The 144,179-nt window shown below is 43.1% G+C and overlaps 2 protein-coding genes across 8 annotated transcripts; both read right to left on the bottom strand.

Moving 5' to 3' along the window:
• Nucleotides 1-42,662: 42,662 nt before the first annotated feature.
• On the bottom strand, nucleotides 42,663-74,109 carry LOC115352363 (potassium voltage-gated channel subfamily A member 5-like). 4 transcript variants are annotated; one of them, XM_030040415.1, is made up of 3 exons: nucleotides 70,435-74,109; nucleotides 45,739-45,869; nucleotides 42,663-43,381 (listed from the first exon to the last, which is right to left on the bottom strand). In XM_030040415.1, exon 1 carries the CDS (start codon nucleotides 73,852-73,854, stop codon nucleotides 71,935-71,937), a length of 1,920 nt encoding a protein of 639 aa, XP_029896275.1. In that variant the 5' UTR covers nucleotides 73,855-74,109; the 3' UTR covers nucleotides 42,663-43,381; nucleotides 45,739-45,869; nucleotides 70,435-71,934. The 4 variants fall into 4 exon arrangements, with proteins under 4 accessions (XP_029896275.1, XP_029896277.1, XP_029896276.1 ...); XM_030040417.1 differs by lacking the exon at nucleotides 42,663-43,381 and adding an exon at nucleotides 49,690-49,772 and having other exon boundaries at nucleotides 45,757-45,869; XM_041129588.1 differs by lacking the exons at nucleotides 42,663-43,381; nucleotides 45,739-45,869 and adding exons at nucleotides 60,274-60,291; nucleotides 69,724-70,024.
• A 557-nt stretch (nucleotides 74,110-74,666) lies between these two features.
• Nucleotides 74,667-94,524, bottom strand: LOC115352364 (elongation of very long chain fatty acids protein 4-like). Of its 4 annotated transcripts, XM_030040418.1 has the most exons (8): nucleotides 90,683-94,524; nucleotides 88,716-88,903; nucleotides 87,542-87,622; nucleotides 86,581-86,640; nucleotides 85,029-85,143; nucleotides 84,108-84,235; nucleotides 81,825-82,703; nucleotides 74,667-76,573 (listed from the first exon to the last, which is right to left on the bottom strand). In XM_030040418.1, the coding sequence occupies exons 1-7, from the start codon at nucleotides 90,738-90,740 to the stop codon at nucleotides 82,533-82,535; spliced, it is 801 nt and encodes a 266-aa protein (XP_029896278.1). In that variant the 5' UTR covers nucleotides 90,741-94,524; the 3' UTR covers nucleotides 74,667-76,573; nucleotides 81,825-82,532. The 4 variants fall into 4 exon arrangements, with proteins under 4 accessions (XP_029896278.1, XP_029896282.1, XP_029896281.1 ...); XM_030040422.1 differs by lacking the exon at nucleotides 81,825-82,703; XM_030040420.1 differs by lacking the exons at nucleotides 74,667-76,573; nucleotides 81,825-82,703 and adding an exon at nucleotides 82,790-83,034.
• Between the last annotated feature and the right edge of the window lie 49,655 nt (nucleotides 94,525-144,179).

The raw sequence follows: 144,179 nt of genomic DNA, 5'->3' as shown, positions 1-144,179 counted from the left end.
AAGAGGCAAAAGATGGAGAATAAACATGGGGAACAGACAGGGACTTTGAAGAGACAAGCTACAAAAGAAACATGTCTCTAATAAAAAGGGTATCAAACTCAAAGTGATTGTGAGAAGCAGTAAAGACTGAAAAACTTGCTGAATCTCATTTGTAAGGTGATCTGAAGGATGAGTTGCCAAGTCCTGTCAATGTACTTAGGAAATACGGCCCCACATTTCATTCACATTCATCTTACCCTTTCACAAATGAAAAGAGACACAGAAGGTATGGCACAAACACCTAAGTAACGTAAACAGGCTGAACAGGCTCCATCGCCTTTCCAACAAGCCTAATCTGAAAGAACAACAAAGCATGTAGGCATTGGTGTAGCTGATGTACGTAGAATCTCTCTACCATGAATGAACTTGAAAGTTTTGTTGTAAAAAGATACCATATATACCTGCAAAAGATTCTCTTTCTTCACGTACAGACAACAAGATGCCTTTGGATGCCTTCACCTCCTATTCCTTTCGTGATACGTTAGGGCAGCAGAGCTAGTAAAAAATTCATTCACGTTATTTCATCAGAATGTCTTGCAGAACTGCGTAAGACTTTCAGATGATGCTTCAGTTCAGGTTACTCAGGCTGAACATGGGACAAGAATAACCGATCACCCGCTGAAGACCTCAGACAACATCCTCTTTGGGAGGACAATATCCTGGGGCAAGAGAAACCCAAATCAGATTTCTCCTCTAAATATGGCAAAATTACGACTTGATCCAGAGTCTTCAGTATAAGAACTTCCAGCTATAGTGCAAAAATCTGGGCCAACAGACTCAGGTACCCATGGCTCCAGCTGGGAAATGGTTTCCTACCTTACTAACAATTTTGATATGGTGATTTTTATTTTTTTCTTTCCTGAATTAGGTTAAAACCCGAAAGATCTCAAGACGGGTGATCTTTTGCAGGAAAAAAGATCTTTTCTAGGAAATGAAGCGTTCCATTTCAATTTAAAGATTAAAAAATAATAATAAATTAGAGTTTAAACTTGAAAAATATATTGTGCAAAGTAGTTTTAAGCAGGGAAAAAAAAAACCCAAATCCTCAAGACTGTTAAGTCATAGTACAGACCATCTTGAAACTTTTTCATCATAATATATTTGAGTCTGAGCTTTTTCAGAAGGTAAACTTCTCTGTAAACAGTTGAAGGGTTTAAATCAGCATTTTTCAGAAATATAGAGGTCAGCAAATGTTCTCTAAAGTGTAAAGTTGCTAGGCCAAATGTGGAAGAAGTATCAAGTGCTTGTATTTATAAATTCCCATAATGTGTGCAGGAGAAATTTTTCAGAACAGAGTAAGAATTAGAAAGGAATAAAAAATTACATAGTCACTTGTCAAAAAGCAGGAAAACTTTGTTATTCACGTTGCATCCTACACAACTGGGTTTTTTTTCTCTGCTTGGAATTTTACTTTGAAAGCTGTTTTTTAAAGGTTCCACCAAGCAGAAAGTCTCAAAAAAAGAGTTTTCTATATTGCTTTCAATCACAAAATCACCTTAGTGTGAAATCACTGGCCACTCAGGTTTCACCATACTAGCCTCTCTCCTGCTCTGCTGTCCCGGGAACCACCGCCCGCTGCGGAGGAGGAAGAAAAATCACTCCCCACTGAAGATGCCAAGCTGCATGTGCAGAATTTGAAGCACTGAGGAGCTCTAGTTACTTCTGTATAATGTGATCTATTTAAAAATATGGTCACACAAGAATTTCACTCTTTTTTTAATTAAAATCTTAGTTAAATGAAAAGACAAGCTTGACAAAGGTACTGGAGCGTGCTGCTTTGCTTAACAGGCTGTGGCAAGGATCCAAATTCCAGGCAGAACTGCGGCAATCTCATATGCTGTCAAGAAGTATGACTTCCCTCTGACAGAACGTACTGCAAATTTTATGAGAGATAATTGATGCCAATTCTTGTAACATCCATTAGAGTCCCTCTCAATCTGTCTGTGCGAGGTCTAGAAGAGTGGGAGCTTTCCCAGTCAATCCCCCACATTAGTAACTAACGGCTTCCAAGTTTTCTGCTCTTTCCACCTTTAAAAAAGGCCTTTGGTCTATAGAAATCATTCCTGGCACCTTCAAATCATTAACCTTTGCAAAAGTTTCCCGTTTCAGTGTCTAGCAGAGAGAAGCACAAAAATACGTGCCTAATACCGTGATGAGAATAAGCTGACTGGATGCTGTATCTCACCCTACGCAGTGAAATGTTGGTGGAGAACTCCGTCTACCTGGCTCCTTAGTAACGTATGCAGAGGAAAACTGACCTTTACAAAATACTGCATTTTAACAGCTTTATAAACCTCCCGTAACTAGAGCATCTGCAAATCAAAGACGGGGATGGAGATGAAAGTTATAGTGCAGGCAGTAGGAACAGCATTGTCGGGATGATCCAAGGACAGAAGTGGAAAGGTTTGCAGGAAAAGGGGCTCTCTTATAGTAAAGCAGCTGATTGATAGAGTTTAGCTCCAGCTCTCTTAATGGGTATAAATAAAAGCCACACTGTCTCTGAATTGTAAGTCTTAGTACTCGGGACGCAGTTACACACTGAGACTCCTCTATAAGACACTCCTGACCTCGTTGTACTCCCAGTCCTTCCTCCCACCGCCCCAAAACAGCTCGATCCAACTCTCTGCGTGGCTACCTTGTATGCTGGCTGTATGAAACACAAACACAACTCAAAAAACAAGCTTCCATTTTTTCTCTACTCTGTGAATTTCTTGTATCTCTGGCCCCTCAGATGACTCATAAAACAGAGACACACACGTTGCAGAAAGGTTAGTAAGTGTTCGAGAGCGGGATGTGCCTCAAGACACTACTACTGTTCTTGATGAGATTATTGACAGGTTAATACACATGGCTCGTAAAGACTCCCAGTTAGAGGCACTACACAGGTCTGCAACTCTGCAAGTCACAAATTCTGACCTTAGAATTAACAAAACTGTGTTTCAATACATGGTACGATATTTACAAGTATGTTCTTCATATAAAGGGCCAAAGAGGGTTATCGACTAGACCTCAGACTTCCATTACTAGAAAAGAAAGATTCAAAAGAAGGAAAGAAGGAAACACAGCTGAGTGACCACATCCTTGTCAGTTGATTTGGCTGAGACATGGATAATCAAACCAGTCTAACCATCTTCATTTTCAGTGCAAAACTCACTACTTCAGGGCTCCTGGAAGCTCCCAGTTTAGGGAGCTGCCCAAACTGAGTATGTAAGCAGAAATATAACTTATTTTGCAAGGAAAGCCAGAAGCTTTCTTTTGACTCTTCACCCTCCTTCAAAAACAAACAAACAAACAAACCCCAAAACCCACAAACCCTAAGAAAAGAAAAAGACCATGGCTATTCATAAATAGCCTACCTACAGTGTAGTGCTCATTAAATCCATTCACAAAGATTGGCTGGAGGTTTTTGAGTCATCGAATCGTTTAGGTTGGAAAAGACCTTTAAGATCATGGCATCCAACCGTTAACCCAACACCACCATGCCCACTAAACCATGTCCTGAAGTGCCACGTCTACACTCGGTTAAACTCAGTTTGCTGCAGAATCTTACTTCATCTACTTGAAGTCTGGCATAAAAACAGAACCAGGTTAACGTACAGCAATGGTAGGTCCTGTAAGGAGGATTTTAAACACCAAAAAAATGATAATTAAAGAATGGAAAATGAATAAGCAAGGGAAGAAAAAAATACTTCAGCAAGTGGTGTCGTTCAGTTCATATACTGGAAAAACAAGAACTATTGCAGATTTCATGAGCTTACAGCATATTCAGCAGTCTGCTAGCAGCCAGAAACGGAAGAACGGCTAGCAACACCTTTACACAGCATCTTTTGCACCTAAAAAAAAAGAAAAAAAATCTGCCTTAAACGATGTTTCGGGCTAAGTTTCTGGACCTGAAGGCGCTCCGTTTTTTTCCCTGCCTCTCCGAGCCCTGGGTGACTCCGCCGGGCGCTAACCTTCGGAGGGACGCAGCCCCCCGAGGTGAGCCGGGCTGGGTGCAGCACCCTGGGGGGAGCCGAGCCGGGGCCCCCCCGGCGGGCGAGGCCCGGCGCAGCCGGGAGGTGGCGCCGCCGGTTCGCGGCTGCTGTCGGCTCCTCACCGGCGGGTGCCGCGCCGGCCTGCCGCCGCTCCGCTTGAGGGGAAATTTAGGATACGAGGGCACACAAATCCGGCCAGGGCTAGACAGCACCAAAACGGGTGGGACTGGTACGTCCTGGGCCGTGCTGGCCGCTGGACCTGACCCCCACCCCGGGGATGCTGGGGACATCCTCTGCTCCACACGGGATGGTGGGAGCCGGAAAGCAAAGGCATCGGTAACGCCGGGAGCTGTGATCCAATATGTATGTAAGCAAAAGCCTCACATTTCTACAGAAATCCTTACATGCCTTTAGCTCACGACTTATTTCCTCACGTGCTGTCTCGAGCCCGCTGCATTTTCCCAAGCCAGAATTTCACCACACTGCTGTTACGCTGGCTCTTTCTCCTCGAACCAAAGCCCTAAATCTGGGCTATGTCTCTTCCACCTTCTTAAAACCCATCTCCTATCTTCCTCCCTTTTACCAAGCAGGGCCTGAATCCACTCCTCCTCCCCACTCCACATCCCTGCATCCCCCAGACCTCTCCGACTCCCGAATCCCGCAGTATAAGCTGTGTGCACCGCCTGCTGTGGTATTTATGCCTGGCCAGCCTCTCTCCAAGCCCTCAGGCCACCTTGTGCATCTGTCACCCACTCCTAATCCCGCGCAAGCCGCACAGCTTGCACTCCAGGCCACCACAGCTCCGGCATCTGCCCCTCAGCAGAAGGATGCCCTTCGCCCTCGCAGCAGAGAGAACAGCTACGAGCTTAGAACCAGCAAGAGCTGGGGCCACGCTCCAAAAAAACACCCGCTGCCTCTCAGCCCTTTTAGCTGGAGAGAGACCGCAGATCAGCCCGATCCTCTGAATGCGGCAGCGAGCGGACCACGGCGGAGGAGGGGGTCCCAAACCACGGACAACACAGCAGAACGGAGGCTGGGGGGCCCTGCACATCTCTAGCTCAAAGTCACACGTGCTAGGCTGCAGCCCAAAGTAACTCTCCACCTTTCCTTTCCCACATAATCGGATTCCCCCTTCCTTGCCTTGTCCTTGTTGCCCATGGCACGTAAAAGACGAGGAGGGGGCTGAATAACCCAAAAGCCAGCAAGTCTAGACTTGAATGTGCATTGTTCCAAATGGTGGGAAAAATTACAGGCTCAGACTTCACTACTGCTGGAGCCAGGGAGTCGCTTTCAATCCTCATCAAATCCTACATGTGACTAAGGGGGGACAGTGGCAAGTCCTAGCCAGGTTCCATTTTCTCTTCTCCACCTAAAAAATCATCAGTGTCCTGCGTAGGTTGGTATCCTGTCTCTGCCAACGGGCAGCATCAGCTACCTGGTGAAGGCTGTTTTGCAGTTCAGCCATCTCTGGTTCACCGCAAACTCCAAGCGGTCCAAGGGAAAGACCCTATTTACATCCTTTTCCATAGATGACATCTGTGCTGGGTTGAGGAAAGGAGGAAGGATTATGTTTTTAATATCTTAACATATAATAAGATACAATAATATCTTGATAACAGGATCGTAAGACATACTTCACTGTTTTACATGTTTACATAAAATATTCATCTTCCTGATCGCCAAATCTTTTCAAAGCATTCCAGTCATTGCCCAGCTACACTACTGCTTTTGGATACTAACATTTAACGAATTTTATTTTTTACAGCCATCAGAATGTGCCCAGCTGAGAGGAGATGATAGAACCAGGCTGCGTGGTACAGTGCCTGAGCAAATCCAAGGTCAGAGCTACTAAGCTACTGCAAGTCTGGAGCAGGCTGTAGCTTCTGAAAGCGCAGTCAATCAGAATAGACTTTGCGCATCTGGGAGCAAATCAAGCCATAAACTTGGAGAGATCACATATGCCTGGATCCCCATGGGCAATGCTGAACTGAGCAAGGCAAGGCTTAAAAAATAGAACCAAAAATAATCACACACGCACCCCTTATACACACCTCAGGATGGCATAAAAAGCAAAACATCATAAAAGGGTGGGTCGAGCCATGGGGGGGTGAAGGCAGATTATTTAAAGAAAGTAATAAAAATAAAATGTTTCCTTATTCTAATGCGGAAGCCCAGGATTTCATGGCAAGATATGTGTTGTATTCCCTAAGGGTTTCCTTCCTTCATACAAGCACAGTCAGACAATCGGTATGATCCTAGATTAGTTTCCTGTTTGTGCTTCAGTACAACAAACTATACATTTGTAGTAAAAGAGACTGTTCTATAGGTTCAGGAAGAATATTAAAAAAAAAAAGAGATTAAACACATCAGGTCGAGGCAAATCTGTTCTCAGCATTCTCATTCCCAATTTACATATTTTGTATTTGGTTTCTTCTCATTCCACTCTCTCCTTTTTAATTTAGTTCAAGCAGCATTAATTATCCTATTTCAAAAACATCCCATTAAAAACATAATCAAGTGGTATTTGTATCAGATTTAACCTACTTTTCAGATATTTTGATAGAGACTCTGGGTTTAAAGTAGTCTGCTGCAGAATGATTTTTTGTTACCAGAGAAAGCAAGCTGCTTACAGTAGGTTAAAATGAAGGAGATGGGTCAGGCTAGTCTGACCAACTGCTCTTTTAATCAAAGATTTGCTCAGTTAAAAAAATTAATTTTTTTAAATTAATTTGTAGTCAACAAGAAGTTTACGACTGACAGACTGTCAACATGCCTCAGCACAGGCTTTGTTTCAGCAGCAGCTGGATCACACCACAGAGCAATACCAGCATGATCCAGCATCAGCAGGGGAAGGGAGTAGGGCTGGTCAGCCTCCAGCCCACCTCCCCGACGGCTTTTCTGCCCGCAGAATTTCTGGCAAGAGTCAGCTATGCAGACTGTGATGTGGCTGCACCATAGGGTCCCAAGAGCACTGATCAAATCAATTTGTATGGGCCAGGGATTCTTAAATGTGCGATTTGGGGGAACATGGTGGGTCAGGGTGACACTGACCTTGCTCCAGCCAGCCCGTCACCTTCATTCAGAAATTGCGCAGAGAGCTTAACAAACTTGCAGTAGAACAATCTGCCGGGACAGTGACCTTCACCCTGTCCTGTACACAAACATCGTAATTTATCCTGATCCCTAAGAGAAATTGGCCTAAGAAATAGGATGTAATATCTTTTCTACAATATTCCTTATCATTAACCGTAATTTTAAATAACAACCTGGGTTATTTACGTCATTGCCCATATCAAACTCTTTTAAGGATTTCCTATATCCTATTAAAAAAAAAAAGTGCTCTTATGATCTATGTTCTTCCAACATCATTAGCCTCCTCTTAGTTTTTTGCCTTGTTTTGTTCTCCAAGGTAAAGTTTCTTGCAAATATGATTGTTCACCTTCCGCTCTGAGCACCATTCTTGCATTTCTCACTGCATTCATTTCCAGTGAGGCGTGGAGTAGATGGCATGGGGAAACTTCCCTCCTCTGCAAGGGGAGACAACAGCCATGGACTTCAAGAAACATGAATCATAGACTTGTTCAACACCTGGGGAAAACTAGGAGCTGGAGGAGACAGGAGCAGTAGAATGGCTGTCAAGGATGGGAAGCAAGGGGGGGAGAGACTACAAACGTATGGTAACTAGTAAGAAACTGGAGAGGGAAGAAGATCATTGAAGATCAAATGATGGAAGAATAGGAAGGCAAGACTGAAAAGCAAGATCAAAAGGCACAGAACAATCTGGAGGAAGAGAAAGACAGGTATTTTTAGCCTTTAACAGAAGCACAGAGGATAAAGTTTACTCATAATCAGTACCCAAGCTCTTACTTAAAGGCTGTTCCATCTACTGATGGAACTATAAGTGAGGACAGCTAAAAAAGATGGTGATTGTTTCTGGAAGACAAAGAGAGCTATTGCTGTTGCATTTGGTACCTCTTCAGTAAGCCTCAGAACTAACAAGGGCCATGGTACAGCATTCAATCTCTCAGTTAAAATAGATATATCCCACCAAGTCTGGAGAAGCTGTTTGATTTTGACAGTATTAGGAATGAAAAAAAAAAGAAAAAAGGCCTACGTGATCACTCATCTCTATACCCCAGTACAGCCTGGGTTTGTGTGCTAGTTTCTAACACTGGATCCTGCTAAAACTTGCCTGAAGGCAGAGTGCTCAGGTACGGTTTGGATCCATGGGACCAGTCAGAGCTCCAAGCTCTCAGAGTCTTAAGCCATCCTCATCTAGATAGCTTAGGAAAGGGGGTTAGAATCGTATATTAGATACATAGAAAACCATCACTGCAGAAGCTATCACAGAAAAAGCTGACAAAGAAAAACAATAGCAACCTCCAGAAACGTGTGCCTACCCCCTAACCCTACCACCTCCCCCAAGAAAAGAAACATGAAGCCTGAGGAAACCAGGTACTTTCCATAAAATGTCATATATAAACTAATCACCAAATTTCCATCCAGAAACCCCAAGAGAATTTTGAGATTGCCTTAGTCTTGACCATTGTCACCAGGTACAGAATCAGCCTGAGCTAACACCAGGTGCATGTGAAGCAAGTAAATGACACTCCATATGGACACGGCAGCGTATTGATGCTATGCCAGCTCCTAACACTACAGCACGTGTAGGAAAGGGTATAGGCAGGTATAGCCTGGCAGCTGGTCCTCCTGGCACATGAATAATCATCTCCCTCTTCCAGGAGCTGATGATTACAAGGATACTTTGCTGCTATGGCAAGTAGCAGCCTTACCAATTCCTGCTGCATTTCACTGGGTAACAGCAGTGCTAACGGTCCCCAGCAAATGTACTTTGCAAATGAAGTTCAGAGCAGCTACAGATTTTTATTTACATATCCTTGTAAAGTTTGCTTGCAAAATTAAATACTGCCCCCAGATACATCTCTCTTTTCCAAATTTCCTCCAGTTTGGAAAAGGAAAAGCCAGTTTGTCACACCACTGGAAGAAGTTGCAGGCCCCTACCTTACACTGACAGTGCCTTCCCCATCCTCCTCCTATATGCATTTTATGTTTAACACTACACACATTCAAATTTACTACTAAAAATAATCATAATAAAGTAAATAGATTTATCTGATAAATTGGCTTCGTTAGGACACCATGTTGTGGTTTATTACCTCTCTTTTGCATTGATTTTCTTCCTCAGAAGGACACAGTAACTGATCACCTCCATACACATCTGCAGGACCAGGAGAATAAGTGATAAAGCCTTCACCTGGAATCACAGGATTTAGCAAAGCTGACTGTGTTGCTCTGAAGACTGCACATGCTGGCCCAATCTCAAGATATGCATGTGTGTTATTTATCTTGAGTGAGATTCAACTATTGCCCAGAAAAAAAATATAAAAAAAATTGGCCAAACATGGATGTAAGCATGTCAGCTTTGATACTAGACACTGGAGTTTCCTAGAAATTAATCCTCCATTAAAACAACAGATGGCCCTGTGTGTTCCAGGGGCTCAGAGCACACGTGAGGGGCTGGGTGACTGACGGACTTATGAATGACTGGGTCTGCATAAACCTTAAGTTGGATTAGTATAAGCTCACGCATGTCAGAAATGATCTGCAGTATTGACATTTCACGTCAGCTTCGTGGAGCCAGGCTTCTTTCAGCCCCACACAAAATTGTGGCATGTGTAGGGGACAGTGTAGGAATATGTAGGAATAAACACATCCTGGCAGCTTTACTGACTGCTTTGATGCTTTCGGCCAGCAACGAATGAAGCGCCTGCTGATTCATCCTTTAAATCAGTGACAGCTACTTAATTAACGGGACCACAGCCAAGCTGCTTAGGACTAGAACTGACCCTTCTTAAGGAAAGGAAAGTTGTACAACCCATTTTGAAGGGCACCTCCCAGCAAACGCACGGTTCACATTTTTTGGTGAATGAGATGAGGTATAATAGCAGAGACAGGCACAAGCAGTGCCCACACTTACAGAGCTAGTCAGGCTGCTTTGAACACAGACGGCTCACAGCCCTTTCCTGCCTGACTGCGTTAGGCATACAGGTATTCTTTCTCACACAAAGCCATGATTCTGCATGGACTTTCACAACCAAATGGTTGTCTCTTACCCAGATGCCTTCACAGTCCAAAGAGTATTTACAGGAGTTGTAAAGAGTCAGGCGAGTTACAAGCTCTTCAAAGATCTCTGCTGTGGACCATTAAAACCCCCTGTGCCCACCTTTGAATAGTCTTCACCTAAACAGTCCTTAAATGACATGCAAAACCTGTCAGCTGCGTGGAACGCATGATTAAGGTCCACGTTACCAGGCTCCAAAGATACCTCGCTGAGGGGGTAAAAAGCCATATACTTCATCTCAAACCTTGCAAGCTCCAGCGTAAGACCCACTGAGCCTGAAGGAGTTTTGAAGTCAAGTCATAAAAAGCCCTTGTGCCCCTGTGAAAGGTGTGTAGAGGCCAATAGAGTGCATAAAAATTGCCCACCGTTTGCACAGCTCCTCACAGTCCACGTCAGAAGCAGGCTGTTACAAGACGGATGGGGTCAGTAAGCACGGAGAAGAGGCCAGGGCCATGGCATGACGATGTTTGTCAGCAACGTGATTCTACGTTCAGTCAAGCACTTGCCAAGATCCGTAAAGGGGGCAAAAGGAGGTCTCGTCTTACTAAGTTTACAACCCCAGGCAGAATGAAAACAAATTGTTTCCAGATCTTTTTCTTCACTCTTTTTAAAAAAAGCTGATGTTTAAATACTTGTACTTAGAATGGCTCTGAGAGAAGCTGCTATTATAATAATAATAATAATAATAATAATAATAATAATAATGAAACTATAATCATTTTTCATGTGATAATGTTTGGCTGTTCTTCATCAAGAAGAGCAGAGAGTTAACCTTAGGTTTTATGTGCACAAGGACAAATACCCTCACCCTCATGCCCTCGCTTCTTGCTCTCCACATGCTTATAGGGCAAACAGGGGGAGGAGAGGGAGAGTAGCACTTTTTCCCACTCAATACTTTACCGTAAAACACAGAATCCCTCTTTCTTCCACTGCTGATAAAGCAAAAACTTCCCTGTACCATCTGCAACTCATACAACTCCATGTCATATTCCCTCCCAAGAACAGAAGCCAGATATGTTCCTTTTCCCCACCACTCGGTAAAACCCTATAAAATACTGGCCACCGGTGCCAGCAGAGCGCTCCAGTCACACCACTTCCCCAACGAGAGGAAACAGAACCAGAAAGAAGGGCAGCAACCGAAACTGGGATGCGAAGCGCTTAAAGAAACCAAACCAAGAAAGAACGCAAATTTGCACGTTTCAAAACGTGCACCTGCCCCAGGGACATCCCCATCGCACCGCAGCACTGGCTGGGCTTTTGCAGCCGCCCACCGAGAGGACAGTTCCGAGAGGCGACCTGGCTGCGAGGATTTATTTGATGCGAGAGCGTTCGGGCTTTCGCCCAGAGCTGCTCAGAGAACGCTTGCAGCCGCCGCTCTGCCATAGGAAACCGCGCTCGGCACAAGCCGAAAACCTTCGGGAGCTGCGTTTGTTAGCAACGTCGCGGGAAAGGCGGTGCGGGGGAATAGGATCGGCGTGCGGGGCCGGGGAAGCGCGGGGCAGCTGTGCGGCTGCCTGCCCCGCCAGCCTCGCTGCCGGCGGGCGTGCGGCTGCTTGTCGGCTCCGCCGGCAGAACGCTGTCTCCTGCTGTAGGTAGCTCGCGACGGGCCTTTCTCCTTCCAGAAATTTGGAGGGAAAGGTCCTTTTGCCATTAAAAAGGGGGGAAATGTAAGCTAGCAATTTATTTGAGAATAAGGAGAGAAAGAAACAAATAAATTTATCCCGTCCGAACTACTACAGAAGACAAATACCGGAGGACACACGAGCAGCACCAGAAGGTTAAAGCTAGTCATGCCAGAGGCCTGAAAAAAACTGAAAATAGAGGCAGAAGCTAACCCATTTGATGAACTAGCAGCAGAGTTTATTTTTATTGCAAAGAAACTTGCTAGTGGCAGAACACAGACTGTCCCGCTGGCTAAAACCCACATATTTCGGCGTGAAAATAAGCCGTAGTTACCAAAGCAACCAAGTATCTCAAGACCTGAACTCTGGCATCACACCAGCCGCATTGCTAAAGGAACAGGGGACTGGTGGACTTGAGGGTGATATGTGACCCCTGACTTGTACGGGCCAAGAGTCTGTTTCCCTTCACACTGGATATCATCCTAGGTTAATTTTTGTGCTGTTCGTAGCTGAATGTTTCGGGAGACTTCTAGCACAGAGGATATGTAGGCACATTTTAGAGAGGACATAGAGTTACAACAAGCCCTGCTAGCTGGATAGCAAAACATGCATATATTTTTCCGTAAATGAAGGAAGAAGCGGAGGAGGATATTAATCAGTCTACAGAGATTAGAAGAACACAAATATTTTTTTAATTGGTTATATAGGCACTTTGGTCTTTATTAATGGCAATCTCATGCACTTCAGAATACTTAGTATAACAAAGGCACTCTGGAATGTTTATCAGTGACTATCTGCTGTTCTAGTTAACCTCCTTCACTCACGTAATTAAGACAAAAATGGCATGCAATTTAGGAGGAAGTGCAAGGCAAAGAAAATAACAGTTCACAAACAGTCCAGAGGCTGGAAATTATTTGGCTGAAGTATTTGGTGGATGTGTATGTAACATTCAAAGAAAATGAGATCCAGAATAATTTAGTCCAGTCAACAAGGAAGAAATACAGATAACAAATCTTCAGTTATGGGTTAGACAGCAGATATTGATTCCTGCCTTTGTTGACTGTCTGTTAGATTTTCTTCATGCTCACCCTTCAATTTTTTATTCTATCTTCTTTGTATGGGAAAAGCTTCCAGTCATAATGTGAAAATCCATTGCCATAGCTTTCTTCACATATCTCTTTAAGACTTAGTCCCTGCTCTATCCTTTCTAGACAAAGGACAGACAGCTGGTGTACCATGGCTGCTGCTCATTATACTAATCTTAATCAGTTCACAGCTACTGTGCAGTCCTCCTGTCAGTCTGTCTCACTGTACATCCACACAGCAAGAGCTCTGGGGCAAGGAATATTTATTATCATGTATAAGCACTGAGCCTAGCACAATGGAGCTTTAATATCTGACATATCTAGATGCTATCAGATAAACAAGGAAATCATTTGACACAGCTTTTGTCACCACCATTAAATCATCTGAAGGAGTTTGATTTCTAAGAGCTCAGCAGCACAGTTCTGCTGTTGTCATCTGCTATTTTTGTTTGCACTAAGTGCTCTGCATCAATACATCAGAGGCACAGATGTTGCTCCACTGTTTTCAGTGGAGTCAGCCCTCACATATCCAAGAGCAGGTATTAGCGAACAAATAATACTTGGATTTTATTAATTCGTTTGTGTGTTGGGATCTCGTATGGAAGCTTAAAAATACAGGCACACAGCAAAAGGAACTTTTTCAGTAAAAGAAGCAGCAAATATTACAAAGGCCAGACTTTGAGCTAGGAGCAGGAATTCAAACCCTGATGGCAAGTAAAATGTTTTTAAGTTTCAATTTAAAAGGTTTAACTTAAAACCACCTTTGCAGCATCCTGATTTTCTGGCAAGCTGCTTCAGCCTGACCTCTTCCCTTGGTTGGCTCAGACTCACATTTGCAAAAGGAACATTTGCCCTACAGCCACTCATATTAGTTATAAACCATTCATCAGCTCCTGTGCAGTGGCTGTAATCAGCTGTGATTGTGTGGCTAGGGGACAGTTTGCTCAGATAGAGAAGCATCCACTTGCCTTAAAATTTCTCAAGAGCTATGTCCAATTTTTCCACAGTGTATTGTTTCAAAGGAGACCGAGACCCTCAGCCGTTCATCAGATGGTTAGCCTTTTTGCCTGCTGTTATTAGTGGCCAAGGCACTGTTGAGCACAAGAACAGGTAACCAGCAGCTCGCTTTTACATGGTGCTGTTCTGAGGAGGGGGAGCAGCAGATAGATACTCCCGCTCACCTTAATGAGAACTGAAGGCACCGTCCACCAGTAAAGCTTTACAGACATGACTCAGCCTCTCCCTAGAGCACCATCGTCAGCTCTCCAGGAAAAGCCAAAGCCGATCACAGTCAGAGGAGCAGTGGATTTACAGCACAGTCCAGAGCATGGTGAAGTCAGACCACAGTTTTCACAAGAGCCCAGGATTAGTCTCTAGTCAAAATTCAACCTGTGAAGCTTGGACCCACAAGTCTACCCCACCAAATGATCCCCTCCTTTCTACATCATTGACCACCTAAGGGGTTAGAGGCAAATGACTGCCAGAATCCAACCCGTAACACTGATATCATACTTGGAGCACCTTGTAATGAGTGCAGTGCCTCTAAAATAGCTCTCATTTAGAAATATTCAGTCATCATTCAGTGGAGTTTAGAAAAACAGACCCTTTAGGTATTAGATCCCTCCTGAGAAATGTGAAGGTTTGGTTCCATTTGCATTTAACTCATAAGAAGAACCACTCTGCAGAGTAATAAAACCCCCTCCATGTGCTAGCGCCAGGTCTTTAAAAAGCACTGGCAGGGCTACTTGATTTTTATATTAAACAGCACGTGTAACCTTGCTGTGGCCAAACTGAACCAAACAAGTTTCTGGGGTCAGCCAGTCCCTGAGTGAAACACATCATCATGCGGGAAAGGAGAAGACACACTGTAGGGCTGGGCTATGCCTTTCCTGTGAGTGGGGCACCCCGTAGCTCTTGTGCTCCAGGATCCCATCAGCAGGACATCGTGTTGAAAAAGCCCAGCCGTACAACAGCCCAGCTACTCTTTTTATTCAAACTAGCCTTTCCCCATCACCTTCCACCTGCCAAGGGATGTGAATATATTCACCTTGTGGATTCTTCTCTCCCATCCTTACACTGACTCTACTGCAGAGGATGACTTTGTGTCCCAGTAAAAAGCCAAACAAGCACAGAGGGCAGGAATATCTTTTTCACAACTAGGGATTCAGAATGCAGGACTGATGTGGCAGAAGCAGGTGCAGAAGCAGCCACAGCATTTCTGGGTGGGAGTTCCCACCAGGATTATTTTTTATTCAAAAACCAGAAATAAGCAACGAAGGCTTCCTAAGAGCAAAGAGGACACAAGCGGTACCTCCTCTGGCCTGGGGGTAAAACATGTGCCATTTGGCTTGAGATCAAATTTCCAGAAAGAGTACTCAGACAGAGTGACCCTGTGCCCATACACAATGATAGAAGCACCAACGAAATGTTTATCATTTATCACGTCTCTGATTGGATTTTCTCAATCCTGTGCTGGTTGGCAATTTCCAACTCTAATGGTGCGTTCTCTTTGTTATGTTCTCAGCTCCATTCGACACCTTCCCTTTCTAGATTATATTCTATCATTTTGTTCTCCTTATGCTTTTCTCTTAGTTTTTCTTTCCACCCTCTCAAAAGCAGCACGTTTGTTTATCACAACACTCACACGATGTTTCCTGCCAGTGTACTCTATTCGCTCTGTTCATGCTATTCACGCTACCTAGTCTGGAGGAATAAAGGCACCGCACAGGTACCATTCCGACCCACCTGAGAACAGAACTGCCTCTGCACGTGCCTGTCTCTCCCAGCAGTGCCTGAAGAGGGTTCTAAAGGCACCAGACCCCCCCCAAGGGAGCAACAGGAACAGGGCTGCTCTGTGAAGGAAAGCGAGCAAGAAACCCAGGGTGACCACAGCACGGGCAGATGCAGCACCCTCGTGACCAGGGCACAGTCCCACAGGGCCTGAGCAGGATGAGCAGAGCCGGGGGGTGACAGCAGCAGGTTCCCTCGACGGTGCTGTGATCATCAGGCAAGGCAAACAAATCAAATCCAACGTTAGCCCTGAAAAATCCACTCAGCGGGACAGGGCTGGGTGCTGGCACACCTACAACATCGCGAAAGCCACAGCTGGGTGCCCAGGCCGGAGCTCACATGGAGCTCCTGGGGCAATACGCAGAGGATGCATGGGTGGAGGCTCCAGGTCAGGGCAATGAAAACCTGTTTGTGGGCTCAGGGCCCCGATACGTAACCACCTCGAGTATCAGCCTGCACGGCTTGCCGTGCTGCGTGCCGCAGCGAAGCTTCGTCCGTGGCTGGCACTTGCGTTGCGAGCACAACACACAGCAGACAAGTGCCAGAGCCCAGAGCATCGCCCTGCCGCCGGGAGTTGGGTTGGCTGCAGCGGCACGGTGGCTTTGTCTGTGCTGGGTGATGGCTGGATTCTTGGTTGACCCAAGAATCTTGGTTATCGTCGCGGGTCCTCTCCGATCTTCTTGTTGGGATCGGTGGGACTGTGCCCTTGTCGACAAGGGTGCTAGTCCCGTGTGCCTTGCCACGGCTCTCAGGTCCCCTTCCCTCACGGAGCAGCCTGCCTTGCTGCTCCCTGACAATGGGCAGAAAAAAACTGATTTCTGGAATTCTGGAAATGACTAAGCACGGGTAAATTCCCAAAGATTTTCTCAGCCTACCCCCGATTATGCCATCCACTTTTTCACACAGACACACACAGAGACGCACACATCATCAATACATTTCAAGGAAGCGGCACAAAATCATGTCATACAGTTGAATGTGTTGCATAGAGGGTATGAGCCAGTATCACACCTTACGGGAAACTGGAACCCCAAAGGAGTAACTGAGCTGCTGTGTGGGAGAGGTTCTCCTGCTGCCCCACGGTGAGGATTATAGTCTAATGAGATAACTCATTTCTTTCTGCTCTTTCTTTTCAATATTAGGTTTTGCTTACAAACCAAAGAACTACTTAATCAAAGATGATAACATTTCTCTTTTTTTTGTGGTTCCCAGATACTTAAATTACACTACCTTAAATCCCTTCATACCCAGGTAGAATGGGTATAAGAAATGAAAGGAATCAGATTCCAGCAAAGCCTTCATTAAATTTGGCCCATCTAGGTTTCCCTCTGAAATGGATAGCAAAAATTACAGAAGCTAAAAGGCCTCAGGTGATGCATTATAAGGAGATGCAATTGGCACAGAACAGAAACCAACCGAAAATGGTCCCTTCGAACCCGCTGTGAGGAGGCTGCCGTGGGAGAAAAATCAGAACATCGGTTATCCTTCCCTGCCATTTTAAATTGGCTACTTGCATCACTTTCATCGACCTTCTTTTCAGATGCCATCGGCCCCCACTGGTTCAGACAAAGTCTCATTCATCCAGGGAATGAGGTTTGACTACAAAAAGAGCCACCTAAGAAATGGATTAGTCACTGGAATTTACAGAAAGCAACCACAGGAAGGAAAAACCTAACAAAATACAAAGGGAAAATACATTGCAAAAAAGTTAAGCAGGAGCTGCAGGACTCAGAGACTGCACACTGACTCTTGGTGTATAAAACTAGGCGAGTCTGACGTAGTTGCTGTTGGCCGGATAGTAGGCTTATCTCCTCTGAGGTCATCAACATTTTTATGCACATTTGAGAAGGAAGATTTTTTTTAAAACTATTTTAATCACTAAAATTTGTTCCATTTTTATGATGACAATGAGGAAGAACAGAAAAAATGTTCCTAATATAGATGTTTTTCTATTAAAACTTGTCCTTTGAGCTCTTCCATCCTGCCAACTGCTACTTTGCTAGCAATTAGTCCTAGCAATTTTCCTAACAATAACAAAAATAATTTCAAATTGCTAGGGTAGGTGGGTTTCATGATTAATTTTTTTGAGCGGAGAGCCCTTAAACAGTAGTGTGTGCAAAATCCCCAGAGGGAAAGGACAATAGAATTCAATTCATTTAAATTCCTAGATTTCACATCTACATCACATGGATAGTAGATAATTATGACAAAGAGTATTAAATCATCTGGTCAAACTCCAGTAAATTTCTCATTCATTACTTTTGGAAAATATTCAAAATCATTACTAAGAAAACAAGCAAAGAAAGCTTGGTATAAAGTGATGTATTTTAGTAAAACTAAGATCAATTGTTCAATAATGCAATCCTTAAATTAAAAATATGTCTAAATAATTAAAAGCAAATGAAAATTAAGAAGGCAACAGATAAATAAGTTCTCCTTCCTTTCAACGCAGTAAGACCAGCCACAGCATGTTCCAGAATTACACACAGAGCAGATTATCCCAGATGTGTCCTTGCTCTTGTGATCAGCATAGTGAAAGTACCAGCAACTGCCCGTCCACATCTGGTCCTCAAATATATGTAAACCTCATGCCACTTATTCCCAGCATTTTTCTGCTCACTTTTACTCCTGCAACATGGCAGCAAGAAGGTGGTGTAACCAGTGGAAGAGCTATCTACATTTTGTCTGTCATTTTTGGTTGCGTATTTCTCTCCTAGAAGAGGCTGCCTCCTCAGATCGACGTAAGGGCGCACTACAACTTCACTAGAAAACAGCAATCATGTTGCAAGACTGAGTAGGGGACTACATGTCTCATTTTTCCAGGCTCCCTTCACATTCAGAGAAAACTGAAGAAGCAATTACAGTCTCACCTCAAGGGTAAGTTTTTGTGATTTGTTTACTTATAGAAATAAGGAACCAGAACCTAAAGGCTTCTTCTCACTCCGAATGCTGTGCCCAGGAGTAAGAGCCCATGCTGCTAGTCTGTCATTGCAATGTGTCGTATGACATACTATGACTGGTCCCCCTTTGGTGAAATGATTTTTTCATTTCAATTACCTTCTTTCTCCAGAGGTTATTTTTCCAGGCTACATTCCTCCCCAGACTCTGAAACTCCCAACATCTGGCTGCAAGCTCAGAAAAGAGTCATACAAGCTTTCCTGGAAAGAGCGTCAGACCTTGGTACTTGTTAGGGGAGGACACCAGCATACTGAAAATAAAAACCTCTGCCTTCAGAAAAGAGAAAGGAAGAAGAAATTAGGAGGAAGTAAGAGGGGGAAACAGCAGCATACTAAGAGAAACAAAAAGAGATTCCCTCAAATTTTATTAAACTAACAGCTTTAAGGTCTCTCTTCAGAGATCAGTGCTATCCTGACAGTGAGGCGTCAGGAAAAGAGAAGTGGGGAATCATAATCCACATCCATCTCCCTCAAGGTTTTTCCATTTCCCTTGGGGCTACCCAGTGCTGGCCACCATCAGAGGCAGAAGTCTGGACTAGAGGAACGTCACGTTTGAACAAGCATGCTAAATCCTACATTCAGCTAAGGACCTTACACACAGGCAGGAGGGAAAAAAATAGGCTTCAGGTTTGTCGAGTTGACATTTTGCGCTATTTTACCCTTTTCTGTTCATTATAGCAATTACAATGCACCATCACTAGACCCTGCAGAAGGAGGTAAAATACTTTCACTGATAAAACTGGCAAATCCCCACCAGTATTATGGTGGAAGGTGAAGCTTCTTCGTCATGCTCTTCACCACAGGACAGAGCAGAGGGTTTCCTGACAAGCTGCTCTGCATTAATGTCTCTGTGATTAACTCTAAGGAAAAAATGAGAACCATTCTGAAACTTCTAACCCCCACACACCTTGATCTTCACGGGCCACTGAGTCTGGAGAGTGTAAACTGGAGTCATCCTGATCTACAGCAGCTAAAAAGCACTTTTTTCTAGTCGTCTTAGTTGCTATTTACATAGCAACAAAATCCCTTTCTTCACATTTTACACTCATCCCAAGGAGAGAAATTGCAGCTGATAAAAACCCATGGAAATATGCTGGGGGTTTCTTCATCTGCAAAACTTGACAATAAGCACATTTGAAACACTTGCTGTGTTGTTGCTAGAAAGGAAAGAGCGGTTTACTCAATATTTAAAAATGTTTCAAATCTGAACAGAATAAAGAGGGTTTGTAGCCATGGTGACTTCCACATTCATTTTTTAAAAAACTATAATATCTCTGAAGATTTGTGACATGATGCAGCAAGCATGTCACATTGTGTAGGCTTATGTTATGTCTTGAAAGCCTGAATGACTTGATGTGACCTGGCATGATGCTATGGATATTTAAAATATTTCAAGAGAAATTGCAGTTCTAGTGGTAGGTAGAAGGGAACAAGTTTTCACATAGGGTTAGAAAAGAACACAATCAAATGACAATCTTAAATAATCCCTTAAAAATTATGCAATTGCAGAGTAATTTCACAGCATGGAATGTAGAAGATTACAGAACATTGTGGCTGCACATGAAAGGGTCTTTATCCAACAAGTGGCATCTCCACTGGGATTACACAGCTATTGTAGTAAGTAGATGATGTATTTTTTCAGAAAACATACAGACACTGTTATTATAAAAATATATTGCAAATTCAAATTTGATCGCTGGAAAGTTAATGTACATTGCCTTTTTTCAGTATTTAGGCTGTCACACTTGGAATTTTAGAGTGCTCACTTAAAATGAGACCATAAAAGCTTCTTGCTTTGTTTTCTTTTTTCCTATTTTGAATGAAAATTAAGACTTTAAAATAACTTTTGAGCATGTGCTCTTGAAAAAGTATCCTTATTGCTATCATTAGAGCCTCAGATGCTGGATTAAACTCCTGTTTTAATTATTGGACTAGGCACAATATGTGAGATCAGGTGATTGCTAGGCAAAAAAGATGATATGATATTCAGGGGAAAGACCAAAGGAAATCTGATGTATTTTTATTCTTTAACTACATCACCATGTTTTGTATTCAGCAAGTTCCAACCCCAAGAAACATCCTAGAGAAGGAATAGATTGTTTAGCAAGGGGTCCACAGGCCAAGTCTGCAGGGGGGGTGCAATTTATATCCTCTTCCTCAAGGGTTAATCCTGCAATCTAATGTGGGTTATTAGACCCAAGCATTGTGGTAACATGAAACATCTCTGACAGAGACATGGTAATCCCAAAATAGCATTTGTCATTACATTAGAGTAGGCATCAGCTTGATGTAGAACACTTTCTGTTAAGTTAGTATTTTGTAAGTTGCCTGAGAAGCAGCAAGATATGAGAGACCATTTGTAACCAGTTCACATCTTAATGAAAGCAGTATTTCATGGTACAAACTAAAAACACTCCTGCAGCACTCTTATAAACAACAGCAACGGCTTTCTCCCCCAAAATAGAGGTAAATCAGTTCTAAGAGAACTATTTTATAAGGGAGCTACTAGGCAATCAGTTCTTCCAAGAACGCCCACTTGGACACTGTCTTCCTAAAAGGAGTTGTAGAAGAGTTGTGGAAATTTCTTTCCTTGACATTCTGGCAAAATTTTGACAAAATACACTTGGAAAAGCATGCTGCATGGAAGAGTCTTGCACTAGCCCTGAAAGGATAACCATTATTTGTTTTTTTCCTTGGAAGTGCATGACTTTGAGAGTATGGAACTATCAAATAATGGTTAGAAAAGGTCATCCACTGCACCTCACAGTCCTGTCAGACTTGGTCCCAAAGACTAAGTCGTCTCCATTCTGTCCAGAGACTTTATTCTCTCTGCCCCAGAGATGAGCTACCTACCTGTGCAATGTGTTCTCTGTATTAAGAACACAGCAGGCTGCAGCAGCAGGAAGTTACAATAAACATTTTTTTGCTTATTTTGACAGATTGGGTTGCTCCAGGTATTTCTCACCTGTGTCACTCGTGAGTGTTTAGTGCAGCTCAGCCCATGTTTGTGCTCTGATCCGTCACTGGCTCATACACTACAGGTTGGAGAACGTTGAATGAGCTAACAAGTTTTTTCTTTCACAAACCTCAGTCATATAGATTTCTCTCAGGATCTGCCAGAAAATGTTTAGATCACCCACTGGCAATAGGTTCTGCCTTAACTGTCTAAGTGTATGACCACTTGATAAACTACAAGCAGACTTCCACTCAATAGACTTTAATAGCTAATAGTTGCTTGGAGACCTTTTGTCTGCCCTCCACACTCAGGACCTGCTTCCTTTTTGAGATAAGTCATAAAGAGATGAGCCATAACTGAGACAGAACCTGTCCATTTAAATTTCTTTTCTTCATCTTGTGGCACTGTCTAGAACATACCACATGCTCATAGACACTGACAAACAGAGATTTGAAAACATGATCTCTTCCTCAAAGGCAGGACAGTCTAGTCTCACGTAGAAACTTCCCACAAACAATTATGACCTGAAATCTACCCAATGCTCCATCCTTCCCCATGCAGAACCATCCCCCGCAAGCCTTTCTCCCACCACTAGGAACCAACTGATGCTCAGATGCAACTTTGTATAATGCCACCATAGCGATTAAAAGCATTTTGATTCAGAAGGGATCGTTAGGATCACCCGCATAGCAAAAGCCTCGAAAACTCCCCTGGAAATGCCAGTGTCATGCCTTGACACCAGCGATACTTTATGTAGCCATTGATAATTCCCAACCAGAAAAAAAAATCAAAAAGCTTTCAATTGCTCTACAGGGGTTGCACCTGAGAACACCAGCAGATACAAAGACCAGTGTCTATTCATCATAAAGGCTCACGGTGGGTACAGAAGCTTTGAGGCTTTGCTTGGCACTGCTTGGGGGAGTACCTGTTAAACAAATGTGTGCCTCATAAATTCTTATTACTGTTTTCACTTCCCACTTCCTGTGATTTATTAGGCTAAATCCTCACCCACTGTGAACTGCATCGACTCGCTCATCTGACTGCAGCATTGTCACAGTATTTTAAAGCCTACATTAGCTAGTTCTAGTGTATCTTGTTTGTTCTGATTTGCAACAAATAAAACACTAAGTTTTACGATATACCCTTTGAGATGTTAGTTTTCTTTGGAATCTAGATTTAAACTAAATCAGTCTCTGGCTCCACCAAGGACAAATATTTTAAAACTGCTGCCAGCCATGCCTTTTAGCCTGCTGCCTCTCCTTTATAATTATTGATGTTGGCATTATACCAAGAACCATTTTCTTGATGTATCAATAGAGTTGTGTTTAATTTGACATTTTACTTTCTGAATAAAAAACTGGTCTCAGTCATGGCATCAGTTTCAGTGGGTATTTTCAAGCAATAGAATCAATTATTTATGCATTTTAACAGCATTTTCTTTCCTTGATCTCGCTGAGAAAATCATTCAATAATTCTCCACTAAGTGATTTCCAGAAAGCAGGAGGTTATTTGCAACAGACCACATCGTGCTGAAAGGCTGAATAGGCCTGAGAATGGCCACTGAGCCCCACAGCTTTCCAAAGTGAGGTCAAACCTGGATCAGAACCAGACCCCTGGCTCCTCCTGCCTGATGCACGCTGTAAACAGAAACTCTGTGAACTCGGCTTAGTTCCTAGTAGAAGCATTTGTCATCATGTTCCACGAGCAGAAGGAAAAGACAATCCTTTTCTTTCCGCAGACCTATTCTGATCATGTTCCCAGACTGTGATTAGTTCACTCTGCTATGTTAACCAGCAAGAATTTGGGGCAACAGGTGCATAAACTATGTATTAAAATTATACACATCGATGGTATATTGAATTAAATGTGCAATTCCCACATCCACATTGTATCTGTTCTCACCTGTCTGTTATCTAGGATGGGATAATGTCACACACATGAAGTATATCTCCTGGCACACCCTTATCAGTGGGTCATGAGAAGCTTACTGTACAGTGGAGTGCTGTCTGTGTAGGAAACTATACCCCCCTCAACTTCAAACACCGGCATTTTTGCCTCATACCCCTGCTGTCTTCTCTGACACAGTGATGTGGTCCACTCCCTTAAGTGGAAGGCTGCATCAAGATGCTGTGAATTACTGAACACTTAAGGAAATTAGTTTCTGAGTCTTGTTTTTATTTGAACGCACACTTTAAGGTGCGAATGGGATGAGGTAAATGTCTCTGGTTTTGTCTCATGTCTGCTTATGCAGTCATTCTGCCGTAGCCACCTTCAGGCCATGAATTATTCACCAGATATGATAAGACTGGAGCTCAATAAAAACCTGTCAGGTTTCCAGGTCCCATTCAGATGCTAACATTAGCTTTCATCTTTCAGATAATACATGTTCAAACTCATTTGCTAGCCTATTATTTGACAAAGGAACTACAGGTCACATTAAAGTTAATTTATGAAATCACTTAACTGAAACCCCACACCAGCCTTTGGCTTTCACATCTCCAAAACGTTAGCAGGCTATATCACGTATCATTGCAAGTGCTTTTCATTAGAATCAGCAACAAAGGTGACTACAGTGCAGCACAACAGCTGGTTTTAAGAAAAGCAAGTCTCAGTCAACTTAATTTCAAAGGCCCTTGAAAGCCAGCTTTGCCATCACAATACTAATTCACAGCTCGTGATGTGTGCATCTGCATGTTATAACCTTGCTTTGAAGGTCACGATGGCAATGCCTCATCATATAACATATTGAAGAAACATGATCAGCTTTTGATGCAGCACCACACCACCACTGTACTAACCACTTCCTTCTGTCACTTGTCTTTATTAAAATCGGGAAGATGGAAATGTCAAAAGCGTTTCTCTGGTTACGCTTTAAAATCATGACCATAACTGTCATGAAGTTCACATGGTCATGTTCAGACAACATGTGCGAAAACAGAAACAAACTCCTGTGACCATAGAAGCCTGCACACTCTCATTCCTGCACATGTAGTCAAAAATCAGAAATGTGGTCAGAAAAAAAGAGTATACCAAAATATAGCAGAAAGTTTGCTCAGGTTTTCCACAAAGTAGCTTTCACTATTCCAGTGGGTAGACAAGCAGGTAACGTCAGCTTTCAAGTACTTGTAACTTTCTTTTCTGTTTCTAAATTTGCTGAGGGAAATTTGTCACTTTCCCCCTTTTCAGATTTTTATCTCCAACTTTGTCAAACTCCAACTATAGAAATGGTCTTTTCCAAAGTAGGAACAACTGATTCAAGGGAGTTCCAGACGCGTATGGGCTTTCTTCCTTTTTCTTTTAATGAGTGGTGGACAGTTACTACTCATGGAAGAGGCTGGCACCATTTCTCCACTGTTGAATATGGCATGTTTATCACCAAAATAACCTGCACACTCCCCTTTCTAGGTAGCTCAGACTGTAAGTTATTTTGCTGCAGTCATGCCACACCTGACGGATTACTTGCTGTCCTATTTAAGTTTGCCTACCTACATCAGTGTAAGAACTAAGTTAGCCTCGCTGCTGCTGAGGTATTACAACAAGACATACGGTGTGTGGCCCTCCAACCCCAAACTAAATTTAAACCTGATGATGACATAGCTGGTAACGACCAAACTCTCAACATGCAGAGCCTTTCAGAAGCAGAAAGGTCACAACTAACGCGTCCCACATTTGAAACATCTCGGAGTAAGTTCTGGCCTCCAAGCTGCCACTTGATGTCCCATGCACTACCATGGCACAATAACCTGAAACTCCACCTTACTTATGAAACACTACCTTATGACGCCTTACCCTAAAGAATTCTAAGGACAAACACATGACTGAGAAAGATCCAAGTGTCCTCTCAGATCCGTTGCCATAGGTTCAGTGTTTTCCACCTACATTGATAACTAATTTTGAACAGAGAAAAAAGAAAATTGGGAGAGAGAGTTCCTCCTTTGATGCTCCCTTAGCAAGCATAGACTCCTTGCTGTTCACAAGGGAAATACAACCCTGAGGTTCCCTAACTTCTGGCCAGTTTTCTATTTCTTAATGCAAACTTGAGTATACTTTGAGTGGATGTCAGAGGGGATTTTTAAGGATAGCGCTTTAAAGAAGCCACATGTCAAAATGCCAAACCAAACCACCACCAACCAACCAACCAACCAAAAACCCCCACCACAAACCCAAAACTTTAAACCCATAAAAACCCTCAGGAAACAGATTAAGGCCTCACTCAGGAAAAGTCTCCCTGTAGGGCCACTGGAAGTGTGATATTCTACTTGTGTATCATTAGATCAAACGTTATATGATAAAAACATATATTAGACCCAAGTTAGCCCAGAATTGCCTGATTTCTTCCGATACACAATTTCTCAATTTAATTTTGAAAGTCTTTCATCTCAAGTGCACAAAAGAAGTGGAATAAGAATAAATCCCAGATAAGAATCTGCCTTCCTCACCCTGAAGTGAAGAACGCTTGGCACTGAACCACAGTAGAACTTGCACATAATCTGGCAGCAGAGAAAACATTGCTTTGACACTATATAGCCCCTATGAAACTGGGAACAGCACAAGAGGAGATGGATACAAAAAGATTGCGTAATGGAGAGCTGTTAAAACACGCTGTTAATTTTCTGCAAAAGTAATAGGCAATCTGCCTGCAAGCTACTGATCCAGAAAAAGACAAATAATTTTTAGTGAAACTACTTGAAGCGATTTTTGTTGAATCTCCTCTCCCCGGAGAAGAACTCACCCCCGCAACTCCACTCCCCAAACCTTAATTTTCTGGAACATACAGGAAGATTCGTGAATAAAGTGTTTCTTTTCATCACTAAAGATGGTTTCCTCTGTACAGAAGATTGCAGCCCTTAAGATCTTGAGACTGTAAGTATTTGTTATTTCAATGCAAGCAAGCAAGACTCTAACAGGGCATTACTTCCTTTTAAAATGAATGAATGAAGCTGCATTGTCAATCAGTTATCTTGCTTTATTCCTCTAGCACATGGGAGAGCATGCAGGGGTAGGGGAGCAGTTCAGGTAATCCTCACGTGATTTCAATCTTATCTTTTTTCTGGCTTTAATAGACAACATCTCCCACACACTCAGCAGCATTCTGATATAGTTTCAACCAGAATTTTGTTTTGTTTTCCTCCTGGAACACCAGGGTGAGCCTAGGTATTGACGCACTTTTTTTAAACACACACAAACAGGTATCACTGGACAAATCCTGTTGAAAGCAAATGTACCTCTGGTGCATACCATTAACCCTGTGTGTTAGGATATGGCGGTAGATGACAAGCTCTTTCCTCTTCTGAGGACTGGCATTGTTACAGTAATTAATTAACACAATACAAACTCAAGAGCAAGCCTGCTTCTTGAATCTTGCTGTTCCCAACTCTCCTGCTACTGTTAACCCCAACTAGAGGAAATGATGGGGTTTGCATTCTGCCTCCTTAGATTGTTCCATTCATATGGTTGACATGTTCTCTAAAGACAGGAAGGTCTTTTAAACATAAGCAAGGAAAAGCTGGAGCTGTCCCCTCCTGTAGCTTAATTTCTGCAGCTGAGGATTTAAAGGTACCCAGTGACTGAAAATTTATGATTCAATCCACATATCCGAGATCCAATGAAATGTATGGTGTCACTACAAGGTATTCACTACTTCAGTCCAGAAACTATTTTTGCCATTCTTTTCTATAGCTAGGACAAATAGATAAACGAAAGAGAGAGCCAAAGCTTTGAGGGTCTGCGTAAACACACCCTTACTACCTTTCTCAGGGAATCAGAGCCAACAAAGCTGAAAGGGACTCTAAGATATCATCTAGACCATTTTTCTGTTCTGAATTAGGAACTACTCTTTCCAGACTACTCTTGATAGATGTTAGTCCACCCCGTTCTTGGAAACCTCTGTCAGTTGAGACACCTCACTGTTCCCACACAGTCTATTTCAGGCTCTTCCTAGTCTTACCATTAAAAAAAGGACACCTGATTTCTAACCTGAATTTCTTTTCATAAAATCACAGAGATATTTAGGTGGGAGGGGACTTCTGGAAGTCTATAGTCTAACCTTCTGCTCAAAACAGGGGTAACTTAAAAGCTAGATCAAGTTGCTCAGGGCTTTCTCCAGTTGATCTTTGAAAATTTTCACAATTTCTTTGAACAACTTCTTCCACTGTTTGATGGGTTTCATTATGAGCCTTTTCTCATATCTAGTTGGAATTTTCTTTGCTGCAAACTATGTCTGCTGCCCCTTAGCCTATCACTGTGCATCTCAGAGAAAGAAGAATGTGACCCTCTGTTCTCTGTAACCACCCAGGAGGTAATAGGAGATAAGCAATAATACCCTTCTTAGCTTTTTCTTCTCCCAGTTGAACAAACCCAGCTCCCTCATCCTCTCCTCCTACATCATGAATCACCTTGGTGTTCCTCTGCTAGTCTTGCTTCCATTCACAAATGTCTTCCAGCATTCCTCCCACTTCCAAAATACCCCCAAACAATGTTATCCTCCTCTTTGCCTGTAATCGAAACTCTCCACACAATCCTCCTCTCCAAACTAAGCAACCCCAGCTTTCATTCTGGCCCAGAAGGCATGCTTTCTGAGCCTTTCTTGTTGCTCACATGGAGACTTCCTCCAATCTGTGCTTATTTTCCTTGACCTGTAGACAGAGCACGCCAGCCAAGATCATGTTTATGCTCAGGACAAAGGAAGGATTATTTCAAGGATATTTCATTCAACATAGTTATACATCCCAGAGTAACTGTAGATTTTTCTATTGTATTATGATTTTGCAGATTATTGGTCAATTTGCACCCAAGTGTAACCCTTTGGTCCTTTTCTACAGAAACATTGTTTCACCAGTCATTTCCCAGCTTGCATTTAGATTAAAATTCTCAACTATATGAGTTTAAGTCCACACACATTTCCTTGCTGAATGACATCCTAATTTTTTGGTCTTTTTTTCCAGACCTGAAAAGGTTACCTTGAATTCCAGTGTGGCTCCCCAAACTGCTTGCACCTCTTCTGCTGTCTCTGCTTCTCTTGATTAAGCTGACTCATGACTTTTACCCTAGCTTACTCAGCTGCACATCTCAGAGGTGGAGTGGTTGTCCCAAGAAAGAAGTGCTTGTACACAGATCTACAATTCTTCTCTCCTCCTTTTACTCAAAGTTCACCATTCAGGACTGCAACGAAGAAATATTTTCTGTCACTACAGAGCTGGGAACAGGATTTTAAATAAATGGTTGCATTTCCACTGCACTTATTACATCAACTTTATGCGTAATTTTTTTTTGTTCTGCAATGTCATATAGACCAAAACATGCACTAGAGCTGGTGATCTTTAACCATGTACCTACTGACATCATGTGACCAATGTATTTTACACATGCTCTACTGGATGGTGTGTTGGCACTTACACTATATATGTACGCACATCTCCTGCCACGATGTTCAAGAACTCCCACTCAGCTCAGACATGAGTTGGACAGACCTACGCATCAGAATGGGTATCTGTATGAAATCTATCCACATCCCTAAAACCTACAGGTTTTTCTTAGAGTCTTCAGCAGAAATGAAAGAATCCCTTTGTTTTGTTTTCAGGGAGAAGCTACTGACAATACTTTTTTAATAAACCATTTATTTTAAAATTTATAATTTAAACCAAGTTTGCTAGCATTGTAGAACCACCAGAACTGCTGTACACATTGAAACATCACATGTTTGAAAATTAAGACCTTTGACCTATACCTGTTATATTCTTGGCACCTGCTTCTACAAATGCATCAAAGTCAGTGGACTTGGAGGAAGAGAGAACAATGTGAACCTACATGAGCCAAAAAGGCCCACTTACAGTGATCTGATTTCAGACTTAAGTCTCAGAGGACAAATTGGAGGAAAACAAGCAGAGCCATTTTGCATTCCAGCTATTACTACTGGGTGCCCATTTTACAAAATAGATTTGACAACTATTTAAAATAACAAAAAACACCCTCAAAACAGCATATCAGAAAGATATCAGCCCAGTTGCATACTCAGTCTGATTGCAGGTTCCTTTCTCTATACTCAGCTTGACAGTCTGAGAATGATGAGAAACCTCCATGATTACAAATCCTCCGTATATCTTACACCTATTTCACTGGGGAATGAAAATGCTTCAGAGCAGTCGTTCCAGAATATTTCCTATAATGATGTTATCTGACTATGGGGCCTCTCCCTAATTATTTTTTATATCCTGTACCCAGGCAAATTTCCTTTCGGTGACATCCACTGACTACATGGAGACTTTCACAGAGTAGAAGACAATGTCCCCCATACTCTTCTTTTTGCCTCCCTTTCTCATTGTATCCCCACAACTTGTACCCCTACCTATGTGCCTTCACGTACCCATTAAGCTCTGTATTCCCTCCCATCACTTGAGTTAAGCTTACTAATGTTTTGACTGTTTGTCTTCCAGGACTACATAGTACCTTCCCTCTCCAGCCCATGGCTGTCCTTGTGGTGGGAATTTCACCCTCAGAGAGGAAATCAAATAAAAGAGCAGGCGCGTGGCCTTTGCCAAGAGCCATTTCTGCAGAGACGATCTGGGGGGCCCTGCCATCCCACAGAACTTAAATTGGGACCTTTCAGCAGCTCATGATTTTACTTGAAAGAGAAAAAAAAAACAGAGCTGTTGAGAGAAGTTTCCCAAGTGAAACTTAAGACTCAGAAAGCAAGGAAAGAAGGTTCTTTTTTAAAATATAAACTGCTATAAACTATAGCACTATAAACTGCTGCTCTGGAATTGAGATAAATTTAGTATGGATTCAACAGTGAGAAGTAACTTCTCCTGGTATGTGAGCTATCTGAGAGCTTTTGAAGCTGTCTTCACTGGACTCTATAGAGGAGTAAACAGAATGGCATGTATTTCACTGTATACGTGCTCTTGCATGGGAAAATCCGATTTAATCCCTGGAATTTCAGCTCTCCACGTTCTGTTCTTAGCCAGGCAGCTGCTTTTAGAAAAATCTTTTATCTTCAAGCAAGACAAGGAGCGAACAGCATTGACTGCAAGTGATCAGAAGCAAAGTTTCGACTGCAAACACCGAATGCTTTGAGCTGTTTCAAGCATCTGACTTCTGGTTAATAGTGTTCTGCTAGCAAAGGACAGCAGACAAGAGAGAAAGGAAAGAAATCAGAAATTAAAGGGCTGATTAGGGATCTAAACAGATCTCTTTTTGTCACAGAGTCTTCTTAAAGTAATTTCATGGTTTTGGGGTTTAAAGAACATACATGACAAAACACATCTACTTTGCTAGATCAACTCAATGAGTCAAGAACTTTACATTTGTAATATTCATTTTCCATTTTTCAGTGCTCTGCTGGCTGTCAAACTAATGCACATTTCATAGTGCATGAAGCAAATCACTGGAGAGAAAGGGGAAAGAGCCACCGAGGTCACTGATCCTGCAGCTAATGTAAGGGCAGATTTTGGTTTTGTCAGGTCAAGTTTTCTTCATGTTGTGATCAGTTCAATCTCTTTGGCCTAGAATCTTCTCCCACTCACCTGACGTGAACCGGACTAACTTATCTGAAGACCAGCACTTAAACTTCTCTAAGTGTGACAAATAAAGAGAAGAGAGAAGTTTTTCCGCTGTTCCTTACTTTGTGCATTTATTCACACTTACACAAATAGAGTGCAACTTCGTAGTGTTTCACACTCATTTAATATTTGGATACCTTCAGATAAGTGTTAGGGTGGAAGACAATCTAAATTGAATCCTGTGTGAAAAAATAATTGTTGTTGGGCCACCTTGACCACCAGACATTTATAGGGAACCACAATCATTCAAAGTTTCACAGCAATAGATATAAATATTATTTTCTTAGACATCTAAGTGTGAAATACAATGAGTAAATAAAGAACAATCCACAGAGACAGGGAAACTTCATGGGATACAATAATATGACAACATACGCAATCAGTGATTATGCAGATTAAAACCAAGAAAATGTGTTTCCTTACATTTTAAGAAGAAAGGATAAATAAGTACAATCAAAAGGAAAAAAAAAAAAATTAAGGATGTTAAGAAGGATTAGGGCAGAAAATCTTCCCTAATTTACCGAAGATCAAAGACTAGGTTTTTGGGAAGGCTGGAACTTCTGCAGGTGGGAGTGTCTGCATAAACAGTGTTCACTATCAGAACACTGTCCTGGTGCCAGACTGTTCTTACCTTAATCTACATAAGGGAATAAGATGCAATCACACCATTTTATCTTAATCTATGTATAGTAAAGGCATTTCTGTTGCTTATTTTGTGATCAAGATAATTCTTCTGACTTGTTAGAACTCAGAACAACATGAGGTCCAAATCGGATCAATGCTACTTAAAGGAAATTGTATTATTTCCCTGAGTTATTTTCTGTCATATCTGAAATATCAAAATGAAATTTCAAGTATAGAAAACTTATCCCCCATTAAGCTTTCCGGCAATAGAGACACAAACGCAAGGTCTGTAATACTAGGGTGAAGCACACCAGAGCTGTTACCTCAGTAGGGCTGGTATTTTTTTAATCCTATTCATTATTCTTAACTCTACCACAAGTCTCAGCTGTTTCATACTTTTCCTCCTTATATTATTGCATTGACAAACACACTTTGAGATATGGGATGTTTATTCACTCTAATTTAGGGTATCTGGGGAGTTGTACCACTGGAAGGGAACGATGTTATTCCCAGAATGGAGATCAGAAATATGAGATTACTTTCCTCACAGATTATTCTTCATATTTCCACATCGCTCTTCCAGCACAGAGTTAGATCACCATGTTCAGTGCAGGACCTGTTTTTCTATGGTTTCCAATGAATTGCTGGAGGTGCTTTGAGACTACAAGGACAGAGGAAAGCTAAAACAGGCTGATGGGGCTCCTGGATGCGAGCCACAGAAAGCTGACCACACACATCAGACCAGATCATCTTCCACAGTAGAATAAATGCAGACCTTATTCACTCTCGGTTTCTGTCTTGATCATCACTGTAGTTTCCACTTTAATTTCCTGGCAAATGGGAGATGTGTCATGCAATTTTGAGCAGAAAAGGAGCTAGTGGAAAAAATTAGAAGAATGTTCTGCTGCATAACATGGTTTGGGTGAATGGAGGCGTTTCAGCCAACATAACAGTAAGCTTTGTTTCACCTTCCTACCTGATTTCTATGACACTTAATAGAAATAAGATTATTTAAGTGTAACCATAATTTCATACATGTTCTGTTCATGGCACTCTGTGTCTCATTTCAGTTATGAAACAAATTGCTAGCTTATAAACCATTTCAGTTTGAGCTTTCAAAACTTTCAATTCCTTTTATTTATTATATATAAAGTATATTTACTTCTGTTCTAAATTTGGGACAAAATATAAGGGGGAAAATCAAAATATGAGAAGCAAGAATTTCCCAAGTGATACAAAAAGTGACTGTCTATGAACAGCTATTATGCATTAATCCACACCAGGAGAAAGCCGAAAGTCTTTCTGAAACAGTTTGTGTTTTCAGTCACACACACTGTGGTGTGCCTCAAGATCAGAAATTTATGTTGGAATAGAGCTGAAGTCTTTACACTATTTCTAGACTCTCTTAAAAAGTGGTTACATTGGTAATGTGGCCCTTGAGTGAAGCTGCTTTTTGCAATTTCTTTCAGGAAAATGTCATGAAAACTGCTCTCAATAACATGGCTACTTGAGACAATAGATTTATGGAAACTTTCTGTACATCCTATGGCTTTTTCACTTGAGAGATTACCAGCAGAATCCAGTTCAGAGATACCAATATCACTTGTACTCAGGCATTTCACTGAAAGGAAAAGGCTGATGACATCAATCCACGCTATGAAAGAAAGATGTGTCAGCATCAGCCTTATAATTCACTGAGATCAGTTCATCAGCTGTAACTTTTCTCCTAACACAGTCTGTTGCGATAAATCCCAGTGTTGTGTATACAACTCCACGTTAGCTCTTGTTGGCCGCTTTATTTTAAAAGCCAGGAGGCTACTGTGGCACATGTAGGATCACAAGACAGTGTGCACTAGGTAGCTGATGTGCACTTACTTAAATATATACCGAGACCTAGGCAAGCCCTTTCGGTAGGCAGACACCACGCGTGCTACAGCTCTATTTGTTCATTGACACAAGCTAGCATGTTTGAAATAGTCAACAGATGGTTTCACTCAAAAAATGCAGGCTAATGAATGAGCATTTCTGTATTTGTCTTTGTGCACGGAAAGTCTTTTCTAGGAACACCTTCCCTAATAGCCATGAAGCCCTAGATATCTTGAACATCAGCCTTTTGTTCCGAAAGTTGTGCTGAGGAGATTGGCTTTGGAATACTAGTTGGTGCAAATTTTCCCCCTTTCCATTTCTCTTGCATGCATTGTTCTGTGACTAGCGAAGCCGCATTTTCAGCACAAAGCAGAGAGACCATAATGCTGTCTGATTCAGAGCACCTCATGACAAATGTAATTACTATGGCAGCATGGTGGGAAATTAGTTTGAAATAGATTGATGCTATGGAAAACTGTGAACTTCTGCAGGGTTTGAAATAGCAGCCTTAAACCCTAGGATTGAACAAAGTTTAGAGAAACAGAAATCCGGTGTGATTTTTCACTTCGACCCATACCTACTTAGCTCTTGGGAGGTTCAAGCTGGTCATCAAGAAGTGTTTCACCAAGAGGTAATGCAGCCCTGGAGCAGGTGCCCCAGCAGAGCGATTGAAACTCCGTCCTCGGAGGTCTTCAAGACTTGGGTGGAGGCACCTGCAGCTGATCTAACCCCGCAGTGACAGGGGTCCTGCTTTGAAGCTGAACTCCGGATCTCCAGAGGAGCCTTCCAACCACCAAGCCTGTGATTCTGTGATACTTACACATACACTTAATAAGAACTCTTTTACACCTTTGGTATCAATACAGGAAAAGGTAAGGCTGATTCAACAGTCTGCTTGCTGGCTTTCAAGGCACCCACAAGCCCACGCTATTTTTACGTTAACAAGCTGAGAGAAGGGTTCTCACTGGCCTTGTAACATCATCTGTGAAGTGCAGTATTAAACATCATTTGCCTGTTTTTGAAATTCACAGGTTGGGTACTTGACTCCAACTTGACTCCCATACTTTCTATGGGAGACACCCATGATGCAGTGCAGTTCCTTGCACTGAATTTTGGGGGTTTCAATTACTTTTTTTTTCTTTTTTTTTTTTTCCCAGTTATTCCCTATTACTTCCTTCCCCACTGTACAACCTTCTATAAGCCCTCTTCTCCAAGCCTTTCATACCTTCTTTACAAGGCTGTTAGCAGCCTCTAGAGTAACCTATCCCTTTAGGAATTTGGTACATTTATTTGGTAAGATGGGTCCTGCTATCTTTGGTGCTCACTTCTACACAGAGAAAGGGAAGTGTTACGTAGCCTGAAAATAGCTTCAATTTAATCAAAGCACCTTCTTCAGAATAGATCTGCCATGTCTCTGTGTCCAAGGGGAGAACAAGAGAACATTCCTACCTCATTTTCACTCGATTCACCTGCTTATCAGCCATCTCAACTTCTTGGTCTTCAGTCTTGGTAAAAGAATCTATTATTATCCCATATCCCATCCACACTCTTTCATGTGTTCCTGCTTTTACTTAGACTATAGCTCTCAAGAGGATGACTTTTGAAAGATTTTTCCCTTGTGGCTACCCTGAACACTAGGAGAACCATAATAAAAATGATCAGTTTATAAACTAGACAACCACAAATGTAAAGAACCTTTTAGGCCTGAGCTTCATTTTTTGGAGGGTGGGTCAGAAGATAATTAGCTAGATTTTATTCTTGGAATCTCCTTGTATCATGCATAAAGAAAGTTGTGAGAATGATTTTCTATTCTTACTTGCACCAGTGCAAATCCAGAGAATGGCAATGCTCACCATGGAGTTCTTCAGGACATACACCACTATAATAGGCTAAGTGTTCATCTCAGTGGAAGGCAAGATATTTTGTTTTACCAGCAATTCATATAGACAGAGTCAGGGAAGTCAGAGTTTTAGCTGTCACATTTACTTAGCTGCACTAACCTGGATTACTAGTTTTAAAAACTAGCATTAACTGTTGCCTGTCCCTTTCTTTTTCCCATCAGCTCCTGTTCGTATTCCACACAGAAAACCTGTCAGATGATCAACAGTAAGTGATAAAAGCTACTTCTACATATGTGTTGAGAACTGCATGCTGGTGCATTAAAATGCTTTAAACAGACTTAAAAAAAAAAAAAAAAGATAAATTTTAAAATTATTTAGCTATTAGAGTTTTCTCTTCCAGGATGCCAAACCTTGCCTAACAAAACCCCAATTTAAGTGAAGGAAAGTTTGGTCAGCTATGAACTGTTGGACTCATTATCTTTATGGTTATTTGTATTTTGAAGGTTTTCAGTACGGGCTTTATTTGTGGAGATTTCCAAGAGAGGCTGACCTGGGAGTGCCAGTTTGGCAAAGCAGGCCAGAAAAAGCTAAGGAGAAAAATATGTCCCTCAACATTTAAAGATCTTTATTCTTTCCTCTACGTCTGCGTAACAAATACATGCCGGGAGCAGACTGCTTTTTTTGTCACACTAATGAAACACAAAGGGCATGGAAAAATCAAGCAAAGCCGAAGCAACCCAGCAGCTCCCCTGGGTGGGGTGCTGAGCCTGGGAATTCTCCACCTGCATAGCCAGGCAGTGCCAGTGGGACCCAGGTATGCACAACTTAGGATAGAGAATGGCATCGCGAGGGCTCTGATGGGAGAGTTTTGTTCTCTAGTACACCTTTCTCATGATGCACCGCTGAACAAAGGCAATTCTTTCTGTAATCAGATAGGAAAGGGTTTGCCCTTACATGCTTTTTCCCTTTCAGCCTGAGCTGTAAAGAGAAAATGAGAGAAAGAGTTGTAAGAAACTCATGGGATATCAGGGTAATGAATTCTAGCAAACAGCGTAATCAGGTTGTTGTGTGAGAATTCTCCACTGACAGATGGGATTTTTTTTTCCAGCAGTCTTGTTTGTGACTCTCCAATGAGTTGTTTGTATGGATATCTCAGCTCCAAACTCTTGCAGAAGATTGTAAAGCTTGAGGGAGCTTCTATTTGTAACTCAATAGCATGAAACGCCCCTGCCCACCTAAGTCACATGCGTCTTTTTCTGTCACTCATATCTGGTCAACTTCTAAAACCTTAAAGCTCTTTCAAAATGGCTACAATAACCCTCCTACCACACAGTTACCTGACAATCCATGTTAATAAGTCATTAAAACCTCCAGCTGTACAAAAAGGTGAATCACAGAACTATGTGAAGAAAAACAGGTTTCTAAGTACTTTGGTGAGTTCACAGGAAAGTAAATAAGAGATACCTGGCAATGTGGTCAGCTTTCCATCTTTTTTACACTTTAGGAGCATGGTCTTCTCAAAATGGCATTTTGCATTTCTTCTTTCAGTGAGTGATCTTGTTTAAGTTAATCCCAGTTACTGGTTATCCTTCCCAGAGCTCTGTAACCTCTATGCAGCAGAGGAACGATAGCTGTGATTCATTTATAAAATAGATCTTAGCTACATATAAATAGCAGTGAAGCTGCTGCCACCCCTTCAGTTCCCAAAGGCTGCTCAGCTCATTCCTTGACACTTCTTCTCTAGCAGCCTTACTGGAGCTTCGGAGTCACCATTCGGAAGGGAGGCTTGCCTGTGGCACGAAAGCAAGCGCTCTGCCGTGCTTCCTAAGCGAGAAGAGCAGCAGGTCACTCACACTTCATTAACTAGGGGAGCACACATCTGCTTCTAACTTCCACACCAGCATGCATTTCACTGATGGGTGGGAATGGGGCAGACCCCAGGGTTACCAGAGGAAAATTAATTCCTGCCTTCTACCCCCTTTTCTTCCCAGAAGCTCCTTAAAGCTTTACTCGCTATGGATAGAAACTAAGGGCCCTCGACTCAGCCAGGACTCAGCATGGTTCAGCAAGAGTTTCTCCTTCCCCTGGTTGACAGAGAGGGGAATAAGGGGTCATTCTCACTAGAGGACCCCTCTGCAGCAGCACTGATCCTTCTGCTGCCAAAGGAGACCAGATTTTGCCAGTCACATGCAACAAAGCTCCCACATGGCCAGCATCCTCATAACGCATTAATTTAGCTTCACTCAAAACACCAGGTTCAACTATAGCCTGGAAGGCATTTTTAAACCCAGAACACATGAGCACAGAGCTCCTCTGCCTTGACTTTATGGGTGAGACAGATTTACTCCAACCCGCAAGTGAAGTAGGATGCTCGCTGCCCAACCGCACCTGTTAATCTCTGCAGCTGGGAAGATCACCCCGACTCCATCTAGCCCCAAATAAATGTTTTCCTCCTTTGCCTTCTGCAAATTACGTAAGTGGGGTACCCCTCTGGAGCCAGAAAAGAGGGCTGCTGTGGCTGCAGCTGCTGCCTATGAGGGAGGAAGGGAGCGGGAGCGGTGAGGGGAAAGAGACTGGCGCAAGCAGAGGAGCTTTTGCTGCAAGTAAAGGCTCTCCAGCTGGGGCTGCGTGGGAGGGAGCGGAGATTCTGCCAGCAAGCGGAAAGGTGGAAGGTTCGTCGTGATGTGGTTTTGTTTTTTTAAACACAAGCTGATTTTATTCTCCTGTGGCCCCTTCCTCGTGTAGAGCTCTCGAAGATAAGTGTTTGTGGCACTTCAGACCAGACTAAGGACAGGTTACCTGACTGGGCAGACAGGGGCTGTATCGACAACCTCAAGAATTTTAAATCAACAACAACCAACCCACCCAAAAGTATCCCCTCCATATCATCAATAAACTACGTTTGGTCATTATCGGATTTCTTGTCCTAAGGCGACTCCTAATGTCCTATCCTTGTGGCCTACCGAGCGAGAAAGTGTATGTGGTTACACGCATGAGAGACAGCGAAATAACAGCTGAGATCCTTTTAAAGTTGTGGAAATCCAACATGATTTCAAGGGGGCTGGGGTGGGGGAAAAGAATAATAAAAAAAAAAAAACAAATATATCCAACTCCTTATGCTTCCTTCCCACCCTCAATTTGTCTACACCCAATGAACAGGCATGAGAGGAGCTCTCAAGAGCACTGCATTAGTATTTTCTGCCCACATCTGCTGTACCCAGGCAAAAAACACCTCAGGGCCTGCCCCAGCTGTACATCCCCCACAGTGCAATTAATGTGCTGAGAGGCACTGTTTTGGCCTAGTAATCTTGTTTACACATGCTTCCGCTGTATTTTATTTTCTGCATGCCTGTGCTGTAATCTTATTTACCAGCTTTTCAGCCCCAAAGGTAAAAAATAAAATGAGATACCAAGAACAAAAAAGAAAAGGCAGGAGGCTCACAGGAATGCCCTTGCTCATCTCACGTAGGCAGTAATATGCTCTTTCACCGCTGCCCTTGCTGCCACGTGACAAATTGCATCTCTGTACAGAGTGTTCCCCGAGTCCTGCCTATTTTTCCAACTGGGCAGCACAAAGTAAAGGGATTTGTGGAGTGACGGTTAATTCAGATAATTGCATTTTCCTACTGCCTGTGTAACGGAAATGCCAGAGCTCCGGGGGCAGAGGATTCCACGTGCGCTTGCATGCCTTATGTAGTGCACCGTATGCCTGCAGCTGCCCTTCTCTAGTCCCATCTGTTGGAGATTGATGTTGATTTTGCTCATCTTCCCTCCTAAAAACCCAGCAATAATAATGAATGAACTCAGTGTTAAGTAGAGTGTTGGCAGCCGATTCGGCTGGGCATATTGCGGGCACGTGCTCTGCGAGGTTTCTTTGCTGCAGACACGCTCACAAGTCTATGGATCTGAATCCTGTGATTAAACATCCTATCGTAGCCAGGTCTTTGCACCACATTCACCTCTGTGGACTTCAGTCTATCACCTTTCTCATTATTAGGAGACTTTTCTGTTGTGTTTCCCGCCCACCTTGGACTTTTCTCCTGTAATTATAGGCACAAAGCCCAAGCACAGGGCTAGGAGCTGGTTAGGGACAGAGTCAATTTCTAAGCAAACTCCCTTTTTCAGGTTGAAGATGTTTTCACCCAAATTGAATTTTTATTGTAAAGTAAAAGCTGATAAATAGAATCAAAGTGATTTGATTCATCCAGTCTGAAATATAAGCTTTTAAAACCATGAACATATTTGCTGTTTTAGCTTTTCATCCCGGCCCAGAGTGGAAATCATCCTCAGAACCTCCTAATTCTCAAAGAATGAGTAAACCCAGTTCAGCTACCTATCTATGTGCTTTAATCCCGGCATGCAACATTGCAGGCTTTCAAGTCTACCATGGAAATATTGATGCATCTAGACGTACAGCCCCTACTAGAGCAGCCCACATCGCTAAGATTATGATTCTTCAAACTGTTATCATTTTGTCATTCTGCTTTGCTTGAATCCCTTTACCAGTTTCTTCCTTGAACAAGAAATTCCATACTAGAGCAAAACAAAATCTACTCATCCTATGGCAGATAGTTAAGGAGGAATGTTAGAATCAGACCATATCCTCCTGGTCCCAGTCAATCAATTTTAGGGGACTTCCTGAAATGAGGGCTGCACCCTATGATAAGTTTTCTTTTTCAAGATTTCTATCCAGGCTCTGATCTGCTGGCTTTACCATAACAAGAAGTAGACACAAAGTCCTGGGTTTTTTTACTGTGCATATGTTGCAATTCCATGCGTTTGTCAGAATTCTGCAAAAGTTACTGTAGTAACTGAACTATAAAGAGAAGCGTTATCTTTGGATTGTGAGAACAGTGAACAGTGGAGACTGTAAGCCATGACTGTCCTGGCAGTGTTTATCAGAAGAATGGAGCAAGAAAGGTAATAAAGAGAAAGGCCGTTGGCCATACCTAATAAAAGCAAATTGTGAAAGCAAACAAGTTCCTCCAGGAGATCAAAACTTGCTTTCTATCCTCTAATGATGACAAGGAGAAGTTAGAAAGAAATTAATGAACATGCTTTTGGCAAAACAGCAGCAGTTGTTCACCTAAATGAAAGATGTCCTATAACTAGTAACCCTAATTATAAGCCAGCCCCAGCTGTTTGTTTACATGAATATATCTTGTTACTGATTGGAGATGTCTAGATGTGTATACTATATCTCCAAGATGTAACAGGAGTCAGAAGCTGTCATTCTGGCATACAGGAGAAAATACAATTGCAGTCAACAGTGCAGTGAGGAAGATATGTCTTGGTGTATGTAAGTCTATAGAGTCAGACTAGTCACCTGTCATCATGGCCACTGTCATCTCTCACAGCCCTCCGACATCTCCTTGGAGGTCCTATTGCCTTTTCCCTGTGGCAACTATCCTACAGAGTAGCAGACTGAATTGGTTCAGACTTTATTCTTTTCAAATGGGGCACTTTTCAATTTATACGATTTAAAATCCTGAACACAGGCTTGGCATACAGCATTAAATGGACAAGGATGAGGAATGTCTTTCCCTCTTTGAATGCTCTGCAAGTAACTGTATTTGAAGGAGTCTTACTTGCAGCAAAGATATGTTCCCAGCACACTGAAACTGATAGAAAATTTCCCATTGACTTCACTAAACTTTGGAGACCCAAAGGAATATCACAGCAGTAAAAAGCTACTGTTGTACAATGGCCTCAAGTTTCTCCTGGCAGTGAACATCTTCTAACAAATATGCCAAGAAAAGCAGAATCTCCACAAAGCAGAAGAGACATTAGAAAGTTTCACGTCCTTGCTCTGAGGGATTTTAATGTCTGTGAATGCTCATAGCCCACAGAAGTTTGATAAGTTCATTCTAAGATCAAAGCCTATTTCCAGGCACTCAAAAAGCCTCAGTCCTGCATCCATTTGTGCATTTATGCAGTCTGTTCATGTCATCTAGGGCTACACTTAAGCACAGAATTGAGCACCTCGCTAGATCTACCCACTACAAAAGAGAAGCACGGAAAATCAAGGGAGTTGTAAAGAACTTGAATATCCACATGGCAAGGGTGAAGATCCAACAGTTAAAGGCCTAAGGCTTGCATCAGCCCACAGATTCCCCAGGTCAAGTTACTCTTTTCTTTTCCTTACTGGACAGGATAAAAAAAGTAACAAATTCCTTTAAAAAGGTTGTGCTTCATATAAACAAGTTTCATTTAAATGCAGCTAAGCTCTCAGGTTTTCAGTGGGTATAAATGAGAAGAGCTCCACTAATGTCAAAGAAATTAGGCTAGTTCATGCCAGCTGAGAATTTGCCTTACAGACTGAAAAGGCAGAGCCAGGTCCTCCAGCATTCGGTTCAAAAAGTAGCACAGGAAAGTACTGTCCTCACACAAACTTCTCAGAGCTTTCTCTTTTTCCTTAACTTCAAATGGTGGAGCAAAACACCCGCCATCCCTCGGATCTGCTGCTTTGGTGCTCACTAGGCTCATTCTGAACGGCCGTTCATCAGAAGACATTGGTTTTGTCTGTCTTCTGCCTCAAATGTAGGGTCTGTGAAAAAGTCAGCAGGATGTGGATTCTCACAGAAATGTTAGGTGTTGTATTCAAATTAGTATTTGTTAGCTTCCAATGAGAGCCCTAGGCTTGGAACTCATCTAATACACCTTTTCTCCCACAGAAAACTCATGGTAGACCTTTCAACATAACCCAAGCCTTTGCTGTTCCAGGCCAGTGGCAGATCTCCTGGGCTATATTCCTTCTTAATCATACAATGGCTGGGAGCTCTGAAAGGTTAAGCTAGCACTCCTTAGAAACTTGCATATTCTGTGACAAAGGACATATTGCAATCATTTCTTTATCCCTGAGCTGTAGTGACATAAAAGACACGTGCAGCATGATGAAATGGGTAACACCCCATTGACTTACATGACTAATACCAGTTCTAAACTTAGCCATGGTGAGAATTGAAATAAAGAACATACGCCTTCAGGGAACAGAAAAATCTACTTTTCAAGTTCAAATAGCCTTATGAAGAATTATTCCTGAGCTAAGCTTACCGCTCACTGGTAATTTTTTCACCATCTCAAATCCCACATCAGAAGAATTTCAGGCTGTGACAGATAGAAATAGATTAGATATAGATATAGATTAACCCATTTACAGTTATCAGTCATTATTATTCAAAAACTGGTATCACTGTTATGCACATGTGATAAGGTTCTGCAGAATGGGGACATAATTTTATTGAGTTATAGATGGGAAAAAGGCATAAAGAATACAGGTAATGCACATTTTTGAAATAGCAATATAAACATAAACAGAAAAATGTTCAAGTCAAAGTCACATGAAAAATTAGACTAATCTTCAGATGCATTCTAGACCTGTATGTACAGCATTTTTATGTTAAAAGTAGAAATACAAACTCCAGAGATGCAACACATCTCAAGAATACAAAATAAATAAACAAAGATGAATGCCAATAAAAGAAAAAGAACAAATACGTGAATCTTATTCCAGAACGATGAGAAATTTTGACATGTAAGAACCATGGTAGAAGATGCCCAATCTATGACAAGAACTCATTTGTTTCCAAACAAAACCTCAAGCAGTAAAGTCGTCTTGTGCCTGGGAGGGAGTTGAAAGCATTTAAACTTTTATGGGACCCCTGCACACTCCTTTTGTGGTGCTGAACAATTCCTCTATGAGAGAAACCTCTACGCAGAACAGATTTTCAGCAATTTGAATGAAGAAATCCAACTCACTGAGAAAGTATGCTTGATGGGGACATCACAGTCTTTTATCCAGGAGAAAATTTTTCGGCAACTTCTAACCCAAGATGACTTGAGAACAAGGAATAAATGGGTTTGGTTTCAGTCTCTGCAGCAGTGTCTTCCTAATGGTCGGTATCCGCAGGAGGAAAGCAATCAGACTTCTGTAATGCAAAGAGCTACAGTAAATATCAAGAGCAAATCATTAGGCTCCACACTGGATACAGAATTATGGCTTAGAACCGAGTGAAAGATGCACCATTATTTCACTTTCCTTTCAAGGGCGTTAATATTAATTGAGTGACACCAAGCACCATCAGTGGTTTTCCTGCTGGAAATGTCTTCTTCATCAATTTGTTTGCATAACCACATATCCTAGAGAAAAACAGTATTGTTTACACTCTTACAGTTCTTGCAAATTAGATTTTTATGGTAGGTTTTTTTCTCTCCAGAAAAATAGGTCAGTTCCCCTGCAGTAATATACACAATCCGAGGCCTATGTTTCTGCTTGTGATGAGTACACTGAATGCAACTACCCCTTCAAGCTGGGCATTTGCACGTGCAACTGACTACTTCAACGGCTCAAAAGACTATTTGCAATGGACAGATTTCCCCTGACTTCAGAGTTGAACCGAGGCCTAAATACTTAAGCCTTTTTCTACTTCCACTCTCCCTCTCTGAAAATAGGGACCATAAATATCCTCTCCCAGGAGATTAGCCCTGGAACTTTATTGGGCTTAAAGTTACGTTCAAACAATGTCCTAATAAAAACAGTTGCTATTGAATAGTAAATAAAATGTGTTCCAAGGATATCAAATCATGATTACAATGACTTCCATTTTTGTATAACTTCAAAAATAAGTGTTTTTTTCTTTACGTATTGGAAAATAAAGAGACTTGATATACAAGAATAAGTTAAATAGATGGAAATATAAACGTAAAAAATAACAGAAGATTGCTTAAGAGCAGTATTTAAAAACCAGAAAAGATATTGCCAAGTAGCTTCCCAGGCAGACTTTGTAAGAGAAAATAGAAAAATATTAAGAAGAAAAAAAGGGATATTTCAAAGTAGTTTCAACTTAGTGGGATCAAAGAAACTGGTTTCAACAGGGTCTGAAAGGGAGCAGAGAGTATTCTGACCATAACTGCAAACCTAACCCATACTACTTTACACACACGCCTGCCTTAAATCAAGTGACCTTAAATCGATCATGATTAAACAGCATCTTTTTACAGTGTGTGTGCAAATGCTTCACTTCATCGGGCAGGCCTGAAAGGGCAAAGAGGAGGGAGAGCCCTGCAAAGATTGGTTCTTCACATTCGGAGTGCTACAGCACCGGGACCACACAGCCACCTCACTGCTTGTCACGGCAGGTTGTCCCGTCAGTTGTTTGTATGTATGTTCCCCAGTTTTGGCAAAGTTTTCCACAGTCCTGACAAAGCCCAAAGGTGACTTACATAAAAAAAAACCAACAACAAAGTGAAATCCATTTGAAAGATTTTGAACTGAATCTGTGTGAAATAAAATAAACATTTCTTCCCACTCCCAAATAACAAAGACAGTTTCTATCAAAAGAGCTGTCTATGTGTTAATCTGCAGTGAAGACTCAGTGCCAGAGCTGGCACCCTTTGAAGTTAAAGGAAAAGCTCCTGCTGTCTTTATGATGCCCAGATTCCTGACTGAATTGAAAAATAACATGGTAATAGGCTTCCTAAGCTCTGAATAGCTCTCTGAAGATCACTGTCTTGCTCCAGTGATTATAGGAGATGTCAAGGTGACTGGGTTAGACGCTTTACTCAAATACTTCAAACTAGCTGAGCTGAAAACGATAGCTCCCTAGAAGTGCTCCTGATTTTGTTGTGAGTGATCTCAGAACGAAGCTCAGCCAGGACAGAATGGCAGATTTGAGTAGAAAAATAGGGATTCACATTTCAAAATAAAATACCTGGCTTTTCTTCTGATTTTACTGATTCTACTTTTTCTACTTTTTTTCTACTGAGTCATGTTAGCTAGAATCAAAGTTGATTTTTGTGTCAGTTTTTCATGGTATTTTTATACTTTTCTTCTTTCTTTTCTCCTCCTGAAGGAAGAAGAAAAAAAGGAAGGTTGGAAAAAGAGAGTGACTTTAAAAGAGATATAATTTTAGTTTTTTAATAAATAAATTTATTCAATTGTTGTTAAATTAACTGAACTCGATGTTTTCATATAAATTATAAAAAATATGAATGTTGCAAAAGTGGCATTTTGATACTCTTTGATTACATATTTTTTATTGCAGGAACTTCTTGATTAGGAATTTTCAGCCAACTTAAAGGCACAAGTCTTAGAAGTCCCTGCAATCTGGCATCCTGAGCCATAATCTTTCAGAGTAGCATAGAGAGATCTGTTTTGAGCAGTAGAGCATCTACGGTATAACATAGTAGTATATGTAATACAAGCTAGGATAACACAGGGTAAGAGATTAATATTCTGCATCATACTGTGCTCTGTTATTTTTATCCTGCTGTTTCTTTCACTCACCATCTCATGACTCACACCCTCCCCACACTGGAATTTCTGTCTCAGTCTCGTGGCTCACTGGTGTGTTACGGAAGACGATGCCGCGGAAAGCCATCTGGAGAACAGCGCTACTGCAGGAGCTCCAGGTCGCTCTGAAAAACAAAAAGAGACAACATCACTTACTGATTTATCGCATCACTGCTCTGACTATCGCAGCCTCTTTAGCGAACTGTCTTCAGTATTTGTGAGGGTTGCAGCTCTTGCTCAGCACTTGGTGACGCCGCTGGATATAAGGCGGCGAAAGCGTTCCAAGTTGCAGGTAGTCACACGGAAAGCTGACGCTGCGAAAGCCTTTAGGAAAGTTACAGGACTCATCCTGTGAGGTAATAAAGGGCTCTTGTGAGACAGGCTGATGAAATTCAACAGCAGTAAAAGAGCTGTTCTGTACACATTTCTTCATTAACTTTATCACCTCAGGGATACGGTCTCCGATGCCACACTAGACAGACCATCAAGGATCTATGCTTCATGAGGCCAAAGCACAGTTACTTGATGTGGGATGGGAAGGCCAGGTCACAAGAGGAATTAGATACTTAAATCCTTACTAATTGCATGCATAGCTACTGTGATCCAAAATGTAGAACATCAAAATCCCAGTTCAGTCTGCTGCTGTATAGTCCTGCACTCATACTTCTTAGTTGACTCAGTTTCCCAGGTGCCTAGGCTCCGTCCTCTGTTTAAATCCAGAAGTCACATGGTGTTCACTAGTTAGGAACCTAAGTTCTACCACATTCCAGAAATTAGGGTGATCAGAGGAAGCATAATTATTTTCTCTTACCTCCTAGCTGAGTGTTAAGAGCCCTCGCTCAAGAATCCCAATTCCCTCCTTTATTCCTGTAGCTGAACTTTCATCTCCATCTTCCTGAGGGCATTTTCTAACCAGCCAGAAGCCAAGATCACAGAGGGTTCACTCTTTATATGAACAAGTAAATAGTCCCTAGGCTAGAGGGAGTACTTCAACACCATTTGAATCAGCAACTGGACACCATATCATCCTTCAAAAAGTATCCTTACCAGAAAATAACTAGTAAATCTCAGGCTAGAAGGTCATGTTTTCTCCTGTTTTGCCCTGTCACTTTAAAAAATGAACTTCATTGGAAGGAGTCAAAGAAGCCTTGTCCACAGAATATCTACATCTTGCCAAAAAAGGCATTTATGTGGGGAAAGAAGAATAAAATCCTAACTTAGGGATGAGAATTCCACTCAGTAGCAAGATTCCTCTCACGTAGGTACTGCAGCAATGAGCTCTCCAAGGACCTTAGTGTGTATCTAGCCAAAGTAATCTGCCTTTTCGCTGAGATGGCAGGTAGGAGTCAGCTTGGTTCTGGAGTAAGGTTAGCAGAAGGATCATTCGTGCTCTGTTGTGTTATTCCAGCTTTCACAGAAAAATGTACCAAAGGATTTCAACTAGCCCTTCATCTCATGCTTTTAGATCCCCTGGCCTCCTGCTTTTCCGCTCTGTCACATCTGGTTATACAGGCAACACTGGAAAACATAAAGCATGTTTTATTTCTGTGACTGTTTTGTTGGGACAAACTTCCTACCCTGTCACCTCAACTCAAGTCCTTCATATGGATTTCTGATGGTGACTCAGAGAATAGTCAATGAGTCTTTTGTTGGTGCAGTAGCCTAATCCAGCAGAGACGCTTTGCTGCTCAGCACCCAGATGCCAGCTCAAGTCACCCATCACATCCTCTGCTCTCTCTTCTTGTCCATTCCCAACATAACTGACTGCCCGGAGGGCAGCAGATGTGCGTTACAGGGAAGGAAGACTGAAGGCTTGCACATCCACACCACGTTCAAATGTCAGGTCTTCCCTGAATCCAAAGGGCAGAAGCTTCCCTCAGTCCACCCTCAATCTAGAAATGTGACCTCAACACACCAGTCACGTCATTTCAGACAATTCCTCCAGCTGGAGGACAATCAATGCAAGAGCTGGAGGAAAGCCTGAGGAGGATGTGATTAGTGACCTGAAATGAAGCCTGTGCAAACTGCAGTAGAAGCTTCCCCTAGAATCTCTTTCACTAGAGACAGCACCTCAGGACAACAAATGCTGCTGCAGTTTGAAAGATGATTACCAAAAAAAAAAAAAAAAAGCTGAAGGGAATTGGAGCAGCCAGAGAAAATCTTGTTAAAGCAGCAGCGTCCTGCTGTGAGCAGCTGTGAGCTTTCTATTCAATAGTCAGGCTCCTTGGTACTACTGACTTAAACAACAAGTTTTTCCTTGTCAAACTCATATCAGCAGTCCTTTAGTCCTTTAGAGTAATGTCTGTCCTGAGCTGCAGTCTCTTGTCCTGAACCTGTACTTGTCTGCAGCTGTTCTAAGCTGACTGTATGAATTAAATAGGAGTCTTACAACATCTTACCTTTCAGCTTTGTCTTATCATCTGAGAGGCACAAAAGGCCAGGAAAGCAATTGCTCAGAAGAGCTGGGAAACCACTTGTAAAGAGGAGCTCTCCATTCACAGGAGGTTGGTACTGGGTCCCTGCACTTCCTCCCACTCGCCTCCTCCAAGCACAACGAAAGGAAGATGCCAGGGCACAGTCCATTGCGCTCACTGGTAGTCAACTAGTACATGGGATAGAGCAAAGCAAGGGACTTTCTTTAGTAAATCGTTTTCTTTGGAGGATGTTAGGTCCTCAGAAGAGACATTTTTCATGGAAACATGCCTTTTTCAATTTAGAGTTCTCTGGGAAAGGTTTTCTCACTCAGATAGGAGATGGGCTCTCCACCACCTCTAGCAGACAATAACTCGCAGTTCCTACAAGCTCGAGCAGGCTGGTCTTGAAACATCTCTTTGTGATAGCTGCTTGTACGTGGCTGATGGGCCAGAAGGGCACTGTAGGCTGAAAGACCACATATCCTGGATGGTAATTGTACAATTTTTTTCTGGACCAGACTAAGCACGTTGCTAACTAAAACAACGCAAAGAATGGTCTCACCCAATGTGACTTCACAAGATAACAGTGAACTCTATCAAACATACAGCAGAAGATCACAAAAGAGAAATTAAAAGGGAGGATTTCTGTTTTGCCACATTCCCAGATGCAGCAGCCAGGAGACTGAATGAAGTTTCGCCTACAGTATTCTTCGATACATGTTAGGCACTGGACGGGATTGGTTGGGGGGAAAAAATAAAAAAGAGTGCAACAGTAGAAATCCAACCCTTTAGCAGATATCCTCTTGGAATTCTAAAGGGCCTGTTCAAACCCCAAGTTGGCAGCATTCTGATGAGGAACTTGAACTTGAGTGTCTAAGAGAGACCTGAGTCTCTCAAGCTGATGAGGTGTGCTATCCTCCTCTCATCTCGCATGAAAAACCATATGGTTGGAGTTTACGGAGAAAGGAAACCAGGAATTATTGGATGGGGAATACAGTACACAGTGAACTCTAATGTGGGTCGTAAAGGACTTTGGTCAACTGGCTATCAAATAGAGCCACCTACAGTTTTTTCTCACTGCTTCAAGCCTTCAGGAGTTTTCATGCACCTCTGATAGCCTGAGACATCAAGACCAACCCACTCCCCCTTCCTGACCGTTCAATGAGAAGGTCAGTGAAGCCCTGATTCTGTGACTGTTGGTGTGTGTCAATACAGGCTTCTAGTTTGGATATTTACATCCTTACCTGGAAAAATGTCTTTTGTCACTGTTAAGCCATAAAGCCATGCATGTACTATTCTCTTCCAAACTCATCCCATTTTAATCCCATGCCTGGGAAGTTTCATCCTTATCTGCTAGTGGATTTCCCATACTTATTTTAAACAAGATTTTTAGTAGGGATTCTGGGAAAAAAATAAAACTAGCATGATTTTCTTTTAGTGCTTCTGAAGAAGGAGTAGGGACCTAGAAGGTGAACTAAATCGTTAAATATATATAAACATTACAATTTCTGGATAGCATTGATCAAATTACCTAACATCTGTACACTGCATCTCCTGTAACTGCATCTTCATGGCAAATGGAGGCCCACCATTGGATATAAATCTTAACTGGCACTGAAAACAACAGAGAAGGATGTTAGTTCCTTGCTCAGTGCATCACTGGAAAGCACTTAAAGTTATCGATGCAACATTAAAGCCTTAAAGATAAAACTGAATCTTTAAAGTGCAAGAATTTTGCCTTGAACTTGAAGCATAACCAGTTTCAAGACAAGTATAGTACTATATTTGGAACAAGAACTAACAGGAGAGGAATCTGTAAAACCCAAACATCACTACTCAATACTTCGGCACCAGAAGTGTGTGAGGTATTTCTCCATCTTACAGAGAGTTTCTGTCCTAAGAGGAAAGGTTCATAGTTTGTTTTTTCAAGAAACTACAAGTAAGTTTTGAACTTACCAGTATTAACTGATTTATGCAACTTTTATACTTATTCTGTCCATGAACAAATTAGTTGCCAATCTCACTGTATTTTAAGTAAGATCAGCACCAGATGGAGAGCAAACAGACTTGCTTACTAAGGGGTTTTATCAAAAGAGTAATTCAGCAAATATACCTCTGAAACCCAGTATTTATATTGAAAAGTCTAACAAACTTTCCTAAGAAATTACCTGATGCTGTGGCAACTGGATTAATTTTTAAGTTATTGTGAGAGATCAGTATCCTCTCCTTGCACTGTGCCGTCTAAAATAGAAGACTGAGCTCGGTTCTGACCCCCGTGAAGTCAGCAGCACAGCCAACTATCTTCAACTGCATCGGCACCAGGACTGTTGTTTTTAAGACAGATGCTGGCAGTTACCTAAACTGCACACTTTGACTGCTATGGTAAGGGTTAGATTAGCTCTTTCATTTCCATGCATGCAGTTTAATGAGATCAGCCCTGATACGTTGACCAATATGACAGCAATCATTCTGAGGCATCGCTTTTCCTCTGTTCCTGCTTCTACAAAGGCTCTGTGAGGGCAGCCTTTTTCTCTGTGAACTGGGAATGTAGACCAGGAGCACATTCACATCACAAAAACACACGGTTTGCTGAAACAATACCAGCTCCTTTAATCTAATGTAGTATCAGGTCAGGTTCCTGGTCCTGCAGCTACCAGCTGCCTATCTGCAAAGGCAAATTCAGGCTGGCAAGGCAATGTTGAGTCTGACAGCGTATAACTTTAACAGGTGCTGCTAGAGCCTGGAGGAGGTGTTGTCTCTTCTCCCTGAGCCTCACAGAGGCTGTCAAAACTGGCAGGACAGCTTGATTAAGGCAGCCTCGCTAACAGCTTTGGTAGTTGTACAAAGAACCAGGCCATTCACAAATTGAAAGAGCAAAAGGTGAAAGCATGTTTCAGGGGAGTCCCCCACACCCACAGCCAAGACACGTGGTGTTACTTTCACTACAACACTTGAACATCTCAGAAATAAGCTTATTGTGCTCAGAATGGCTAATGGACACAGTCGGTGCCCAACGGAGTCCTTAACCATTCACTGTCGTTCCTCTTAACTCTTAACTCGGGAGCCTAGCTTGGCCTCCCAGAATCTACAGAAACAACTGGATCACCACCACTAGATCCCAGCAGGTCATAGCCTTCTCGTTCATATTCAAAGGACAGTCTTCCAGAGAATGCATTAGTCATTTGTTCCTGTGAAGTCCGCACCTGCTTCAGGGAAGGCGAAATGTCCACTGTCACTGACACATCTGGTGGAATCATGGGAGAAGGCCAGGCAAGGGTCCCGAACGATCTTGTTTCACTGAATATTTACATTTTCTCTGGAAAGGTAGAAGTGAGATAGAGTAGCCTGCAAATGCGGAATTTATTTACAGCAGTTGAGACAAAAAGGAATTTTGAGGTCCTTCAGACAAAGAGGAAAGAACTAGATGAACACACACTAAAATGGCCAGTGAAACTTACAGCCACGTAATTTGTAAAGAAAAAATCCTCATATGTATTACAGAGATCTAAATGTTTGTATATGTTCCGAAAAAGGGCTTGAGTACCTCTGGGTATGTCTATACAAGCCGTTTAAAAAAAAACTAGCCCAAATGTTCAACATTAGCATTTAAATCTGAATCAGCCCGACACTTGCCAGAGTGAACATTGAAGAGACTTGGCTGCCACCACTTCGGGTCGGTGCTGTACTTCAGTTAGTGAGAAAGACCACCGGTGTAGTAGACACAGCCTTCATTACCTGCAAAGTGAAGGTTTGTGATCACTACGCAAGCTGCAGTCAAAGCTACAAAGATGCTAGGGTGCATGTGGAAAAGAGAATGAAGCTGAAAACATCACGTCGTCTTTACATTAATCAGTGGATCAGCCCCTCTTGGGATCCTGTGTGCAGTTTTTGATGCTGGAGCTCAAAACAGATGAGAAGGCTTATAGGAAATGTGCTAATGATCCAGGGCCTCGACAAACTGTCAGATTGAAAGTTGTTGGAAAGACTGGATTATTTGCCTTATAAAGGATTCAGATAAGACGACTCTGGCCAAAACGTATGCTACATAGAACCTGGTAAACCAGATAAGACTGGGACTTTTTGTTCTCTGAAAAAATATTCAGGGACAGTGACTAATAGATAAAGCAGAAAATTTAAAAACAGGAAAAGGAATTGCTTTTTTACGCAAAACGTAATTAAGCTATGGAACTTAGTGACACAGGCAATCATACAGGCCAAAAACTTAACTGGATTCCAAAGGGACAGGACACTTAAGGGAATATCCAGATTACCCGGAGTTATAAACTACAGACAACAAAAACATGGAATAGATGGCTATTCCAGCTATCTTTTCAAATACTTAGTACTAGCGTGGCATGCTGTGATGCTACACAAGGCCTTTAAACATCAGTTCCTTACTTGAATACCCTCAGATAAGTTTTCTTAAGGAAAGTCCAGAAGTCCTATTTGCCTCAAATTCCTTCTACTTTCTGCAGCTCTGTTTTTTCCAGGTTAAGCATTATCTACTCACAGTGACACCCAGCCTTACATAATGCCATGTGATGCCTTTCTAGAGAGCACAGAAACAGACTGAATCCTAATTTAGGCTCCGAGCTGTCAGCGAATAATAATTATCTCACCCCCACCCTTTTTGAAAGCGCACACTCTGTGATTTTTTTTCACTAGTTCAGAACAAGGCTCAGACCAACTGCTACTCCGTCCAACCAGCAGTGGGAAAGTTTACTGAAAGAACCAGCGGTATTATTTGATCCTACAGGTGCTGAAGCCAGTTGCAAAATTTCCATTCAATTCTACAGTAGAGGAACAGGCCTTCAGAGTCCAAACACAATTTGAATCAAGTAAGGGTGGAGCAGGCATCTCTCCGGCCCAAGTTCCAGTCATCAGCGTGTTTTGCAGCTAAGAATGGTAAAGTTTTTTTCATACCTTATACGATTAAGTTACTCGTCATTCAGTACCCATGAAATTTGGTAAGAGCTATGATATATCTGCATCTTGAGCCGCACAGGTTATTCTCAATGCCATCTGTGCTTCATCATGGGTGATACCAATCACCTTCAAGACCCACAGATGACAAAAGGAATTCAGCACCTAAAATATGTTGCTCAGCACCTTGTTGAATTGTGCTCTTTGTGTACAGCAAGTTATAGAGATGGCATGTCTGTTTTCCAATGACTTTCAGTGTCTTTCCTGACTTCTCAGATGACTTTTAAAAATGGAGATGTCTACCTAGGGAAAAGCCATGTTTATTCTGGTTAGTCCCTGCACAGTCATTCTCCTTTAAAATAATAAAGATTAAATTTGTTTTAGTATTCTGAAGTGGACTAAGTTACACAGGAGTCAGGCCTACCTTTATTCCAAATGTGATTATTCACAAAGAAGTATGCTCTATTTCAAGTCATCATACTTCAGACCTAGCTTTTTTTCATTCAGATTACACTTCCCAAGTGTTCTCATGTAGGTGAAGCCTTACAGCTTTAGAAAAACCCTATCATCTCCAATGCCTGGTCTTTCTCCACAGCAGGAAAATTGCTGTAAATTCCTGATTGTGAAGTCCAAAAAGCCATAGTAATGTCCCTGTTATATACACTGCATTTTCCTCAAACAAATGTAGCTGCACCAAAATAGATCAAAATTCTGCAATATGATTCTCAGAACACACATATGTTGTGGCAATGCCCCAGATACACTTCTGTTCCCAAATACCTTAAGATTTATCACCTATGGGTATAACAAAAGGTAAGGCTCAACTATTTGGGGATTTGCCTTTTCTTTAGTTTTTTTCTGGAAAATATGCTTTTGTAAGATATTCCTTGCTTTTAGCCTGTGTGCTTATAGCATTATTTTGAAAAGCCACTAGGCAGATGGTCCCCAAATGTGAGTTAATAACTTGTAGGTAGCTTTTGGGGAAGCTTTTTGAAATCCCTTCATGCAAAATGATTTTGCAAACTGCCTGCATGCCATTCTTTGGCTCTTCTAGCAGACTATTTCAAAACGGTCAAGAGAAAATGGCAGATTATGTTCTATTTGTTTTGCAGCAGACTGATAGATTTATTTTGCAGTGGTAAAAGAATATAAAGGGAAACTGAATCATGCACAAGACTTTCACTGAAGATTTTTCTAGAACCTGGAAGTCCTCACTGGCCACAAGGCCAGGATGTTTGCACCTCTGCCCCTCTGCTGCAGCCCTTCTACAGCATTTCTTACCATTCAAAATAAAGCTGCTTTTTGACAGAATAGGATAGGCTGAGTATTCAACAATCATGAGTCAGACTTCACAGCACCATAAGATTAATTTAAAAATCAGATTTCACATGTGGGGCTCTTCCTGTTTACCTTTGGCTTGCTAGAGATACTGTATTTTTTGCATGGTATAAAGTTAGAAATATTGCTAGTGTCCAATCTGGTAAGCATGTCCCAGTGTTTTTGAACAGATTTCACAAGAAATCCATTGCTATACTGATGACAAAATTCTGCAGTCTTTCTTAACAACGGCAGGAGATCAAATGCCTTCTAATCCCCACGCAGATCTGTCTGTATGTGAACCAATCAAGTTTAACTGCCCTGCCTCCAGGGTGATCCATAACTTTAGAAAATAAAATAGAAAAATAGAAAATAGAAAATTTTCAGTTGGAAAGGACCTACAGTGATCATCTAGTCCAACTGCCTGGTTACTTCAGGGTCGACCCAAAGTTAAAGCATGTTATTAAGAGCATTGTCCAAATGCCTCTTAAACACTGACAGGCTTGGGGCATCGACCACCTCTCTAGGAAGCCTGTTCCAGTGTTTGACCACCCTCTCGGTAAAGAAATGCTTCCTGATGTCCAGTCTAAACCTCCTTTGGAGCAGCTTTGAACCACTTCCACACGTCCTCTCACTGGATCCCAGGGAGAAGAGCTCAGCACCTCCCTCTCCACGTCCCCTCCTCAGGAAGCTGTAGAGAGCAATGAGGTCGCCCCTCAGCCTCCTTTTCTCCAAACCAGACAAACCCAGAGTCCTCGGCCACTCCTCACAGGACATGCCTTCCAGCCCCGTCACCAGCTTGGCTGCCCTCCTCTGGACGCATTCAAGGACCTTCACGTCCTTCTTACATGGTGGGGCCCAGAACTGCACAGTACTGCAGGTGGGGCCGCACCAACGCTGAATACAGCGGGACAATCCCCTCTTTTGACCGGCTGGCCAGGCTGTGTTGGATGCCCCCCAGGACGGGGTTTGCCCTCTCGGCTGCCAGGGCACACACCGCTGGCTCACATTGAGCCTGCTGCCGACCAGCCCCCCAGCCCCCTTTCTGCAGGGCTGCTCTCCAGCCACCCCTCTCCCAGTTTATACTTGGGACCAATGTTACTCCAACCCAGGTGTAGAATCCAGCATTTGTTCATGTTGAATTTCTTCCCATTAATCATAACCCAATGCTCCAATCTATCCAGAGCCCACTGCAAGGCCTCTTGTCCCTCCAGAGAGTCAACGGCACCTCCCAGTTTGGTATCACCAGCAAACTTGCTAATGGTGAATTCAACTCCCGCATCCAGATCATTGATAAATATATTGAACAGAACTGCCCTAGAATTGAACCCTGAGGAAACAGAACTTTGGCCCAAGGTATTAAAAAAATCAGCTAAGAGCTCCGAGTTGATAGTTACAGCAAGTGAATTTCTTCCTCAAGCACAGCAAAACTTCCTACCATAAGGGACCAGGAAATCACACTTCCTTCGGGATAGGGCCAAAGTCTGGAAGATAAAGAACAAACTCCAAGATGTTTCTTCTCAGAAATCACATATTGCTAATACATAGGTATCTATATTTTCTTTTTAAAAACCCCAGCTGCTTCACTGCTCACAGCTCTCACGAGGAGAGGCTGAGAGAACCAATACACGAGGGCCATTAGCCGCATTTCTTATAGCATTCTTGGAAGGGTCTCATCCACAGAACTGGTGATGAACAGAGTATAAGAATGTAAATAAAACAGATTGCCTTGGCTAGACCAGGAGAGTAAAGTCCAGCGATTAGAGCAATAGACATATTTGCAGATAACACAGAAAAGTGCACGTAACAGCTATCCTACTAGAGAGCAGTAAATTGACAGTTATTTTGGCTAGGTGTACCTCACAGTTTCATTTTAGTTTATGGCTGCAAAACATGTGGGCAAAAAGTGTGACCACATCGTCCTTAAAATTAAAGCATTAAGCCCCCAGGAAATGTGCCCTCTCCTCTGCACCCCAGCACTATGTGATCTTGGGAAAGTTGTTTAGAGCTCAGTTATGCTTTTCAGGTCCAGTCTTAAACACGGCATAGTAATACGCTTTGCTTTTCTTCCTGTCCATTCTCAAATCAGGCCAGAAAGTCCCACAGCAAATGCCACCGGTGGGCATAATATGTATGGATAGTTGGTGAGTGAGTAGGGAAGAATCAACCAACTCTTTGCAGAGTGCCTTATGCTTAGAAAAGCAAATAGGATGAGCTATTACTCAGCTCCAGGAAGCAAAGGAGCTGCAGGTAATACTGCCGCCGTGCAGGGCTCCTAAGGGGTGTGCAAGCCAATCTACTTCAACCCAGTCTATTTAAAGTCCAATAGTAAAGATCCAGTCTTCGTGTACACTCTTCCCTCCCTTCCTCTTACCCTTCCAATCTCACCATTGCAAAGGATACAAGCTTTAATTTCAAGGTTTTGTTTCCCCAACTTGTAAAACACCAGGATGGCATGAGATGGACCATGATGAGCCTGACCCCAAACTCACTGAAATCAAGGGGGCTTTCTCCCCCCTGCCCTCCCCCGCCCAATTACCACAGACTTCAGAACACGTTAGAAGCCTGAAAAATGTTCTGAAAGTACTGCTAGAAGGAAGGAAGGAACTCTGTCTCAATATGCAAACCACTAGTTGCCTTATTTCTAAGCACAGCTCTGCTTCTCACTGTTATTCTATAAATCTCATCTAATCAGTATTTGCTACACTTCAGAGTAGAAGCCTGCGAATATACGCAGGTTGATAGCGTGTCTTTCATTCACTGTATCTTTCCTGTTTTGATAGAGCAACAATTTAGGAGAGCTAATGCCACAGCTTTTCCTTAAGAGAAGCAGTATTAATTCAGGTCTTTCTTTCCCCCATGAAGTCAGCTACCTTTACAAAACCTGTAAAAAAAAATTATTTGCTGCACAGCTGGTGTCCTTTTGCCAAATTTGGTTGAAAACAGCCAACAAGCTCAAAAGTTACTGATGAACAAAAAAGTGACTAAAAGAACTTTGTTTCCCTTAGAAACCACCAAACCCTTCTCCAGAATGAATCAGAACGAATCCAGATGAGTTCGACATACTGTTTTCTGTAAAGCTGATATAATCTATTTCTGTGGTGCTCCACGCAGCAGTTACCGAGCAATCCCACCAGCAAACGACGTGTGAAAATAGCTGTATCTAAACCTCCTGCTAAGGCCACCACCAAGCCACAGCGTCCTTGAGCGGGGAGCCATCCGCAACACCGGCCGGCCCAGGGAGCCCTGCCAAGGCCAGAATACGCGCTCCGCATCCGCTCAGCCTTGTCGACGTGCGAGCGCAAGGTAAACAGAAGAGAGGTGACGATGAGCAAGAGACCGCTGACTCGGCAAAAGAGAGGTGTAGCGTTGGGAGAGCGACGGCGCGCGAGGCCGCGCTGCAAACAAGCATCCTGGGCGTCCATCGGGGCGGAGCGGCGGGACGGCTGCGTGCCATACGCCCGCCGTAGCCCAAGTTGAGCCCCGGCTCCTGTCGAGCGCTGACCCACGGGGCAACTCAGCAGATTCCGCTTCTCACGGAGGCAAGATGCTGCCAGTCTGCAGACTGGGCTCAGCACGGAGCTCAGCTGGAGCTGCAAGGCCCTGCCGCTCGCTGAGCGCTGTTTTCCCTCGGTGAAAAGCACCAGCTCCTGGCTCCAGGCTCCCACTGAGATCCAAACTCAACAGAGCCAGCAACTCAGCGGGAGCCGGCTGTAGCCCTGGATATAGACATAGCCAATCTGTTCTCAGCCAGCAGTGGTAGTGCACCCTCAGAGCACGTCCCGCACTGGTTTAACCCCTGTACAACCCCCCGTTCACTTAGGGTGGTCTGCTTCTCCTCAAGGGAGAGGAGTGTTTGACCCGCGCAGCGTGAAAGCCTACTGCTATCTGGTAATGAGACTTTTGCTCTGACGAGGCAGTTAAAATGAGCATACTGCAAAGCCTATAAAAATTATTGACATTCATAGCACCATTAATCAGCTGCACTCATCCTCCAAACTCTACCATCTCGCTGTGGAATGGAAAGCTGCAGGCTTGATTCACTGCAAATCAGCTCAGCTCTACGCTGTTTTGTCCCAGTCACGTCAGCACCAAACTGGAAGGAACAGCCACGGATCAGGCAGGAGATTTGTCTGAACCACTTTGTTTGTTATCCTTGCAGTTAAACCTTGGAAAATCCATTTTTTGCCAGGAGCTTTTGCTGTAGTCGTTCCTCCCTTTGGGAAAGATGCTAATTGGCTGTTTATCATCTGGTCGGAAAGGGGAATTGAATATGGCCTGAATGAGTCACAGCCTGCTGGAATTCACTCCTGCCCTTTCCTCAAATTGCGAAGGCATGCATGGCACACACCTGAGTAGAGAGACTTCTTGAGTAAGGCTTCTTTTCAGTAAAGGTACCTGGCTCATGTTTCCTGTTCAACAGAGACTAAAACTTTACAGAATCAGCCGCTGGCAGCGCTCCCAGGATATTTTTCCATTCGCACATATTTCTAAAAATGTCAACGCCAGTCTAACCATTCTCATCTGGGAAGCCTGACATCAGATGTACATTAGCCCGGCAAAAAAAAAAAAAAAAAATCCAAAATGCAAGCCCCTTCTAAAAAGGAAAACAAATTCAAAGTATGTTACATTGGCTCCTGCCTCTGAGCTCTATGCAAATAACTGGAGGAAATTTTACAGTGTGACTTTACACCCATGACAATTCAATTAGAAAATCAGCCAAGGGAATAGTATGGGTTTGAGGGATGAGAACTGGATGGTATGTGAGATTCTTATTCAGGCCCGATTCCTGTATGTTTGGGTTCATTACCAACAGCAGATAAAAAAAGTCCCAGGCAGGACCTTAAGAGCCATGCTTTCTTTGCAGTCCTGGAATTAAAACCAGACAGCTAAACAACACTACATCTGACTGTGGGAGAGCTTCCCCAGGGAGGAAGCATTTTGGCTTGAGCATTTTGTTCCAGTCATCAGTCTCTGATTATTTTCTCATCCAAATTTGGACCCTTCACACACCTTCCCAGCATCACCTGCTTTGCCTGAGAAACTAGTGTAGACGAACAAGACATGCTATGTTGCCATTTTGCAAGCTGAGTTCGGGCAATAAGCAATATTGCTTCCTCACAGCACATGCCGTCAGCATGCTATCGCTGTACGAGAGTTCTCTATTTAATTAGGTCTGTCAAGACTCAAGGAAAACAAAGGATATGACTGCAGCCCTCGAGTCTATCCGAGTAGGATTCCTGGAATGGAACAGAAGTTGACTTCAGTAGAACTAATCCATAATTACAGAGTGAACAGAGAGCAGGATGTGCTCCTGAAATACTTTAAATATATATTTCACTGTGCCTGAATGCTGCAATAATGACTTTACAACTTCTCTCTCTAGGGGAAATTAATAGAAAGGCCCCCCTCCCCTTACTAGCTCCAATGATGATTTTGTTCACTTACCTCCAAGATGTGTTTGGCTCTTGAATTACACTTTTGCTTTCTTGCAAATCTACATGTCTTTTACATGTCTATTTTAAGTATGTATCCTGTCTCTAAACATTGAATAATACATAAATATGATTGATAAACAGAATTTTTAACCTTACTCGTTGCTGAAACAGACCTTAAAGATTGATGCTGTGACATAAAAAGTTTCATCAGACTTTCCAGGTGGTGGAAAGTCTGCAGCATTCCAGACCGCAAGTTCTGGTGGTCTTTGCTCTAGTCACCTAAGACATGATCCCCATGCTAAGCCATCTGCCCACTCATCTGCTGGAAGAAACCACCTCCACAGCAGAAACTCCTGAGCCAGCAAGTTCTATTGTCCAGAACATTTGCCATCATCAAACAGGCCTTCAGTACTCAGAAGTTTTGTTCTGCCACTCCCACTGAAGGATGACAACCTCTGTCAGAGGAGTGAAACAAAGGCGAAAACGGAGTCATTAGGAGAGAAGGACTATGTTCCATGGAAGATCATATGGGATGCTTGTCTCTACGAAAACCAAAAAAAGAAAGCCCATTGATAGGTTCACCTGTCCTTAGTGGTCCCTTCAGAGGGACTTGCTTCTCACCCACTTGTTGGGGTGGTTGACAGCATTAACATCTTAAATTACTGCAGTTAGAGCCGTCAAGAGCCATGAATTACCAAGCCAGAAAAGACTTCAAGTGGAAGTTTACTTCTAGACATGCACTCTTACTTCTCAGTCTGACTGAACTTAACTAATGTTCTAGTCCCTGGGGACCACAGCAGAGCAACTGCTGGCATACAGATTCACCTTGAAGTTACAGAAGAATTCTAGTGGTGGTCGGTCCACTTCCCACCCGTGCTGGGTGGTCCATGGTTTCTACAACACTAGAAGCAGTAATACAGTTACACATGCTTGTAATAGTTTTGCTTCCAGTATTACATCCCAAATCCCGATGCTAAGGCAAGCTTGGTGATGCTTTCAGACCAGTCCTTACTTGCACACGCATTTTTCTGAGGCTATCTCAATGGATTTAGAGAAGTCAAAGTCATTTGGAAGCTAACAATGCTCAGAAAGTACATATTTGTTCTGATCTTTAGTTACTCCCCTTTCAGGCTGCAGTTAGTTTAGGACCAAATTATCCTTTTAGCGTATATGCAAAGGGAAGTAAACTTAACCCACAGTGTAAACACCATGGACCAGCACAGAAGGACCTTGTCGGTGTCAGGTACAGGCCAGGCAAACATCTGCAGAAGATCATTTAGGTGATGCTGACCATCTCTGTGGGAAGGAGGCTGGCCTCAGTGAGATCTCTGCCGGTCTCATCCTGCCTGAATTTCTTTGTACGCAGTTAGGAGTGTCTCCCCACCCCCTTCCTTGGTGTTTTGTTTGTTGTTTTTGTTTTTTTTTTTAATTTCCACTTATTTTCTAGTGCAGCCTGCCAGAGAGCAAGAACAGGAATTACAGGCATTACAAGATGCAGTGACTGAAACACAAGGTATAGCCTACGCTAGGGCTGTGCAAACAGGAAAATCAGTCAGTCAAAACACAAAGCAACAGTATCCCCCTCTCACTGTCAGATTCACTTCTGCTCCTGCATGTGCAGGTAGAAAAGTCAGGGCTTTGTGCGGTGACTTTTAGTATAATTGCATGTAAAGGAGCTCAGGTGGAAGCAGAATTAGATGAGAACAGATTTCTGCAGAAATAATTGTGCTCAATGAATAGAGACTGATTACTGTTTAAGGTAAGAAAGTACCAATAGGAGGAATGTGTAAAGCTTTTAAGATACTCCAAGAAATTGCCTGAGGGCAAGACGCCGTGTAGCATCAAAGCCGGGTATACTTCTCAGCCCTAAGAGTGAAACTCGGCAATATCTACACTTGCCAGTTAAATAGTTTGAGGGAACGTTCCCAGCCAATTAATGACAATCAGCTATGCTGTTAAAGGCTCCTGGTCACACTTAAGTCTGTACCAGAGAGCTCTCTCCCAAATACTTCCTAGGCACAATCTGGGAATCGGCACAGGCCAGGAACCGAGCCCATGAGCCCGTAAGTGTGCCTCCCGCCACCTTGTCTTAGAGGGAGAGTCTAGCGGTAGGAACCCCGGCTGTTGCATGCCAATTGGCCTCAGTGCCAGAGAATGGTCCTGGGCACATTTCATTTTCTAATATAGATGCAGTCAGGATGTCTATGAGAATTCGTATCTCCTCCTTAGTGGAATATCCAGCTTCCTTATTAAGAACAGAACCAACCCCATTTTCCACTAGCAAGAAGCAGTGCAAATTCCATTTTGAAATGCACAGTGTTTCCAAGCCTTCCAGAAAGATTTCTCTCTCATGGTCCAAAATTCTACACTCCCCAGCCTCTGCTTCGTTATCAGTATGCATCACTGAAATCCTTCTTACATCCCCTGGTATTCTTCCAGCACTTGCTTAAGACGGTTTCAATTCAGAACGTCAAGAAGACAGCTAAAATTTGAAGAAAAAAACCCCAATCCTCCAAAACCCAACCAGGACAAACTTGTGAACATTCTGTGATGCGGTCAAATGCATTCTGCTATCAGAGCAAAACTATCAGACCAAGTTAGGAAATTAATTAGCTTCTAATAACAAATAACTTTTTTCCATTGTGTAATAATAATAATATTTAGCATCACTGCAATAGTTTACCTGTTGCAACCACTATATGTGAGCAAGCAATGCCTACCTGTCGGTGCTCCTCTGTGCTTCATGAGTCACAAAGATAGATAGGGCCACTGAAGAATCGGTGCTCTTCTCAGCTCCAGAGAAATCCAGACTGAAATGCCTTGCCTACAGAGCTTTTGCCCACAGGGAGGTTTGGGGCATCTCTAAATATTCAACACACCGGCAACTAAAGTTAGCATCTTAACCCAAGGAATGGATCATTTAGATGCCCTGTGAGACTAGTGGGTGATGGGAATCTGACCAAAATTTTGCTATTTACTGGGACTTATTCCACCAGGCCTGCGGGACGATGCAAGTGTCTGCTTTGGATCCCCACTTTAGCACACCCTCCTGAAGACAGGTACCTGTACCCTTTCCTTCAAAGCACTGAGCAGAGTTTTAAAACACAGTCCTGAGAGATATTTGCCCAGTAGCTGAAATCCAGAAACAACTCTGCGAGTCACCATCCCTTTCTTAGGCAAATGCCCTGATATCTCAGCTATAGACTCCTGCTCTTTCCTTTGCTTCTTATTTGGCTGGAGGAATGTTGTCTCCTCCAAAGCACAGTGGCTAAGCCTTTGCTAGAGGGTATTCCTTCCCAGAACAATCTCTGTCACCCTCCAGACTGACCTTTTCTTCACATCATTCTCTTGCATGGCCAGAATTTCTCAGCTCGTTAAAGATTACACTTCCGAATTAAAACATTCCAAGAATTAATTGCATAATAATAAAATAATAACAACAACAACGTGTATTTTCACATTAACCTTTCTTTAAATAAGCCTCTTATGCAGCACTGCCTTGAAAATTATAGTGTTTTCTGAACTAAGGAACTCATAAAATTTTCTCTGCAAATTCACATTAAAGCCTTCCCTCAATTACACCCCCTCAGATTTTCAAATTACTTTAAACAAGACAGAAGAAAATTGTAAGGCTACACTGCTTAAATAATTCAAATAATTTTCAGCTGCCCCCCCCGCCACTCACATGCATTTCTACTTACAATTAAACAGGGAGGAAGGAGAGGAAGAGGAGGTGGAAGAGGTTTTAAATTTGTTGAATGTGCTTGAGAGAATTAAGTATGGTAGAATCTAACTAATCCCTACTAACTCTGGAGGGAGCAAAGAAAACCCTGGTATGGATTTGGGAGATTTTCTGGGGGAATTACTAAGTGCTAGAACACCACCATCGTAGTGCAACCATACAAAGGAAGGAATTTTAATGTTACCAACCTCTGCTCCCTGTACACACCTCAGACCTTCAGAGAGCCGTGCTACCAATCCAGTATCTTTAAATTGCACCTTTTCCTCCAGTATCTTCCTACAAACCACAACCCTGAATATGAGTATTTATGATGCAACTGTATTCTCATGAGAAGAGCTGCAAGGTTTCATTGCACGTGGCAACCACCACTGCCTGGCCTGGGTTGGAGATGTGATCTGACAGAACACACTGTGTATTTCAACAACATTTATCACCAAACGGGCTTTGTCAGAAATCTGAAGAAGGGTACAATTCCCACTGTCCTGAGAGGGGAATTATTATGGATTTCCATCCAAGGTGGCTTCTCTAGCAACATGCTTTCCTATGTTTTCCTATATTTTAACACGACCACCTCTAGCAACACAGCCACCTGAAAATGAAGGGAGGCAGCCGTAGAACGCCCAGCACTAATCACATCATCTATACGTCCAGCAGCGGGACAGCTCTGCCATTTACTGCTTCGCAGTAATGACTGCTATCACTATCAAATATCCCGTGCGATAAAAGCGAAGAGAGGAAGTGAGCAGTGAGGTGTTAATCCAAGGGGTAAGAGCCAGGGTATTCCAAGAACGAAATAACTGGAGTTGGAAGAGAAGGCAAAAAGGCATATCACCCCTATTTTCAGAAGCAACTCTTCATCTTGGATCTGCATCTTCTCAGATAGTATCAGTGAAGGCTGGGGAGCCCTGAGTCTAAGTCATTACTCATGTGAGAAGGACTGCAATGGGTGATATAGAGTACAGAGGAGAAAACAACACAGAATGTTTTTAAAAAAAATGCAGTTATCCTTGGCTGCTTAAAAGCTGCTTCCCACAAGATCACAAGTGACAGTCTCCATGGCACACTGTAGCTGAAACACAGAAATAAGATATATCTTTCTTTTTCATCTTCTGCGTGTCAGCAAGTGTTACAACCTGCACTGATTTCTTTGGGAACACCCTCCCTGTGACAGTGAACATGGCTGAATTACTAACACAGAAGAGAATTTGCAAATTACTTTTGGTAAATCCTAAATTCTACCTGGAAAATTAATTCTGCAGTAATCATATAGACTACGCGTGCTGGGAAGCCCATGCTCTAATAGAAACACTTTGTTGCCAGCTAGGAAGGTTATTAATTTTACTATTAGATCAGGTAATTTCTGGAAATCAGGTCCATTTGCTGAAAATTCAAAGTAACATTTTTCCATTGAAAAGGGTAATCTCATTTTCATGTCACACCAAGTCAAATGAGAAGAAATTCACTGAAAACAAAGGATGTTGCATCTCTTTTAGAACAATGGAAACAAGATTGCAGTCAGAGCCACTGGATTTTAAGAACTCTGTTTTGGATTCACCCAGGCATCAATGAGAACAAAATTCAGGAATCTGTCCCTAGCACAAAGTTCTTAAAAGAAAGTCCCAAGGCTGGCGATGCAAAGCTAGTCCTAAATTGGACTACCTGTTCATTGTGCCCTGGAGTGGGATTTTCGAGTGCAGAATGGCAAACTCTTCCCTAAGTCAGATTCATCACATTGGCAAAAATATGTGATTACCTTACAGAGGGCAGCTGAGCTGTAAGTTCAAAGGAAAAGTGGCACACAAGCTGGTACGAGCACAGAATCAAGTGCTGTGCCTTTACAACAACAAACAAAATTAGGCCATGCTGGTTCTGTGGTGAGAATCTGGAGCTGGCGTTACTGGGTTCGATCCTTAGGTGGTTTCAACCAAGCTACGCTAACTATACAAACATGCTTACTTGCAGTACTTACGAAGAGAGAAATGAGCTTTTATTGCATCAATTGGTATTACTGAGAAAAGAAAAAAAAACCTCCAGGTAAACAAGCCATCTTCAAGGCACTGTTCACAACAGCTCTGGGTCCGTCTCTGGCTTTTGTCTTTTTCAGTCCTGGTAAAAATATGGTATAGACACCTGGGAATGAAAAAATACCAACTAAGGACACTACATTACTACATTACAGAAGCGAGAAAGCACTGCAATATATATACTAATTGTGTATGAATGCTGTTCTTGAAACAAGTTGGTATTTATCTTTGCAACTTCTAATTCCAATTAATTCTTCAGTCATATCGTTATGAGCTTTTCTTTTTTCCTATTCCAATTAACATAAAGCTTCTTATTTCATATGATTTTAATGATACAATACCCACATTTTTCACAATGTTTCATCATAAAAACATGGGGGATATTCTAGCCAATGGACCCACAGGAGAATTTCTGTGTTTATTCCTGCTATGAGTTAACACACTGACGTCAGACAGCATGACCCAGGTTCACTGAAGAGTATCGGCACCCTTAGGTCCCAAATTAAGGCAAGAACAACAGAAATTTAACAAGCTGACAAGGAGAACTGGGGAGCACCTAACGCATACAGCAAGGAAGTGGGGAAAAAAAAACCCCAAACAAAATCCAAACCTTACAAAAGCTACAAATACACTGAATGGCATGTTCTAAAAAAATATTTTGTGGTGCTGAATTTAACATAAGCCTTGGCAGAATGATACTGGAACAATGACTTTGATTGATTATAGGCTATGTTATTATAAAGACCTTTCCTATTTCATTTTTTAAACATTTGTAGCTAAGTTAGCCTGTGGAGGGAGGTTAGTGAAACTGACGCTCACACAATGACAGGCTGAAGCTGCACCGAAAGCAGGCAGATGCTGTTAAAGCTTTATGTCTCACGGTTTCCTTGCTGCTCCTCTCTCCTGAACAGGATCAACCTCATTATTAGCGAGGTCTCTGCATCATGCTGACTGCCGTACAACATACCGACCCCATCACTGGCCAATTAGCAAGGCCAAAGTCTTGATTAGGACTTTAAAGCCCTCCTTTCGTTATTCCCTAAGCATAGCAGCGATCTGCCTGCAGACCCTTGTCGAGTTTCGCTGCTGGTCATGACACCTTGCCAAATGACCTGAACAAATCTCAGCTCGGTAGTTACATTCCTCACTACGGCCGAGCGGCATTGTTGCGTGCCCCTAAATGATCTTCCCTGTTTGACCTCAGAACCAGCTTCACCGATATGTTTCGAAAGAGCAAGGCTTTTTGCGTACATACATACCTTCTGTGAGACTGGAAGCGCGCTGGTAATTTGCTTTGTTAGCTAAAGAGAGGTGAAGGGCAGTGCATGGAGGAGGGAAGCTACTTCTGAGCAGTGCTCGGTGTGCTGTGAACGAAGACCCCCCATCACCACCACCACCGCCGCCAGAACAGCGGCGTTCGCAGCACGAGAGGCCAGGGAACAGCCAGCACAAGTGCCATTTTCTCCTGACAGAGTCCAAATAAAAAGAGCACACAAAAGAGGGATTTGTTCGTGCTGCCCAAAGCAGCATTAACTTTCCCTCTGGGTTCAGTGACCCCAGCGGATGGGTCACAGTGCGGAGATACTGGCATACAGCCCTTGCCGGCAGAGCCACCAAGAGCCACGCAAGAGACCAGAAAGGAGACCACAGGGGGAATCTCTCTCCTCCCTTCCCTCCCTCCCAGAGATCTCACATTTTAGATGTCCCAGTCCAGCCAAGCCCACTCAGTTTTGTGCCTCTCCTAGCCCTCTCTCCCCTTTGAAAGGCTCCGTCTTCCCTTCCACAGCCTTTTCTTTACCATGGTTGTATACAGAAAGATCATTGTACTATTGTTGATAAAGCGCTAGGAGATGAATGGTGTTACGTAACTGCTAGTTACTGTTCCATCATTTTTTAGAATGATGGAAAAGTAAAATGGGAACGTAGACTCCCCTTGGGGCCAGGCTAAGCAAACTAAACTTAACGTTACTGGTGACCCAAAAGAATATTCACTTCAGCATCCCCAAAATGGAAGAATGGAAGGGTAGTGCATTTCAGTACATACAGTCCCGCACAAATGACAAGCCATTAATAACTATGGCATATAGGCACATGTGGGGTGAGAAATCTTCCATGATGTAGCTCCTAGTCAAAACAGTTTACAAAAAAGTGTTGTGGGTTTTTTGGGGTTTTTTTGGAATGATTTGCTATTCATTAAGCTCTGATATCTTGTGGCTTTTGATATTCCAAAGAGGTTTTAGTCAGCTTGCTTTTCATTCCAGGTCAACTAACATAAGATCAATAATGGTTTGGACAGATTTCCTTCTTGTAATGAGCCTAGAATTGGCATACATAGCCTAAACTCTCTTCCTGTCTCACATTTACAGGAGCCTTCTCAGAGTGATTTGGTTCTCTCTTTCTCTCGTATTCTTTTGCAGCAGAAATTTGCATCGGCATGTTACAAGGCTTCTGCACCGTTTGTATCGCAGACACAGACGCATGCTGCCTACTGAACTCAATCAAGCTTCTTGACACCAAAATCAATTACAGCAAAAGCAGGTTCTCGCTGCTGGAAAGTGCAACTACACTCTCATCCAGGCCAAAGTTGCAATTCTTCATGCAGGCAATCCCGGTACTCAGTTTGCGACTGGTCGTGTCAAGAGGACTGCTCTGATGAGTAGTGGCACTCTCTCTGTAGTAAGGATCTGGTGTTCTGACTACTGTCCTGCAGCACCGCTTGTTTTCAGGCTCACAATCTGCACCGCGTACCTAAATATCTGCACCAAAGTCCAATGGGAACTGATGGCTCTAAGGTTTCAGCAGGGTCTGTAGTTCATCTTTAAGTAACAATCTCAAAGATTAGCGCATCTAAAATACCTGCTGAACAATGCTTTACTTAAGCATGTGCTTCAAGCTGAGCCCGTGCTAAGTGCTTTGCTGAACTGTGAGCTAACCATGTTTCTGGTTGTATTACTCAGTGTCTGGCAGCAACCTCTCTCATTAGAAAGCAAATCCTTTACTGCCTTATAAGCCAATAAAAATTATGCATCCTTGTAAAGAAGGTGTCAAAGCCGAGTTTGCCTGAACTGTGCTTGACAACTGTTCAGAAAGCCAAGCCAAACAAATATTTTCAACCATATTTTGAGAATAATTGGTTTTCTTTTTATTGGAAAGGTCTGTTGTTTTATTATGGAAAAACGCAGCGTGTTCAAACTGAAGGTCAAGGAATGATTTGACAAGCTTGCGTAGAACCCTGTGCAGCAATCAGGGCATTTTGCTCTCACGGAGCTTGATCTTGATTGGGAAAAATTCTACTCTCGGTTACAGCAGGGCACATAAGCCGGAATCGAGAGCTGAATTTTGCAGACTGGCTCCGGTGGGAAGTTAAAGGCCCCCACCGCCTTGCGAGACCAAGTCCTGGGGTACCTCAGCAAACACGAAGTAGGGTTCAACAAGCAGTTGTGATTAATCTGACAGTTCACTGCCACTGAAGGGTGAGGATTTCACTCCTCCCTGCTTCCTTGCTTCCCCACATCACTGACCTTCCCCATCCCTTCCTCGCACTGGCTCTGGCACTCGCTTGCTTTCCAACTCACTAATTTGACAGAAAAAGACCTACTTCGTTGTTGTTGTTGTTGCTGCATTGGATTTTCTGCCAGATTAGTGAGCTCAAGCAGCTCCCGGTAGAGACGGCAGCACTTGCACAAGGACAGAACCAGTTCAGGGTAAGGAACAAAAGGGCACACAAAGGGAGGAAGAAAACTGAAAAGGAAGGAGGAAGACAAGACCTTCCCTTTCCATCAGCAATGGGCTTTTAAGATCAGCTCAACCCACCCCCCCATAGCCCTGATCTGCTTTCACCTACATCAGTTTTACACCGGTGTTTCTCCACTAATTGCAGTAATTACCACTGTGTAATTCAGATCATTAATATCCAGAAGCCTTGGCCAATAAGCAGGGTTCTGCTGTTAAACAAGGGATGGTATATACACATTGCCCCTGCCCTGAGGAGCTGACAGTCTAATCCTCCACAATTGGAAGAGCAAACTATGGAAGACAAAAGTGGTCAGGGGGTAAGTAGTCAGAGGAAGACACAACCAAAATTTGATCCTGAAAGACTCACTGAATTGTTTGGTACTTACTCATGTGAGTCAGATGGATTTAATCACTGCAAGTAAATCAGACTACTCGCTTGAGCAAAAAGCTTCACTGTAAGTCCATCAATGATCCAGATCTCAGCATGTGCAACAGGCAATTACACCACTTCTTTCTTTCAGTTTAGATTCAGCCTCACCAAAGGGCTAATTCTGCACTTCACCTTGATGCAAAAACTCCCACTAAAGCAAAGAGGAGATCTGCCTGAGGCTGGAGTGCAGCTGGACTGGGCACTTTCTCCGTCCGTCTTGTTGCAGTTTCTCAGCATATTACAGCATCATTCCCCGTCTAAATAAACAAGCAAACCAAGCAAGAAACCAACACCTAAAATGCACGTGAAAGATCCTGTTCTCTATTACCAGACTCAACCTCCCTCCCCCTCACCACTGGGCTTTGGGCTGAGCTCTGTGTGACAGTTCTTTATACCGAACATGAAAAACACTACTTGCTTGGCACTTACCATGCCTCTTTTACTGAACAGGAAGGAAAAACATCACACATTTGGCCATGATCGTTAAACAGCACGGTAAGGGACGGGTAAGCAGAATTTGTGTCTGGACGAGAGAATGTCAAAGCGCTGTTTGAATGTCAAAGCCAATTTAAATTTATCACAGTACATGTATCTGAGGTACTTGCAGAAATTATAATCCTGATTTAGTATTTACTGAGTTGTATTAGAAAATTTGTTAGAAACAAACCTTGAGCGTTGACAATCAAGGCTTCTCTTTCTGCTAGTCTTGCTGTGCCACTGTATGTGGTAAAGGCATGAAACATCCTTCAGCAATAAAACAGAAGTTTGAGGGGAAAACAGGGATGTCCTTTGCAAGAAAAATGATAACACAGCTCTTTGAGTTAAAGTAAAGAAGCATCTTTGTGTCAGTCTTCACTAGTAAGCTGTACAGTGCTGTGTTATCACGATGAAGATAATGAGTCATTCGCCTTTCAACAGCATCTTAACTGTAAAATCCACAGCACTGCAAAGGTTTTCTTTGGAAATAAAAGAAAACAAGGATGTGTTTTGATGAAGGGCGATGCTGTCCGTCCGAGTCCAAGATATAAGCCACGCAATGGTTATTTAAGTAGCACGGCATGCCCTGTTAGACTCTTTAAGTGCCATCCGTTTCCAGTCTGTGATAATTAAAACCAGTGAACTGTGTACACAAACGGTATGGATACATAAAAGTGACTGATACACACGCCAAAGTAATCTGGAGTGTACAATGAAAACAGTTTTGCAGATATTGCACTCATATTCTACTTTCTCGTTATATCTATCCATTCCCTCGTGTTTTTGATCTGTTGTGCACTTGGATCGCAACAAGTAACAGCAGACAATAATTTTTTTCTTTCGGTCTCAAAAATATAACTGAAGTATAAAACTACCAAAAAAAAAAAAAAAAAAAAAGCTGCACATACATTTTTTTGGGTGGGGAGAGTAAGCACAGGACTGACTTAATTTAGAAATTCTGAAACAGCAAGGTAATTAATAAAATTATTTATAAAGAAGTATATCTACAATATTTAATAATTTAAGGCTCACAAGAAACTAACATATCAATGACAGTAAAAGTTTTCTGCTATAGGGTTAAAAGCACCAAATTCACTTCACATACTAGATAACCAGATCTGTACTGATCACAAGTGGAAAACTCTGAAAGTGCTGATCTGCTAATGTTCTAGTGCTTTAACGATGTCGTATTTCACAGGAATAAGAAATCCCCTTTCAACCATAAATACAGTTATACAGATATAAAATATATTGGAATAATTTCAGTTTGAAACTACAGTACAAAAAACTGACACCCCCCTCCATTCATTCTCCGCACACACATCCCCCCCCCAACTCCTTAATACTAAACCTGGAGCAACTGAATTGGTTACAAATGACCCATTTAAAACCAACCACCATTTGCTAAAATAACTTTCTACAAATTAGATTTTGCACTGTCATAATTTACCAGCTCCTGCATCATGGAGCGTAGCTTATTCTTAGTCCATTTTAAAAATAGGTGACCCTTTGTGTCATGGAAAAAGAACATAAAAACATGTATTCCCGGAGGACTACTCAGGACAGTGATCAATTTATAAAATATAGCCTGATTTAAAAAACTAGTGGGTACCAAAAGAATAATTATAGTAGTAAGTTTCTGACACCGGTAAATCCTTCCGCATCTCTGAAGTCTAACTCTCTCCTCTCCTTACAGGTCTGTTTCCCTATTGGTGTCCAGACAGAGAGCATAGAGGGATTTTCTGAGATCTACGTTACTTTTCGCTTTGATATTGGTTTTCTCTAAGGAGCTGGTGTCATTGTTGAACCCCTCACTGTTTTCCAAGTGCACAACAGATTTGTTCAGAGAGTTTCTACTGGACCTTCTCTTCGCATCTCCCCCCGCTGTGCTGCCCTGAGCACTACTGTGTTCATCTTTGAGGATAGCTTGCTCTTCGTGATCAGTCTCTCGGTGGTAGAAGTAGTTGAAGTTGGACACGATGACGGGGACAGGCAGGGCGATGGTGAGCACACCCGCGATGGCGCACAAGGAGCCCACAATCTTGCCCCCCACGGTGACAGGTCGCATATCCCCATAGCCCACGGTGGTCATGGTTACCACCGCCCACCAGAAAGCATCAGGGATGCTGGAGAAATGAGACTCGGGGTCGTCGGCCTCAGCGAAGTAGACAGCACTGGAGAAGAGGATCACGCCGATGAAGAGGAAGAAGATGAGGAGGCCCAGCTCCCTCATGCTGGCTTTCAAAGTCTGTCCCAAGATCTGCAGCCCCTTGGAGTGCCTGGAGAGCTTGAAGATCCTGAAGACCCTGACCAGGCGGATGACTCTGAGGATGGCCAGGGACATGGCTTGCTGCTGGCCCCCGCCCCCATTGCTATTGCCAGCCCCGGGCTGCTGCTGCTCGTGGGCCAGCTCGGTGCCCAGGGTGATGAAGTAGGGGATGATGGCCACGATGTCGATGATGTTCATGATGTTGCGGGAGAACTCGGGCTTGCTGGGGCAGGCGAAGAAGCGGACGAGGAGCTCAAAGGTGAACCAGATCACGCAGGTGGTCTCGATGATGAAGAAGGGGTCAGAGAGGCTGCTGGGCGGCTGCACGGGGGGGGAGTCCCCGGTCGTGCCGTTCAAACCTCCTCTTTGTGGAGGCAGGGGCACGGGCATCTCCCTCTCGTCCCTGAATTCCGGGAGGGTCTCCAGGCAGAAGGTGATGATGGAGATGAGGATGACCAGCACGGAGACGATGGCGATGGCCCGGGCCGAGCTGGAGCTCTCGGGGTACTCGAAGATGAGCCAGACCTGGCGCTGGAACTCGTTGCGGGGCAGGGGCTTCTCCTCCTCTTTGATGAAGCCCTCGTCCTCGCGGAAGCGCTCCATGGCCTCCTCGCCCAGCTGGTAGAAGCGGATCTCGTCGGCGAAGACGTCGATGGAGACGTTGACGGGCCGGCGGAGCTTACCCCCGGACTGGTAGAAGTAGAGGATCCCGTCGAAGCTGGGCCGGTTGCGGTCGAAGAAGTACTCGTTGCGGAGGGGGTCGAAGTAGCGCATGCGCTTATCGGGGTCCCCCAGCAGCGTGTCGGGGAACTGGTTGAGGGTGCCCAGCTGGGTCTCGAAGCGCAGCCCGGAGATGTTGATCAGCACCCGCTGGTGGTGCATGGTCGCCGCCGCCGCCGCCTCCTCCTCCTCCTCCTCCTCCTCCTCCTCGCCCGCCGCCGCCGCCGCCATGGCCATGCCCCGGCGGTGCCCCCCTTCCTCCGCGGGACCCATCTCCGCCGCCGCGCCGGGGCGCGGGGCGCGGGGCGGCGGTTGGGGCGCGGGGGGGGCTCCGCTCGCCGCCGCTTGGCCCTCGGGGCCGCCCGCGCCGCCGCCTCCTCCTCCTCCCCGGGGGGCCGGCGGGGGCCGCTCCCGCTGCTCGTCCGCCGCCGGCGGAGGAGGAGGAGGAGGCGGCGGGGCACCCTCCTTGGCGTCGCTCAGCCGCGGCACGGCGGCGGAGCCGGCGAGGTGGAGCAAGTTCCCCCGCCGCCGGGATCGGGAGCTGCCGCCGGGCGCGGCATCCTCGCCGCCCGCGATGGCCGTGGTGCCGCCGTTCTCCAGAGTCACCAGCGCGATCTCCATGGGCAGCGGCGGCGGGAGGCGGGCGCCTCTGAGGCGGCGGGCATGCTGCGCTCGCCGCCGGTCACCGCCGGGCGGGCGGGCGGCCGCCCTGCCCTGCCCTGCCCTGCCCGCCCTCCGCCTCACTCACGGCCGAGCGCGGCCCCGGGGAGCCGCCCGGGGACCCGGATATGAACGAGCGATCGTTACACTCTGCTGGCTTGACGTCAAAGAGGATCCCTTCTCCTCCGCGGGCAGCGGCAGCCTCCCCCGGGCATCCCCCCCCCCCCCCCGCAGAGGCACCCACCGGGGGCAGGGACACGCTCCGGGCCCGGCGGGGCGGCCGCTGAGGGTGCCCGCGGGGCTGCGGGAGGGCTTCGCGGCCGCGGACCGCTCCGGAGAAGGGGGGAAGGACGGGCACCGGTGCTCGGGTGGGGGACGGGGACCCCCCCCCCCCCCCGCCCCACGCGTGGATCACTCGCTAAAGGGATTGCGCGCAAGGGAGGGAGGGCTCAGGCTGTAAACCCCCGCTCACCTATAACGAAAACGAGAAGCGAAAGCCCCGGGGATTCCTGGCGCCTCTTGGCGTGTGTGTGTGTCCCCCTCTCCCCCCCGCAGCGTGATGAGAACAAAGGGAGCGGGTATTTTTTTTTTTTTTTTTTTCCGCTTTGCTTTGCTCTCCCCCCTTCCTCCTCCTCCCAGTTTATCACGGAATTGGTGCAGCTCCAAAAGGTGCTTCCGAAGCCAGCAGACAACATTTCTACCTTCACGTTAGCAATTGCAAACCGGGACCCTACGTTGATGCATTCTTAAACCCACGTCCAAGGCCGATAACATTTAGGTAAATGCACAGTTTATTAGAGAAAAGGAATTGAAGCAGCTTTACACAATAACTTGAGTTACAGTTCAGGAATACAGTCAATGCCAAGATCTCATTTTCTATATTCAAACCGTAAACTCATCTATTCTATTTAAGGTCTACAGGGGAATATACTAAATACCCATACAAATACTGTAGGATCAAAACTTTATACGTATGCATACCACTCCGCTCTTGCAGAGTTTCTGGATTTCTAACAAAATCAAGTATAAAAATTACTAAATTAAGTGAAAAACCATTTTGCCTTCCAGTTGGCATCACTGCAGTGACATTTTTACCGAATCCTTGTGCTGGTGCTCATAGTTCCATCAAACAGTTTACCTAGATTCACTGGGATTAGTGGGTTTTCACTTAATTTAAAACATTACCTCTGTGTGTGAAACATGCCCAAAGATATTAAAAACAGTGCCAAAATAGAAAACCATAACTATACTAAATGGTTACTGTAAGCAATGATTTCCCCATGACACGGTATGTTCTGTAATTTACCTCCGAGAACGGAGCACAGAATCACTGACCTGTTTTGCCACCGTGCCGGTGAAGTAAAGGACCACTTCACTCTCACAAGAAATTCCTAGAAGCAAAACTACAGGTGCGTTTTCTGGAGCAGCCCTTTGAAAATAATGGCCCTTTGATTTACAGTTATTTAACAGAATAATGTATCAAACCTGCAAAACGTAGTATAATACCCTTTAGGACTAGCAAACTCTGCAAAAAATACAGACATACCTGGTCTATTGGGTCAACCCACCACACCTGGGTACCCAAACAAATAACAGCTGATCTGTTATCAATGTACATCAGGGATTATAACCAGAGGAAGGGCTTACACACGGGAAAATGATTCTGGTTTTCTGTCTCTAATGCAAGATACTCTCCCTCCAAACCTCACCTCAGGAATAATCATTTATTTCAAGAGGAAACATCCCTAGACAAGTTCATATAGATCTCCCGGAGGCAACGCCATCAAAATTAATAACTTGCAACGCCAGGAACAGTGCCACCTGCCTATCGCAGCAAACGCCTTTGGCGTCTGCTCCGTGAGTATGTCCCTTTCACAGGGCCAGTCACAGGCATCCACAGACACTCAACTGTCCTTTCATCTGCATACAAATATAACCAGTAACGCAACGTAAAACAGAGGACTTGCCAGCACCTGTGCCTGCTGCCTCACCTCTCTACTTTTTTCATTCAGCCTGCTGTTCCTGCATGTGTTTGAACATAGATGCCCTTTTCCCCATCTGCAAAACCCCCTTCCAAGGACCTCCTCCCACAAGGGTTACGTTTTGCCTTTGCTTGCAACCGCCCCGTGACCTGTCATTGCATTAGACGAGTCCGAGAACAAACCCCAGCCCCCTAAAGGGACGTATACGTGCTAACCGTCACGGATCTCTCCCCAATCTTTCAAGCACCCCTCATAAAACCCCCACATCCGTTCTCAACCCTCTTCTTACACTTCCCTTCTCAATCCTAGAGGCACTTTCAAAAATTCCCCCACACAGTAAGCGTCCTCAGGACCGTGGCAGATGGCTTTCTGGGGACACAGCCTACGGGGGCTGACGGTGGGCATCGCACAGAGCAGAGGAAAGTGCACAGAGGGCTAGTAAATTTGCTGCCTCTCAAATGGTTGTATCCATTCCGCCGTTCCTTCATCAACAACAGGGAGTAGCGCTTCTCTGACGCCTGGGAGAGATTACACTGAATTTAAATTCTCCCTTGATTAAAACCCAAGTTTCCAGCCCTTCTAAATGTTGTGTTGCAGTGTTCACATCCTGAATTTGCAGGCAGATGGCATTATGCTAAAGTGCGGAGAAAAAGACAGGCTTGCCCACATTCATCTTGCTGAAAGCCTCACTGAAAGCCCTAAGAACGAAATGTACATTATTAATTGATATAGCAGGAAAATACAGCTGCTCTGTATAGCATTTGTGTAGAATATTACTACTTTCTTTGCAGCTTTAACAATTCTGAGAATCTGGTATGGTATCTGTATATGTGGGTACAAAGGAAGAGGGGAGAAAGGGGAGAAGAGAAAGTAGGAGGATGATGTTAAAGGGGAAGAAACATCTACTCCAAGCAGGGAATTTTCAAGGGCAATTCTTGTTTAGCATCTTTAATTTTTTGAGCGTGGTGAAAAGACTCTGAACACCTTCCTGAGCAGCCCTACCAGCAGAAAGCCAAGGTACTAGAGAGAAAGGATGACACGCAGAATAGCGGGACATATCAAGCACCGAGATGTGCTACTAATGTTTTAACCAGGCACTCCTTGACAAAGAATTTATTTGTCCCCATACTTGTGATTTAACAAAAAGTATTTTCTACCCCGAGCACATGCATGCACACAGTCCTGTACGCTCCAGCACATCCACACCAAAACTTAGCATTCTCTCCAGCGCCCACTGCCACACAGTTCTTCTAATCAGCTATAAGACCTGTGGTCATGCCCTCTTACTGGGATGTTGCTTTCCCCATGCCCCATCTGGTCCACACAGCACCGTTAACGGCTTATCCCACAGCCTCATATGCAGGTTTCTTCTGAGGCTAGACAAAGGGCTAGTAAACAGGACTCCCCTGGTCAGGCAGCATCAAGGGGCTGCCTAAACATGCTGCTTTTAAAATGCCCTACTTTGCCAGCTAGCACCGATGAGAGGCTCATACAAGCTTTGCAAAAGAAGAAATACTGTCCAAGCTAGAGATATTCTATCTTTCACCTAAAGGCAGGCTGCATCCCCAATGCTACCTTACAAGGGGAGAAAAGAAGGATCATATCCTTACACCCTGTACAGCCATTGTGCCAGGGACATGAATAATACACGCCTGTGCTCAGACCTGTGTAATCATGTGCACCACGTATGAGACTTCTGTAACCGCCTCCCATTTTCAGCTTTGCACCGGCCTCCCCCTGCTCTCAGGTACTGGGATAGATGCAACTGGCTGATCCAAGCTGTCACGGGCTGATGAGCAGCACCCAATACGCGCAATTACATAGCCGGAGCAGCAGCGGCATGGCTGCTGGCAGCTGCTGCTCAGTGGGACGCTCTCACACAGCAAAATGAGTGACCCATCCCACATAGGGGTCTCGCATGTTGACAAATGAGCGATGGGGGGATCTGCAGAGGCTGCATTTGTCTACCCATACACACACACACACTACACACCCTCTGGTACACCTGACTAAGGACACCTTAGGGATGTCCAGTCTTTCCACAAATACTGCCTCTTGGGCCATCCCGATCACTGACAGTGGCTGGGAAGCTGCAGCATCACAAAAATAAAAATAGAATGCTACGATGTGGAGAGATGCACACCAGCCTCAAGAGCCTTAATCTGCCCCCAGCCCTCCTCCTCAGTGGTAGTGGGACTAGACGTGTCTGCTCCAACACATTTTGTGGGGACAGGGACCCCACGACTGTATGTGCCTTATGGGGTGACATGGGTGACTCCTTTTTTTCCTTCTCCATGTGTTGACTAAATAACATTCCCATCATAGCAGATGGTGAGGAAGTCATCCGAAGCCGAGAAGAAACTGAAGGGGTTAAAGGCAAATCCGTGCCTCCTCCACTCGGTTAATTCCCCAGCAGCCTGATCCTGTGTTGAGATGATTCAGGCCAGAGAGACAGACTGCCACTGTCCCCAGGGGAGACCCCAGAGAAAAGACTCGTATTTCCTGTTCAGGAGGATTAAGTACAAGGCCATTGACAAATCACAGTAAACATCTGGATGCAAGCACTCCATCTATCAAGCCCTAATCCACAAAGTTATTCATTAATGAATTCAGCAAATTCACGCTGGTCTATGTATAGGGTCGGCTGATCTTTTTAAATGTTTGGCTTGGAGGTGGTTTTACATCTGTATCAACAGATTTTTTATTTATAATACAAAGAAATCTACTGTATTCTACTTTTGCTTGCTTAATTGTTTAGAGTAATTATTTTGCCTTTTAAAAAAAAAAAAAAACAAAACACACACACTGCTGTGTTTTCTGATAGTATATAAAAAAGTCCAATCATTAAAACCCAACCATGTTCCTGAATTTTATATTGTCTTGCAGTTTTAAGCCCAAGTTCCTCTGGAAACTTTCCATCACACAGTGATGGAAAAAACATTAAATAGTAATTGATTTTCTTTTCTGTATTTTGTTTTGATTAAAAAGAGAATCCCTCTCATTTATCTTCAGAGATAAAGTAAGCATTGAGTAAATGGTCTGGTTAATTCAAAAGTAATTTGATCAGAACATCCATAATTTACATTGACTTCAACAGCAGGAAAGATGCTGAGCACTACCAGACATCAAGCTTATTCATTTAAACAGACTACTTAAATTATGCTCTACATCTTGTGAATGTAAACTACTCTAAGAATGTATAATGACCCCCATTTTGTAAGGGGAAGACTTGCACACAACTGTGCCCTTAAAAGTCATCTGTTAAGCTTGAATAACACCCCAGTTCGCTCACACACAAACCAGGCCATGTAGCTGAGTGCATTGTTTTTCACACAGCTGTGCCATCTTGTTTCCAGTGAAATCTGCAGGCTTTGTCACTGATATTGGTGGAATCAGCATTTGGCCCAGAGGTTTTTATAAATCCAGCTGCGACAGGATATTTTCAATTCACCCTCAAAGCTTTGGACTCTGCCAGACAGCATGAATCATCCAAAATTGCAATTTACAATTTCCAGCCCTTTTGACTTACAGTGCATTACTGTGATGTAATCTTTAACTCTAGGGACTTGATCTTAAAGAGGAAATCTCAGTCTGTGCCTTTATTCTCTTTTACTTTCCAGGAGCACGTACCTCTACTCCCAGGTTTTTGCTCTTGTCGCAATAGGATGCCCCAAGCGGAGAGTACCGACTGTGATAACCCAATTTAAAACAGGAGAATGAAGACAAGTGCAATCTGAAGAAGCAAAGAATCAAGACCTGCAGAGCCACTCAGCTATACCTATGCAATTTTATCTTCACTGCCAGCACAAATACTCTCACAAGTGACTTTTGTTTGCATCGATGCTTTTGTAATGGCTGTGCTCCATACCAATATCTATTTCTGTACGCAAAGCGTGGTGTTTCTGGGCAAGCTTAATCCCTCCTTATCACCCAGCTGAAAATACTTCATTTTCATCCTATGGCCATTGAAATCACACTGCCAAAAAGCTCTTACCAATTCAAAAGTGTAAGATCAGGCCACTTGCTCAGGCTGTGAGGAAGGGACAGGAATAGATAGAACAAAGGTTACATGTCTAGGACAAATAGTTACAATGGCATGTGATTTAGATGATCAGTCACTTCAAGTGGTCAGGTAGCAAATTCACACTTTGTTTTGTGTGGGGCTTGTTTTGTTTTGTGTTTTTTTTTTTTTGTTTTTTTTTTTTACCAGCCAGTCACAGTCCGGAATCCATTGCAGTAAGCTCTGTCATACACAGACACAAATTAAGCTGCATAGGCTGCTTAAGTAAAGCTAAATGACATGTTTACAAATTTATATATTTTAAAAAGGAGTGGATTCACAAAAACATTGAGTAAGCTCATCCAAATTTCCTGCGCATTTCTAATTTTTAAGCAGTCATGAATTATGACTGACAAGGAAAAAATCAAAATACGTGATATTTACTCTGGTATAAAATTATTAGTGAAGCCCTTGAAATTAGTAACTGCAATCTGAAAAAGCTTATGTGAGGGCAAACCGAGGTTGAGCCATCATGATCCCCTCACATATAGGAAAAAGAGCTAAATTCATTAGATTTCTTTGGAAGCACAGATAATTTAGCCAGCTGCAGGAAAGTATGCTCTACCATGAAACTAGGGGGCCAAATGTACTGATGGTTTAAGCAGGATAGGGCCATAAGTGAATTGTTCAGTGGACAGGAGTAATGAAATAGCTTTACTTGCACTAAGTCTTCAGTGCTGGAGAGACCTTGGGAAACCCTCAACATGAATACAGTATGTTAGATACACAGCAGATTTTTTTTTTTCTCCTGCCTTACCAAAGGGAAGAATGGAGGACCCACCCAGAGGTTTATTAAAGCTCTAACAAAAGTAGCAGTCTAGTATGCAAAAGCAGTACAATTTATATAGTAAGTCACATAGAAAAATATTTGACAGAGCACATAGCACACACATACTAAATAAGCCCTGCTATGTTTTTCATGCTTACCAGTGAAAATGAAAAGAAAGACTACTCCAATCAGTGGAATAACATTTGTGATGTATCATTGTGGTAATGTAAGCAAATCCTTTGTGTATGTATGTGAAGGGGAAGAGAGCAAAGAATGGAAGAATACTGTTTTATCTTATACATGTTCATGTAGTAGCTAAAGGAAGGGTTTGGCATATGAACACAGACGGGTGATGAAGAGATTGCATTTATTTTGCATAGCCACTAAACTCCAGATTGGCATAGAGCACACAGGTTTGTGTACATCCATTTGCTAGGTTCAGAGTGGCATCTAATCCTCTGGATATTCCCAGAGAAGTTAGACTTCTTTACATTTGAGGTGAATTTGGCTTGGCAATGGCAATGCACCATGTTACTAATTCCAATGCTCTCCTTCAAGAGCTTTGTGTTTCCACTGTGAAAAAAAAATCACTACTCCATAATACTTGTGTTTTAATCAACAAAGCAGAATGCAATAACTAAATACCATTTTGTAGTTTAAAATCTGAATTTAGGATTTTTCAAAGCACTACCAGATCAAAACTTTAACAGTATTAAACCACCTGCAGATGAATATAAGTGCCAAATCCTAGTTGTAATTTATTTAGGAGCAAAAAAGAAGCCAATAAGTGAGGTACTAAAGTCAATGGAGCTATGCAGCTTTGCACTAGCCAGTGAATTGACTTTATACATTTTGTATTAATACATGTACAATTAGGTAGTGGAGGTGGTTGCTTATGGTGGTGTAAAATTTATCTTTGATGAGAAGAACAATTTTAAAATAACAGCAACAAATTGGAGGAAAAAAATATGAACAGGGATCCTCAATCTAGTCTACCAAAAAATATGGCATCTATAAGGAGCAATGCCAAGTAGTCTTCATGCATTAAAAGCTCTCTATTGTTATGAGAGCAACCAAAGGCAAATAAGCATTCCAGAAAATGGTACATGATGATTCTTACCGCATTAGTGTCTGTCTTAGGATGAAAGTGCTAATAATGCCTTCTTTAGCTTCAGAACAGTGAAGGAACAGAGGCACATGTCCAGTTGGACAACATAATGTCCAATTTCCTTCACGCTTGTGCTAATATAAAGTTAAACCATCAGGATGATATGGCCATAATTTCACCCCAGTCCTAATGAGAGCTTCCTCAATGGGAAGGGCTGGGATGCAGTGTACAGGTGAGTGCCTCCTGCCATCCCAGTGAGTTCCTGGCTGCTGCTGTTACCTGGACACTGCTTTCAAGGCTGAAGGCACCTGACCCTGCCCGATATAGAACAGTAAGCTGAGATGGTCTTATGAATGCAAAGAAACCCTCTATAGCCTAAGAAAAAAAGCCAAGGAGTCATGGTTGGATGCTAGACCTTGCAAACCGAGTTAACAGATGGAGGGGAAGGAGATCTGGTACTAATTTTACAAAGGCTGCTATGCTGAGGACTACTTGGCTTGGCTTTGCATCAGCTTAATTAAGTGTGCTCCTCAATACCTTAATCTCTGAGTTTATGGCATTCCTTTTTTCCTCCTAACTTGAGATATTTGAAGGCAACTGTGAAGTCTGCACACAAGCCTCACACACACTCCCCAAATACATTTTCTTCATGCGATCATGTTAGAAGCAGCTGAGAATGTGCAAGTTCATCAGACTGCACTCACTCTCCTCTGATTTTCTTTAAGTTAGCTTCTCCTGCTTTCCCCTAATGTAGGTCTGATAGTAGAACCGTAGGAAGAGAGCAATGAGGCTGAGAATGTAGAGGAAGACTGCAGCGTTGAAACCATCAGGGAACGGGCATTCTGTGAAGAGGTTGTAGGAAGAATGAGCAGCAATGGCTACAAACTGGCACTGGAAGAGGGGGAAAAAAAGCAGCAGCCAGATTAGGGAACCTACATGAGACATACCTCAGCTGACCATTAGGGCCATCATAAAGAGTATCACAAGATACTAGTAGTGTCCTCAACCCAGCGTATCACCTGCTTGCCTCTCCTGACATCACTGAAAAACTTGTCTTTCAAGCCCAACAGTGTTTTCCCAACATGAAAGGGAGTCATGTGTCCACCAAACATTGAGGCTTGCCCAAGGCTGCAGGGAGCAGGTTTGGAATCCAGCCTCTCCTGCCTAGGAGCAGATTGCTGCCCGTGTGCCACTTCTCTGCCACGGGCCAGTAATTGAGATCCTGGAATATGGAAACTAAAGGTGACATACTCCTCTTCCCCAGTGGTAATCAGCTTGTTATACCCATAACTATTTTGATTTGTATTTTAGCTCACAGAGAAGAATTACAGATGCTACTTTTATTCATATCAACTTTAATACTTTTTTTTTTTATATTTTACTATGTCACCTGTCTCAATACCCTGAAGCAATGAGTTCTACCTACTGAAAGTATGTGAAATAAAAACTGATTTCCTGTGCTATATTTTGCATTACAAACACCTTTTCGTTTCATGCAATGCTTTCTTGTTCTGCTTTTGCCATTCAGGATAAATAAGAATTCTGGACCAGCCTCCAGTGCACCACTATTTTACATATACCCTAGCTTTTCCTCCTCTTCTCTGGTAACTGCATACTTTGTTTGCATAATGTCTCTTTGTGTGGCATTAACTCTCACATATGCTTAACTATAATTATTGTCCTTGTCTGGAACATTGCTTTTATACTGTATCTTTGAAAAACCACAGGGTTGTCAGGATTTGTCACCTCTTCAGAGATGAGGGAAAGAAAATCCAAAGGGATTCTCTCCAGAAAGAGTAAAACTCACATTTTTCTTTAACTCGACCCTCTTTGCCTGCAGTTAGACATGCTCTTCCTTTTTGAAGAAACAGAATGAAGGCTGCCCAATCTCCTGCCCTACCACAAATCCAAAGTTTCCCCAAGTTACTGCCCCACACTTCTCAAAATCAAGCCGTGTTTTCAGGGCTCCAGAGGGGAAAAGGCTGCCATATACAACAGAAAAGGGAGAAGTCTAATTGTTAGTTTTTTCCTCTCTCCTTCCCATTAAAAAAGGTGGGGGCTTATTAGTTGATATGGTCACTAAAGACCTCTTGCTAGTTTTTCCAAGAGTAGCATTCAGAGCAGGTCACCAATCAGTTCACCTCTCATAGTGGTACATGAGGACACCTAAGGACATGGTGATTTCCACAGGCAGCAAACAAAAAGACTTGAGCCTGTGAGGGGACAGAGACAGGCAGCAGGGGCCATCACACATGACACACAGAAGTGCAGAGATGAAGACATGGAACTAATTACCAGCTGCATGATGGTTAGGTAACGCTTCCACCATAGGTAAGGGTGCATCTGTGGTCCCAGGCTGGCCAGGGCGTAATAGCCGTACATGAAGATGTGTACAAAGGAGTTTAGCATCCCAATAAAGAAGGCTGAGGAGTAAAGAAGTCAGCATGAACAAGACACACAAACCATTCAATACTAACCCTGTGATGAGCTCACAGCCACTATGATGATGCTTTCAAAATACTTCATGTCAGTCCTGTTCATGAACCTTCAATTCAGACTCCACCTAGGAAGCATATCATATTCTCCCTTTTCCTTTCAGCATATATCCATCCCATATCTAGCATTCAGAGACAGAGAAGAGCTTCAAAGGCAGAGGAGAGAATTCTTGATCTTCTGACCTAAGCTTTTCATACCATTCTGGTGTCAAGGCCACGTAGCCAAAATAGCATCCCAAAAAAGAATACCCCAGCATCTTGTATAGGGCCTACCTATAGTGGCTTAGTACCCAGGTGCATCTCTTTCAGTGGAGTGAAAAGGAGAAGCGGTCTGGATACAGACCAGAAAGGGAGCGAGGACTAGGCTGGACGTGGTCAGAGCAGGTGACAGAGCCAGAACCCGGGCTGCTGCACCAGGCCCAGCTGAACGGGGAGTGAGGGAGAGCTGCTCTGCATGGAGATAGACACAGACCTTGTATAGGATGTTATTGTTTCTGTTTGGACACATTCTGTTGGCACGTTCTCATTCTGGATGAGGCAGTGAATATAGCAGTCTAAATAGCCCAAAGAGCTGAGCAGATGGTATCAACTGAAACGCACATGTTTTTCACACCTTTGGAATTAGGTGAGTTTCCTACCTGCCGGTCAGCCCATCTGCACTGTTTATGCTATCTCCACAGCACAAGAAAAACTGAAACACAAGGTGTCTACAGAAGCATACCTTGTCCTCCAGGCACATATTTGACCCCTGACCACCAGTTGAAGAGCATAGTGCCGTGATGGTACACATGCAGAAAAGTCACCTGTTCTTGTTTCTTCCGCAGAATAAAGAAAACCTGAAAGAAGCCAGACAAAGGAAAATCTTGAGTTGATGTGTTTAGACAAAAGATTTTACACTAAAAAGTGATAAAAATAGTTAATGATGATTCTGAATCTCCCAAACCCATTTCCTCCGCTGTTGATAAAAACTGGTGAAATTCAACACATGTGATAGATATTATCTGGAATGGGGAGGAACTCAAAGGCCAAGTTTCATCCACAGAGCCCCAACTATTTTTACCTTTGGATGCAGGTCCCAAGGTCCAAAGAGGACACATCTGAGACCCTGACTGAGCTCCCATACAGTTTGCAGCTGCTTGGCTCTCGTCCTTTTCAGGACATAGGTTAGATGTTTACTGCTACCAGACAATAATCCACAGAAAAAGTGCTGTGTTGAATGCCCAAACCCTTCTGGAATTTGCTTTAGTAAAGAGAATGGTTTTGGCAGATGAATGTGTGTCAGGTCGCTGTATTTCAGCATGCACATGCACATAACAAAAAGTGAATCTGCTTTTCAGGGACTCAGGACTGGCAAAAAGCTGCTTTTGTTGCTGATGAAAACAGAGAGGATGGTCAACCCACTGGCTATAGGCCTAGGAGGGCTCCACATGCCGATTCACTTTTCGGACAGTGCGTTGTCAACTTATACCCCAAAGAGCACTAGACTGTGAAGTCTTAGGCTAGGATACAGCTTACTCCTGCTGTCCAAGCAGAGAGGTGGGATTCCCTTATTAGTTCAGTCATTTAGTAAGTTCATTTATAGTACAGGAGGAGACGTGAAAACAAGCTATAAAATGGCACTGTCTTCAGGTGAACATTCAATTTCACATGGGACACAAACCTTGAATCCACAACTCTGGGATAATCTCTGGCAGCAAAAATACCAGGACACGTATGTCTGCAGCTTCTTTACTGCCCAACTAACCACTATTATTCAGCCAGACAGGCAATGGCAGATCCTGTCTGGCAGCCTTAATCAACTGGTAACTAAGATTTTGGGGGACCATCTGGCAGCAGCCAAGGTTAAAGCTTCTCCCGTAGCACTGTGGTTAGGTGGGAATGCCCCCCCGTGGGAGGGGTGCTGGGAAGTGAACGTGCACAACCACTGCGACAGAGACAAGCAAACTGCACAGCAGCGATTCTTTTCTTCTGGAAAGGAGCTTTTGAGGAAGCCTAGCAGCACGATATCCAGTGGCGGTGCTGGACATTTGCAGGCCACATGCTGTTAAAAACCAGCACACTGAAGCTGAGCCCTCTTCTTTAACAGTATCAGCCTTATTCCCACAAACGGGCAGAGCAGAACATGCGAAAACAGCATTTACTGAAAAGCATCAACCAAATCGATAGAGGATCAACCGAGGACATTAGCTTTTGGCACCCTGCCCCATTCTGACAAGGGAGTGACTTATTTACAGCACCAGTCCCGCTATGGAGCCGAAGCAAGCTGTCCTTACCGTGTCAAGCAGCTCGATGACTTTGGAGAAGAAGAACCACCAACACACTCTTGCCATCTGCTGGGCAGCACAAGGAAACGCTCTTAGACCTCAAAGCAGAATCACTGCTCAGCCTCACTGCCTGAGATTTTAAACTGTGCACTGCGTGTACACTGCTCACCTGGGATTGACAGCAAAGGGGAAAAAATAGGGGACTCCTTTATGGCTGTTTTTTCAGGGTGGGAGCTCAGGAAGGAGTGGTGGTCTGGTGGGAGGAAAAGTATTTGGGGTTGCTTTGGCTGGTTAGATGAATAGTTTGCTAAGTTGCTTGCTCTTTGACAAGGCAAGGGTGAGCTGCTCAAACTGTTTCTAGCCTGACGGCAACATCTGAAAAACTGAAAAACTAATATCCATGCTTGCATCTGTTCAAAGTCTGGTTATATGTGGAAGCAAAGCATAATAGCTCTGAATTCAAACAGAAAAAAACCTCATGCGGCATTTTGGAAAGGTGAAGCTGGTGGGACCCAAACCTCCCTGCGATGGCCAGGCAAGGAATAGTTCTAGCCAAATCCCCCTGCTAAAAGAAATGTTGAGTAAGATTTGTCCTGCAAAGTTGAGGGTATAAAAATTGGTTTTCTCTTTGGTAGTGATCACCCAGAATCCTTATATAGTCAATGGAAAGAATCACATATATTTCAGAGGTAATTTGCAGTATCTGTACTAGACATCTATCTTCGGATTGCAGGACCACCCTCTCACCAGTGATGAAAAAGGGAACTTAGATGGCTGTATTGACTGAGATGATTAATTTAGAGAACTAAAGCAAAGTGCAACTGTTGAAGTAGACAATTTAGTGAAAAAGATTTACGAGCAAACTGGAGTAAAAGCCTTCTTAGGCATGCAAATTGCTATTTATGAGCAAAACAATCTGCATACCCTTGGGAGGAGCAGGGCATAAGGCAAGCTTTGTATGGAACTGTACCCTCATTCCTAGTTCACTTCGGCTGTAATCCACTGGCTGACAAAGGTAGCTGTAGTTGTCCAAGACCGAAGTTACCAGAAACTGAAACAAAAGAAAAGCAATAAAGATCCATTTTCCGTTCAACACCATCTGTTCCGAGAAGATGTACATACTAATGCTAAGGTAATAGGGTCTCAATATAGTACTCACTGACAGAAAAATCCATGTAATTTATACAGCTGAGCAAATAGTAAAAACCTAAAAAAAGAAGTACTTCACTTTCTTGTTGGAATCTGAAAAAGAAAATTCAGTCTGGGCATATTTGTAACTATGTAATGACTGGTGTGCTCAAAAATGCTTCAGCAGGAATAGTGAATTATAGGCTTCAGAATACCCCTGAAAATACACTGTTTTCCTTTGCAAAGATCCCATTCTGCTTTGTTTTGGCTGGTTGCATTTGCCTATTAATTGGAAAGCCAAAAACTAGACCAAGTAACCAGTATAACTGAACAATCAAGCACGGACAAGCAATTTTCATACCTGTCCTCAGATGGAGCAGTATTTGCCCCCCCAAAATTGCAATTTGCCTTAACTAAATGTAACAATTCTATTATAAACTAAAAGGGTAAATTTGCCAACATCAGAATGTTTTTCAAACCTATTCAGCCATGTTCCCTTGAAGAGTTTTCAGGGGCCTACATACACTAAGGAAAGGCTTGTAGAAAGGCTTATGCATTAAGAACAAGAAGAAAACAATGTCATCAATACTCTCAGCAGCAGGAAGCTGCAGTGTGCTTGGCACTCTTGGAGAGGACTGCATAAGTCTGGAAAAGCAGTTCTCATTCTCAGAGACAGGTCCCTCACCAGCCAAGCCTAAGACAAAATGAGGAGATTCCACGTCATTCACATGCTCTGTGTCTACCAGGGAGATCTCAACTTTCAATGCATTCATTCTCGAACCTTTCAATGTTAATTTTATGAATGAGAGGAAGATTGAGAAATAGGAGGAAATGAGGTATGCTTCGGAAATAACGCTTTCAACGGGGCAATACTGCTCCGCTTGTGGCAAAACGTAGACATATCCAAGTTGGCTCCCACTCTCTCCGTTACAGTCTGTCAGCAAAAGCTGTTAAAATGGCTCTGGCTTTCAAACACTTCCCAGATGCTTACCTAGGAGCCAGTCCTGTCTCCTCACCTCATAAAACATGTAGCTTGATAATGTCATCATGGCGAGATTGTAGGCAACCAGCAGGCCTCGCAGCTTCAGCGGTTTCCGCTGACGCATATAGAAGGGACCCAGTGCCACGACAAAGAGGTAGAAGGCAAAGAGAAGCGTGACTGGAAATGGAGAGTGCACCAGTGGCCACGGGTCTGTCCTTGGATCTGAAAAGGAAAACAAGCAAAGTTAGCACGTCCCATACACTGTACGGCAGATATATTTAATTACTTCCCTTCAGCATGCTCTCTGCGGCACACTTTCTAGCAAAAAGAAAACTAGTATGTCGTGTGTCTGTACCAAGCAGTACCACAGCTCCTACCCTGGAGCTCCATGCGCCAGACTCTGCTAAAAGGCTTTAGCATGGCATTCGAGTTGGAAGTGTAGTACCTAGAAGACTGCTCTGCTGAGCACCAGCCTTCCGCAGCACAGTAGTGAGCAGACCTTCCCTGTCGTGAGCTGGACTTCTCATCACAGGCTGCAAGATAATCCCACACATGGGCGAAAGAAGTTTAAGACACATGCAGCAGGGATGCACGGGAACAAACCGAACAGTTGCTGGATCTTCAGGAGTGTAAATCTTTACAGCTAAAAAATAAATAGTTTCGGTGACTGGTGCAGTTTCCTTCCTGTCCCACATTTCTCAGGACATTACCCACCCCTTTATTTTTATGTCTACTCATAGGGCAGACTCTCTTAAAAGCATGCTACTTCACTGGAAAATGACAAAATACTACTCCCTGCTGAAACTGCTCTTCAGTCCTGCAGGAAAGGGAAGCTCAACAAATTTTCTGTCATGCCACCTCCGCCTAATCCTGCCTCATCCCTGGCACACAGAAACACAGGATACATTATATCTGCAAAAACGTCCCAGCTCTCCATTCGTGCTTTCCTCTCCTATTCCCAATGTGATCAGTGCTCTGCTAAACTCCCTCAGCATCTCCCTTTGCTTCCTGACCTGCCAGTCCCAAGCCCCAGACCTCTCTTGCTATTCTAGCCCCAGGATCCCTGTAGAAGTCCTCTGTTGAATTTTAGCCCTTGGCTCACTGGTGAGCCCATGAGCCTCGGGTTATTTTTATAAAACACTGTCCCTGTCCACACGACTTAATTCCCATCCCTTCTAAACCTCCCAATCCTTTACTACTCCTGTTATGGGTTGTGTCAAGAGCTCTTTGATATTCCACTTCTGGATTTAACAGTCCATCAGAAGTCCTGAATCCCAATTTAGACTCTCTCCTGAAATTCAAGTCCTGAAACGTTTACAGCCTGAACACTATGCCCCACGTCCTTCTCCTATCAGAGGCACCACGCAACGCAGGCTTGCCATTCCACCTTCATGCCATTTTGTGGCTTTTTCTTACATTTAACTCCAGGGATCCAACAGAGCACTGTGGGACCAAACTGGACCTGCAGAACCTCTAGCTATTGAAGATCTGAAGACTCCTAAGTGCAAAACATCAAATCTCAAACACTGAGGAGTGGTTTCTGTCAATGTTTCATTTGATAATAGGTTTTACCGGCATCACAAAGAGTTTAAACCTCAAAGTATTAACTCTTTGGTCTACTGAGCTTTCATATGACACATGAATATGCATTTGAAAAAATTCACTTTCTTGAATATTCCAGACTTAACAGGCAATCCCAAGCTCATGTTATTCATCATCCTGTCAGAGCCCATTGTACAGTGAACAAAGTTGCTGAGAGTTCCCCGCTATGGGCAGGGGAAATCTCCCATCCCTTCAATCCTTACTGTGATCCAGCTGGAGTGTCCCCAAGTTACATTTCAAGACTTAAAAGAAGTTCATGATCATGGGGAAGGAAAAGTGAATATCTGTCTAGTGAAAAAATATGGGCTCATATGAGGATCATGTTCCTTCTAGGTTTGTTCTTCATGATCATGATACTTATGTGGAAATTCCTATTTAAGACAGCATCTCTCTACTTACCTCCACTTTCAAGGATCCAGTTGTAGAATTCCCAAGTTTTCTGCCAAGTTGAAGCCATCACAAGTTCTGGAAAGAAATTAAAATTAGCACCCCCAGGATCAGATTAACCCTGTTTATCCTAGCCTTGACTGAGTCCTGAATAAGGAAGCTCCTTAGACAAAGGCTCAGGACTACAGCTAATGAAAAGAAAATAGTTTGCTCTCTGTAGAAATTGAAGTTTTGGACCAAGATTAGTCATGTTGAAAAAAGGAAGGAAGAGAATCCCCCTCTAATGATTAGCTATTTAGCTTATATTTCCAGATTTTGATATTTTGTTGAAGTTTTACCTCTAGAAATACTCTAAGAAGCTGCATGCAAGATACCATGTCGGGAAATCAATCACATGATATTTTTTTAAAGCAGTGTAGGCACAACATTCATGCAAGGACACACCCCAGGTGGCATAACTGCATTCTTCTGCAGGCATTCTTGGAGATTCACAGTGCTAGCAGGCAGTTTGGCATTCAGTACTGCTGCGACTGCAGAGATGTTAAGTGAGCTATGTCAGTTATTTGGCTAAGGCCCTGTTTACACTTTAAGTTTGCTTTGCTTTATCTTGTATATATTCTGTAATACAGTATATTAAAAGAGAATACTCATATGTAACAGGATGGTCCTCCTCTTCCCTTTAGCAAGGAGACCTTTTCAATGGAATTTGGAAGTTCACCTGGAAAACACTTTACTGCAGTTACTTTCAACAGCTTCTGTTATCTGCCCTAGTTCTCTCCATTAGCAAATACACAGGACCAGCTTCCTCCAAGTTTCATCATCTCCTGGTACTGAGAAAAGCACGTTTTCTCTTTTGACATCTCAGACTGCTGAGTATAAGAGTACCCACACCTCCTTTGGACCTGTCCCCTACTCTCCTGTGCCCACTGGGTCCCTGCAGCACAGTAGCTTGTGAATTACATGGCAGGGAAAACTGTAGCCTAATATAATTGTAGAATCACAGAATGGTTTGGGTTGGAAGGGACCTTTAAAGATCATCTAGTTCCAACCCCCCTGCCACAGGCAGGGACACCTTCCACTTTTTGCTCAAAGCCCCATCCAACCTAGCCTTGAATATAAGGCCTCTTGTACTAGTATAAATGTGTTTTAAGGAGCCTTATGAATATAAACAGTTTCTTAATACCCAGACCACATAGTTCTGCTAGAACTACAAATGCATACAGCATGCCTAGCACTGTTTATCAACTGCACTTTTGACTTTGCACATCTGGATAAAACCCATTAAAATTAACAAGGCTTTGCTGTATCCCAGTTGTATACAGATTTACTCTGGTAAAACATAACAAGCAACAAAACTTGCTATATCTACACCTCCCTGCCTGCAGACCTCACAGCCTGACACGCAACTGCACACACAGCACCGTGTCGGTGACAGAAGCATATTTGCAGCAAATTTCTCTCCCGCAGTCAATCGTGGCAGTCAAACCCCTTTTTGGCGTGTTTCTCTGACACATACCCAGAAACCCGCAGCACAAGCATGTCTCATATGCATCCTGACACAGAGACACACACCCTTGTAATCCGGGCAGAATCTGCCAGCAGAGAGATTAGTCGGTGATTATCAGCTGGCTCAGAGTCAATCCAACAGGGATTTCATACGGTTACATGCCCTCAGACAATCCATATGCATTCCAGATCACTCCACCCCGCTTCTCCCTTTGCTTCCTCCCAAACCATCAGCCTGTAATGAACTGGAAAACCCAGGAAAGCAGGACCAGACTTACCCCAGCGGTGCGTGGCTGGCTTCGCACCTCCCTTTCTTCGGGGTGCCCTCGGCACGCAGCCGCTGCTCCTCTCGCCGCGGGCGGCAAAAGGAGAAGCTGCCGTTAAGCGGACGCCACGCTCGGCTTTCTTCTCCGCACGCGAGGCGAGTACTTCACCTGCTGGGTCTCGCGCGGACGTGGTGGATCTTCACGCCTCTTAAGAAGCGCGATTCAGAGCGGCCCCGCGGTACCCACCATAAAGCCACCACGAGCCGCAGGCACCGCGGTGCCGTCTCGGGACTTTGCCAGAGCGGAGGTTACATCACGTACTCCTCCCCCTCGCTCTCTTGCCTCTCCCCACGGGATTTATCAGATTAGGGGACTTGAAAGAGGAGGGAAAAGAATGCGGGAGAGGACTGGGATTCCACAGAAGTGAACCACTGACCTTTAGTGTCACACTTGGGAGCCTGGCCAAGTGGGAACCAGGCCAGCATTTCTTCTACAGGTTTCTTCAGGACACGTCATGACGGCTTTTCAAACAGTAAAAGATGAGGAATCATGCCTGGACAAGACCCTGGAAAACAGTCTGTTTGGAGCACTCCTTCAGCCCATCATAAGGGGCTGTCAATGAGCCTTTTGTGCGCTCAAAATACATCCAAACCACAAAATGAGGGAGTGGAGAACGGTGGGAACACTCACCCACTCAGGGAAGGCAGAGCAAACTCGGCTGGAGTCACCCCCTCACATCCAGCCTCCATCCCTGGGGGAGTCACATTTACAGTTTTTAAAGATATAGGAAAAAATTTTGAGGAGTTTGACAGTGATACCAGGTTTCCCCCCCTGTGGTCTCCAGCAACAATATCAAGGAAAAACACAGAGAGCCTTAGTCAGCAGGGGCTCAGGTCAGTAATTGCAGTGCCTGTGATTTAGTCCCATGGGGAGGTACCAATGCAGAACCAGCACCCTGGCTCTCTCCCACCGAGAAACAATGCAAAGCCAGGCAATGGGGTTCTGCTTGGTCACCTGAGGTGTTCCTGCACCTGGGATGTAGATATGTCCTCTTATATTCCCAGTGGGCACAGTTTATTAGCAGAACTCTGGAAAAAAAAAAGGCTACCATCCTACTTTGTACCACTGCATTGTGTCTGTCACCAGATACATCTCAAGCACTTCTGAAGGGCAAACCACCAAAGAGTAGCTTTTGAAAGCAGGATAATTAGACATACCACATGGTGGTCTTTTGTTGAAACACATCACTTGTTGATGCAGCATCAACAACTACTCTGTTTCTGTGACTTGTGGAAACTATGAAAGAAATTAAACAGATACTTTTGGAAAAGGGGATTTCAGGTGTAGGCTTTGCATTTTGGGGGTGAGGGGTTCAGAAAGACAACCCAGTTTAGGAGAAGATTTGACTGACCTTTGGTATCATATGGGTGTGGTTTTTGTTGATCCAGGTTGTTGTTGGTTCAGGGAGACAATGATAATGAACTTTACACAGCATTTTTTGCAGAGCTTCCTATAAAGGCCCTTTCTCAAATTTTTTAATTGCTCATTAGCCAACAGGTTTCATTTCTAAAGTTTTGGTGCCCAAATCCTTAAAAATGTTCAGTGATTTATCTGTGTGAATCAACAGAGGTAATACATCAGACCAGCCCTTTCTATCTATTATGTGTAGATGGGACTGTATTTTATTACTCCTATTTGGTAACTTTAATGTTTGTTGAGCTATTTATATTGATGTATAAGACTCAGAATTACAGACACAAACTTTTCCATCAAACTTTTTTACCCTGGTGAAAAAAATTCAGCTGAAGTGAATTTTCACAAACACATTCCATTTGGGGCAAAGTATCTTATTGTTCATGTAAACTGAAATTAAAAAAAAAAAATACCATGAAGCATATTTCATTTTTTAAAACCTGCCCTGTTCCTGAAGTATTCCCAGTGGTACTGTTGCAGATGTTCACTAGCACAGCTGGCAGATGGAGAGATGACATCAGTAACATGGTACTTTTACACTCCAAGAGTGAGTGTCCTTTGACAGATGTTAGTACAACTGTGAGGGCAGCTCTGTGGGGACCACATACAAAAGCCATTGGGGCTTTTTTCTGTTTCAGAAAAAACTCGATAGAAAAAAAAAAAACCAACATTGCTCCTTCACTGAAATGGTGTTAGGGGAGCTCTGAATGCCAAAGTGAATTGGGTTTTTCATTCAGTGACTTGTCAAGAAAAAAGGGTATTGCAGGAACATGGATGACAGCCATAGTAATAAGCGACTCAGTTATGTACAATATTTGACAGCTCAGACAAGTCAATCAGATTTAAAAGACTACACATTCTAACTATTTTAAAACCTGGATATCTCCTGCATATGCCATGGGTGTTTGCCACAAAATCATTATAACAAATACCAACAGTAAAACAATTCCAAGAGCTTCTAAGACAATGCAGTTTTTGTTATTTGATCCTCTGATTTCTGTTCCTTCCAAACAAAACTGTACTAAAAGCACAAATTAACAAGACAGACTTGTTTCAATACTCAAGAAAGACAAGGAGCAGCGGGGGCCAGTTTCACCTGGATATTCCGGCTACATCACAGTGATGCTCTCAACACCACAGCAGAGGCTTAATCAGATCTGACAGGCCTGTGTGCTTTGCTTTTCCTACCTACACTTCATACAAAGGAGATGTACGGTGGTACACCTCTGAAGTCCAAACCGGGTTCTAGCCTCATCTCTTGTAGCAATGTTCTTTGTAGCTGTGGGCAATTTGACTAACTCTTAGATCAAAATTACTTACCCACCTAAAAAATTTCTTTCAATATAGATAAAATTGCTTGAAAAATGAGAACTGCTGCTTGCTATTAATCAAGCTGTTACATCAGATTTAAGATCTACTTTTTACTTTTCCAATCTTTAAACCATTAGTATCTTAGTATTTCAGTTATCCACTGAATCCAGGCCAAGTCCTATAGGGCAGGAAAGTCTCAGATCCAGTATCTGATTTATGTTCGTTTCCACAGTGTTACAAAGGTATAAGCCACACTTATACAACACCAATAAGCAACAAGTCCGCCTGAAAAAAAAAATGACTAGGTTTACCAATCAAACTGATTTTATCAGTTTGTAAATGGCAGGGATGCATGGGGAGATAGTGAAACCAATGAAAGACAAGATCTCTTCTGCAGCAGAACACACCTTCAAGTGCTATCAGCAGCCCACTGAAATCAACAAAACACCAATAATAGCAGGAGGAATTTCAAGGTGGGTCAGAGAGTATCTAACCAGTTAAGGCACCACAACCTTTACCAGCACACATTTAAAGATCTGAGGTGGCCAGATACCTTCTAAAACTTGCACATACCTGGCCCATAGAAAACTTAAATTGTCTGTGAAGTGAATTTGGTGCTGTTCAACTGAACCAAACCTCTCAAGTGTTTTATGCATGCAGGCACTTATATGCAATGTTTTATGTGCAGATATTTAAAATTACTTGTAACTTATGTATGAAACTTATGCCACCTGACTGGGGACAAAGTCCAAAGGAAGATGTACACCACTAGTTTGCAGCATATATCTCAGGAGGCACTTTCCTGACCAGCTTCATCTGGCATGGAGAGTCCTGGAGCTGGAAAAAGGCTTCAATAAGATGTAAGTGTCAGAGCTGCAGACACCACAGCACAGGAAGGCAGGCAAAAACCCCCAAATCTCTCATTCAGCTCATCTACATCTGCACTCTTGCTAAACAAGGTCTAAAGCCACTTATGGCATAACATCCCTCCTAGGGTGAGCATACCTAAGTCATGAGAAGTTCAAGGACAGGATCAGACTGTCAACACTGCCAGCAGATGAAGCATTACCTTGCTCCTTGGCAAGACCGTCCTCCAAAGCAAGCTCTGGACTTCTGAAACGGCATCTTCATGAGCATATTTGTCAAGGGAGGTTCATGTAATCTCCCCTACTTCACACTCTTTAACAAATCACATCAGCTTTCAATTGCTAACAACAGAAATAAGTAACAGCTGGTTTTATGAATACTCTCTCAACAATGGGTAACATAATAGATGTTTTTACAGCAACAGAATTTCCTACAGAATAATAATTGAATGACTCAGTTTGTTTTGCTAATATACAATTACCAGCTCATATATGTTTCTGGAGAAATACAGTGATTTCAGGTGACAATCAACCATCATTAAAACACTCTGAAAACCTAACCAAACTTTTCAGCGTATTTGGGTCTAGTCCACAAAGCTCTTGCGCATGATAAAATCCAAACACATATCTATTTAGAGCAAACAGAAGCCCTTAAGATGCACAGTGAAGCAATTGAAGGAAGAAGCTCCTTCTGGCTTCTATGATACTCACAGGAGCTCTAAGGACTGATTCAGCTGCCCACACATAGGAACCTCTTGACATTCAGGGTGCCCTTAAGGTATCTTACCTGACCTCCTGCTGTTCCAGTAGGAAAAGGATTCCTGCAGGTTCTGTGCTGTTATCTGTGAGCTCTACATGGATATCAGAGCTATCTTAAGGCATCTCCAGTGGCACTAGATACCGACGTATCGGCATCTGAATTGAGTCCTCTTTGCTTCTATATGCAGCTTTTGTCAGTCTTGCCTACTTATTTGACCAGTTCTCATTATGAGCTTTTGTGACCAAGCATCAGTCTTGCTTGTAGGAGCCTGAAACAGCCCTGTCTCCAAAAGTGCATTCCCAAACAACTTCTAGGCCTAGAGAACTCAAAACGTTGACTTTCATCTCAAAATCTACTGACCATTCATCAGGTCTTGAATCAGTATTGTTTCAAAGTTGGACTGTGACTGCTAAGAAGTGACTTAATGCTGAGCCCAAACATCATCTAAAAACCTCCCAGAAATGAACTGAAAAAATATGTCTTGACCAATCAGGTAGTAATGGCCTTTTAAAAAACTGCAGCCTTTAGGGATAGTGATAGCAACAAGGTTTTTTGTGCTAAGACCTTGGCCAGAAGTGAGAAGCCAAGAGAGAAAAGCTGGAACTAATGAGCTTTCATTTAGACATTAAGGTTGGGGATTATCTCACCTAGCTTTACATGCCCAGTTCTGAACTGGTGACTCCAGGTCCCAGGAATAGTTGCACAGAGAAATAGGATCCTCTAGTAACCTACTTATCTGCCAGTCTCAGAAAGGGGTTGCTCTCTGGACTTGCCCCTCTCTCCATTTGCTATAGACAGAGTCACTGATGGTGAACTCTAAATCAAGGCAATAAAGCCGGAGAGAGAAATCCCAAACCCGGGGGTGCCAGGAATATTGTTTTAGTCCTAGAGCTCTACAAAGCACACAGAATGAACCAGCTTGTTCAAAGCCTCTGATATAAGCAGCACATGGGTCTCCAGAACCAGACCTTATAGCATTTACAATATGCAGGAGCCATGGACAGAACATACATTTAATGGCTGCTGCAACTAGTGCAATATCCACGTGATAAGACTATAGTGCTGTGGCTGGCTGATCCAGAATGATGACTCCCATCTCTTGTTTTCCCATCCAAAATCAAGGGAATACAAAACCTTTATAAACCTTTCTCTAAGACTTGAATGTTTCAGTTCTTTTGAAAATTTTCCTCTTCCATTTCACTCCCACACAAAACCACCAACAGCACTGAACTGCGAAATTAATTCTGACCAGTTGTTTTTATCGAAGGGAAAGTACATAATAGTACTTGCCACTGAGCATCCACTGCCATTGAAGAAGGGATTTTTTTTTTTTGTGCCTGTACCCTACCTTCTGCTATTCCCCCACTATGTGCACCTAGCTGATCAAACATGCCAGTCATACTAGATGCTACTTCAGAGGCTGAAGAGAAATATAAATGGTGCATAGATTTTGTGCAGACCACCTACAAATGTCTGGGGTTCCCACTACAGGAAAGAGTATGATCTTTTAATTGAAATGCTAGCATTAGAAGCAAATAATGTGTATTTGGGTTTTGAAATCAGATACTCTGAATTACCAACATCCATCAGCCTCATGGGGGTTCTTAAAGTTTAAGACCTCTCTCCACCTTCTTGTCTGCCTGGCAGATACCTATATCGTCTTCCCTCCGCAAAGATGTCTACACCAAATTAGTTTTACCTAAATCTCTGTGATGCCACCATGCTTTCACCCCCTTCTGTTTCAGCCCTACACCTGGACAAACCTCCCCACAGAAATCAGTACAGCTACTGTCTGTCTCCTTTTCATCTTCAAATCTTTCACTCTAATTATGCCTGCAAATCCCTGGCACATGGTGGTCAACAGACAAATGCCAAACCAAGATGCCTCCTTAACTCTTACCACTTTCTATTCCTATTTTGCCTACTCCTACCTTTATCCTGCCCATGTCTGCAAAGCACTTGATCATGTCTAACATGCAGATTGCAAGCTCTGCAGGGCCCAATTCCCCATGCAGTGACTAATAAAAATTGAGGATGCAAAATCCTCTTTCCTCATTTAATGATCTGGTACACCTGCTCCCAGTGATCTGCAAGCCAAATAGAGCAGATATTTATAGGAGCAAGAAAATGAACAATTCAACTTTTCAACTTCTAATGGTGGATTGTGTAGCCAATAGGTAGTACCTGATGTTCTGATCTTTGTCATTCTGGTGCAATTACCATTCAGAAAACAGCAGACACCTTCCTGAAATTGCCTTTACATTTACAATACCAAAAAAGATTCAGTTTTGTTATGGCCTGTCCTTCAACTCTCTCTATGCACAGCCTATGTGAAATAGAAGACTTTGCCTTGAGTTAATATCACTCATAACAAAAGGCATAGTGACATGAAACCTTTACTGAGGCAACATACTTTCCTTCAGACTGAAAGAGCGGCAACTTCCTCACTGGGGAGGACTTTGGCTGGATTTTATATACTGCTTTCACAGCAATGAAAACAGCGTGGATGATCACTGGGGAAAACAATGCTATGCCCCCTCCATTTATTGCAGAAAAAGGATGCAGTTGTGACTCCAATTCTGGCAGACTCCTTAGGCTAGTGGTGAATCTGTCAATAACTAGCAAGGCCATATGCAAACAGCTGCAGAGCTGCGTTGTAAAAGTGAGTGACGTGAATCCTTTGTAACTCCCTGAGGTGTTATGAAGCTTAATTACTATTTACATATGCTTGGAGATCTTCAGATAAAAGACAATATGTTCATGGGAAGCATCATTAATATCACTGTTGCTGCTGGCTAGTACAGTCCTCATAAAAGTGACAACAAATTAGCCAGAGTAACACGCAGGAATTCTCTCTCCTCCTGCTGCAGCATGCAGCAATGGGAAACCTACTGCTTTCCATTCCCCTGCAATAGCATTATGTACTAGGGAAAGTTAACCTAGCCTATAGTGATAGGTCTTGTCATCTTTACAGGCTATAGGCCAAATCCTGAGCGATGACATGGACTAGCAATCCTGCTTTGGTAGCTCAGTATACTTCAAGCCGCAGTATACTTCAGCCTTCCTTCCTATCTTAACTACTGAGAGAAGTTTGGGACTGGTCCGTTTGGGACTGCACATGCTCTTGGGCTTGCGGTTTTGTCCTTGTTGCCCTCCAGTGCTGTGGGACACAATCTTCTATATACCAGTATAGGAGAAATACTCTTAATGATAGCGTATACTCCTAATTGGAAGTCAACAGACTACCCTCCCAAGAGGCAAATGCTGATCTCTGCCACAGGAGATAAAATACAATACAAAGCAGACACTGACATTGGAAAGAAAGACTATTTCTGAGTATGCAGATCACATACCTCTGTCTCGTTTGTTTAAAAAAATGGATGGTGTACAACTTGTTCCCTTCTTGTCTAACATATCAAGGAAGCTTTCAAATTACTGTGTCATGAGGAGATTTAGACAATTAAAACATGCTATAATGACTGTATAGCTAGCAATGACCAAACTAATGATATAAAGAAAGCAGACAGAAGAAAAGAAAAAAAAAAGACCTGGTTTTGCAAAAAATGTTCACATGGCTTACGGGCTTCCTTAAGACTAAAGAAATTGTGCACTCAGAATAACATGCTGAGCCCCAGGTTAATAGTTCCATCTCTATACTAAGTAGGTAAGGCAGAAACATAGATTTAAAGGTTTCCTGCTGCTCCCTGAAGAAGCATGTCCAAAGGTATGCATTTAGGACTCTGATAAGTGAAAGCATGTTGCCAGCATTAAGTAGTCATCAGGCTGGTTTGTGCAGTGCCATAATCGACCTCCACATAGTTCATCAGTAGATCCCTCCCACCCCACTTACAAATAGATTCACTTTGGGATTTCACAGCCTCATCTGCCCAGCCCTGTTCTCCAGGAGTAACAGCTTGCCAAACCGCAGCTGCCATAGTAAAAGGCGATGAGCAAAGGGTCTAATGTGACTTCTCAGTGCTTGCAGTCGTATTCTGGGATGCTGGCGATAGAGCAAGAAAATTCACTCAATAGTGGAGGGGAGGCAAGAAGGTTTCAACCCCCATGAGAGGCACTGATCAGTCATAAAGAGGGTAGATCAGCTGTGGTCCTCAATTAATAGAATAACCCACCCCTCGGCAGCCTCAGGGAATCACTTCTGCTGGGTCCCTTATACATCAGTTAAATGGATTAGCAGAGATACCATGTAGATCTCAGGCAAACATGCATTCCCTGTGAGCTACCTGGAAGTCAGCCAAAGATGCCAGGGCTCAGTTGTGGACTGGGGACTGATGCCAGTTATTTTATTAGCTGAACTTTTTTTTTTTGCCATACAGCCATGAACCTTTATTTATGTCTCAGACATCACAGTCTCTTCTTCTGTACTTGAGAACATTAAGCAGCTGCATCTGCTGCAAAAACAATCTGTTTAAAAAGTTGGCATGAGTTGGCTTTGCAATAATGGCAGGATGCCCTTCAACTGGGCTATTGGGCTAAATTGAAGGAAGTTTTTTATCATAACTGGGTACTACCTAATAGTATGGTAGGATTCTTCCCTTTTCCCCACAGAATTTCCTGAACTGGGTGTGATTTCCAGTAGATCACTGGATTTCATCTCACTAGACAGCAGCTGAAGACACTGAACTTGTCTTCAAACAGAGCTGCAGACAGGCATGTGAATACAGGTAAGACAAAGAGCAATTTTTTCTAAGCTTGTGGCTGCAAATCACTGGAATTTCACTGTGAATCTTAAGTGGGAATGTTTGAAAAATATTGGTGCTATTTGTACCAAAACAGTACCACTCACACATCACCTGGACAGGATAGAGAAGCATAACAAGGAAAGCCAAAAGAAAACAATAAATGAATGTATGAAAGGATGAGCCAGTTCTTTTTTTACACTACCTGACAAAATTCAACAACATAGATACTTCATCCCCTGCCTGGTAAGCAGAGATAAGAGGATCTGAAGAAATTTAAGCACAAGAGGATGCATCTTACAGTAACACATTCACTTCCAAATATGACGTTCTGACTTGAATGCCTACAGAATTTTACCCTCTTCTGCCACCACTGTGGTCACACAGATTTTGATGTAGATTCTGCTTACACAACCCCTCAGTCACCTGTCTTCCAGAATGACCTTTTCCAGTCTGCTTAAGCTTTCCTCCTCAGCTATTTATTCCCCAAATATATAGCATTTTCAGTTCTCTTCTGAAGCCTCTCAAATTTGCCTACTTCTTCACTAAAATGCAGTGACCAGTGATGAATCCCATTGTCCAATAAAGAACACCAAAGTGGAAAAAAAGAGTGGAATGATTTATCTGACTTCAATCACTTCTGACACTCATCACTTGTTTTACATATAGTACTCCTATCAACAATATTTAATAAACCATTAACTCCCTTAAAAATGTAGTAAAATGCTGAGATTGAAGCATGCACTACCATTAGAAGAGCCTAGATCCTGGTTATACCATGTCAGTCCACTCCGCTACAGCCCACAGCTCTGTTATTCCTGGGTGGGCCAGGCTGTGCTCACCTTTACTCTTTCACTGGTATCACTCCTATAAAGCAGGGATAACTTCCTTACAGGCAACCTGTGAGCTTTACTAGCTGACTAACATTTATGCAGTATTTTGACATCCTTCCATTTAGAGACACTGTATAACCACCACTGGCCTTGTTACCATCAGTGTTTAATATAGGCAGGTATTCCTATCTCTGTTCTACCAAGCAGACATAATTTCCCCCCACACCCCAAATCCTCTTTGAGTTTCATTATCGTGTTCTACTTAATCCTATACAAAACACAGGAATCATTACCTTCACATCCTCCAAATCATCTTTCTGTTCTTCATCTGTAATTCTCAGCTCCTTTTGAAAACAAACTTGAGAAGAAAGAAGGCAGTGGAAACGGTACAGAAGTCCAGCCTTGGCAGGTACAAGTTGACATCAAGTTTCTCAGAAATGAAGCTATGTTTGAGAGTATTATTCTTAACATCAGCAGAAATTTTTAATTCTCAAAAAAAACCAAACCAAACCACCAAACAACTCTTTGGAAGTTGATTAGTCACTGTCTTGTGCTTTGTGCAAGACAAATTTGTGCGGGGCAAATAAAGTGTTAAATACTATCAGATCAGCCTGGCAGGATGGTACGCTCCTCTACAAGGACCGAAAGGAGGAGGATGCTGGACAACAAGCACCTGCGAATTTCTCAGGGAGGTGACACCAACCAGGCAATGGCCAGGTTTTGAGATGTACCGGGAGGATCATGTGCACACACAGACCCAACAGAAAAAGCAGTGGTAAGGCTTGAGCCTTGGCGTATACGGCATGGCACGATTGTAACCTACCAGACTCACAGGGAGGGCTTGCATTCTACCTCTTCTGGCTACTGCAAACAGCCCTTGAAACTGAGCAAGAGTAGGGTTATCAACCATGTACTTTTCTCTTTTTTAACCTAGTTTACTTTCTCATTGTGGTTTTCAGATTAACAGAAAATTGTCACTGACGTCTCTGACCTCTGCAGAATTTCCATTTCCCTCAAGTGAGCAAACTAGCAGGCCAAATCTATAAACAGAAAGCATTACGCAATTTATTAAGACTGGAATAAGTACCATCAGGAACTGTTACAGGGATAGATCCTAATATATATATTTTTATTTCTACCACTAGAGGCCTGTAAAGTGCTGCGTATTTGGCAAAATCCATATTATCTGTCAGTGGCACAACAGTACTGTGAGTACAAATCTGCGTAATGTTTTTAAAGAAGTTTCTACATATTTAATTTCGACTTCTAAAGACAACTCTCTACCAATGACATAAGTTGTTCAAATAAACTATCCAATGGTTTAATATGATCATAATAGAGGACCCTTAATAATCAAATCAAATACTATTTATGTACAGGAGCAACTTTCCTCAGCTCTCTTTAAAACTTAGGGACTGATCCCTTGTGCAATATTGCTCAGATCAGGATCTACTGAACAGACACCCAGCCAGCTAGTTTCGAGTTAGGAATAAATAGAAATTTAGGAATAAATCTTCACATCTACTATGTTTGTGCTTTTGATTTGAAGATACAGCATATCTGACATCTTCCCTGTTGGTGGTAGTCTGAAAAAAAGTACCTTGCCTATGCATGAAGGCTATACTTAATGCTATTAGAGAAATATTTTTTTCTTCTAAAATAGTCATAAGAGATGGATATTTCCAAAACAATAGTGCTGGTTACAGCGCTTGTTTTTTGTTTTCTTCATGTTGATTTGGTCATTTGATCGCTCTGCTTTGTTCTAATAGGGCAAAATTTTCCTCAGGCATAAGTAAAACCTTTCTATGGATTTCAGAGGGACCATGGAGATCTCAGTCTGTAACTGAATCTCTGTGGGTGAAAACAAAGTGAGCGCTCAGACCGATGGTTTTCTACTCCTGACATCCTCCAGGCTGCTACTCCAGGTCTAATGGTTACTCCCTTATGAGCTGGAACATGGGCAGAGCCACTGACATGTCACGATATTCATATCGGAGCTCCCGCTTCATACTGAAGAGCGTGTTTCTTCACAAGTCACCACACACGTTTCACTGGAAGTGTTTACAGAGGAAGGCAAGAGATGGCAGCAGAAATTGCTTCCTGAGATAAGATTCATATCACCTAAGTTTACCCACCTGGAAGCTGGATGTCTTCAGCAAACCCACAGCCAGTGGAGACATACCGGTGTTATTAGGAGGCAAGTCACCATGCCTCTGTCAGATCTACCACAGGGCAGCATGAATCACCTGTTAGCAGTACCTAGCTTTTTTACTAACAAAGAGTGAGCCTAAACAATTAACTCAGACTTTATGCCTTAGTATTAGATAGTTCAAATCAGGCAAAATGTCCCTTTTGCTGCCTCCAGTCTTGTACATCAACAGCAGTACTGAAAATACACGGGTCTGAAGTCTCTGCTTAGGGCTCTGCATGGTAATTTCTCTCTGTGGAACATAATGCAAAGCAAGCAAAGTCTAATGTAAAGAAACAGAGAGGCTTTGATTTGCTGGTGCTTCCTCCCCCCCTTCTGGGGGTGTAAATGACTACATAAAACATGGGAGACTTACCCACAGCCCCAAGGCCAGTCCTCTAACAGCCGACTGAACGCACAGCAAAAAGGCATGACTTTGAGATCCCTGCTCTGCTCTTCCTACACGTGTGGCACTGCCACCATCCCCCTCCAAACAGAGAATCAAGGGTCACCGCAGAGTCTGAGAGCAGAAAAGCAGCGATAAAGCAAAAGGAGGGGGAAATCTGGGAGGTGGAAGCACCTCCCTTGCCACCCAAGCCAAAGCCTGAAGGTGACTCATCCTCCTCTGCACTAGCTCTTGCACAGCTCCTGTAATGGGGAGCTTCATGCACCATTCTTCCCTTCCTTCCCCTTTCCCTCCCTCCCCTTACAGGTGATCCAGAAAGTCCTTCTCCCTGGGAAGGACTTCCCTCATATGCCTTCCCCAGAAAGTGATTTTTCTGCTTGGGCACTGGTGTATCCAAGTCCTGTTATTATGCATTGCTCCAGGCACCGTACGATCCTTTAGGCATTTACTGCAAAACAGCATAGCAAACCTGACACGCTTGGCAGAATACACATTCAAAGTCAGGTTCTCAGCAGATAAAAACTGATGTGGCTCCAGAAGAAAGATGACCCTCAGTACTCACTTGGCCACTTGAGACAATAAATGCAAAATGCCCCTGTAAGGGCTTTGAAAGCAGACTGGTTTTAAGTGGGTGCATCTTTGCTGATTTTAAAACTGTGCTGCTTCTAATTCACACCAGCATGGAATGTTCGATAACAGCCTTATTGTGCACTTCAGCGCACAGCAAAACCCATCTTCCTACACACAGAAAGGAGGTGTCTTCTAAAATTAAACGTCATTCTAGTTAGCATTGTAACATGCTGAATTTCCATATTGAAATATGGCATATTGGAGAGCTGATAAATAAATCCTCAGGGCTGAAGCTTCAAACAGGAGAAGGCAGCAAAGCAGAATCATGCTGCCTTTCCCCAGCTGTAGATTTGGTGCAGTAACTCTAGGGAACAGAGACCATCTAAGTCTCCATGTCCCCGGCACAGTTGTGCACTTACTTGGTCTGACAGTGCAGAAGAGTCAGAGGACTCAGTGACCCTGGGAAGCTGATCAGCTTCTAACTCCAGGAAAATCTCACTATAGGAAGCCAGCATTCCCTTTCTGGGGTTGCTAAAGAATACGCGCACCGCTGGAGCCATCAGGGAAGGCTTGCTTTCTCCCTTTCTCGAGACTACATCAGTAAGCTGATGCAAACATTGCAAAAAAATACGTGGGAAGTACATAACCATCCATTCTCTCATCCTAAAATGAGTCCTTCAGCCTAGCCTGGGCTGCCCTTTAGGCAAAGAGCTTAGCTTTGCACACAAGAGACTAGCTCCCGCAGCAGCACTGAAGAGGTGTAGTTGGTCTGACATCAGGGGACACCAGCTGAGGCTCAGGTCAGACCTTTCTCCTGAGCCCATACGTTTCACAGGACACTGGTGCCATGCTGTTGCATTTTAAACAGTCACTCAACTCCTGTAATTAATAAAAAGCAAACCTAAGCCTTCTGGCAACAGAGGCAGAACACCTCATCATGATTCAGTTGCAAGTTGTTCCCCTCCCTACGCTGCACTGAAAAAACACAGGGAGCCATCAGATGAGAGGGAAGTGATAACAGTCCAGCAACCAGGGCCAGGGATGAAACCTCCCACCCCAAATTTTGTTTTCACCACCAACTCTGCAGTGAGCTTGCTTTAGCACTTCTGGAATTCCTTGCCTTCTCACAGAAGATGGATATTCACACCAATATCGTTTAGACAAGCAAGCTCAAACCACCACTGAAAGATGTACAAGTATCACCTCCTCTGCTTCTGTCCACCTTCTTTGGGAGGGAAGGTGTTCATACCCTCTCACTGGAGACTACTAGCTTAAGCATTTGTGCTCTGGAGACATCCCCTCATTCCCTGTACAACAAACCAAGTCTTTAATGTCAATTTTACAAATAGCTTCTAAATTAGGATCTTAGCACAGATGAAAATACCTGCAGTAGGCCAAAGGTAGTTGCCTTTTGGGAATTTGAGCCTTTATTTGTTGCAATGGATTTTTGCGACCCCTGTGAAGCATTTAAATCACCAGTTGGCTCAAGCTGAGGTCCTTGGGTAGCCATCACAGGGAAGCAGACACTTCTGGTGGGAAACCAGCTCAGGTGAGGTCTGAGCTGCCCTTTCTAGATGGTCATTTTTCCTCAGAGGCAACAGAGGGACAAGGAGTCACTAACCTATTTAGAGTTCATAGTTATGCAGAATGAATCCAGACCATAAGCATAAAAGAAAAGTTTATTTCTAGAAGGGCCAATGTGGCTATCTATATCTCAGCAGGTTTTCCTGTGGAGCCTGGACCTCCAGTTAGACTAACAGGTTTGGATCAAAGCTAACTCATGTCTCGCCAGTGCAGTTAGCAGTAAATTTATTTGTGCTTGATTGTGTAGACATTTCCACAGGCTCCTGAACTGATACAGTGGGATACGCTTTGACTAAAACATCTTTTTTGAAAAAAACAAACAACACATTGAAATACCAAAATATAAAAAGTAAAAGGTTGGCTTTGATAATTTTGTGTGAAAAATCCTCAGAAATTTTTTAAATTGTTAAAACATTTGTCTAAGTGAAAAAGTTTCCCTAATTTTCGGATGACTGGGAACCTCAAATTTTATTTAAAATTAACTTCATTTTAAAGTATTCAACAAATTGGAAAAGATCCAAATACAAATCAAGTATTTCAGACTTTGCAAAATGAAATTATTCCAACAGAGCCATGGAGGTATTTCAGGCTCATGAAACCCTAGCCAAAATATTCTGCTTAATCTGTGTTGATTGTTCAGAAGTTGCAGCAGGGGATACGCTGACTAGATAAAAGGAAAAGAAAACCACAGTGAGAGTGGTGCAGCACTGCAACAGGTCTTCCAGACTTATGGTGGAATCGGCATCTTTGGAGATTCCTGAGCCTTGACTAGAGGGAAGAGCCACCGCTCAAGAAGCAGGGTGGAAAGTCTGCAGATGAACAAGGGGTATGTAGGAGCTACCCATGTTCTGGAACATAAACATAGTCAGTGCTTAAATGTTGCAAGCCAGGAAATCACCAAACACTTATAACCCTAGGTTAGCAAATTATTCGGGATATAAAATAGACAGCATAGCTACCGCATTAAACACACAGCCACCCTCTTTCTATATGAAAAGAATCAGCCGCATCAAACTGTAGTTACACAAAGCATCAAGTCTTTCAGGAGCATCATGTACATTTCGCAGTGCTGAAGAAATATCCGTCCCATGCATGTTTTGCCATGACACTGATAATTTTAGCGCAAAGTATGATCATTCACCTGCCTGACAAGAGAAACGTGGTGGGACTGGTGGGAAAAACAGGCACACGCATGGAAACGCGCTCACTCTTACTGTGTACGTACACAGAGAGTGTTACTTAACAGAAGTCCCTGCAGTAAAATGTATCTATGCTTGAAATAATAACAAGTTTCACTTCCCCCCCCTCATTTCAATCCCTTAGCTTGTGGATATAACTAAGGAACAATTCTATAGTTGAAGGAGGTTCTGCTCCTGCCAGCTTTCTGTTCAGCACGCACACTTGGAAGAGGTATAGCTATTGAACAAAACAGGCATGTAGAACACAGATGCCCTGCATGCAAACACAGCCTATGTCTTTTGTGGAAGTGGAAGCCTGCACAGGGCAGTGATGGTACTCCCGCCATGACGGCACCCTTCCTGTTCCCATCCAGCAGCAAAGTGGGTAGCACGCTCCCAGCATCCCCGCTCCCAGCATCCCCGCTCCCAGCATCCCCGCTCCCAGCATCCCCGCTCCCAGCATCCCCGCTCCCAGCATCCCCGCTCCCAGCATCCCCGCTCCCAGCATCCCCGCTCCCAGCATCCCCGCTCCCAGCATCCCCGCTCCCAGCATCCCCGCTCCCAGCATCCCCGCTCCCAGCATCCCCGCTCCCAGCATCCCCGCTCCCAGCATCCCCGCTCCCAGCATCCCCGCTCCCAGCATCCCCGCTCCCAGCATCCCCGCTCCCAGCATCCCCGCTGAGATGAAAGGCTTGAGGTGGCGGGGGGGAGAGGAAAAGCAAGTTCCTACAGGGCTTTCAAAACTCAACGCTAGATTCAGACCTTGTGAGCAGCTACAGGCTCATGTGCTTGATTCGAGCCAGGTTCAAAGCAGGCAGGTGCTGGGTAAGCAGCCTCTGCAATGCTGTTAAATGCGCTTCACTCCTGAGCTGCATTTCCTTAACATCTTGGCATGTGTGGACTGCTCTGGCATTTGCTTCACTTGAAATCTGCTACCCACAGCCCCAATGAAGAGCCATACCCTTTGGGACTTTCATTCCCTCCCCCCAGCATTATCCAGATTCAGAGAGGAAACAGTGGCGGCAAATATAGAATAGAATATTTCATTTGGAAGATACCTACAATCTAGTCCAACCGCCTGCCCAATTCAGGACTGACCAAGTTAGAGCATGTTATCAAGAGCATTGTCCAAATGCCTCAAAAAATGACAGGCTTGGGGCATCGGCCACCTCTCTAGGAAGCCTGTTCCAGTGTTTGACCACCCTCTCGGTAAAGAAATGCTTCCTGATGTCCAGTCTAAAAAGTCACATAGGGCAGGAGGGTATGCTGCTTTTAGTGCTATTACTGAGATGGGGAACTGGGAAAAACAAAGGATAAAGCTTGTTTAACCCCCCCCAGAAACTTGTCCTGAAATACAGACCTGAATATCTAAGCTACAGCTGCTGTTGTGCTGTCATTCATGTTGATATTTACTGTTGTGGTCAACTATTGAATTCAGATAAGGATGCTCTAAGTAAAGGCAGGAAGATGATCAATCATTTCTTATCTTTCCTGTTTTAGCTTTTATGGGCATATTTGAGGGGAAGGTGGCATAGAAATTACTACTTCCTTTCAGACCTTTTGCCTTTCTGGGATTTCTGGTACTTGGCTCAGTTGGTCTACAACTTTTTTCTATTATAAATAGAATTTACCTGAAGCTACTGTAGTGAGCTAGGCATGAGGATCTAGAAATGAAAGACTGGTTGTTACTGTGAAGGCTGCTGTCACTTTAGTCTTTGAACCTGATTGTGCTAGCCCTCAATTTCTTACAGGAAATTACTGTAAGTCACATCCAGTCTTCCTGAGTTTCTGATTATCAGTGACTGGGAAGAGACCTGCTGCACTTGCAAACTGAAATTAAGTTACCCCCCCCCCCCCCCCCCAAAAAAAATAAAAAAATCAAAGGACTGGACACCAAGACCTTCTGGCACTTCCATACACTTGCAGAGGACATTCACATGCATATACTGAGAAGGAATCCTGTCTGGTTTTGCCATCTCAAATGCACTGGAAACATTTCCTTTGCAAACCCATATGAACCCTTCTGTTGCAATTCTCTATGAGTAGAAGTTGACAGGATTTCCTTTAAGAAAGGGTGAGAGTTCTTGTGTGTCCCCACACTGGTATATCCCATAGGATTCCCATGAGAACTTGAAGCAGCTTATTTGTCATTTTTTAATCTAACTTGAGGGGATTTTTAGTGTGAAAATAGTCCTTTGAACATGACCATCTAGTGCATACAGTGAGGGTTGCTCTGAGATGCAGACCAACAAGAATGTTCCATGCAGTTGATATTTAATTCAAAAACTTTGACCCAAAGACTGACAACATTTTTGCATTTCTTTGAATGCTGCCTATGAAAAACTGGGGCGGGGGGGCAGGGAATTGCTCTTTTTAACTTTTCTGCATGCCTCCATAGTACTCACAGCAGAAGACATTGGTAAGTCTGTAACTCCAGGGTCAGCATTGCTAATTGATTTCATTGAGGCTGTGCTGATTTGCACCATCAGAGAATGTGACCCCAAAACATTGTGTTTTAATTCAATTCCCCTCTGTTTCACATTTCCAAACAGTGGAATATTAATGAAAAACAAAATGCCTCCCCCTCAGCCCTCATAGACTATGGTGGCAGACCAAACTGTTTGGCTCTCCATGCGTGATCAGGAGCAGGGGATGAAAAAAAGAATGTAGATGGAGTGAGTCTGCTTGCTGATGACAAACAGGAGGTTGATGGAGGTCCACTGATACCAACAATATTTACACAACCTGCATATCTCCCCCAGTAGCATCACACTAATCCCACCACTACTGCATCTTTTTACCAAGGCACCTCTTCCTCCTGATGGAGCACTTTAGGACACTGATGTGGTATTTGTCCTTCAGTAGAAGTCACAAGCCAGTTCTGCTGTAGGAAGCAGTGGTCCTCACTCCTGCACGTCTCTCTGGGACCCAGCCCAGCAATTCAGTCTGTATGACAGTTTGCCCCTAGAGACTAATAACCTATTGCCCTGCTTTAGACATCAGCACAAACTTCTGGCTACCCCACTTCTACAGGGGCTTGCTGGCTGCCCATCCACTTCACTGCTCTGCATAAAGCACAGTTAATTTCACACATAGTGCCCTGTAACTCAGATGAACTCTGGTTCACCCTGTTACTGCTATCTGTTTTCACCTCAGAGCTGCATTCCCCCAAATGATGTCTATTGACTTGGTAATTTAACCCTGGTCTCCCTTCATGTGATTGTATCATTCCTAGAAACTTCAGTTGACTTTGTAACAGAACAGGTCCTCTTTGCAGGGTTCAAGGGTACTTTCTAGGATGCTGTGACATTCCTCAAATTCTCCTGCACTCCAGACATCACCTGGAGTATCACCAGGTATCACTGTGCTTGGATGCAGAGTGCTGCAACACCCCATGGATTTTGCATGGCCACAAGCACAGAGAAGCAAGTTCCAATACCAATAAGCCACTTGCTCTTTCCTCTTGCTGGCTGTTGTTCATGAGAAGGACAGAAATCATAAGCCACAATTATAAGCAAAATATCTATGCCATGTTCTCATGTGATTCCCATCAAAACAGGAAGGAAGAACTTTGTGGTCTTTGGGGCAAAACCTTAGAAGCATAGGAAAGAGTTATCACCTCATGTAGAAATTGAGGCATACGACACCTTCCAATTTTCAAGAAGAGATAGAAGTTTGGGGTATCAAAAGTATGTTACATGCAAAGGATTTTCCACCCCTCAGTCCCTGGAGCTCTGCTGAGAGAGGCCAGCTTGAACTGCTGCCTGAATCCTGCAGAAACAAAACAGTCCAAGCTGTCAGATGCTGAACCATCAGTAGCCATACTCCCAGAATGGCCATCAGCTGCCACTTTGACGGGAATCCAGAATCATTTGGTGGCATTTACCTTAAGGGACAGACATTCTCTGCGTCAAGCAATTTAAGCTTTCAGAATTCTGTATGTATATGTTTATTGCTTTTTTGTGAGTTCAAGAACTGTTCATGTCACACCTTATACTCTGACTCGGCTTAATTAGCATTGGAAAGGTCATCTCACAGTAACTTAGGTAGATGAAGTACAGGAAGCCTTGCACCATTTCCTTTCCTTGCTACAGGAGGGGAAAGTTTAAGTACCTCTATGCTTGTGCTTGGCTACGTTTTTGGTCCATGGAGATGCCATTAAGATATTGACACAACCCATGCTGCAATCAGAGGTTAGTTTTCCTGCAGCAGGGGAAACAGAAGCAAATGTATGTTGGCTCTTTGGCTGCCATTGCCTATATATGGTGTATTAGCTTAAAACAGTCATTCTTTGCTCAGGTGGTCAAAACAAAGGTGGTGTGCAAGAGTAAGGCTTCTGTAAATTGTATGCCTCTACCTGTAGCCAGAAGAGCAACCTTCCAGAACAGTGCTTCTACTTTTTTTCCTATGGCTATCCAATGTGTTTGAAAGTGAGTAGAAACCACTGAATTAGATAGAAACACTGGCTCTCAGGCACTGTGCTCCTGGACATATCAAATTTAGTAATGTGTATTTAATAGTATGCCATTAGGATGATGTTGAGTTGGCTTTACCCTCATAAATCACATCTCATTGCATGACCTAACTGAATTGTTCCAATCTTGTTTCAATAATATTTCATAGCCTAGGCAAAGCTATCTCCATATAGAACAGGCTACGTTTCATACTGTTCATGCCTATCTCCTACAAGTAGAGCTTCGCATGATATTTGTCTCATCTAGTAGCTCCCAGATTGAGATGGCAAATGTGAGGTAGCCATAATCAATTATTATTTGTATTCTTGCTAACAACAAAAATCATCATGGTTTTCTTGTCCATAGAGTGCCTGACCATCCTTCCTGGAGCTAAGACCCTATAGAAGTGTCCAACCTCATTATTTAAGGATTTAGTGAATCATTAAAACCTAACTTTCAGTCAGGAAAACTCACTGTGGTTTGAGAAAACTGAAAAAAAAAAAATTGAGTGAACTAGAGGGCTTGATCCACTGGTACTGGTATGGCAGGGGCCCCAGCCTCTTTCAAGACTAGTACAGGGATGATAGTCAATAGGTGCCCAGGAGACTACAGAGGCAAAGAGTACTTTGAGTGTTAGCTATGCCCAACAGAATTATTCATTCTGTCAGCTCCAATGCTCGTCCACATAGCACATGAGCATATTCACAGTGGCACTTATGCCTTTCTGGGCAGCCCATCTCCATACCAAGAAAGGAACAGATCATGCAGGAAGCAACAAAATGATGAAGCAGGAGCAAAAATGCTAATCGAGTGCCACTTGGCGAGTGCAGCGCTCAAACAGTAAAGCTAGTTTGTTGGCAAAGAGGATAACCTGTGCAAGCACATTGAAAGTTGGGCTGTTCCAAGTAGATGGAAATCAGTTTGGGGGATAATTTGACTTGGTACTGAATAGTCTCCCCAGGGCTGACTATGAAGGCAGGATGAATTCAGATCACAAAGGAAAGACTTGACATGCAAGTTGCATGGATGTTGAAGGCTGCAAAAGGACAGCGGAGAGAAGCAGACACCTATTTTTACAGGCACAGCCTCAAGCCACCAGCTTCCATGACTGGCTGACATGCTAGGTAGAGAATGCAACAGACCTCCAAGGTCTTGACTCTCAAAGGCTGAAGCTAACCCTCACTGTTTGGTCCCGTACACCAAGGCAAGCAGGCTCACACAGCCACCCCTTTCACTTCTTCCCTTCTCCTAGAAACCAGGGTTTCCTAATGGTCTGAGCAATACATTACACAAGCTTTCTTCCCTTTATTTCCTAGAAGAACTGTTTTTAATCTAGTGATTCTCATATTCTTTGTGAGTACCTATCCTCTGCCCTAAGGATAAGCTCTATGCACATTTCAAGAATTGCTTATGCAGTGCAAGTTATTCCAGCAGATAACATGATAGGGGAATCACTGATAACAGTACAATGCAGGTGGGAAGCGTTGGCTGGAAAAAGTCCAGCACCAGAACAGCAGACCCAGGAAAGATAAGGCTGCAGACAGCCCCAAGAGCAGAGTCAGAGGCAATCTGCATGCATGGCAGCATTCTGCAGCTGCATCTCAACAAGAACTGCACGATAGGGTCAATGAGAGCATATCTGAGACACAGCAGAACAGTGCTTAAAAGCAGGAGTTTTTTTCTCCTCTGTGCTGGCTTTCCTTCACTGCATCATCTCATAATCACATTTACCTCCAGAAATTACCAGCAACATGTTCCCCCAGAAACACCTCACATTTGTTTCCACCAGCACTCCCCTCGATTTCAGCAAGACTGCTCAAAGGAGACAGAAAACCACTGGAAATTGTCCTCAGTGGCCTTGGGATGCAGCTTACCATACATGTAAACACAGCCAACTCTTGCATTCACAGCAATGCATAGTTCACCTGGGGCTAAACCCACTTTCTCTCAGTGTCTGCTGAACTGATGCTCACCTATAGCTCAGGATTGGATTGAAGCATGGGGGTGGTGACACATGCTTGGAGGCACTTCCAGTAACACACCCCAAAAAAAATTCAGAGAGGGACAACTGCCACCCACCGAGAGCCACCCGCAGTAGCGCAGTCACTGTGAATGCCACCTCTCTGCCATCACAGAGCATGTTCAAAGCAGGGGGGTTGCCACAGGTCAAGAACACAGTAGCAAAAACAAGGCAAAGATAATCTGCTGGGTATTAGCAAAAGGATATGTGTAATAAGAGGTCAGCTAGTTCAGGAAAAGCCCCTTTGATGTTTCAGATCTGCCTGACATCTGAGAAGTCAGCTGCCTTACAGAGTTGGCAGCAGGAGTTACTGTTTTTCTCAGGCTCTTTTCCACATGCCTGTTGTATGCAAAGCAAGGACATACTCAGCACTGCCAACCAGCCAGACCTACCCTGAAAGCCCTGCTTGTTGGGACAAGGGCACTCCAAGTCCTGCAGGATTAGTGCAGTCAGTGCTAGGGAGACATGTTTTAACACAAAGAACCCAGAGTTCATTTTCATACCTGTTCCCCTGTCACCCAACCAGTCTGTCCCCTTCTCTAGCTAGGGCTAGCATCCAAGAACACAGATTGAAACCAGCCCTGCTACTGGGCTACTACTGCTCTGCCTCCCCAGCTCTTCTTCCACCCAGTGGCAGGGGATTAAAAGCCTGAGGACTTCTGCTGGAGGCTGCATGTAGGTCACAACTGAGAAACAGAGGGTGCCAGCCAGCTCAGGGAGCCATGTCCTTCAGATGGCAGGTTGGGGAGCAAAACCTTTGCAATCCCACTTTTTGGACCTGTAGCACAGCCTTACTGTTGCTAACCAAGTCAAAGTCTAGCTTCAAGGAGTCAGGGCACATATAAGCCAGCAGACTGACACCTCAACACCTGACCTGGCTTTATTCAGTGAGCATGTCTTAATGTCTTGGGTATGATTGTACTTGTATGTGCTCCTTGTGACCTCCCCACATATCTGAGGGCAAAGTTAATCCTTCATTAGAAAGACACTTGCTGGCTTCTCAACTGGTAGAAGAGAGGGAGACAGATGAAGCCCTGACATTTTGTCTGCATAGAACTGGAGCCGTGTACTTCCACAGAGAGGAAATGGTGTGGGATACTGCCAAGAAAAGGGCTTTGCTGTGCTCAGGTTTCTCTGAATTAGATCTGTTTGGGGATACAGAGAGCAAGTTGTTGCTACAAAATCTCTCCTATCCACAGAGCTCCTCAGGGTTCCCAAGCTCCTTTGTCTCCCTTATTTTTGACAGAGGGTAAGACTCCTATTGACTTTGAAACACAAACACATTCTCACTTCAGCCAGCTGCATCAATCCCAAAACTTTTGCAAAGGAAATCTTTTGAGGGACTCCACTTAAAATAGGAATCCACTGCCTTGGTCCTCTGGGTAAAGTGCTCCAGTCCTGCCCCAGGAGCTGCATCACAGCTCATCTCAGGTCATTTCATGCGCAACACCAGCATCTGCAAAGTCATCTAGTCTTGGCTGCAGACTGCTCTGCTGAACTGAAGCGCGGCTCCCCAGCCACTGCGCATTAGTGCTGGCAGGGCAGCAGGCAGCACAGCGCCCAGGGAATCAAGGCAGCCTTGCCATGACCTTACAAAGTCAGTGAGCTCGCGGTGGAAAGGAGCCAGCATCTCACCCTTCCCTCTTTTGTGAGCCAGTCCCTTGTAGCAGGGGATAGCGAGTGGCACCTGTCACGGGCTCCATTTTCAACTCCCCAGTTGCTCTGCTCCCTCTTCCTCCTCATCTCTTATGGAGGACAGGAGAGGTTACTGGATCACCTGGTCATTTCCAGCTGTCATCATGCCCCTGACTACTATGATTTAATTCTGGGAAGTGGACATGGTCCAGCTCCAGAAGCCAAGGACTCAAATCTGACATCAAATAATTTCTGTCCTCCGAAACTCAGGTCATGGGCCTCTGCAACTCAGGCAAACATGTCCAGGTAGCTCAGACTACCAGCCCACTCTATAGATGACTGTCTCTTGGTTCTTAAGGGACAACTTTACCTTATAGGATTTTCCAGGTAGGAACTTCTGAGCAGAGCCAGATCACTATAAAATAATAATCACACAATCCCCAAAAATGAGCTACAGTGACATTTTATATAAACAAACAAAAAAGGAAGGGGAAGACACTAATTGCATCTGGATTCACCCACAATGTCACTATTGCACTGGTAATTATGCCAAACCTCTACATTTTTTTAAAAAACAAAAAGAGGATATGCTCTTTAATCCCCCACCTCTTCTAACACAAACTAGGCGGAAAGGGATGTCTAGATCGGTGTGTGAAGCCATTTCACACACCTCTAACCCCCATATCTTGTGTCTATAATGCTCTCATGCTTACATAAGGGAGAGGGATGAAAACCTCTGAAGTGACAGCTGCAATATAACAGATTATTTTTTCCCCCTTCTCATACCAACAGAGTCCCTGTCTGCTAAACTAGGAACAACACTTTCCCTTGAGAAACATTGCTCTTACAGGTTCCAGTCAAAAGTCAGAGCTGATTTTTTTTTTGTCTGAGAAGGAGGCAGAAGACTCCACATCACTGAGTTGCATGCTCCCCACCACTTGCAAAGGAACAAGGAGCTCAGGGGGTACGTAACAGCATTTATCAAAAAAGCTGGAGAAAGCTACCCCTGCTGTGAGTGCAGGCATCATTCCTGCTGCAGGAAATAGAACACTAGGGCAGGCTTTCTAGGGACACAAGGATTAGCCAGGACAGATAAAAATGACAGTAACAGAAAATGAAATACAAGCCCTTCATTGCAAATTTAATTCTCCTTAGTGATGCATGGCCTTTTCATTTGTAAGGCTGCTGCTGTCACCAAGGTCAACACAAATGTACTGTCAGCTGCAGGAAATATGTAGAAAACTGAGCATTTCTGAACATTCCCAAGATTTCTGATGGCTTCTACAAAAGCACACAGGGCTTCATTGTCTTGTCACAAGCCCCACTTGTGCAGCTAAAGAAACATTATCCGTTTAGGGTAGAGAAGACATCCTTTCCATTAATCTGCTCTGCCCTCCCCAGCCCAACCAAGAGAAGCTCTACCCATACAGTGATAACAGAGGGTTTGCTGTGATTTTAGAAGGGGTGGAGAACATCACTCCACTGGTTCTCCTCTCTTAAGAGCACCCCAGCAGCTGAGATGATCTGGCTTTCTTCCCTATAGTCCAGTTCTCACACTAAATCGCAGAGCTGGCCCAGCCAGAGCAGTACCCCGTCTCCATCAGTGGTGTGTGCCAAAAGCTGTGCAGGCAGCGGTGGAACAAAAAGGTGCCAGAAGAGAATACTGGTAAAATAGCACTTCTGAGACTAGCCAGTTCTCTGAAATGTAAGAATATTGCTATTGAATTGTCTGCCAACACCACGACACTGCAAAAATTGTACTCTGTAGGCACGCTTCAGAATCGGTGGGTTTCACCATCTGTCTCCTGTGCGCTGTAGAGAGCACAACAACTCACTCTGCACATGCTCTGGCATGCACCAGCAGATAGTCATGTCTCCAGCTCTGGCTCAGAGTGGGCAGATGCAAGCAAATAGGATTTATCAATTCATCACTGTTGCTTTAGATTCGCATGGGTATAAGTCCACTGAATTCTACAGAGCTAAGCTGGAGTAATACCTTACTGAATCTGCTGTTCCTTCCCCTACCCACACACGCATACTCCCCACTCCAACTACAGCTTTCACACAACAGCTTATGGACAGGTGGGTTTACAAAGCAAAATGTTTTAAGAATGAAGTACTTGGCAGAGGAGACTGCTTGGTGAAAGTTGTTCTCAGTGAAGCCACCTATGAAATGTACTGGGGAACCAAAGCATCAAAGACCAGCGATAACACTTAGTACTTAGTGATTTTTATCCACAGAACTCATTTTGCCTTATAGCAGAGGACAGAAAGCATTACTTGTAGTTATTGAATGGGCCAAGGAGGGCAAACAACAGGATCCATGTTCCAAACTCCAAGACAGGCTATTCCAATGCCTTATAGACACCATTTATGAAAACCAACAAACAGCTGGGTTAAAGGAGGTGAGACTGGCATGCAGGTCTTCACTCCAAACTCATCCAAATGTAATGTGAGCAGATGATGTCAAAGACATCAGATTTACGAATGCTGCTGATTTTTCTCTTAGCAACCCTGACAGTTGCCAGGAAACAATGACTTGCTGTTACTACGGTGACACAGGGTACCAAAGCCACATGCCACACAACACCCACCTGCAAAAGAACAGGAGAAATGCTCACCTTGACTCTCCCTTCACTTCAAAGGTGAGGAGGTGGGTAAGGAACATCTCCACTCAAGTCACAGGAATGACAGTGTAAACCAGGCCCAGTGTTCCTGCTACCTCTGATCTGAAAAGGGCTTTGACCACCTGGACAGATCACCAGTAGGTTTGGTATCGCACTGCATCCTGCCAGCACCCAGATGACATTGCTGGGGAGCAACATGAACGTTACGGAAATTTGCAAGTTTTGTAAGGGCTGCCAAGAGAGGAACCTTGCAAAATACAGGATGGCAGAGATGTATCGAGCCATCCAGAAAGACCATTGCTGAAAACCAACACACTGAGGAGGCAAAAGAAGCCCGATGCTTTGGCTCATTGGATGACACCCCAGCATATTCTATAAGGAGCAATAGCAGGGAGAGGATAAAGCATTTTTTCTTTGTTCACTTGGCACATTTCAGGTCTCAAACAGTGCCACATAAACCTGCAGGGACATGGAAGTACTAACTCATTTTGAGGGATCCACCATTCAGGCTATGGTCTGAAAGAACCAACACCCTGCACAAGCAGATATACAGCCTGCTTTGGTATCATATGGGGGATTGTCTGCCTAGCCCAGCAGCTTGCAGTTTTCCACTGTGCTACCACATTAGCCCAGAAAACCAATAGGATGCCATTTCTCACAAAGATGGGAAGGAGGTTGCCGACACCTCTTCCAGTCTGTTCATGACCCCCAATACTGCAAACCTATAGCCTTATGCAAAACAGCTACAGGATTCCAGCTCTGATTTTGCAAATGCATCAACTCTGTCTTCTCCTGCCTCAGGAGAAACCAAACGTCAGTCCAGAGAGCCTTTTGGAAGAATGAACTACCTGTATCTGCTAATGGGAGCTCTGAACCTTGACACCAACACAGATTTCTGTCCCCTCTTAATAGAAGCCGAGTTTCCTTTCCTTGCTATAGAGGAAGAAAAAAGGTCTTGGATGTTTACCTCCTGGCCTAAAATTGGTTGACTGTACATCACACTCCAAAGACAAAGTAGGTAGAATTGAAGATGGGTGGGAAGACAGACCCACAGACATGTCCACTCTTCCCCATCGCTAGCCTATGTGGAGGTAAGCCAAGATGAGCACAGTTTTCTATAGCCAAATGGATGGTGCAAAGTCCTTCCCTCCTGCAGAGGGAACAGCAGGGGATACTTTTCTGTAGCTCCATGCGAAGTAGCACAGCTCCTTACCACATCCTACCCAGCAGGTGAGGTCAAATGCTACAAAAGACTTCAGACCTGCCATTTTGCCACACATCATGGCCGAGAGGATTATTTCAGTAAAGGCAGATACTAAGCTCTGATCATCTTGTTCCAAAAGTACAGATTACTGCAATATGAGCCATGGGAGAAAAAAACACAACGAACATGAAAACCAGCTGACAACAAATCAAGCCAAAATGTTTTTCTCAAAATGGGGAATGATACAAAAAGTTACTTTTTCTGATCAGTTCAAAGGCTGGTTAGAAACATTTCACTCAAAACTCAACAGAAAATACAGGCAAAATATTTTCTGTAGAATCTAAGCACAAAGGAGCCTTTTGATCTCTTGGTCTGATAATCTGAGCTCCTTGTATTCCATAGACTTCAATTTCATCCATTCACTTCTTCACCAAGCACAATGAGACAGTCAGCTAAAGCTTCTAATTCCTGAAAGCCACCCAGTTTTGAAAACATCAAGAGGTGGTGATACTTCCCTTGATCATTTTCTCCAGGGGATAACCACCAGTTTCACAAGCCCTCACCTCCTGTTCACTTACACACAACAGATCATTTGGCTCCAAGCAGCAGAGGGCACAAACATACACCTATACCATCCAGTCCATTATATTAAAATTATTACCACATTTTAGGGACATCCAGCACCAGCACCATTTATTATTTATCCAGCTCTGGAACGATATCAGCCCCCAGCTTCAGTTGAGATCAGAGGCATTCTTCCTCCATCCTATCTGATTGAAGAGCAATGGAAATCCTGGCTGGGCTTTCTGACTGTGGGAACCACGCCAGTTGACCTCACTTGATGCTTCCAACAACCCTATTTATGTAACCACACAGCCTTCCCCTGCCTTGGGGCAGTTGGCCAGGAAGCTGAAGGGTAGTCTGGAATTACAGTAAGTTTGGATATGAGGTAAGATTTGTGTTAGGAATTGGGAGTGTCTTATGGCTGAAATAAGCAGACCTGCATGTTATGGCCAAACTAAGGTTTATAAAGCATAATATTCCAGATAATATTCTATAATATCACCAGAGAAAGCAAAGTCTGAGATTTTCAAAACAAACTAGGAACAGAGATCTAACTTAAATTCAATGAGAATTAATTTGCTGCTTCTCCTTGGTAAATCCCAACCTGAACAGAAAATCTCAACATTTAGCTGGAAACTTTGAATATCACAACCAGGGGACAGTGGAACTGGCATTTATATGGTGACTTGAGCTTTCTCTGATATTTAAGGCAGACTCAGTAAGGAAAAATTCTCTTAGTGAGAAAAATTCTTGAACAGATTCCCTATGATTCACTGTGTTCCTTGCTCCATCTGTTTCCCTTAATATCCAATGTAGCTACACATTAACCTCACATTTTAAGAATGAATTATGAAGGCTATAGCCAGCTTTATACACTGCAGTGAAAAGGCTCCATAAGGCTAAGATAAAAGAAGTTAACACTTCTAAGTGGTGTCTTTCAGTGTAAACCTGTCAAACTCTCCCAGCAGTACAACCCTGGAACACTAACCTGCTTTAACACACAATAAGCTGCACCAACGGTTTGTTTCTGTTGTGTTGCCATTTCTCGGCTTTTTCTTTATTTTCCCCCAATCCTTATTTTCTACTTGTGAGCTAAACCTGAAGCCCAAGCCTTTCATCAGCCCTACAGTCACAAAACTCCACCAGGCTACACTGTCAGGAGCGATTGCCTCTTCCCACTGCACACTGTTCACCCTTCTTATATCCAAGCCCACCCTGAGGTCCTCTCAGCTGCTGGAAGGTTCTGTGAAAGCAGTGGTCATCCTTTCTGGGCTTGAGTGCAGTCAGGGCTGACACAACATGTCGGGGGAGGAGAGGAGCCACTGAGGTGCTTTGCAGCACAGCACAACCCCCAGGCAAGGTTGCACCAGGGGCAGAAGTTTGCAGGAGGCATTTTTTTTTTTTTTTTTTTAACAGCCACCTCTACTAAATGGGAGGGAACTGCTTCCAGCACAGCCCTGACCATCCAGGCCACCCAGTTTTCTCCAGCCTGCTGCTTTGCCTCATGCAAGCCCAGAAACCCCCTGCACGCCCAGCTAGGTGTGGGAAGTAATTCTGTGATATTTAGGGATTTTCAGCACCAAAAAAAAAAGTCTCATAGTTAGGTGGTCATCCTTAATTTTTAGAGGAAATATCCCATCCATGATACCATATGGTTCTCACCAACCCAGTGCAATGGAGCACAATGGAAAATCATATAGGGACCTTCACTTTCAAAGAAGATGGACTGGTAACAAGGGGAAACAGATTGCCAAATTGTGAACACCCTTGCCTATCTCTGCATTACATTTGGAATAAGTTGAATTTCAGTCAGTAAAATTTCAGTTGTATATCAGTAAGCAAAACGTAACTTGTGTCATTTGAGCTGCCACACAAACAGACCCACCAAGCAAGTTCTTATTATCATTGATATTTGTGGCACAGTTAATCACAGTGAGATTCATCTCTCAACTTCAGTCATTTGATATGGCCATCTAGGCTTCTAGAGTTAATGAACAGAACCAGAGACTTCTAGGACATCTCATCTCCATCATAATGCAGACACCTCAGACCAGACAACTCATGCTTTTTGTTTCTGGATATCATGGGAATTGAGATAGCTTGCTCAGAATTAAATGTCTGTCTTAACTGTAGGCATCTACAGGAAAGTGAGGTAAATGCTGTTCTGGTTGCCTCAGATTGTAAAGGAGTACTCTGATCAGCTTTGTATCTGTGGAGTTATAATTAAATGTTTAATGTATCATGGGCTGATATCCCTGGCTCCTTGGAGATTTATGAATTTAAGGTTCTATACGGGCATTTCATATCTGCCCTGTCTAATGCCCATCTCAAGAAAAAAATTCAAATTCCCAGGATCAGCTACTTCATAATAATTTGTGTAAGAGAAAGTATTCTTAAGTACTCAGTTCAGATTAATGGCACTATTAGGTTGCTGTTGCTTTCTCCTAACTCTTGTCATACAACACAATTATTATTGCTTTGGCAGTATCTTCCCCAAAACTTGAACCAACAAAAGTACCCAGCCCTTGAACAGAGCCTGCTATCTGTCTGCCATCTCACAGCTGCTGCTAATGGATATGGATTATTAGCTAATTAGCCAATTGACATCCTCACAGTTTTATTGTTTTGTTAAGGAGTTTATCATGAGATCTGTCAGACAATCCAAAACTACTTCATTAGCATAGCACTAATAATTGAAGACTTCAGATGAATAATAAAATACAAGACAATTCTTATTCTTCCTACTTCCCTCCTAGTGTGATAAAGCACAGTGGATGATGCCCCTCACAAATCTGTTCCCCTTCTTCACCTCAGAGTTTGTATCTGATTGTATCTAATTTTGCTACAGAAAACATTGCTAGAAATAAGGCTAGAAATAAGAAACATCCTTGTTTACTGGTACTCAGAGTCAATCCAAACCAGTCCTTCAGTAATCTTGGAAGGTGGCAATCAGAAGAGTTAACATCCTTGCAGAACTATTGTGCAAGTACATCATCTTTGTCTCCAGTGTACTACTGGCTCATCTTTAAGAGGGTTTTCCTGATTGGGATGGCACCAGCTGGCCTATAAATTCACTTTGTTTCCCTCCTTAAAACAATTAAATGTATTTCATAGACATTACATTTGAGATGCATGTCCTTAGTTTTGAGATATTCAAAACACAACTGTACTAGGTGCTGACAACCCTGGTCTAGCTTTGAAGTTAGATCTGCTTGAAATAAAGGGTTGGCCAAGATGACCTCCACAGGTCCCTTTTGAAGTAAATTTACTATGAGTCTTTACAGCCAAGAGTAATTTTATAACTCAATACACATAGGCAAATGTGAAGTCCTGCATCTGCAACAGAGTAACTCCACAGAGCAGCAATTAGCAGCTTGTAAAAGCAAGTGTCCTGGTGGACAGAAGCTGAACACATGCCAGCAGTGCATCCTCGCAGTGATGAAGGTTAACTACATAGCAACCGAGGAAGTAGAAAGCAGGTCAAGGAAATTGCCTCTTACCCTCTGTTCACCACATTGGGACTACTGTGTTCTGGTTTGGGTTCCCCAGTTGTCCTAGGTGAAAAGATAGCTTACAATGTGAATGTTTACAGGCAGCAGATAATTGGTTGCATGTGTGTGGGCTGATGAACATCTGAAAATGATTAAACTCAAGCACAATTCTGCTACTTGCTAGCTGAAACCAATGAGGGATTATCATAAATTTAGATAGCACATGAACTAAACAGAAGTGGCCTGATCCTGAATCCTCCTATTAATAAAGGGGCACAAGACAGAACCTCCAATTAGGATGCCATTCATGTGGTGGTGTTCTGTACATATGCTACTTAGGCTGGAAAATCCAGGGGCCTAACTTCCAGAAAGAAGAGGTGCCACTAAAAATAAGGTTTTTCCAAAAAGAAGCAGGGGTCTCAAAGAACAAGATGAAGATCTCAATTGGAGAAAAGATCCTAGAAGTGGGGGAAAATCCCAGAGATCAGGTTACTGAGTGGAGATGAACCCTGGGGGGTGTCCAGGTACCTTGACCAGCAGCCCCCCCAGACTGGCACATCCAAGGAGCTGCATAGCAGGAGGTGTCCTTCCCAGACCAGCAGTGACCTCCCTGCTAGGAATCAAAGTTGAGACCTAGGGTTGTAGCACTGGTTTGGGGGGAGCCAGGGAGCAACTGAGTGTGTGAAATAATCAAGAAGAATAAGAGCTCTAATGCCACTGGTTATTAAATAAAACCCAGCTGAGGGATCTTGGTTTGCAGAAGAGAAGGTCTGAGGGATCTGATTGTTGCTTGTCACTACCTACTGGCAGATTATAGAGAAGAGGGAGCCAGACTCTCCTCAAAACTGCACACCAGATGAGAAGCAACAGTCACAGATGGCAAAAAGTCAAATTTGATTTAGATAAAGAAAAAAAGTCTTCCCTGAGAATGGTGCAGCACTGAATCAGGTTGCCCAGAGAGCTGTGGAAGAAGTATTCAAAGTGCAACTGGACAAGGCCCTGAGCAACCCAGTCTAGCTCTGAGTAGGATCTCTGAAGCTCACCCTACTTTGACAGGTGATTGTACCAGGTTATACCTCTAAAGGTCCTTTCCAACCCAAGTTACTCTATGATTCCATAGTAATTTAAATGTACAACCACCACTCAATATTATAAATAACAAAATATCAATAACAAAATGAGACACAAAGCTTGAGGCAAAAATGTTATCAATAGGTTTAAAACAGAAACTACAGCACACACAATTTCCATTCTCTATAATTGATGTCAGTACAACACACTGGAGGAAAGCTTGTGTATCAGACCTCAGTGCACACAAAATGCTTCCCCACCTCTTCTCCCCAACCACATCTCAGCAGGGCACACTTGTCATATATGCTACACAGAACCAATATCCATAGGGCATGTTTGCAAAGACACCCTCCTTATCCCTGAGAAGGAATGATCTTACACAAATAGCATTATGCAATTTCAAATTAAGTTACCCTTTAGAGTTGGAGATGACCATCTTCCAGGTCTGTATGAGACAGTTTCACTCATGTGATTCAATATTCAATAAAAACACTCTGCTCTAGCTTTGTGGAACAACCTCAGCCAGGTGTAACTAAGTTCAGTTCATACATCAAACTTGAATCTACCCACTCAGAGCACAACTGGGCACAAACTTCTGATGAGACCCACCAAGGAATCTTCTTTAATTTTCTCCTTTGATTTATTTCTTTGGGCCAAACAGAATAAGATGAGCAATGCTCTTTGAGCAATAAGGGTTGAAATAACTTCCAGAACTCTCAGGTACAAATGAAGCACCACCCTGTCAGCAAGCTCTTTTTCTCTAAACTGAGACAAAAATCAGATTACAAGATTCCCTACACAATGAGACAAAGACATAAGGGTGTATCACTGAAAAGGTAATGCAAGCTATAGAGTACCACACAAGTAAAAGTCAGTGTTGTATAATTATGTTGGTATAACTACTGGTTATCATAGAACATCTCCTTACTAGGTACCTACTGGCATGACTGGCTTAACCACTGGCTCATACACAGCACACAAACCAAAAGAGAGCATAAAAGCTAAAACCACTTCTACTATATATGGTTGCCAATATTTTAATGCTAATAGAGATGTGCCTACTTATGCCAAGGGTGAATCTGGCCCAAGGTTTCCTTTAATTGAGAGTCATTTCTAACTATCACTAATTGTTACATGTGGGCAAATATGGATCAAGTTGTTCTCCCAAATGATTTTAATATGGTAGCAGTAGTTCAGTCTACAGGAAGTACTACATATTTATTTGGCTCAGAGACTTTAAATGCCTTCTTTCCAAAGCAAAAGACCCAGGAAACAAGGTCTTCTGAAGTACAGAGAGTGCAGATTTGATTCTCTCCCTTGGATTAAAACTCATTTTCTTCAATGACTACACCCAAACATGCTGTAAGCCATAGGTAGGTCCATATGAAGAAAACAAAAACGTCAAATGATTTAAGCAAGATTTAGAATACAAATACACCCCTCACTAACAAAATGGGAAGGTTTCAAAAGCAAAGTAATTCTTTGCCCAACTCCTCTTGAAAGTGAAACAGATTTTTCCCAGGCCAACTGTTGCTCCTTCAGAAGCCTCCTGATTAGACAGTAATACAGCCAAGAGAAACACACAATTCAAATTTCTGATAAAGACACATCAACAGATAAATCTTAAGAGTCCCAAAATCACTGCTGGCATAAAGGCCCATGATGATTTTGGTCTCAGTAGAACAGTACTCCCCTGCTTAAACTCTGCTTAACTAATTAAGCCAGGTTGTGTGTCAGCAGCATAAATCAAAGCACTCTGTGATGCTAAATCTGATGCCTGGACAAGACTGGCATAACAGCAAGCCTTTTCTTCCTCTGGAGAGAGATTTCAACACAGAAAAGAACTGTACCCAGTGAGAAAGCAAAAAGCTGACTGAACTAAAACATCTAAGCAATGAGTCCCAATCTTCTCTGGATAAGAGATCATTTTGAAAGATATCATCATGGTTTTAACTCAGTATGAAGAAAGTAAACATCCTCCAAAATGGAAAGGTTTCCAGAAATAACTTAGCATTGTCAGTGTGTACATTGCTCAGTCCTGAAAGTCTTCCATCAGGCTAAGACGCAGCCCTGGTGGTATCACTCAGAATCAGTGACTACAGACATGCAGATATACATGTGGAGTAATCCCATGGTCTCTCATCATATGAGCCCATTATGAAAAGACTCATTAAATATTTTTAAATGGGCCTGCTGCTGGAAAGACTCACAGATGTTTTTGCACTCCGCTTTAAGAGGTACTTGTAAGAGGTAGTTTTTTCTCCAAAGAAAAACAAATTTGCAGCCTGATTTAGACAGCTAACACATGCTTATGTTTCTTAGGGAAAATAGGTTTGCACAGTAAATAATATAGGAGCTGAACTGGTAAAGCATTGGGTTGTTTTTATTTTTTCATAGTTTATAGAAAAATGGACAAGAAAAACTATCTTTGAAGGCATCCTTACTTCTGCTAAGACACCTGGCACCTTACTTTATTATTTTCTATTTGAATTACATCCAATGAAGAGCAAAATGCTTTACAGGCAAGTGTCAACTCAGTGTACAGGGCTTTGACTAAGGTCAAGGTACTTTAAGACTCTCAAAGGCAACTCACTCTAAATCAATTAGGTCTAAGCAATCTTTTAGCAACCATCACAGGCTTGAAGCACCTGAGAGACTTTGGAATCTTCAGATAGAACTTGGGCAATTTGAAACCTAAACTTTTTTGTCTTTCATTGGCTTTTAGGCTCTTGGATGCTTGAAACACTTTAAGACCAGTCTTACTGAGGGGACTGATGCTCTTAAACTCTCAAAGGGCAACAGAGCCATTGGGCTTTCAGAAATGGATCCTTTATTTTCTCTGTACCACAGTTCCCTACCTGTAAACTGATGGCAGCAGCAAGTTAAGCCTATCCCCCCAGACTGGGATAAATACAGTAATGACTATTAGACACAGAGGTTATACAGGGACAGTGGACTTGACCAAGACAAAATACCTCCTGATTCTTCCTGATGCTTTCAGTCCAAGGCAAAAAAAACTCTGACCTGACCCTGAAAGTGAATGGGCAAGACTGTCTGCTGCAGGTGTCTGACACTGCATCTCATTCCTTTGCTTCAAAAGTAGTCGCAGTCCAGCAGCCCTGCACAGAGCAACAGTCTGCATAGACCCCAGTGAAATTACTGGTGCTGCTCTAGTATACACAGGGTGGTGGATTAGTGTCCTAGACCACACTCTATTTAAGCAATGTAAGGGTGGATGCTGGTTTTCTGCGATTTTCTTTTCTCATCTTCAGCAGGGTTACCCAAGAAGCAAGACCAGATGCAGAGCATGAACCCCTAGTTCAGCTTCTGCAAAGCAGAGAAGTTATGGTGCAGGAGAGGTGGAGGGGAACCATAACCTTCCAGACCAACAAGAGAAGATACAGGCAGGGCATATCCCAAGAAACCTTGTTTTCTTTTCCAATCTCCAGAAGCCTTCTCTGGAAGGGAATGAAGACTGACCCCTTCTGTTGAGGACAATGTGAATTTGAAAGCAGGATGTCAAATCCTCCCCCTTCCTATTAAATAAAGACATTTTCAGAATTCAAAGTCATAGTTTCCCATCTCCTTTATGTGTTTATCCTGCATGCAGGATGGTCAGGCATATGATATTTATCCCCCTTTATTTCATCCCATCTAGCTGGCCTGTCATTCAAGTGGGTGATTAGTTCAGCAAAAGAAAGGAGGGCAATCCAATCTGTCTGGAGAGGTGATGGAAAATGTAGTCTTTGCTGACAAGAGCAGCAGGACAAGGGTCACCTATTGGTAGAAGTGATGAAAGGTCCTGCAGGTCTATTCAGTGTAGCCATTGCTATGAGAGTGAAGAGATTTGCTGGACCTGAAGCAGGGAAAGGACACAAATGCTGTTTTGTTTCCTATCAGTTACAGATTCTGGTCACTTGTGTAAGCTAATACTCTCCCAACTCCTTTTGGGCTCATTACAGCTCTTCTAATGTTACAGCTTGGCATAACAGTCCTGCCTCTCTTTCAACATGGAAAACACACTGCCTTTTGCCCCTAACATAGGCACATGGCTGTAATGGACAGATTTTAATTTTTGAATTTGCATCAGTGGTACTATCAGCTCCACCCAGGTAACTCAGGTCTCATCTGTGTGGAAGAGAAAGACTACCACCCTTCACACACATACTAGCCTGTAATCTCAGGAGTGCTCAGCCCTTCTAAACCAATGCAGTCTGAGCCTCCGTTTATGCTAATGAGAAAGTATTTTAGCACCACTGTTCTCAACAGGGCTTGGGCTGCGTCACCTCTAGCCAGGTACTGCAGTGTTGGAGGTTTTCTACTGAAAACAATAATGGGTGGCTTGGGCAGGGAATAAGTACCTGATGCTCTCTATCCAGGTGAAATAAAAAGATCATAACCATATAAAACAGTGAGTTCCTGGTGCTGTTTAACTTTCTTTTTGAAAGTTTGCTCCTACTGCAATTAGCTGGACTTTGGCTGTTGTTTTCAGGGTAACAGCATCAGAATCATTCCCCAGAGCATTGCTCCAGAAATTAATTCTGTTTCAATGACAGCGCCAGGTTTTGTGATAGCTAAGCAAACACCACACTGAAGTACTACCCATACTCTGTAATACTCTGAATACCATATTAAGTATACAATTAATCAGTGGTAATTAACTGAAAATGGTAAAAACAAAAGCTCTGCCCCTCTATTCAGCTCTTGTGGGGCACTCTGGAGTACTACATCCAGTTTTGAGCCTCCAGTACAAGACAGACAGCCACTACTTCAAGGGTATATAGAAGGTGAGCATCTCAGCTTCATTAAGGTTATCCAATCAAGGACCCTTTCAATGCAAAGGGGATATTAAATAGAAATTAATAAAACAGGAACATGCAGAGACACTAAACAGGTGCACAAGAGACAGAGGCACTGGCAAAGACCAAAAGTCTTCAGCCGCTAAGTGATGGGCTATCAAGAAACAGCAGGCACAGCTTTGGAGAGGGCCAGTCTGGGCTTTGTAACAGCTAAGAAGGGGGAAACAAGAGGAACAGGAGGACTCAGGATATTTGAAGTGGGCCTGTGGGACTGTGCAAAACTTCAGTAACATTTAGGGGAATGGAAATCAGGGCAAAACAAAGGGAAGAAAAAAATGGACAAAAAAGGGGCCAGTCACATATAAACCCTCACTAGTCAGTATATTTGTCTGACCAAGCCCTGCACCCAGTCACTACAGGCTTTAACAAGAAAATAGGACAGACTTTAACTGTCTTTCTGTACAATCTCACAGTCTATCCCATGTGTGCGAATGATGAAAGGACAAGGTGCCAGCAACAAGGGACACTGGCACAAGAGGACACTGGACTAGCAACTGAAGCGAGATGGGGCTGCAGGCACCCTCCAGCTGTCATTCCAGCTGCTGGTGTGGGTGAGGGTCTCAACCCAGCCACTGGGACAGGACCAGTGTGCCATGGGCACAGCTGCTGGGGAGACTGGGGCAAGAGAGGGACTCAGCCCTGGCTGAGGACCATGAATCACAGCCTGTGTGTTTGAGCAAGGTTGAACCAGAAGCTTCCAGACATGTCTTCCCACCTAAACCTTTCCATGATTTATCTTACACCACTGGACTCAATGAAGCTACACTAGCATAAGCCACAGCACTAACAGTTTCTCATGTTCCCAGAGGTCAATGAGAATATAGCCTTCGAGCAAGAACAGCTAGCTTGTCATTACGACCTTTGTAAATGCTATTCCAGGTAAGTGAAGGGTGTGCCTGCACTGCCGATTTCATATATGCCTGCTTCGGTCCAGAGTCCCAAACCCCCTTCTTATACCCAAGTCAGCCTCTCTGCATACATGAGAGTTCACCCCCAAACTTCACACAGGAGCAAAACAGTTTGCTTCATGAACATAAAGAAAATACTGTTCACTCTGGGGCACAGCCCTGAAGTTGGATAGGTACCAACTGAAATAAATGCAACTCTGTAACCCTGATAAGGTTATAACAACATCTCCAATAATATCTAGTAGAGCTAAGATCTTTGGGGCTATTTTTTTCCCCTGTCTGAACAATTCCAAGTTTCAGTCAACCAGAAGATTTTGCAGTTTTGTGCTATCTGTAAAGCATTTTCAGCTTTAAAAAAAACCAGAATAAGACATAACTCAACTTTTTTAACATTACCTGTAAGACTGCTACAAAAAAAATATTGCTTTGAAGTTTACTCTCTCTTTTCATATGCATATACTTAGACCAATAAGCAAAATGAACCAGGTTTCTACATGTACTGTTTTGGAAAGGTAAGTAGGATGAAGTGTTCATTTGTTTTCTAACCTCAAACTGATTTTTTTTTTCCCAGACAAAAGCTCAAATATCCTGTTTTGGCAAATTTGCCCTCAAAAAATTTATTTTCCTAATGCCCTCAAATGCCTAATTTCCTAATGCCTCAGTTGCTGAGGCAACTCTGAACAAGTTTAGATGCTTAAATACAAAATGTTTTAAGTTGTAAGGACCACACTTAAGGAGGAAAATAGAAGACCCAAGGCAGTAAGTGGGTGATGTTTTCTATAAGAACTTTTCCCCACTCGGACTCTAGCAATGTATATTTTTATAGAGAGATATAAAAATCTAGAGCAGCATTTAAGAAAAAAACCTGATAATATAAAGGAAAACTAATATCACATTCTAAACTTTGAGTCCTTGTTACAAGGCAAATCATCTTTCCTGAGCAGTACTACAGCACCGGTGGGAAAGGCACCAAGTTTCTCTTATGAACATTTTACAGCAGAAGTGGTTTTGGTGCAGACACACAGAGGGAAACCATGTATTCCTGGGTCTCTCTTGAATGACTAATGCAGTTCTGAAGCCCTTCGGGCCTCACAGAGGTAGCAGTACATAATATTTTACTTCATGCACTATCTTTGGAGAACAGTTTTCCTCAGCACAAGTTGTAGAATACACCCTTGATGAAAGCTATGTCTCTCCAGATGCCCATCATCCAGATGCCCCCTTTATCCCTTTTAGAGTCATCCTCTAGCCTGCAAGCAACACAGCCCTTTTCCTACCCAGCAGCATTCTGCTGCTGAAGAAGCCTTCTTCAGCTTTACACTGAAGGAATGAACCAGAGTTGAATACATTTTAACTGAGGAAAGGGAAATATATATATGCACAGGTATGTGCTTTTTCTAGGCATAACATCCAATACAGTAAAATCCTGATTTCACATGGGAAGCAGATGAGAAAGCAATACCCAGAAAGAGTTTAAACACAGACTTTAATAGATTCCCCAATTCTCTTTCGTGTTTTGCAATTCTGGCCAGATAAACAGGTGCAGAAGTTCCTGAAAACTGGGGTCAGTAAGATGATCCAAGCTTGCAGTCACCATGTTGGTACATCCAGCAACATCTGGATATTAAAAAGCATAGAGAGACTAGGGAAGGAACCTCTGGAGGTATCTAGTGCAATCATCTGCTCCAAATACGGCCAGCTCAAAACCTAGATTAGATTGCTCTGCTTGTCCAGCTGAGTTTTGAATGCCTGCAAAGATGTATGTTCTACCACCTTGGGGGACCTCTTTCCATTCCTGAGTCCACCAGGAAAAGAGACACATGGGCAGGGTCCATGCAGTACGAGAAACTGTAGAGCAATTTAAGCAACTTGGCTGCTCCAAAGGAGGAAGTGGAAGTACTTGGGAAGTAGCTTCTGCGCAGAGGCAAGAACTGACTACGCTTCTGCACCCAGCTCCCATGCCCAGTCTTGTTGGTCATCCACTACATTGAAGACACAAAACTCATCATAGGGAACAGGCATGCTGACTGATTGCTTATTTTTCATCTGTGTGTTCAGTCTGGATTGTCTCATCACCATTTAACTCTAACCCTAGCCTTATTTTGTATTTTTTTTTTCATGAGACAAAATAAGGCCAACCCCTTTATTTATCTAGATGTTTGTTGCCATGATTTTCTGCACCAAGATCCTGTGGAGATAAGAAACCTTCACAGGCAATCATACTAATGTCAGCATCAATCAACAACATTAGAAAACAAAACCTCTTCCAATATGTCAATGCAATAAACAATGATCAAATTCCACTCAGGACAGGCCATGAAGACTTGCTTGTAATCCATAATGATTTTTACATGACAGCTGCTTAAATCTACAGGAACTGTGCTGCCCTCTTTCTAAAGAAAGGAATCAAAGAACTGTGGGTATTCAACTAAATAATCAGGAAAAACAATTCCCTCTTCCCAGGGACAAATGCACACAGCCATATAACCTACAAAATGGGTAAATCTAATTTCTACATTGTTTGATTTTTAACAGGATGGACCCAAATCCAGCAGCAAGCAGGCTCAGGCAATAAGTGCTGTTTTGTGATGGAACAATGTCCATGCTTTGCTGCAACTGAAGCTAGATCAAGATCTATTTCAGACATGGCTGTTCTGGAGAAAAAGAAAAAAGCTGCTTGCTAGTGAAAAAGCATACTCCAGAAGATGCACACCCAATTCTCCTTGCAAGTACAGTAGTGCATGGCAAGAGTCAGTCCACCACGACTTCTAGAGTTACACTGATCTGTAAATGAAGTGAGCAGCACTCCATGATTCTCTCTTGCTCTGTCCTTTAGAAATCCAGCATCCCCTGAATGCTGGGAAGGCAGAAGTTTGAATTTCATGATGGAATAATATCCCATTTTGGCCTCAATTACAACTGTTTAAATACAAAGTTTATATCTTATGAAGGCATGTTTCCCAGAGATCATTGCTATGATAAAACAATAAATTTATACTACCTGCAATTATGGTCCATTCTTTTCAGGTACTTCTACTAGTGGCCAAAATATCCTATTGGAATCTCACCTATATACCTGCCAGTGCCTTTATGGTAAAGTCACTACTTTTCCAGTTTTCAAATTTTTTTGGTACTGTTTACCAGCATATTCCACAATTCCACTGCCAGCTCCCTCTGGTGAAGTGTGTAACTTTCTCCGTGATGCCATCAGCATTCCCTGGCATGCACTAGTCTAGGGAGCCTAAGAATTGTTCTAGTAGCATGCAAATATTTCTTGCATTAAGAAAAATGAGAAATCAGAAAGCTAAATTCCCTAAAACTATCTCCATGGGTTCAGCTCAGCATTTTATATTTGAGGCAAATACTCTAAAATCCAATTTCATTTTCTAGCAAGATTTCTACACAATATTGATATGCATAATGGATTTTCCTAGTGTTGCTTCCAGTTCTTATCTTTTCTTCCACTGCAGTTGTTCTTTATATGGTTATTGCTTAAAGCAGAGAGACTTTTTCCATATAGTGCCTAACAAATGGTTTTGATTCCCAAAGGCCTTTTGGTAATATGGTAACAAAAAATAAAGACAAAATTTCCCTGTGGAGCTTTTCAATACAGTGTTACCCACCCACCCCAATAATTTACACCATAACTCACTTTTTCCTACTGCTGGTATCCAGGAGACAGAATAAAGTAATGACAGAATTTAAAACAAAAAGATAGATGATGCAGACATTTGTCATGCAGTCCTATATGCTTCTTACACGTCCTCATCCTACCTTTCTTCCCAACATAACTCATTTGGTTTGAAATGCTTCCAGTCTGCTGGCAATCTGTAGCATGAATCTTGATTGGGTTTAGAACAAACTATGCTCTGCTCATTTTAAAATAAGGTTCTCCCACAAGACCTTAGAACCCATGGGCCCATCTCCAGTGTCTGCAGTCTGTGGTAAAAATTTCTTCACCCCACTGTCACTTCCAGCCTGAGTTTAATAGCATTCCTATTCTATGTTACTGCAGCATTTTCCCTGGGATCTCTCAAAAATTCCTTCCCCACCACCACCCAAACCCCTCTGCAGTACTTCCCCATCCACATTCCTCAAGCAATCTTCTTGTATTTCACAGCATCTCCCAGTCACACCAGCATTCCCCAGTGTTCCCTCAGCCAGCCTTCTCTGGAGACAACAGAACCCTCACTGCCACAGACTGCGCTCCTCTCAACCATTCTTGTCTCCTTGCCAGAGAAAAGAGGAGAGAGAGAGTCTGCGTAGGGACTGAAAGGGAGCTGAGCACATTACAGTGTGAAAAAGCCAGTGTTCCCATTGCCAAAACTAACAGTGTCTCTCTAAACATAATTTTTGATTTTTTGTTGTTTTTTTTTTTTTTTTTGCAAATACTATGTACTTGAGAGCTTGATCTTAGTCTCCATCAAGGGAGAGAAGGCTCCATCCAACAAAGCTGTATTCAACTCTCCGAGGTTTCCATACTAAACAAGCTCCTCTCGGTTCCTTCTCCAAGAGGTGATGTCAGTGCTATGGGACAGGTTGGTTACAAGCAAAGGCTGGAGGACAGGGTTTGCTCATCATTTGATTTTTGCCTCAGCATTCTGCATTGAAGCATCTCATCTGGCTCAGTTCTTGCAAGTGTCACAGGGCGCAGCCACGCTGGTCCGACTCACCTTAACTCACCTACCCTCCTCCCAAACTCCTGAGCATTATGAAGAATTGAAAACAAAGCCAAATCCCTCACACCTTTGCTATTCAGGTGAGGATCCTAAAATTCAGCATTTTAGATCAGCGAGTGTGGGAACTGCTATAATTCAGCTAACCTGTTCACTTTTGCTGTTTTTGCTTCTATTACTGTTGGCTAGACTGTGTGCTCTCAGGGCTAAAACCAGTTGCTGTGTGCTCAGTTTCTGTTCAGTTGTTGCTTAGGTAGTGAATAATCCCATTAATTTTTGTTTAAACACATCTGTAGCTAGCCAAAACACTGGTCAGTGAAGAATCAAACCATGTCCATCAACATTCAAGAACCATTTCTAATAGTACTGCTTGCCTCATAGTTTTTCTGAGGAAGTTATTATATAATTTGTAGCCCAGCATATACTGGTTTTTTTTGCCCTAAGCCATAGTAAATCTAAACCTGAATCTCTCAATACACCCCTAACACATACTTATCTTGAGAGCATTCATGCTGTCAGTCATTGTCAGAGCATGCTATGTTGTCTTTAACTTTTTTATAACAGCTAATTCAAGAGATCTCTAAAACTTGATAGAAATATCCTGATAATTACTAGATATGTTTAGCTTACAACAATAGTATTGGCTGGACTATATATAATTGTGCTCCTGTGCATTCCCACCTCTACTTTTTAGCAATGCTTTTGGATTTTCTTGTTTAAGAAAGATTTCGCTGCTTTGTGTTGGAAATGTAGGAATACATAGCTTGTCATGAAGAATACATGAAATGGCATCACTCCCAAAAGTTCGGTGTCCAAGTGCTGAGGGACATCAAAACGGGGGGAGCACCTACAGACTTTTAAAGGATCAGAGAGAACACAATACATTTGTGTAACAGCAAGCATTTATAGTATTTAGAGCATAAATAGGATCTAAAGTACAGCCAATAGCTGTTTTAGAAGCACTGCTAAAATCTGTTATGTTCATAGTGTAAAACAGACCAGACAAAGGATGCTAATCAGTCTACAGGCAAAATTAACATATTAGGATGCCCACCTTAAACCCTGGCACAGTACCCATGTGCATGACTTGACCTTCCAGGGAACTGGGCACTTGATCATGCCATTTCAGTTGAAAGGACTTCTAATTTTCACGGTCATGATGCAAAAGTGACACCACCAGGGTGCTTTAGTTCAGAAAATTGAGAATTATATGGAGTCCTCCAGCTTGCCATTTCCCAGCCCTTACTTTCACTTCAGAGGGAAGCTTTGATCAAACAAGGATCATAGAGAAAAGGCTGGTGAAATCCCAGATGGAAGAAGGCCAGCACAATTAGACACAATCCCACTTCATAACTCATGATGTTTTCCCTAAGTAAATTATTGGTAATTTGATATACTAGGAAACACAGCTGATGCTTACCAAAAAAAACCTCTGCTCATAAAGACACAGTGCTACAGACCACAGAAAGACTAAGCCATGCTTAAGAAGTAGCAATATCAATGGATAATCAGAGTAGGGAATTTGCCCCGTGACCATAGCTTTCTTGAATGGGGCACAAGCCAACTAGCTATCAGAGGAGGTAAATGGATCAACAGAAAGATTAGTAGAGAAGGAAATTTTATTCTTTAAATATAAAAGTGGTATGACTGTTAGTAGTATATTTTAAGGCTACCCATTAAAAAAATTATAAACAAATAGAACTCATGTCACCAACATATACAAATATACAACCTAGATGGCAAGAACAAAAGGAGTTTGAGCAAAGACAGCATCTCAAACAGTGTCTCAAACTTTCCTAAATGCTGTTTTTAAATTTGTTAACTTTTCAGCATGAACCTCACAGCTTCAAAATAAAAACTGTGCACACACATTTCCAGCTGTGGAATCAGCAAACCTAGCATATCACTTAATTGGAATTTGTAGAAGATCATTTTTGAAGAGGCAGCTTGTGCCCCCTCACTACAGACCAAATGTTCCACTCCTTCCTCATCCAAATTTGAGAGGGAGATGAATTCATCTTCCTTACTCCCTGTTGTGTAGAACAGGTTGTTCACTAAGTGGAAGAGCCTTCTGGAGTCTTTATTAAGGAAAAATAAGGGACAGAAGCTCACAATTAATAACAGTCAATTCCTGGAGTGACAATGACTCTGGCTTGTCCTCTAAGTTATTGCTTCCCCCCCACACACACAGAGCTCTGAAAATCATGCTTTTTTTGTTTGCATGCTTTCCATTTCTTACAAAGACAGAAAGAAAGAATATTCTACACGCATTTCTCTGTCCATGAAGACATGAGAGAAGTTGATATTCATATATTTGCTGTGCAGCAGCATCCAAAGACTTCACTCAGAATCAGTATCTCCTGGACTAGGTTCTGTCAGCACAGAGGACTTAACCTTCAATACCATTGTCTTAACTTAACTCTTTACATTGTCAGGCCCTGATCCTGCAAAAGCTAGTGTAAATGTCTATAAAGAGTACTCTTGCACTTAAAATATATGCATTAAGATTCTTAAGCACTCATCCTAAGACTTCAGAAACCTAGACTGATGCAGAGATGGGGACAACGTAACAGAATTTTTATCTACATATACAACATACTGGAAGTTTTTTCCAATGTTCATAGCAGTATGAAATATGTGCCTACTACCTCCATCTTTCAAGACACTTTGTCTAGGTTTTGTAGGAGAGAAGGATCTTGAGTAAAATCTTAAGAGTGATCCCAACAGCTGGCCTAAACCCATAAAGGATGAGGTACAAAAATTACTTTCCCTTCATTAAGCTTTTGCCGCATCCCTTCCCCCAAGAAGTCCCACATGCATTTCCTCTTCCCATTTAAGGCAGAGATAAAGCACAGGAAAGCGGAGGAGTTTGGTTTTCACTCTTTACATCGGGGTAAGGATACTGCCTGCATTCAGTAGATCATGCACAGCAGCAGTAATGGCTGGGACAAGGCAAGCCATTTTCTTTAGAAGCCCCTAGGTTTCTGGCATGACCTTCTTACTCCTTTCCACAACATAACAGTACCTAGGAGGAAGAATGACTCCTTTGGGTCTGAGCAAGAAAAAGGAAATGCAGAACAAGCCCATGACTCTCCTCAGATAAAACAGTACAACTTCCAGCCAACCAACAGTACTTCTCCTCACACTTCCACACTTGTACACCACCTCTGTGCATCAGTGGCAGACAACAGCATTTCCCACTAGCTAAAAAAAAACTTTTGTTTACTCCATAATACAGCACCCTCCTTTTCCCTAGGGCAGGAAGAAAGGTAACAAGCCACCCACCCAGCTTCACATCAGTTACTGACATACCTTGAACACTGTGAGGTTAGAGGAGTAATGGTAGTTTATTTTCACCAATGCCATAAGGGAAAACCCTGAGAAGTCCACCAGGAAAAAAGCTCCTGCTGAAACAAGCACATGGGGAGTACTAAGCCACAGAGCCTGGGAATGTCAGAAATACTGATTTTCTATAACAGCATTGAAAAGATTGGGGAAGTGGGTGCCTGCATTCATGTATTGTAAATGCTTTGGTAGATAGGGACTGACTGCACATAAATCTATTTGCTGGAAACTCATTCTACATAACCAGAAACTCCAGCAACTATTGTTTGTCATATACAGGAGTATGTCTCTGGTTGTCAAATCACATCCAATACTCATACAATTTGCAGCCCTGCTTGGATTAGTTTTTGATCAGCATAAAGAATTTCAGATTAACCTTACTGGCTGTGTTGGTGCATATGGACTACACTTACTCAAACATTTTTTTAAGGATATCCCAATCCTTCATTACAAGATTAGCACAAGCAATTATTCTAATGTCTTCATTCATCTACAGTAATGCCATCTCATATGCTGAAGTCACTAGCATAACTTGGTGATTACCAGGCTTCATGCTCCAAATGGCAGGAGAAAAACTAGACCTAAGATGGTTAGAAAGCCAAATTGCTCATTCATAGGCACCAGAACAACCCCTTCCATCAGACAGCACTCAAACATAGAAACCCTGCATTACATACATAAGCTAGCCCTCATGTCTACACTTAGACATATATTCTCTCTCTTATACAGTGGCACACATACATTCTGCTCCTGTAGGTGCTTGTTACTACTAGATTTCAAAGCATTAGTGGACTTCCCTCCCACCCACCTATATTTGAAAAAATACTTATTTAACTTTAAGCAGCACTCTTTCTGCCTTAATCTGGTGTATTTTTGACAAAGCATATATCTCACCCTTCCACTTTTTTTCCCTTGGTGGACTCATTTCCATGGGGTTCTCTAGAAGGTCAGAGAACACCATCTTACCACTCCCATCTACTATCCCCATTTGAGTCCACAGTACTTTCTTCCATATTCTTTTCATCCTTTCTCTTGTTGCACTTGTGCTTGACTAGAAGCCCATGTTTACCACTACAGCATTCTCCTGAATCATGCCAATCATGAGATCTAATATTAAAACAGTTTGTGACAAGGGAATTGAAGAACAGAGAAAACTATGTTACCCTCTCCATCTAACCACACACTCCATCTCAGGTCCTTCTGTGGCCCCAGTTAAAGTAGTAACCGAGCACTTCAGTATCTATCAGTTAGTGGAGCTAGCCTTACAAGATGCCACATAGCAATGCATTCATTTATCTGTTTAAGTTAGTGTCATTGACCATTAAGTACGAGCCAAAGACTCTTATGTTTACAGCAAGACTAAAAAAAAAGCTTAAAACCCAAAAGATGATTCCAAAAATACCACTCTATCATTGCATCACAGGCTTTTCAAATTCTATAGATGTTTCAAATATTGTGCTCTGTAGCTTCCCAGGTGCTTAACAGGTCATCTGGGCCTGCTGAGAGGCACTGCAGTCTTTATAAGGCTGAAAATTTGCATCAAACCCATACTTAATCTAACAGATTTTAGAAACTGGGGGTAAGATTTACCCTGGTTATCTGTAGGAATTTATAGAATCACTAAAACATCAGCAAGTCATCTGGACTCCCATTATAGTCACCAGAGTCAAACAGGCATTTCTACAACACAATCCACTTATTTTAAGGTTAACATTTAAGGCTGTCAATGAATCACACCCAGCAATTCCTTTTCCTCTCGACTGACTGTAAAGGGAACTTAGAGTGAACCAAGTGCAGTGCTCAGATGTCTGGAAAGGAGATGATCTCTCTCCCACTGCTGGTGTTTCTCCACTCAGATGTGCTAATATGAAGGGTTATCTTACCCATACTGTAAGACCACCACAGTGCAAGAGGGTCAGAGATACAGTTTGCATGGATACAAGAGAATTCAGTGTGAAGACAAAATAGATGGCATTTAGCACATTTAACTCCCATACCTGAAGATACCAGGATGAGAAGCTGAGCAAGCTGATGTAGGTCTGTAGTTGGTCCTGCTTTGCACAAGAGACTACTAGACATCTCCAGTGGTCCCTTCCAACCAAGATTTCTCTAATTCTATGAAACAAGTCTCTGATCTTGTATCAGTAAGATTGGAACATGCAAACAGTGCTACAGAAGTGATGACAGGATAAGAATGTACCACCAGTCATCACATCCAAGTACCATAACCTGCTAGTATCTACCAAACAATAGAAAAGATCAATATTAAGTAACATTAATAGACCTAATAGTTTATCACTAATTTGGAATCTGGCCCCATTATCATTCGTAATAATGAACAGATGGCATTTACAGGGCACACAAAACTAGAAACCCCAAAACCCAAGTAGGACAGTGAAGTGATACAAAAGGGCCTTCAGAGACTAAATTGGAGGTATGAAATATAAGCAAGATTAATTTTTTCTGTTATTTGTTCTCCCAACAGAATCAACATGACTGCTACCCTGGCCAACTCAGATCCTCAAGTACTGTTTATTAGCTACACACTATATACAAGTAACTTCCTACCCACATTGCAGCTCTGACTGTTTCTGTAGCTCTGACTTTTTTCCTGGCAGCCTTCAAAAAGCCAGAATACAGTTAATGTCACCAAATGCCTCAAAGATTATTTTAACAAGCATACAGCTGGATTCCAATATATTTAAGACTTAAAAATGTAGATATGCAGCGGGAAGAAGAGAACTGGATCGCAGTGCTGCTGAAGAATGGCACTGAAAGCCAGAAAGAGAAATACATAGAGCAACCAGTTTGACAATACTGCCAAAAAAGTCCTAGGACAGGTTGTATAGGAGGGTATCAATCTAATCAGTTCTGAAAATTGAAAACACCAGAAAGATACTAACCTATACCCACCACTACCTACATCTTGCATCATTAGACAGTCAGGTAGACAATCAAGTGATGAAGAATGAAAACAGTAACCATCTAGAGCCATTTGGGATTCTCATAAGACAGACAGGGCAGAATTAGAATGATGGAGTACAACTAAAACTGATGGGTTTAACTACAAAAAGAAAGCAACCCAAGCATCAACATAAACATCCTAATGGTAAGATCTGGCAAATAACCTCTCAAAAGGGGAGAGGCTAGAAGCAATACCACATCAGCTATTAAAAAGTCTGAGGAATACCCTGGAAGGAATTATTCCACATTGGCTGGGAGATGGACTCCCCAGAGTAACCAGGTCTTTCCAATCCCAAGCTAATAAAATGCTGTAAGTCAGCATGTTCCCCTTAAGTGTATCTATATCAGCTGCTAAAAAGCAGCAGGTGGGAAGCCATAAGGCAGGACATTCAATTCTCAGCCCCAACTGGGCTAAACAAAAATCCCTTGGGTGTAACTGATTGCAGTAAATGAAACAAGACCCACAGAAAAGAGGGTCTTGTGCAGATCCTCTGAAGCTGTTCTGCTATTCCCCCCCCCCCCATTACAATTAAGGGAATTTGCAGGTTGGCCTGAACCACGCAACAAAGTCTTACAAGCTTCAAAAACAAAAGGCAGGGAGAAGAAACATAAGCTAACTGCCATCTCTCACCAGCTTATTGACTGAGACTGATGTGAGGAGGAATGACACTATACTCTTCCAACCCTCTCCAGGGGTACCTGCAGATCACCCAAGCCTTTTGGCCAAGGTCTCCACAGTGGCACACTAAGGCCCAGCTTCCCCCTTACATGGGGCCAGACCCCACAGCATTGCCCATTTGCTAAAGACCTGCAGCAAACAGTAACTGGAGAGCCCAAGCCTGAAGAAAAAGCTGCAGCCAGTTGTTCTTCACAAACCCTGTAGTTCACCTGGAAGCAGGTACTGGTGCTTATCTGATATAAAAAGCAGTCTACAAACTAGTTTTTTTCTTAAAGAGATTTAAAGAGATGTCTAATACAGGGATATAGGTCATGCTGTTACTTATAAGATGGTGACTCCTGCCAGCATTTCCACTATATTCCTGAATTTTATCTTCCATCAGTAACAACAGATCAAGTGGTACGAGTCCTTTCAGACTTATGTCTGTAGAGCTCTACAGAACAATTCTGAGGAAATTCAAGAGTTAAATACCCAAACAATCACCCTCAGCAGAAGCTTTTTCCAGATTGGACCCTCTCTCAATACACCAAGAAGAAACCCATTAGGTTATTTTTGCTATTAATCACAGAATGGTTGAGGTAGGCAGGAACCTCTGGAGCTCATCTTGTCCAACCTCCCATGCCCAAAGCAGGGCCACCTAGAGCTGGTTGCCATGTCCAGGTGGCTTTTGAATATCTCCAAGGATGGAGACTGCACAACCTCCCTGGGCAACCTGTGCCAGTGCTCGGTCACCCTCACCATAAAACCAGAAGTTTCCTGATGTTCAGGGGAACTTTGTGTTTCAGTTTGCACCTATTGCCTCTGGTCCTCTCACCGGGCACCACTGAAAAGAACCTGGCTCCATCTCCTTTACCCCCTCCCATCAGACAGTTATGCACATTGAGAAGATCCTCTGAGACATCCCTTCTCAAGAGTCCAAGCTCTCTCAGCTTTTCCTCACAGGACTGATGCTCCAGATCATCATCTTCATGGCCCTTCATTGGACTCTCTCCAGCATGTCCATGTCTGTCTTGTACTGGGCACCCAGAACTGGAGACAATACTCCAGGTGTGGCCTCACCAGTGCTGAGCAGAGAAGGATCACCTCCCTTGACCTGCTGGCAATGCTCCTCCTAAGGCAGCTCAGGACACTTTTAGCCTTCTTCGCTACAGGAGTACACTGTTGGCTCATGTTCAGCCTGGTGTCTGCCAGGTCCTTTTCTGCCAAGCTGTTTTCCAGCCAGTCAGTCCCCAGCATATGCTGATGCATGGGCTTGTTCCTCCCAAGGTACAGGACTTCTCCTTACTGAACTTCATGAGGTTCCTGCCAGCCCGTTTCTCCAGCCTATCAAGGTCCCTCTGGATGGCAGCACAACCCCCAGTATATCAGCCACTC

This window comes from Aquila chrysaetos, chromosome 17, assembly GCF_900496995.4.
Source record: "Aquila chrysaetos chrysaetos chromosome 17, bAquChr1.4, whole genome shotgun sequence".
NCBI classification, from domain to species: Eukaryota; Metazoa; Chordata; class Aves; order Accipitriformes; family Accipitridae; genus Aquila; species Aquila chrysaetos.
Note: the sequence above shows the minus strand (reverse complement) of the source record. Positions and strands in the feature narration are given on the sequence as shown.

What these genes read in the sequence shown, in the direction of transcription:
- LOC115352364 (XM_030040418.1), bottom strand. Translation starts at nt 90,740, where the DNA reads ATGGCTTCAACTTGGCAGAAAACTTGGGAATTCTACAACTGGATCCTT. An exon ending in CAAGCTACATGTTTTATGAG is followed by an intron (nt 87,623 to 88,715) that starts GTGAGGAGACAG and finishes CTTTTGTTTCAG; the next exon opens with TTTCTGGTAACTTCGGTCTT. An exon ending in ACCTAACCATCATGCAGCTG is followed by an intron (nt 82,704 to 84,107) that starts GTAATTAGTTCC and finishes CCCCTCTTCCAG; the next exon opens with TGCCAGTTTGTAGCCATTGC.
- LOC115352363 (XM_030040415.1), bottom strand. Translation starts at nt 73,854, where the DNA reads ATGGAGATCGCGCTGGTGACTCTGGAGAACGGCGGCACCACGGCCATC.